This window comes from Bombina bombina, chromosome 1, assembly GCF_027579735.1.
Source record: "Bombina bombina isolate aBomBom1 chromosome 1, aBomBom1.pri, whole genome shotgun sequence".
Taxonomy (NCBI): Eukaryota; Metazoa; Chordata; class Amphibia; order Anura; family Bombinatoridae; genus Bombina; species Bombina bombina.
In genome coordinates this window covers 332,536,655-332,680,833 of record NC_069499.1, presented here as the reverse complement: position 1 = coordinate 332,680,833, position 144,179 = coordinate 332,536,655, and positions in this window count along the sequence as shown.

Sequence of the window (144,179 nt, the reverse complement as noted above, 5' to 3'; positions counted from 1 at the left end):
CAAGTGGAAAAATCCAAAAAGTGAAAAAATGGAAAAAAATAAAATTTTTTTGTCTACAATCAAAAAATGATGAAAAAATGTGAACTGTGGGGATAAAAATAAAACCAAATGCAATGAGTAAATGTGATGCAGTAATCCTCAATGAGAAAACCAAAGGTGGGGTGCTATATCCTATGCCAATAGAATGTGAGCTCAATCCTATTGGCTGATTGGATCAGCCAATAGGATTGAACTTCAATCCTATTGGCTGATTGCATTAGCCAATAGGATTTTTTCTACCTCAATTCCGATAGGCTAATAGAATCTAAGGGACGCCATCTTGGATGATGTCATTTAAAGGAACCGTCATTCAGTAAGAAGACTCCGGATGAAGAGGATGCTCCGCGTCGGATGTCTTGCAGATGGACCTGCTCCGCGTCGGATGGATGAAGATAGAAAATGCCGTCTGGATGAAGACTTCTGCCCGTCTGAAGGACCACTTTGCCCGGCTTGGATGAAGACTCCTCCCGGCTTCGTTGAGGACTTCGGCCTGGTTGGATGAAGACTTCTGCTGCTTCCTTGAGGATGGATGTCTGGTCTTCAGAACAGTAAGTCGATCTTCAGGGGGTTAGTGTTAGTTTTTTTTAAGGGTATATTGGCTGGGTTTATTTTTTAGGTAAGCGCTTTGGGCTGCATTAGAGCTAAATGCCCTTTTAAGGGCAATGCCCATCCAAATGCCCATTTCAGGGCAATGGGGAGCTTAGGTTTTTTTAGTTAGTATTTTATTTGGGGGTTGGTTGTGTGGGTGGTAGGTTTTACTGTTGGGTGGGTTGTTTGTATTTTTTTTTACAGGTAAAAGAGCTGATTACTTTGGGGCAATGCCCCGCAAAAGGTCCTTTTAAGGGCTATTAATAGTTTAGTTTAAGCTAGGGGTTTTTTTTTTTATTTTGGGGGGCTTTTTTATTTTGATAGGGATATTAGATTAGGTGTAATTAGTTTAAAGATCTGTAATTTGTTTTTAATTTTCTGTAATTTAGTGTTTAGTTTTTTTTTTAAATTTAGCTAATTTAATTTAATTTATTAAATTGTTTTTAATTTAGTTAATTTATTTATTGCTAGTGTAGTGTTAGGTTTAATTGTAACTTAGGTTAGGATTTATTTTACAGGTAATTTGGTAATTATTTTAACTAGGTAGCTATTAAATAGTTAATAACTATTTAATAGCTATTGTACCTAGTTAAAATAAATACAAAGTTGCCTGTAAAATAAAAATAAACCCTAAGATAGCTACAATGTAACTCTTAGTTATATTGTAGCTAGCTTAGGGTTTATTTTATAGGTAAGTATTTAGTTTTAAATAGGAATAATTTAGTTAATGATAGTAATTTTATTTAGATTTATTTAAATTATATTTAAGTTAGGGGGTGTTAGGGTTAGACTTAGGTTTAGGGGTTAATAAATGTAACATAGTGTCGGAGACGTTGGGGGGCAGCAGATTAGGGGTTAATAAATATAATGTAGGTGGCGGCGATGTTGGGGGCAGCAGATTAGGGGTTAATAAGTATAATGTAGGTGGCGGCGGTGTCCGGAGCGGCATATTAAGGGTTAATAAGTATAATGTAGGTGGTGGCGATGTCGGGGGCGGCAGATTAGGGGTTAAAAAGTGTACGATTTTGGGCGTTTAGACTCGGGGTTCATGTTAGGGTGTTAGGTGTAAACATAACTTTTGTTTCCCCATAGGAATTAATGGGGCTGCGTAACTGATCTTTACGCTGCTTTTTTGCAGGTGTTAGACTTTTTCTCAGCTGGCTCTCCCCATTGATGTCTATGGGGAAATTGTGCACGAGCACGTATGACCAGCTCACCGCTGACTTAAGCAGCGCTGGTATTGAAGTGCGGTATGGAGCTCAATTTTGCTCTACGCTTACTTCTTGACTTTTAACGCCCGGTTTGTAAAAACCCGTAATACCAGCGCTGTAGGTAAGTGAGCGGTGAGAAAAAACTGCTCGTTAGCACCGCATAGCTCCTAACGCAAAACTGGTAATCTGGCCATATATATGTTCAGCTAGCTGCCAGTAGTGCAATGCTGTTTCTTCAGCAAATAATTACAAGAGAATGAAGCAAATTTGATATTAGAAGTAAATTGGAAAGTTGTTTACAATTGTGTGTTCTATCTGAATCATAAAATACATTTTTTGGGTTTCATGTCCCTTTTAATTTGTGAAAAAGCACAGTTAAAATTACTGAAATTCCCCTGACATTATTTGATTAGGTCAACCACAAAGTTTTAAATGTTTATTCTGAAAAAGAATAATAAATAAATAAATAAATTCTGGAATGATTCCGTTTAGAAAGTACTTTGCCACTGACGTGCAACCTGTACTTAAAGTGAAGGTAAACTTTCAAGAATGAGTGCCTGGTTTTTAAAAATACTATTAAAAACAGGGGCACTTTCATTCATGAAAGTTTACATTTCACCCTTTTTCTTAAAATACTTACCTTTTCTTCTTGAAGCCGCTCCAGTGCTTCACCAGCCCGTTGCAAGCGTCTTCATATGTCAGCAATGACGATTCCGGCATCCTCCAATCACGGCTCCCCCCCCCCCCCGGGGAATCATTCCCTGAGGCAACGCCGTGATTGGAGGAAGCCGGTTTTGTCATTGGTGGGTAAGTTAACCAGGAAGAAGCAGGCAGGGCATCGTTTCAGAACAGTATTTTTAAAATCCTGTGCAGTCAATTTTCATGAATGAAAGTGCCCCTGCTTTTAATAGTTTTTTTTAAAAAACCGAGCACTTTCACATGAAAATTGACCTTCACTTTAAGCTGCTAAATCTGCTATTTCCATTATCCTCTGAAAAAAAAAAGATGACACAATTGCACTATAAAACTATATTTTAATAGGATTATTCTGCATATCTGTCACTATCCTGTTTCAGTTTATTTGCCTGAACAAAACACTTGATGAGAACACCTTGTCAGCCAAATATATAAATGTTTTAGAGACATAAAATCATCTGTCACAGACACAGTTTATATAATAAAACAGAATATTCATCTGGTTTATCAGCTCCTTGTACAGTAAAGTCCATAGCATTAGATGCCTGTGCCTAGATTACAATAAAGCCTGTGGGCTTACTGAGCCTGTTTTCATTTACTGAAAATTCTTTTTTTTTTGTCATGGAATATCCCCCTATAAATCATAAATGTTTTTTATTCCCGAACAATGTTGTCTGCTGTGTCACAATAGCGCTGTTAAAAAGGAAAAGGTATCCACATTGTGATCGAAATTGCAAGTGAAATGTTGTAAAGGAATGAAATCACTGTTAGAAGGCAATCTCGACAAGAGGCATTTTACTGTACTTCACTGTAGGATTTGATGGTTTTCTGCCACTGGAGGCAAACGTAGCATTGTGATCTGTGACGAAGGTGTAATTTAAATGACTCATTTTAACAGAATTGAAAGACAAACAATTTACACGTGTGAACCAAAACTTAACCTCTTTTGTTACAATACAATAGTGAAACTAGTGCATGAATAATAAACCTATATGAGCATTGGAATTGTGGGTATACTGTACATGTGTATATAGTGTTATATATATATATATATATATATATATATATATATATATAATATGTGTGTGCTATATATAGCTATGTGTACGCGAGCAAGCAATAAGGGGTTTATCGTGGGTGTTTGCACTCATCTGGCTTATCGGTCTTATTATGATTTGAAAGTAAACACAATCGCTTCTTGTTGTCACAAAACATCAAAAATAAATGTCAAAGTACAGTTACTGTCATGAGCGCTTCCGTTCATCGCCGTGTCGCCGCGGCTCCCGGAACTCCTCTGTGTCTCTGACGTCATGTTGCTTAGCAACATGACGCTTTCTCTCACACCCCTCTGATGACGGTTACGCTCCTGCCCTTTAAATCTCGGCGGGAGATCTGAATCTGGGCCCGTTTGTTTGTTTCCCTGGATTGTGAGTACCATATCAGTTTTATTCTTCTGTGTACCGACTTCTGCCTGCCTGACCAAGCCTCTTGCCTAATCCCTACTTGCTGATATTTGGACATTGACTTCTGCCTGCCTGACCTTGCCTGTAGCTATTACCCTTTTGCTGTCTCTTGGATGCCGACTTCTGCTTGCCTGACCCTGTCTTTTGCCTATACCTTTTGCTGATATTTGGATGCCGACTTCTGCCTGCCTGACCTTGCTTTGGCCTTTACCTTTAAACCTATTCTTTGTTAAACAAGACCTGCTTAAAGGGACATTTTACTTTTACAAGCTGCAAAAGAGAACTTTGCCTTTCTGTTTGTTATACACCTGCTTAAAAGGGACATTTACTTTTACAAGCTGCAAAAGAGAACTTTGCCTTTCTGTTTGTTATACACCTGCTTAAAAGGGACATTTACTTTTACAAGCTGCAAAAGAGAACTTTGCCTTTCTGTTTGTTATAAACCTGCTTAAAGGGACATTATACTTTTACAAGCTGCAAAAGAGAACTTTGCCTTTCTGTTTGTTATACACCTGCTTAAAAGGGACATTTACTTTTACAAGCTGCAAAAGAGAACTTTGCCTTTCTGTTTGTTATAAACCTGCTTAAAGGGACATTATACTTTTACAAGCTGCAAAAGAGAACTTTTCCTTTGTTTTACAAGCCTGCTAAAGAGGACCTTTTTCAGAAGCTTCAAAGTAAGAGCATTTCCTTTTTGTTCTTTGTACTACTTAAAGGGACGTTTTATCCTTTGTGGCTTTCCTGCATTCTGGAACAATATTCATTTTTGTTATCTTCTAATCTGCTTCCTGAGTGGGTCACGTCCTGGATATTTCTCAGTGTGCTAGCGTGTGCTTTCAATTCACGCTAGCAGTTGGGTTACATCCCGGATTGATTCCAGAGCGGCTGACATTACAAACGGGCCATAAAAATGGACCCCACTGAATTATCTATGGCCGTGGCTCACCAGGGACAGCTCTTGGGTTCTCATGCCACTCACTTGCAGTCTCTGGACACTAAACTTGATCAAATTACTGCTCTATTACAAAATTTGGTTGCTACCGCACCTCCCAATCCTAATCCCAATCCAAATCCGATTGAGGCATTACCTCCTCCGATTCCTAACAATCAGTCTCAGGTACAACTAAGTCCCAGGATTCCTCTTCCGGATAAATATGATGGGAATCCTGAAGAATGTAGAGGCTTTTTGAATCAATGCCGTCTTCATTTCCGAAATAGCCCTACTCTCTTTGCTACTGCCTCTTCTAGAATCACGTTTCTTATTTCCTTAATGAAAGGAAAAGCCTTGGCTTGGGTGTCACCTTTGCTAGAAAAGAATGATCCTATACTGTTGGATGTTGATACATTTCTATCTACATTCTCAAACGTATTCGATAAACCTGGAAGGTCATCCGCTGCTGAAGCAACTCTCCTGGATTTACGTCAAGGAAATCAACCAGTCTCTCAATATGCAATTGAGTTCCGCACCCTTGCCTCTGAAACCACTTGGAATCAGGGAGCACTCAGAGCCGCTTTCCGTAAAGGACTTTCTGAGCGTCTCAAGGATGAATTGGTGTATCGTGAACTTCCAGAGTCCTTAGAAGCCTTAATAAATCTCTGTATCTGTCTCGACGCCAGGTTTCGTGAACGCCAACAAGAAAAGGATAGAACACAGAGGACTGCCACTCGAACTCCTTTTCGTTTAGCTCCTCGTTTTTCTAGTCCAGTCACTCCAGCCTCTCCTACTACTGATCAGGCTGAACCCATGGAAGTAGGAAGTATAAAATTAACTGAGACTGAACGCTTAAGAAGACGGACTCTTGGCTTATGTCTGTACTGTGGCCTTAAAGGACATTTATTAAGGGATTGTCCTACTAGGCCAGTAAAAGCCAGGGCTTAACTCTAGTCCAGGGAACTGAGTTAAGCCAAAATAGTGGTCATTCCCTATACAAGAAACTCTTTGTTCCAGTAACTCTTCTAATTGGACAAAAGAAGATCTATACCCAAGCCCTAATTGATTCCGGTGCTGGAGGTGTGTTCATTGACTCTACATTTGTTTCTACTCATTCTATACCCTTACTAAAGAAGGAGTATTCCATTTCAGTCTCTACGGTCAGTGGAGATCCTTTGGGTTCTGGATACATTCAGTTTTCTACTCAACCCTTAATCCTCACCGTAGGAATACTTCATTCTGAGACAATTTGTTTCGATGTCATTCCCACTCCGCAATTTCCCATTATCTTGGGATTACCCTGGCTCCAGATTCACAATCCCATTTTTTCTTGGACTTTCGGTGAACTCACTTCCTGGGGATCTACATGCCAGACTAAATGTCTTCAAGAGATTACTAAGTTACCACTCACTATTGCTCTCACAGTTGAAACTCCGGAATCCTTACCTATGCATTACCATGACTTTGTGGATGTCTTCTCCAAAAAAGAAGCGGAACGTCTTCCTCCTCATCGCCCTTTTGATTGTCCCATTGACCTCCTTCCTGGGGCTGCCTATCCTCGAGGCAAAACATATCCACTTTCTAAACCAGAAAACATGGCTCTGGAAGAATATATAAAAGACAATCTGGCTAGAGGATTTATTCGACCCTCCTCTTCCCCTGTAGGGGCTGGTTTCTTTTTTGTGGGAAAAAAGGATGGCGGATTAAGACCCTGTATTGATTATCGTGGATTGAATCAGATTACCATCAAGAACAGTTATCCTCTGCCCCTTATTCCTGAACTTTTTACTTATCTTCAGGGAGCCACCATTTTCACCAAACTCGACCTACGTGGTGCATACAACTTGATCCGTATACGCAAAGGAGATGAGTGGAAGACTGCCTTTAACACTCGATTTGGGCATTATGAATATTTGGTCATGCCCTTTGGGCTATGCAATGCTCCGGCGGTTTTCCAGCATTTTGTAAATGAGATCTTTCGTGATTTTTTGAATATTTTTGTTATCATATACCTGGACGACATCTTAATTTTTTCTCAGAACCACCAAGATCATGTGCACCACGTCAAGAAAGTACTTCAACGTCTAAGAGAATTCCATCTGTTTGCTAAACTGGAGAAATGTTCTTTCCATCAAAAAATCATACCCTTTCTGGGTTATGTAATATCGGCATCTGGATTCGAAATGGACCCTACTAAACTTTCTGCCATTTTGGATTGGCCTAGACCTGATTCTTTGAAGGCTTTACAACGTTTCCTAGGCTTCGCCAATTATTACAGAAAGTTCATCAAGAATTTTGCTACTATTACTTCTCCTCTTACTTCTCTCACAAGAAAAGGACAAAACTGTAAAGTATGGCCGTCTGAGGCTATAGAAGCTTTTGAATCTCTCAAAGAAGCTTTTTCCTCAGCTCCTATCCTTCGTCATCCAAATCCTGAGTTTCAATTTATTCTGGAGGTGGATGCTTCCTCTGTTGCTGCTGGAGCGGTTCTGTCTCAACGAATACCAGAGACTGGAAGGATTCATCCTGTTGCTTTTTTCTCTAAAAAATTCACTCCTTCCGAATTTAACTATGACGTAGGGAATAAAGAGTTACTTGCCATCAAGATGGCATTGGATGAATGGAGACATTGGCTGGAAGGTACTTCTTTGCCATTTACTATACTTACTGATCATAAGAACCTTCTGTATCTCCAAACAGCCAAACGACTAAATTCCAGGCAAGCACGCTGGTCCTTATTCTTCTCTCGGTTTCACTATAATTTGTCTTACATACCTGGTTCAAAAAATATTAAAGCAGACGCACTTTCCAGACAATTTCAAGATACCCCAGTTCCTGAGTCTGGTACCATTCTCCAACCTCATGAAGTCATTGCCCAGTTAACAACTTCTTGGTTACAAGAATTACAGTCCGCTCAAGAGCGTCTTCCTTTGTCCTGTAAACCTCCCAATGGTTTACTCTTTGTTCCTGAACGCCTTCGTTCCAAGATTTTATTTTGGGCTCATGATAGTCCCCTTTCTGGACATCCTGGCATCAGTATTACCACTCGAAACCTCAAACAACATGTCTGGTGGCCTACACTCTCTCAAGATGTGAAGGATTACGTCTCAGTATGCACACAATGTGCCATGAACAAAACTCCACGCCAACTTCCTTCAGGATTACTCCAACCATTGCCTATACCTCACCAGCCTTGGACTCATGTATCCATGGACTTTATTACCGATCTTCCCTTGTCCACTGGGAACAATACTATCTGGGTGGTGGTCGACAGGTTCACTAAGACGGCTCATTTTGTACCCTTGCCAGGATTACCATCTGCCAAAAGACTCTCTGAACTTTTTATTCTACATATTGTAAGAATCCATGGATTTCCTCTTGATATTGTTTCAGATAGAGGGGTACAATTCGTTTCTCGATTTTGGAGGTCACTTTGTAAACATTTTGGTACTACTATATCTCTCTCTACTTCTCACCACCCACAATCGAATGGTCAGACTGAAAGAGTAAACCAGTGTCTTGAAACATATCTTAGACATTATGTGGATCATTATCATTCTAACTGGACTTCTTACCTTCCTTTGGCTGAATTGGCCCATAATGCCCGGTACAATTCCTCCCTTCAGACTTCTCCTTTTCATGCAGCTTACGGATATCAGCCTAGGACGTTCCCTTTGCATACTTCCTCCACAGTGAATCCTGCTTCTGATCTTACAGCCCGAAGATTAACTCGACATTGGCAGAAGATACATCGTATTCTTTCTGTAACTTCTAGACGTTACAAGTTCTTTTCGGATCTTCGACGGAAAAAGGCTCCCAAATATCGCCCTGGTGATAAAGTTTGGATTTCCTCTCGATTTCTTCGCCTGAAACAACCTTCTAACAAATTGGGACCACGATATGTGGGTCCTTTCCGAATACTGGGTCAGGTATGTTCCACTGCTTATCGGGTAGCTTTACCCAAGTCTCTCAAAGTCCATCCGGTATTCCATGTTTCTCTTTTAAAACCTGTGATGATTAACAGGTATTCTAAGCCTTTTTCTAAACCTCCACCGTTATTGGTGCATGGACATCCTGAGTTTGAGATCAGCCATATTCTAGATTCCAAATTGCGGGGCAAGAAATTGTATTATCTCATTCATTGGAAGGGTTATCCAGTCACGGAACGTTCTTGGGAACCTGCTCATCAAGTAAATGCTCCAATATTGGTCAAGACCTTCCACAAGACTCATCCTGATAGACCTGGTCCTGTCCCCCGGAGGGGCCCTTGAGGAGGGGGTGCTGTCATGAGCGCTTCCGTTCATCGCCGTGTCGCCGCGGCTCCCGGAACTCCTCTGTGTCTCTGACGTCATGTTGCTTAGCAACATGACGCTTTCTCTCACACCCCTCTGATGACGGTTACGCTCCTGCCCTTTAAATCTCGGCGGGAGATCTGAATCTGGGCCCGTTTGTTTGTTTCCCTGGATTGTGAGTACCATATCAGTTTTATTCTTCTGTGTACCGACTTCTGCCTGCCTGACCAAGCCTCTTGCCTAATCCCTACTTGCTGATATTTGGACATTGACTTCTGCCTGCCTGACCTTGCCTGTAGCTATTACCCTTTTGCTGTCTCTTGGATGCCGACTTCTGCTTGCCTGACCCTGTCTTTTGCCTATACCTTTTGCTGATATTTGGATGCCGACTTCTGCCTGCCTGACCTTGCTTTGGCCTTTACCTTTAAACCTATTCTTTGTTAAACAAGACCTGCTTAAAGGGACATTTTACTTTTACAAGCTGCAAAAGAGAACTTTGCCTTTCTGTTTGTTATACACCTGCTTAAAAGGGACATTTACTTTTACAAGCTGCAAAAGAGAACTTTGCCTTTCTGTTTGTTATACACCTGCTTAAAAGGGACATTTACTTTTACAAGCTGCAAAAGAGAACTTTGCCTTTCTGTTTGTTATAAACCTGCTTAAAGGGACATTATACTTTTACAAGCTGCAAAAGAGAACTTTGCCTTTCTGTTTGTTATACACCTGCTTAAAAGGGACATTTACTTTTACAAGCTGCAAAAGAGAACTTTGCCTTTCTGTTTGTTATAAACCTGCTTAAAGGGACATTATACTTTTACAAGCTGCAAAAGAGAACTTTTCCTTTGTTTTACAAGCCTGCTAAAGAGGACCTTTTTCAGAAGCTTCAAAGTAAGAGCATTTCCTTTTTGTTCTTTGTACTACTTAAAGGGACGTTTTATCCTTTGTGGCTTTCCTGCATTCTGGAACAATATTCATTTTTGTTATCTTCTAATCTGCTTCCTGAGTGGGTCACGTCCTGGATATTTCTCAGTGTGCTAGCGTGTGCTTTCAATTCACGCTAGCAGTTGGGTTACATCCCGGATTGATTCCAGAGCGGCTGACAGTTACACTAATAATAACACTAGCTAATAAAAAAATATTTAACAAAATAGAAATTGCACACAAAAGTTATAAGGGCTCAAACATACGAGATTTCAGGTGTTAGAAAAAAAAAGTCAGACAAATGGCTCTAACATTTATATACATACATATACATCTTTAGACGTATATGTGTGTGTGTATATATATATATATATATATATATATATATTTATATCAAATTTAATCCGGAAGCAAAAGGCACTCACAGCTTAGGAAATACCCTTAATCACTTAATAAAAGGGTATTTTTTTAAGCGGAGAGTGCCTTCTGGATTAATATTGCTACATAAAGGAGGATTTTGAGGTGAACCCTGGCAGCTGTGTTTTATGAGAGTGTGTGCTGGATCTTGTTTTTTCTACTTGCTATATATATTTATGCATATATATATATATATATATATATATATATATATAATGTATTTATTTATTTATAAAATATTTTACCAGGAAGGATACATTGAGATTTCTCTTGTTTTTAAGTATGTCCTGGGTCCACAAAACATTGCATTTATACAATAGGGTACAATAAAATACAAAAACAATATTAAAACATAATATATGCAAAATTTAACATAGAACAGGTAGGAAATATATAATCAACCGTGACAGGTGCATTCTGTTTTGAGATATGTAGAGAGGGATCCAGGGCCGCCTTTAATATTGACTGGACCCTGGCCAAAAATTTACTTGGGCAACCCCTCGCCCATGCAATTTCGCTCTCCACCCCAACATCCCAAGAAACAACTAAATCAATTTAGTTTATATATTTTTTTTAAATGATTATCCCAGCAGTGGATCATCCACTGTTGGGCTAATCATTTAAAAAAATAATAATATGAAATTAATTGCAATATGTGAAACTGGACCTAAGCAGTATGAATAAGTAAATAAATATATAAATTCCTCCATTGTGGATTAATTTAAAATATTTACTAATTAATTAATTAATTAATTAATTAAATGTTGGTTTTTAATTTATTTATATATAGCACGGCATTGCATAGTAAAAATCAGTGTCAGATCTAATGTTTACAGGGCCCCCGTGAAATAATTTATTTTGAGCCCCCTTAAAAGCATCTCACCAGTTTTGGGATATTCACTACATATTTATTGTTTAGACAGCCACTGTACAGCAAAATTACCTCTTTCATAAATACCAAGGGAATGCCTAACATAACAAACTCCCCTAACCCATATACACACATACTCTCCAGAGCATACATATATATAGTCGTATGCAAAAGTTTAGGCACTGACAATTTGCAGGTTTTTTATTTATAAATAATTGGGTGTTTGGATCAGCAATTTAATTTTGATCTATAAAATAACTAAAGGACACAGTAAAATTTAAGTAGTGAAATTAGGTTTATTGGATTAACAGAACATGTACAATATGCATCAAAACGAAATTAGACAGGTGCATAAATTTGGGCACCCTTGTCATTTTGTTGATTTGAATACCTATAACTACCTAGCACTGATTAATTGGAACACACAATTGGTTTGGTGAGCCCATTAAGCCTTGAACTTCATAGACAGGTGCATCCAATCATGAGAAAAGGTATTTAAGGTGGCCAATTGCAAGTTGCTGTTCTTTTTGACTCTCCTCTGAAGAGTGGCCACATGGGGGCCTCAAATCAAATCTCAATTGACCTGAAAACAAAGATTGTTCAACATTATGGTTTATGGGAAGGCTACAAAAAACTATCACAGAGATTTAAGCTGTCAGTGTCCACTGTGAGTAACATAGTGAAGAAATGGAAGATCTCAGGCACAGTTCTTGTTAAGGCCAGAAGTAAAAAGTAAAAAAAAAGGATGGTGAGAATGGTCAAAAACAGCCCGCAGACCACCTCCAAAGATCTACAACATCATCTTGCTGCAGATGGTGTCACTGTGCATCGTTCAACAATTCAGTGTATGGGAGAGTGATGCGGAAGAAACCCTTTCTGCACACATGCCACAAACAGAGTCACTTGAGGTATGCAAACACACATTTGGACAAGCCAGCTTCATTTTGGAAGAAGGTGCTGGGACTGATGAAACAAAGATTGAGTTATTTGGTCACAACAAGGGGCGTTATGCATGGCGGCAAAATAACACAGCATTCCAAGAATCTTGTTAAAGTTGAGGGTCGCATGGATTCCACTTAATATCAGCAGATACTTGAGAATAATGTTGAGGAATCAGTCACAAAGTTGAAGTTACGCCGGAGCTGGATATTTCAAAAAGACAACGACCCAAAACACTGCTCAAAATCTACTCTGGCATTTATGCAGCATAACAAGTACAATGATCTGGAATGGCAATCCCAGTCCCCAGACCTGAATATCATTGAAAATCTGTGGGGTGATTTGAAGCAGGCTGTCAATGCTCGGCAACCATCAAACCTAACTGAACTGGAGATGTTTTGCAAGGTGGAATGGTCCAAAATACCTTCATCCAGAATCCAGACACTCATTACAGGCTATAGGAAGTGTCTAGAGGCTGTTATTTCTGCTAAAGGAGGCTCTACTAAATATTATTGCGATATTTCTGTTGGGGTGCCCAAATTTATGTTCCTGTCTAATTTTGTGTTGATGCATATTGCACATTTTCTGTTAATCTAATAAACCTCATTTCACTACTGAAATATTACTGTGTCCTTCAGTTATGTGATAGATCAAAATGAAATTGCTGATCTAAACACCCAATTATTTATAAATAAAAATCATGGAAATTGTATGGGGTGCCTAAACTTTTGCATATGACTGTGCATGTACACACAAATACACACTCTACAGAGCATACACATATACATGTACATATAAACACACACTCTGCAGAGCATACACATGTACACACAAACACACTCTCCAGAGCATACACATACACAAGCACACAAGTACACACAAACACACACTCTCCAGAGCATACACATACACAAGTACACACAAACACACACACTCTCCAGAGCATACACATATACATGTACATACAAACACACACTCTCCAGAGCATAAACATACACAAGTACACACAAACTCACACTCTCCAGAGCATACACATGTACACACACTCTCCAGAGCATACACAAACATATGTACACACAAACACACACTCTCCAGAGCATACACATGTACACACAAACACACACTCTCCAGAGCATACACATGTACACACAAACACACACTACAGAACACACACAAAATTGTGTACACACTCTATATAATCCAATATTTCAAATACAAAGTATGTGTGCACTGTGCAGTATACTGAGGGGTGTCTGACCTGTAAGGGGGAATTCTGACATTTGGGTGGAACAAGATCAGCTATGGATCATCTAATCAATCAAGCTCATGTTTTTCAATGTGATTCTGGTGTGAGTTTAGCTGATTATATAGATTTAGGGCTGATTAAAGAGATTTAGGGCAGCCAACAGGAGAAAAGCAAGGTAAAGACTGAGGAGGAAGCATGGAGGTGCAGACAAATATAAGTTTACTGACTGGAACAGCAGAACTACTATGGGAAGCTGTAAAATCTGAGACAGAGAAAAATAAATATATAAAAATAAACCTTACCTTTATGTGTGAAGTATCAGCATGAAACTATATATCAGCCACAGAAGCACGTCACTTCTCTCTCACCCTGCACTAGACGATGCTGCATGGGGGAAGTGGTGTGTGTGCACTCATTTATTCTTCCTACTGACACTTTTATACAAAGCACTGTTCCCCTAACAATCTTCAGATAGCTGATCTGAGGGCCACAGCAGAAAGAGCAGGGCTAAGGGGACAAGCAGACTGGATGCTGTCTGACCAAGGCTGCAGGAATACAGTGTGAGACGAGTCACACAGCCTCAAGACTGAAGAGAGCAGTGTCTACAGCTGCACAGATGCCAAAATCTTCATGTGCCTGCCGCTCCAGCTTTCTGCTGCATGCACCTACAGTCAGCCCTACCCTGAACAATCCCCACCACCAGAGCAGTTACCTGGTAACAGTGGTAACCCTAGCAGGACCTTTTCTCATGCAGTGGGCTTGGGTGGATGCCAAGTTAGGGCTTAGTACAGTGCACACCTAAAACAGCACATGGCACTAGCTTTGCATGTCACATGACACCGGCATTGTCTGGCACAGTTTCTCACAAATAAATATAAGCAGATAACTTTTGACTGTGACAGTATTAGGACTGTCTGTGTGTGTTAGGACTGACATCAGCAGTCTGGCATAAACCAGCGTGTCACAATGGTGGGTCCTGTAGTTACATTGTAGCACAAAGCGGCAGAACGAGTTATACAATGTATTAAGTTTATTAAGATGAGTTTGCGATGCAGGTGCATATACTACATCCCCATAATCCATGATTGGCATCGGCATTTGCTGTACAATCTTTTCCTTTACTGTAGGGCTGAGGCACGATTTGTTTCTGTACAGGGCACCTAGTTTTGGATAGAGTTTAGATGCAAGTTTTTCTATGTGGAGGCCAAAAGATAGATTGGGGTCTAACAACATACCCAAGTATTTGAAAGAGTGGACTGCGGTCAGTGTGCAATTTGATTTTGTTTTGATGCGTAGATGGGAATTTTGTAGTTTGTGTAATTTAGGTACCATTCCAAAGATCATTGTGACAGTTTTGTCAGTGTTTAGGAAAAGTTTGTTTTATGAAATCCACTTTTCTACCTCTGTGAACTGATCTTGGAGCACTGCCTCAAGCTGCGGCAGATCGGATTTGCTTGGATAGATTACCGTGTCGTCTGCGTACATGTGTACAGTTGAGGATTTGCAGATATTTGGCAGATCATTTGTAAATAATGTGAATAGTAGGGGGCTGAGAATGGAACCTTGGGGAACACCACACGTGACTGGGAGAGGGAGGGAGTCGCTCTCAGAAATGGAGACATATTGTGACCGATCTGATACATATGATTGAAACCAGGTTAGTGGACGATTACCAATACCTGAGTTTTTTAGTTTAAACAGTAGTATGTCATGGTCTACTGTGTCAAAGGCCTTTGCAAAATCAAGGAAAATTGCTCCAGCTAGGTCTTCTTGTTCCATGCCAGTTTGGATGTCATTGAAAACTTTTAGGAAGGCAGTTATAGTGGAGTGATTCGGGCAAAAACTTGATTGATCAGGGGTCAGATAGTTAGATTGTTGGTAATACTCACATAGTTGCATATGGACGCATTTTTCTAAGATTTTTTTTACAAAACTGGGAGCAATGATATTGGGCGATAGTTAGTAACCATGTATCCAGACACTAAGGATTCATTAATTAGGGTTGTGACAGGTTTAGCAATTGCCGGCGCACTGACCTTCAACAGCATTGCTGGGATTTGATCAGGTCCAGACTGGTTTTTCATTTTTAGATTATTAAGGTGTTTCTTAATGACATTAATGGGTACAGGTCTAAAATTGAACTTCTCTATATTGGGTCTTTGCAGATTTAGTGGGGCCTGATCCATATTTTTAGTTTCAGGATGTGTGTCATTTATTAGTTTGCCAATCAGGGTGGTGGAACATCTGACAAAATATTTGTTAAAGGCATTTGCTACTTCTAAGGTAAGTTGCAGGGTTTGGTTGTCCACTTTGACGGTGGAAGGCTACCTGTTGGTTAGCAGAGGGCAGTTGAACAGCTGAGTATAAAAGTCAGTGTATTGCTTGTAGTTCTGGTGCAGGATATATTTTAAAACTGGCTGAGGGAGAGAGATATATTAGGGTCATGATGGGCCTGCAACAAAGTTTTAAGGAATGGGGAGGGTGCATTTATGAACATTTGAGCTAAAGGTCATTCAAGCAAAAACAAAAGATCAAAAAATTACAGAGATAAGACAGAGATATCCATGTTGGGAAATAAAACCATTAAACAAATAACAAGACACATATATAGGCCGGAGCTGCTTAAACCAACTTTTAACATAATGGGCAGACATAAGGTTGATAAAATATGCAATGGGCTAGAGGTATGCAAATTATGACTAGTGAAAGTCTGTGTATGACTAGCACAGCCTGAAATTACAAAAACATGGTAATATATACATTTAAAATAAGAAAATAAAAATAATAACCACTAAATATAAAAACACATACAATACAAATAACAGGGTAGGTAAATATAATGAAGTAGAATAACAAAGGAGGGAGGGAGTGCTAAAAGCTTAATAGGCTGAAACTGGTAAACAACTCCAGTTATACATAAAAGGAATCACAATTTAATGAAATGAAAACAGGAAACAGGAACAGGAATATTTACAGATATATATATATATATATATATATATATATATACACAGATAAACACATAAATACATATGTACACACACACACACATATATATATATATAAAATTATTATTATCATTTATTTGTATAGTGCCGCCAAATTCCGTAGCGCTGGGTATAATGACAACAAATGACAACATTTTTGCTAAAAATACAAAACATAAAACTAAACAAATAGTACAGGAGGAAGAGGGCCCTGCTCCGGAGAGATCACAGTCTACAGGTTTAGGGTGCAGAGACATAAGGTTGGGGTAGCTTGTTATATCAGTTGTAGTTGCAGTAGTGAGGCAGACAGTTCATGTATTAGTTTGGGATGGAGGAGATATAGTATGCCTCTCTGAATAGGTGGGTTTTCAAGGACCATCTGAAGCTATACCAGGTTGGAGACAGTCTTATGGAGCTGTGTAGAGCATTCCAGAGGACAGGAGCAGCACGTGCAAAGTTTTGGAGGCAAGAGTGAGACGTAGAGATAACAGGTGTGGAAAGACGTAGGTCAGAGGTTGATCGAAGAGGACGGGATGGGGAATATTTCACGATAAGAGAGGAAATATAGTTTGGAGTTAGACTGCTTAGAGCTTTGTAAATGAGGGTTAATACTTTAAACTGTATTCTGGAGTGTATGGGGAGCCAGTGTAGTGTCAGTATATGGCCGGGTTATAATACAATATATTTAATAATTATTCTTTAAAACAAACCCCCAATAAAATGCATATACAAAACAATTAAAATTAATATAAATTCCTAAATTCTTAATATTAGTTAAAGTTATAAACACATTGAATTATATTTATAGAAAACCAGATTATGAATCAGATTATACACACTTATGCTGTTATAATATCCTTACAAAGATCATAGAAATATATCTTTACAATTTCCCTTATTAACAATAATCACATTAAAATACCACAATAAAATACCAGAATCTTCTTTTATTAACCAATAACTCTAGTTCAATGCTCAATATGGATTACCAACTTACTATGCTTAATTAATAACTGCCAGGGATATAATCACACTAACCAGTTTATGTACAGTTCTGAAATAGTTCACTATAATAACTGACTTATAAATCGGGAGTATAAAACCCTGTCTAGTAAATAAATTATTTAGCAATAATGACTAGTTAAGACTACACAGGATTATGGATGTAACTTAAAATACAAATTGTGCCCTTTTACATTTACTAACTGCAATTAGACTGTAACAACAATGAATGTATTTGCTTTAAAATATTAAATTATATATTTTACAGTTTCTTATACTTCACCCAAATAAGCAAATCAATTCTTCCAGGGTTCCTCTGATAAATCCAATTTCACCTCATAAATTAAAAGAGGTCATTTTTGCAAGATGGATAAAATTTAGGCCCCAATTGCTTTATATAGACTGGATCCCAAGGCAACAGTTTGTCAGTCAAAATTCAGCAGCAGCCCTCTTTTTTCATCTTGCCTGGGGTTATATCACACAATATAATCCCACACCTTTTTATTCTAATCATCAGTGAAAATAGGATGATAGGCCCTTCGGAAGCTTGTCCCTGATTGTTTATTTGGGAGATGCCTCTCTGATTGGCTTCTGGGAAATTTCATTTTCAACAGCCAAATGCATTTTGGCTGTAATACTGAATTTAGGCCATTGGGGCAGCAAAGACAAACAGTTTAATTCAAATATTACTAACAGTAAATACAGTTCATATATATTTTTATTCAATATACCATATTTTCTAGTATCAACAAGTCACATGTTCCATGTGTATTGGACCATGTCATACCATTCATCCTGATTATTTTAATATGAAACATCAGTATTTTATTTATCATATTCTAGAAGATGTCTTAAAAGTTGTATTTTTATTAGGGACTAGTAGTATCAATCAATGAAATATATATGTCTATCTGACTTATTCTGTATATCAGCTTATATGATATACTGGCATATATTTCAATTTCTAGTCGCATCTTATCTAGAAATCTCATCTTCACATCAGTTCTTTGCGTAATGTTCACTAGATTTCTGGAAAACAAAGAAAAAAATGTATTCATTTTTAAATAACATAAGCATTTATGTATACTAATGTAGTTATTCATTTAATTTATTACAAATCTGAAATGCATTTCCCATATCTATATATAGATATTTATACAGTCTGGGTATCAATTAAATCTTTGAGAATTATACAGTTTATATAGATGAATTTCTAACTTCTCTTTTTTAAAATCACAATTTAAATTTTTATATGCTTTCAGCACACATAGGGTTAAACATGTCTCTCTGTTAGCCAGCATAGATGTTTATCTAACACAGCAGGTACCAATTTGCATCGAAGTGTGAATGGTCACCTTTCCACAAAATTTGTCACTTGGCTCAGACTGCTAGGCTCTCTTCTTCTTATAGGGAAGTCTAGTGATCTGATAGGAAATGTTATTACACATTTCCAGGTAGTGATGAAAAAGTTCTTTTGAAGTGATTAAGTGCGGAGGACCCGCATGAAACGCGTCTGCTGTTGCTGCCTTTTTGTGACCACTATATGACCTTTGTAGTGGTCATTTTGCTATTGTCCTCATTTTGTTTTTAGTGCATAGTGCATCAATAAAGTATTCGCTGAATTTACCTTTACTCGTCTGGAGCGTCTTCCTACAGTTAGCCAGAACTGTTCTTCCTTGCTGTATGTTTCTGTGGCGTCTGATACAGAGACGCACTTCCTGGCTCCTGTGGATGATCGTGGGGGAATTGTTGGACCGGTGCACACGCTGAAGCAACGCCGAAGACACGCAGAAGAAGCCGGAATTTGAGCACTGATGGGGTAAGCACCGCTTGTTGTGTATATTATCTTTCTAAGATTACTTTGAAAGCAATTCCTTTTGATGAATTGTGACAAAGATTTGTAATCCTATGTAACAAAGAAGAAGGGGGGTTGGTCTGCCATGGCTACAGCCCAAACAATTCATGTCAAATTAGATTTTTAGCTACAAAAAGAAAAATGAAATATTAGATTCTATAATACATCTGTAGTTTTTTTAATGTTACTCGCAGATACCCTGACAGCGGAGTCGCTGATGTAGATCGGCGACTTAGGTGGATGAGTCTAGCAGAAGCATTCATAATAGATTGGAGGGAGGAGAGGCGGTGATTTGGAAGGCCATTTAGGAGTAGGTTGCAATAATCAAAGCGTGGCAAAATGAGGGAATGAATATGTATTTTTGTCATTTTTCGAGTAAGGAAGGGAGGAATTCTGGAAATGTTGCGTAGGTGTGAACGGCAGGATTTGGTATATATATTTGTATAGGTGGGTATATATTTGTATATGTGGGTTGAATGTGAGCTCTGAATCTAGTGTGATCCCAAGACAGCGGACCTGGGGTGAGTTGTTGAGAATAGAGTCTCCAACTGTCAGAGAAATATTAGGTATTGGATGTCTTGAAAAGGGGGGGAATAAGAAGCAGCTCAGTTTTGGACAGATTGAGTTGGAGGTAGTGTGAAGACATCCAAAATTAAATTGCAGAGAGGCAGTTGGAAATCTGGTTGAGTGAAGAGGGAGAGATATCAGGAGAGGAAAGATAGATTTGGGTATCATCAGCATATAAGTGTTACTGGAATCCAAAGGAGGCTATACGTTTCCAAAGGAGGATGTATAGAGAGAGAAAAGCAAGGGACCCAAGACAGAGCATTGCGGTACTCCAACTGAATGAGGCATAGTATTGCAAGATATGTTGTTAAAGGAAACTGAAAACGAGTGGTTTGAGATATATGAGGCAAACCAGGAGAGGGCTGTGTCTCGGATGCCAAATGAATATAGTATTTTTAGGAGGAGAGGATGGTCGACTGTGTCAAAAGCAGCGAATAGGTCAAGAAGAATTAGTAAGGAGTAGTGGCATTTTGCATTAGCTGAAAACAGGTCAATTGTTACTTTAGCAAGTTTCTATTGAGTGTTTAGGGCAGATGCCAGATTGTAGTGGATCAAGTAAGGATTTAGTTGTGAGAAATTGAGTTAGCCAATTGTAGATCAGTCGTTCCAATAATTTTGAAGCAAATGGGAAGTAAGGAGAACGGTCGATATTTAGAAGGGGTAAAGGGGTCAAGTGAGGTTTTTTTAGGATTGGTATGATTGAAGCATGCTTGAATGTATCCGGAAATGTGCCAGCGGCGAGAGATTGGTTAAAGAGATGAGTTAGGGTAGGGGTTAGTGAAGCAAAGAGAGAGGGAAGAAGTTGTGAAGGAATAGGGTCAAGTGGGCAGGTTGTGAGATGAGCCAAGGATAGGAGTACAGAGACTTCTTCCTCTGTTACAGGGGGAAGTAGCATAGAGTTTTGTTAATAGAAGGGGTGGGTATGATTGCTGGGTTTGAAGGGTGTGAGGTGCAGATTTATTTTCTAATGGTGTCAATTTTATTTTTGAAGTGATCAGCAATAATCTGAGCAGTGAGGTTGGTAGTGGGCGGGGGTGCAGGCAGACATAGAAGGGAGTTAAAGGTTGAGAACAGCTTTCTGGGGTTGGATGCATGAGATGACAGAAGGGAGGAAAAATAGAGATGTTTGGCCAGGCTGAGCAGAGAGTTGTAGGACTTAAGGATGAATTTATAAAGATATCTGCACAGGTGATATACTGTATATATGTGTGTATATATATGTGCATTGGAGCCCTTCACAGTTAAGTAGAGGAAAACATGAAAAATCATATTTATGCAATATTCAAATTTAATAAAGCGTTATAGTGTGTATTTACTATATATATTTCGCATTCTAATTTTCACATAGTAGAAAATGTTTAATGTATTTATAGATATTCCTATATATAGTATATATATATATATATATATATATATAGATATATCTATATATAATCATGTGTATATATATATATAAATATAGATAGATAGATAGATAGATAGATAGATAGATAGATAGATAGATATAGATATGCATGGTACAAAAAATATCAGCTATATGTATAAATATTTATTTCTGAATAAATAGAACATATTTTGTTATGCGACGAACATTGGAAGGTGAAATATTCATATTTTCATGTCAAGTTAGCGCACATGAGAATATAAGATCGTGTTTGAGTGAGAGTGGTGGTGTTTTTTTGGGTTAGCGCACAAGCGAAAAAAGTTTTCTTTCAACCCCAAGCCCTCAAAAAGCTTACTTCTAGCACAATAAACGCTCGAGCGAGAGCGTTAATTAGCTCTCCACTTGTTGTCTGGCTCTATATTAGGTATTTTAAGCTTGTCATTTAAATAAAAGCATTTGCATGTTTTGATGTGTATTTTCTTTTAAGGATAGATATTGTGTATGGGATATTAATTTCAAATAGAAGACTGTATCTACAGCTTTTGGCAGTGGAGGGCCCTCTAGTTGGTCTGTAACAAAATTAAGGGATAACTGACTTGAAGTCTGGAGTGTGTGTTTTTACATTGTGGTAAGTTTGTGGGTGGGTGTACCTCTTACCTTTATAGGGTCCTGTTTCAGTGGATCCAGCCACTTTCTGCATCCAGACTTCAATGGAGTTTTTCGTGCTGGAATTTATTTCAAGTTGAGGCCTAGTAGAAGAGCATGGAGTGTGCATTAAGGAATTCTGTACCTCCAAGACGGTATAGGGAGGCGATGGAGGAGCCATAGCGACGAAGAGGACCTGCAAGAGACATGGAGATATCTAACTCTGATGATGCGGTACCCCCTACCCTCCAAACATGCACCCAGGCTAGGCCATCTACTGTGGCTAGGCAGATGGTTAGGAGGGGACTGTCCTTACCCCCTAGGGCTGCCACTAACAGGCAAAGGTCCTCCTCACAGGCTCCCAGAACCCAGGCAGTAGGCTGTAGAGCCACTAGTGTGGCTGATTCTCCTCCCCCACAGAGGGGGTGTCCCACACTTAACCCCCCTATTCACCACATTGATGCACCGCAGGTTAGCTCAGCGGTGGGTTCCCTGCAGCAGATTCCAGTCCTTCCTCCAGCTGCTTGGGTGGCTGTCCTGGCTCTGGTACAGTCCCTCGCTGCGGTTGTAAACCCAGCGTGGACATCGTCTGGCCTGGATGGTGCTGGGGTGTCTGGGTTGGGCGGCGGCTTGATGCAGGTTTCCCTTGCTGTAGGCCCAACATCGGTGTTAGGCCATGCCCCCTCACATGATGCGGTACATGCCTCCTCCCTCTCAGACAATGGGTCGAGCATGGAGGAGCGTGGCCGGGCACGGAGGAGGTGTAAGAACATCGCAATCTGAAAGCGCTCCCAGTAAGTTGGAGGCAACAGGAAGCATGGGTGGCTTCCAGGGGCATAGGATCTGGTCCGGTCTGCTCAGTAGAGGCGGCAATGGATGCGGGCATAAGCCCTATTGAGAGAGTTGGGACAAGCAGTAGCAGGGGTATGTCTGCATCGAAGCCTAGGGTTGATGAAGGCTGTTTTGGGGGAAAAACTTGGGAATAACAGCACTGCTGGTGGAGAGTCTGTGGTTTGTTAAGGGGGTTCGAATGACACTGTTATTAATGCCTCTGCAGCTGCTAGTGCGCAGCATGATTTGAGTGGATATGCTGGTCAGATGGTGAGTATGCAGGAGGAGATGATTAGGAGGGCGGTTGCTGTGACCTTGGGTGTGCAAGAGGGGGGGATTTGTGCTGCGTGTAGTGTGTGTGGCCCTGCTGGACCCTTTTCTATGTCCTGAGTACTCCCCAGACTTCTTTATTTCCACAGGGAACTGTAGGAGGCCAGCCAAGAATGGACGAGGTGCATAGAGGACAGCTCACGTCTGCAAGAGGAGGCCCTGAGAGTGCAGCTCCATCAAGAGCGGAGCCTCAACCCTCTACATCTGGAGCCCCTCAGCCGGCTACTGCGACTGGTGAGTGTATGATAACTAACACTACCCAATTTGACATGGGGTCTTCCTCTAGTGACTCAGGCTCTGATAGTGAGGCAGGGTTAGGTCTGGTAGGCAAGGGCCAACATCAAATGTTCAGAATGATTTAAAGGTTAGTTGCAGCGCAGGTCCAAGCAAAGGCAATCACCTTGGGGGGGTGGCCACTGCCCCCCTGGCAGTGGCTGAAGGGGTTACTTATTAGATGCCAAGCCATTCGGCGGCTAGAAAAGTTGCGGCACAGGGGGACACCTACCCATGCCTAGTACACTCGTTGTACGGGCATCTTAAGACTAAAATTATTAAGAAAATTAAGGAGGGAAAGTATGTCAATATATATGAGTTGTCACCAGAGGTGTACAGGGCTAAAGTAAGGACTGCAGACGGATCAGGGCTCAAAAAAGCGAGCAGGCCAGAGACTTATGAAGAATGGCAGCAGGGTTTTAGGGTAGTGGCCACATGCTACGTAGACAAATGGCCCGGCCCAAGGACACAACCTCTTTAAATATCAGAATACAATTGACGATATCCACACGAGGTTTAAAGAAGGTGCCTGGCATGACTACGATATGACATTCTGCAGGAAGATGGTGGGTAATCTTATACTTCATTTTGGTACACAAGACATGCACTTGTGGTCTAAATTGGGGTGGGAGCGCTCTTCTTCCCCACCTGCCATTACAAGGCCTGGTTCTTCGCGTTCACTGCCACACCCAAGGAGGCGGGGCAGGGAATGCTGGAAGCCACAAGGTTTCTTAGGTCAGGGTTAACGGTGGGTTTCAAGATTCCTGTCCAGTCGGCAGTGGTGGGGTCTATGGTGAAATCAGCTTACGAGTTCCCCCAGGTAGTTAGGGAGAAATTGGCCAAAGAGTTGGCTTTGGGTTGGGTGACTGGCCCATTTAGGGAGCAACTTTTCCCAGACATGGTCATCTCACCTCTAGGGGTGGTACCTAAAAAAGACTCAGGCAAGGTACGGTTAATCCATCACTTGTCTTATCCAAAGGGGCGTCTGTTATTGATGCAATTGACCAGGATCTAAGCTCGGTACACTACAAGTTCTTTGATGAGGCACTGGGGGTAGTGATTGCAAATGGGAATGGAGCATTAATGGCCAAACTGGATATAGAGTCTGCTTTCAGACTACTACCTCTCCATCCTTCTTCCTTTCGGCTAATGGTAATGATGTTTGAAGGGGAATATTATGTAGATAGATGCTTGCCAATGGGGTGCTCACTATTTTGCGCCCTGTTTGAGTGCTTTAGTTCATTTTTGCATTGGGTAGTGCAGAAGGCATCTGGGACGGGGTCCTGGCCCACTACCTGGATGATTTTCTGTTGCTAGGATGTGCTGATTCAGGAGAATGTGAAAAGGTGATGAAGGTGATGCAAGATATGATGTTGAATTTTGGCGTTCTGCTTGCGTAAGACAAAATTCAGGGCCTTTGCACGTGTCTTACATTTTTGGGCATTGAGATCGACACGATGGCATCAGTCTGCAGACTTCCCAAAAACAAAGTTGCCTGCCTACTACAGGTGGTTCAAACAGTGGCCAGGGCTGATTGTGTTACTATTAAAGAGCTGCAATTGCTATTGGGCCTCCTTAATTTTGCGGGGAGGGCGATTTCCATGGGGAGGATATTTAACCGTAGGCTGGAAGGGTAATTGAAGGGTCAAAGGGGTACGCAGAAGCATTGCAAAGTAACATAAGAGAAATTCCTGGTTCACTTTAACGGGATCTGCCTTTGGAGATCAGGTCCTGTCTCAAACCAGTCTATGCATCTTTTTACCGATGCAGCCGGAGGATTGGGGTACGGTGCTTATCTTGATGGAGAGTGGAGCGCCGCACCTTGGCCTGCAGAGTGGGTCACTTCGGGCATCAGGAGGAATATGGCCTTGCTAGAGCTATTCCCAATAGTGGTAGCCATAGAGTTATGGGGTGAGAAACTGCAAACAGTTCAGTAATCTTTTGGTCTGACAATATGAACGTAGTGTACGCCATAAACTGCTTATCCGCAGCATCACCAGTGGTAATGACATATCTAAGGCACCTGGTTCTGCGTTGCTTGCAGCTCAACATACATTTCATTGCAAGGCATGTGCCAGGAGTGCATAACGTGATTGCGGATGCTCTCTCAAGACTTAAATGGGATCAGTTTAGGAGGGTAGCTCCCAAAGCAGCAGAAAAAGGTTTAACCTGCCCACCCTTTCTTTGGCAGTGGGTGGGGGCTGGGAAACCATTCTCCCATTAGTCTGGGCATCTTTGGCTTCCAAGACGTGGAGAACGTACGAGACACACTGGAACGGATGGGAACAGTTCAGCCATCAGAAGGATTTTTTGATACACCAAGCTTTGCAGGTACATGTGCTTGAGTGGTTGGTGTGCTTGAGACAGGAAGGGGCAACTAGGCTTTCAGCTACCTACAAGTTGGAGAAGGGGAGAAAGGCTAAACAGCCCTTGGGTTACTTGAGAGGAGATTGATACACACACACCAGTCTTTGTAAATAATAAAACTGATATTTATTATTGTACAAAATAAAAATACCAGCAATGTAACAAATTACAGCTGGGTGTGTTAAAATCAAATCTCCCATATCATACAGAGATAGAAAGCGACGCATTTTTCGGGGGTAACCCCGTTTCCTCAGGCTTGTTTCCACAGCCAGCTGGTTTGCTGATTGAATACCAGCTTGCCCCTAATAGGCACAAGAGAGTGCCTTTACGTTTGTGAGTACCCGGTATCTTGTCCAGTTTGGATTCAGTGGTTTTTATTGACCTACACATGTGGCGCCTCTGTTTGTGTTTTGATTACAGTTATCCATCTTAGAAGTCACATCATTTTTGGAGTGAAGACCGAGAGCTGCCTTTTCCTTATACGGACTTTTGTGGAACTTTCTCCATATACCTCATACATAGGCCACTACCTAGTGCCACGTGTGTATATATATCCATTTGTATACATTTTTTATATATATATTTTTCATACTTGCTCATTTATTTTTTATATTTTTTACATTTTTTAACATTTATTTAGTGTTATAATATGCACGTCTAACACCTGGGAAACTTTTTGTATAGCGCCTCCTATAGGTGATCTGTGTTATTATTAGTACAGATTTTCTGGTTTATATAGGCTTTCAGCTATAAGCAGGTTAGCAGCCATAGTATTCTTTAATAAAGAGCTGGGGTTGCCAGATTTCTCAAATTTCTTTTTCGTGAGGCAGGTCTTAAAAGGGTGGGGGAGGCTGGACAACAATTTCTTATTCATGAGGATGGCAGCTCGCTGTCAGCATTTCAGTTACGTAAAGTATTGTCAAAGGTGGCTACTGAGTTTAGACGCGGAGTGGGTTGCCCCACATTCTTTCAGGATAGGGGCCGCAACTAGCGCAGCGGCCAGCGAGTCATCTTCATCGCAGATTAAGAGGATAGGGCGCTGGAAGTCAGGTTGATATCAGTCGTATATTTGCCCCTTGGCTGAGTAGTCCCAAGGGATTCAGCAGGGAGTTGGAAGGGGAAGGGCACTTGCTCTTTCCTGATGCAGTGGGAGGCTATGGAAGGGATGTGTGTCTTGTGACATACAGCTTGTGCCATATTTCACTCAAATTTGTTATCATGTTGTTCTAGGCAGGAAATTGACCGTCAATCAGTAGGGGTTATGTTAGTGAGTAGATGCCGCAACCAGTTATGAGGAACTTGCTACAAGTACATTTATTATTATTGGAAATTGCCTAAAATTTTACAAATATTTTTTTTATTTAATAAACGTGACCATGACCGGTCTTTATCCCAAGCCATGGTGTTGTGTTTTATTTATAAGTTCATTAGTTTAGAGAACGCATGACTTAATAGGAGGTTTATCCCTTATGGCAGTGGAGGGCCCTCTAGTGGGTCTGTAACAAAATTAAGGGATAACTGACTTGAAGTCTAGAGTGTTCTCTAAGTGTGTGTTGTTACATTGTTGCAAGTTTGTGAGCAGGTGTACCTCTTACCTTTATAGGATCCTTTTGCAGTGGATCCGGCCTCTTCCTGCATCCAGACTTCAAGGGAGTTTTTCCCCGCCGCCTCTCCCTGGATGAAGAAGGTTGCAGCCATAAGGTGAATATTAGGGCATTAGTAGTTCTCCTGGCTGGAGTAGGTTTAATTGAGCTAGCCCAATAAGTCCAGGCTGTAAAATAGTCACCCACCTCTCACAGGCGTGTTCCTACGACTCGGTTGGAGGGGTCACCTTAATGGGCTGGCTGAGTATACCCTAGCTGGTGGTTGGGGAAGGCCCTGGGAGCGGGCACTGAGAGAGCAGAGTGACGGACCAAAAAAACAGGTAGAGGTGACGTCCACTAGGTGCCGGCCTAGGGGTTCCTCTTCCGTTAAGAGCTGCAGGCCGAAGAGCTCTACATGACACAACTCTCTCTCTATGCCATTGAGTGTGCACAACCACGTGCCGCACTGCAAATATCAGAGAGGCCTTGACCGTCAATCAGTAGGGGTTAAGTTAGTGAGTAGATGCCGCCAGCAGTTATGAGTAACTTGCTACAAGTTCATTTATTATTATTGGAAAGTTGCCTAATATTTGACAAATATTAGCCAGAGTTAAATTGTGTTTATTTAATAAACGTGACTGGTCTTTCTCCCAAGCCATGGTGTTTTATTTATAAGTTCATTAGTTTAGAGAACGTATGACGTAATAGGAGCTTTATCCCTTATGCTTTTTTTTCAATAGTGCATTTCTTAAACTTTGAATTTAGAAAAACATTTTGGTTTATTTCTAATATTGCAATTACACTTTCCCAAATGTTTTATTAACCCCTTGACCCAGTAGGACGTATATATAAGTCATGCGGTACAAAGCCCATCTGCATAATGTATTTATTTGTTGCAGCTGTAGGAAGCTCCAGCAGGTGCTACTCTTCTTGAGCAGCAATCATCTGTCTGCATATAGAAACTAAGCAAAAAAATGCCCCATGCCAGCATTTTTACGACTCAATTTCTTAACCATTTAACACCTACAGTTTTTATTCCAGTCCAGTACTTGAATTTGCATCTTTTGATCTACAGAATACTGTATTTAATCTTTCTCATTGTCAGTTATTCATATCCAATAGTGAGATGGGGGTTAGAAAGCAATTTGGGGGATCAGGAAGGTGGGAGGGCTGAGGAGCATCACTACACTGCAGAAAATAATAATAATAATAATAATAATTTAAAAAAAAACAAACTTAAAGGACCAGTTGATTTGCACATTCATGATACAAAAGATAATACATGATACAAAGACCTAAAGACCGCTGCTCCATAACTTGTCCGCCTGCTCTGAGGCAGCGGACAGAAATCAACCCGATTGAATACGATTGAGTTGATTGACACCCCCTGCTAGTGGCCGATTGGCCGCAAATCTACAGAGGGCAGCATTGCAAATGCTGACAGCGAATGCTGCCGGCATTTATCGATGTGCAGGGGACATGATACACTACATTGTATCATGTCCGCTCGCACTATGATAAATCTTAGTCTGAACTTCAAATGAATAGTAGATTATTTTGACAAATTTTAAAAGTTATGTATATTTCTAATCCTCCTGTACCATGTGACAGCCAATCACAAATGCATATAGGTATATTCTGTGAATTCTTGCACATGCTCAGTGGGAGCTGGTGACTAAAAAAGTTTAAATTTAAAAAGAGTGTGCAGATTTTGTTAATTAAAGGGACAGTCTAGGCCAAAATAAACTTTCATGATTCAGTTAGAGCATGTAATTTTAAACAATTTTCCAATTTACTTTTATCACCAATTTTGCTTTGTTCTCTTGGAATTCTTAGTTGAAAGCTTAATCTAGGAGGTTCATATGCTAATTTCTTAGACCTTGAAGCCCACCTCTTTCAGATTGAATTTTAACAGTTTTTCACCACTAGAGGGTGTTAGTTCACGTATTTCATATAGATAACACTGTGCTCGTGCACATGAAGTTATCTGGGAGCAGGCACTGATTGGCTAAACTGCAAATCTGTCAAAAGAACTGAAAAAAGGGGCAGTTTGCAGAGGCTTAGATACAAGATAATCACAGAGGTTAAAAGTATATTATTATAACTGTGTTAGTTATGCAAAACTGGGGAATGGGTAATAAAGGGATTATCTATCTTTTAAAACAATAAAAATTCTGGTGTAGACTGTCCCTTTAAAGTTAATTGGGAAGTTGTTTAAAATTGCAAGCTCTATCTGAATCATTAAAGTTTAATTTGACCTGAGTGTCCCTTTAATTACATACTGGCAGACTGTCTGCCAGTACCTAAGATGATGGGGAGGAGTGTGGGTAGGGTGGGAATATAGGATGGGAATAAGCTGCTTGGGAGAGATCAGGGGGTGGGACGTGCCAAGTGGTGGGAGGGTAATCTCTTCACTACAGCTAAAATTATCCTTATAAGCTACCTGATTAACCCCTTTACTGCTGATTAACCCCTTCAAGTGTGGTGTACAGCTTCACTTAGTGGAATTCTAATTACCAGAAACCAATAGCAAAGCCATGTATTTCTGCTATTTCTGTACAAAGGGGATTCCAGAGTGCACATGCAGTATGTAAATAATTTTAGTGAGAATTTTTTTTTTATATTAGAGAATTTGGCGGTGAAATGGTGGCATGAAATATACCAAAATGGGACTAGATCAATATCTTGGGTTTTCTACTGAAAATAAATATACAACGTTTTGGCAGGTAAAGTAAAAAACAAACAAAAAACAAGGCTCTATTTCTGTTTAAATGGAGTGATAGCAAAAATGCAAACATTTCTCCAGTATTTTGGCCAAGTTCTTCTCTGAAATCCCAGGTAGCAAAGTGGTTAGAATAGAACACATTTGATGCAATTTCAATATTAGAAATAAATCAATGTAAGTTCACACTGTACTGAACGGGTTTACTTGCTATTGTCGCACTGTAAAAATATATTATTAAAAAAAAACAGAATTGGTACAATAGGAATGCAATATTAGAAATAAAAACATTAGGTACAGAGTGAACTTGTAGCAGCTATAAACATACAATGTTAAAAAAATCCATCTAGTTAAAAACAAAGTTTAAAAAATGAACTATTGTAAAATGAAAAGCTGCAGCTACTATCTTCTATGGGATATAATTATCCCGTGCACAATATTTTAAAATAAAATATTAAAAATATAATAATTATTACAAATTATTATACAATAATTCATAGAATATATACATATATATATATATATATATATATATATATATATATATATATTACAGTATGTATAATAATTTTTAATAATTATTATTAATATTTTGTTAATATATTATATTAAATATTTCAGGAATACACTTTTAGATTTTTAATTCTTCATGCGTGCTAACCTGACATCGCATTAGACCTAAAGCACAATACACATATTTTACATACCTATGTTCTTCACACAGAAAAATATAATTTTTTGTATTAAATATATATTTCTATAAATATCTGATAATGTTAATGTAAAATAAATACCTATATATTTTTAGGAAAAGTATTTACAGGTATATAGAAATATATATTTGCAAATCAAAATAAAAAAAAAAATCTGTATGTGAAGAACATTGGAATGTGAATTATTCATAATTCCTGTTGGGTTAGAGAGAGAGCGATGAATGTTTTTTTTCTTCTGTGAATAAGAATAAGTTAATATGGTCACGATATTCAAAGTCTTTTTGGTTAGCGAGACTCAGGTATCTCTTGCACGTAAACATTTTACTTTGAACTTGCAATAAGTTTGCTACCCGCTACACTGTAATCTAGCCCTCTTTGTTGTAATTTATTTGTTGTTTGCATTTTCTCCTCCTCCTCAAACATGGAATTGGTACATTCCTGTTGGAGAGCATGAGAAGCAGAATGGAATGCTATAATAATGGTTATGATTTGAAGAGGAAAAACAGAATGTTCAGAAATATTTTTTAACTTTATATTTTTCCCAAAAAAACAACTTATCTGACACATATGGGTAGATTTATTACCCTGCAGATGCAGCTGTTTTTGCACGAGCATTCAGGCTCGCTTGAAAGAAAGGTTAAGAAGCAGCCGTCATAAGACCGCTGCTCTTTAACTCATCCACCACCTCTGAGGTCGCGGACAGCAATCTTCCAGATCGGATACGGTTGGATTGATTGACCCCCCTGCTAGCGACCTATTGGTCGCTAATGTGCAGGGGCGGCATTGCACAAGCATTTTACCAGAAATGCTTGTCCAATGTTAAATACCAACAGTGTATGCTGTCGGAAGTTAGCAATGTCGGGCGGACATGTTCGCCACAGTGTATCATGTCCGTCCGACATTTCATAAATCTACCCCATAGATTTGCTATTCAGAAAAAAGTTAAAAAAGTAGGGAGTGATACAATTAAATCATGCTCATGGTGTCCCTAAATTTACCTAAGAATTAATTATGATAGAATAGATGGAATATCTGAATTAGCAGCTATAAAAATATATATTATTTTAGTTGTAAAATGATATGCTGTATGATTGAAAACAGCCAATGAAATAACTCTAATCTAAAAAATATTGATAATTATTTCAATATCAAAAATATATTCCTCTGTTTTAATATTACGTGTTTTAATATTAAGGGTTTATATTATATTTTTTTTATATTATATATTTATGTTTGTATAGTAAGTGTTTTAATATTACCTCTTAGTGTTTTCAGTGATAGTAGACGTTTTGTGATGGCAGCAACTACACTGATTATTCCCTTTTTTATGATGATGAGCCAGTCCTTGTACTGTCCACACAAGTTTCCTTGTCCCAGAATATTCTAAAAAACATGTGCCTAGATTAAGAGTGGCACGCAAACTGTGGCACAAGTGCGCTATGTTTTTTTTTTCAGACTCTCTAGCCTCACCAGTCCTTATGTTATTAAATACTATTTAACAACATAAGGACTGGTGAGGCTAGAGAGGCTGAAAACGCTCTAGGGAGTCGGAAAAAAACCCATAACGCACTTGCACTACAGTTTGCGTGCCACTCGTAATCTTCGCAATGGTGGGGCTGCAACCAAGTTACACCTTAAGCAGTTAAATAAAAATAATTAACAAATATGAGTATCTTTATGGTTATTTTTAAATTAAAATGTAAAACATTTTTTCTTATTAACATGCAGAGCTCTTGCATCATGTTGGGAAACTAATCGTCAAATATATAATAGGCTAAATAAAAGGAAAATCAGTGGCCTCTGTATCAATCTGTTAGAAGAGATGTGCAAAGTGTTTTACATAGATTTTCAAAGAACTTTCAGATTCTAGGTCATTCCAAGCCATTATAAAATAATTAGAAAATCCATTGGTTGTCTTGAGGTTTTCCATTGTTTTTTTCACCAATGTTTTGAATTGAAAGATTTCGCTGCAATATTCGGTCCATCAAAAAAAAAAAAACAGTTTTGCGCACTTTTTTTTTTACTTTTCTGTTTCAGTAGACTTAGGGGTAGATTTATTAAGAGGCGAGCAGACATGATTCACTGTAGCAAATCATGTCCGCTCGACCTCGCTAAATGATGACAGCATATGCTGTCAGCATTTAACAATGCACAACCATTTCTGGTAAAATGCTTGTGCAATGCCGCCCTCTGCTCACTTGCGGCCGATCGACCGCTAGCAGGGGCCGTCAATCATCCCGATCGGATCTGATCGGGATGATTTCAGTCCACTACCTAAAAGGTTGCAGAGAAGTTAAGGAGCAACGATCTTCCTACCGCAGCTTCTTAACTTCCTCTTCAGGCGGACTTGAAACAATGGGGCCCCAAAGCAGCATCCGCTACTTAATTAATGGACCCCTTAGTCTCAAAAAAATTTAATTTGCATCTTAAGATGTATATTTCACCCTTCCCATTGTTGCTTATCCCTGTCTAAGCACCAGCCAGCCCAATCCTCACTGAGAGAGGGTTTTCTTTCATGATCCTGCATTTCAATGCTGTTTAACTTAGCACACAAGTAAAACAGTGAAGCTGTTAACACACAGGACAATGAAATAAACTAGGCTCTCAGGGAATTAGAGCCTCAGGAGCACGCTCAGCTATTCAGCAGTACATGGTTTCTAATTGGCTGAACTGCCTGATGCGTCAGAAATGAAACATTACACCAAGTTGATTGAGATGGAGGAATGTGAATGACAATGGGGTTTAAATTTAGATAATGGGATGTGAAATCAGGTCCTGGGCTGGGAAAGAAGTGATTAAGACACTGAGTGGTGAAAATAAGTTGTAGTTTAATGCCCCTTAAAAGTTTTTGCACATTCAGTTCACTGTTTAATTAACACAATTGTTTCCTGGTATCATAATGGTTTACTTAAATAACTGTGTTCAAAAACCTTAGGTACTCAATACAATTATTGCATCAAGTAGCCACCATGTTTCATTTTGATTTTAGCCATCTATATTTTAATTCTGTGAAGGTCTTTAAAACCTAGGTGAAAAATCCTTCAAAAGAGAGAGAAAAGCTTAAACGTTTTTCCCATCTTTAAATATATTTTACTCTGTACCCACAATTTTAGTGTTTTACTGAATCAAAGCTCTACTAATGTTTTGCAATTACTTAGAAGGAAAAAAAAAATCACCTGATCTTGCGTACATTTTTTACCGTTATTTCAGATGGAATGAAATGGGATTAGAATATATGATATTGTTTAAGGAGGAACTAGACAAACAGAAATAAGTATTCTGTTTTTGTGTAACTAGACTGTAGAGAAATTAAATAAAGCAAATCTGTACTTATCAAAACAATTGATTCCTTGCCAAGATATCATGTGATAAACTGTGATTTGCTTTGCAGGCATTAAAACCTAATAATAAATCTTGTGGTGTTTATGTTATTTTTACAAGTCCCAACTGCACTTATATCTGGCAACATACACAATCCCAGGATATAGAAATTACTGTATGAAATGTAAGCAATAATGCTGAACTCACAATAATATGATCCTACAGTATATGGACATTTTGAACATCACTAATACATTTTCTCTGTTGGATGCACACTAAAGCCGGAATAGTACCAACTACCTCAAAACTTTGAAACTGTATCCAATACTTCCCTGCTGGCTTTGTCAAGTGGCCTGTGGTCAAAGACTATAATTATGGCTTCTCAATACAAGAAAAACAGACACTGGACTGTGTGCATCATAGAGACTGCAGAGACAGAATTGATGCTGAAGAAAATGTTGGAACCGATCAGTTTTTGCCATTAAAAGCTGGCACACATAATTCGTTATGCCTTTTGCAGTCTCTGTTGCCCATAGCAAGAGAGGAAGACCTGAATAGCTGACCTTGGAAAAGCTCTATAAAAACATTATATGAATAGGAATAAAGCAGTGTCCAAAAAAATCTCAGAACAGGGTGTTCTTGAGCCATGCCACAGAATGTTGGATTTGAGGTTATAACAAAACCAAATTAGTACAAAACTGTGCAGATTCCAGTCAGAACAATTGAAATGTTCAGTACAATTTTCACAGATCTTCTCAGGTCATATCCTATGCTTGAATTCTTTTAAATTATGACTTGTGGAGCCCATTTGAATGGAGTTACATCTAGCCCTCTTAATGTGATCTACTGAAGTTTGTAAAACAGGAAGAAAAAATTTCAGTATATGACATCAATTTAGCATATTTAGTAAAGTTTAAAGTGCCATAAAACAGGTTGAGATCTGTGCATATCCTTAAAGGGCTAATTAAGTTAACATAATTTGCATTCAAAATTGTTTAAAAATTTTTGGGAGGTATTTTAAAATAATTTTTAAAAAATAAGCAAAAATACTTAAAATAGCCATGCTGTCTGGAAACTGTGCTCCACCCCTCTTATCAGTGTTTAGACATGGACATTGTATTTCACCTGAGTTCACAGCTTCTAGGCATGCGCCATCAGATAATCCCTATTCATTTGTGCATTTTACCAAAACAACAATGGATATAGCTACAGCCATAAAAATAATTGTGTGGGGGGAAGTTAGAGCTGTACAATTCAGAAACTTAAAAGAAAGGGTTAATGGTGAGGCACTGCAGTATACATTTGCAGGTAATGTAATTAATGTACATATTATTATATTTTGTCTCTATCTCAACTTGTTTTATGTCCCTTTAACTATTAGCACATAAAAAAACAGGTGGTTCTACTATGTTACCATGCAAACAAGGCATTTCTCTCAAGGTAATCCCTGGTAACAAATAAGATATATATATATATATATATATATATATATATATATATATATATATAACTCCCATGTGTATCTGCACTCACAATTCAGCCGGGTTATCAACCAGGGTGCCTAAGACAATATAACCACAGGTTTCTTCAATCAAGGACTGCACTCGCTGGATTTAGGCAAAATATTAGTTATTTACTAAATGGTGACGTTTCGGGGTTCGCAGACCCCTTCTTCAGACAAAACACAGTGCAAGTGAAAATGGTGACTTTTAAACATAATAAGCCCCTCCCATCAGACGGTGCAAAAAAATTGTGCCAAAAAATGTTGTCATGGCAACCACATGGTTGCCTGGATATGAATATATACCAACAATACAAAAACAAATAATAAATAATACATAATTAATAAAGTGTATCCCCATCACAAATTGCATTTACTAATCAGATCCAGTGTATAGTGAATAAAATACAAATATCATTCATAATTACAAAATGCAATTCTATTTAGTAAGTCATATTATTGAGTATGACATTATATCAGGTCCTATGGAGATCTTAATATCATCGTAATACTCCCCCTAGTCCGTAATATCATCTACCAAATAAAGTACAGCCTGATGACAGTCATATATCTTATCAAACATGTAAAAAGCTATATTAGTGTCAAACGTTATACCCATCAAATAATCTATACTATAATTGCGTTTGTAATGTCCGTCGCCATTGGCAGTTGCGCACGCATCCTCAATGGAATGTTGGCAGCGCGAGGACAAAATAATTCACCTGGATGCAGCTTACGCTGCATCCAGGTGAATTTAGAAAATGGCAGGGTGGTGAAAGAATCCACCTTTGGTGTATTCTTTCACCACCCTGCCATTTTTGGAATCCACCAGGATGCAGCGTAAGCTGCATCCCGGTGGATGCAGCAAAGGCAAACGGAGCATTACAAAAGCAACACCTAATCGCCCACATTAAAGTATTTTTTTTTAAAAACTAACCGCCCGCATCAAGTATTAAAAAAAACACCGCCTGTGCGAAATATAACAAAAATAAAACCTACACTAAGTATTAACTCCTAAACCGCAAAAACCCCACATTGCAATAAACCTATTTACCTTATAAACCCCTAAACCACAAAACACCTACATCTCAATAAACATGTTTAACTTATTAACCCCTAAACCGCAAAATCCCTACATCGCAATAAACCTATTTTCCCTATTAACCCCTAAACCGCAAAATCCCTTCATCGCAATAAACCTATTTACCCTATTAACCCCTAAACCGCAAAACTCCTACATCACAATAAACCTATTTGCCCTATTTGCAGGGCATTGCCCCAAGATAATCAGCTCTTTTTCAAGAAAATACACAAAGTCCCCCCTAACAGTAAAAAACCCCCACCCACCAAACGCCCGAAATAAAATAACTTAACACTAAAAAACTTAAACTACCCATTGCCCTGAAAAGGACATTTTTTTGGGGCATTGCCCTTAAAAGGGCATTTAGCTCTTTTTCTGCCCATCCCTATAAAACAAATCCCCTCCAAAAACCCTTAAAAAATCCTAAGTCTAACCCCCATGTTGGTACTCACGGTTCCTAAAGTCTGGCAGAGAAGGTCCTATTCCAGGCGGTGAAGTCTTCTTCCAAGCTCTTCTTCTTCCTGCGCGGAGCGGAGCTGAAGATCGCAAAGCTGAAGACCGGCGTCTCTGGAACTGAAGACCGGCGACCATGGAGCCATGGAGCGTGGAGGATCCTCTTCATACGATCTCCGCCGTATACTGAATAGTGAATTCAAGGAACGCGATTAAAGATGGCGTCCCTTGAATTCCTATTGGCTGATTTGATTCTTCCAATTCAAATCAGCCAATAGGATGAAAGCTACTAAAATCCTATTGGCTATTTAAATTAGCCAATAGCACGAGAGCAAGTGAAATTCTCTTGACTGATTTGAATAGCCAATACAATTTCACTTGCTCTCATGCTATTGGCTAATTTAAACAGCCAATAGGATTTGAGTAGCTTTCATCTTATTGGCTGATTTGAATTGGAAGAATCAAATCAGCCAATATGAATTCAAGGGACGCCATCTTTAATCTCGTACCTTGAATTCACTATTCAGTGTACAGCGGAGATCGTACAAAGAGGTTCCTCCATGCTTCATGGCTCCGCGGTCGCCGGTCTTCAGTTCCAGAGTCACCGGTCTTCAGTTCCACGGTCTTCAGCTCCGCTCCGCTCTGCACAGGATGTTCCTGGAAGAAGAAGAGGTTGCGCTTGGAAGACTCCACCGCCTGGAACAGGTCCTTCTCCGCCGGACTTTAGGAACCATGAGTACCAACCTGGGGGTTAGATTTAGGATTTTTTTAAGGGTTTTTTTGGGGGGGATTTGTTTTATTTAGATTAGGGATGGGCAGAAAAAGAGCTAAATGCCCTTTTAAGGGCAATGCTCAAACAAATGCTCTTTTCAGGGCAATGGGTAGTTTAGGTTTTTTAGTGTTAGATTCTTTTATTTTGGGGGATGGGGGGGTTTAATGTTAGGTGAGACTTTGTATATTTTTTGTAAAAGAGCTGATTATCTTTGGACAATGCCCAGCAAAAAGCCCTTTTAAGGGCTACTGGTAGTTTATTATTAGAGTAGGGGTGTTTTTATTTTTTTTATTTTAATAGGGATTAGGTTTAATTTTGTTAAATTTGGTAATTTGATTTTTTTATTTTCTATAATGTTAGTTTTTTTATTTTTTGTAATGTTAAATTGTTTCTACATCTGTAGTTTAAAAAATAATTAGACTGCCCTCTGGGCAGGCTTATCGACTAGTAAGTAGATAAACACGATATGCGGTAAGCAACTATGCTTATACTGTTCACACAGCTTATGCTTTGGCGTAAAGGGAATCTGCTGAAAAGCAGACTTGAAGTAAAAAAGTGTGTCGTGAACCTCATTTGCATATCTTACCCAGAATCCTTTGCTGCATTGGAAACAATGTAATTCAGAGGTTTTCTGTGGGAAAAACAAGCCTTCTGGCCTGTCTAGATTTGTTAATGAACTACACAATGAGTTATTTTCTCTATATTTTGTGCGTAGTGGAAGATTTGAAACTCACCTTTTACCTACCCCTAATTTTATATGTTGTTGTATTTTGTCCAGAAATCAACTTCACCCAGCAGTGATTCAAACTTTCTCCCAGCTGATGAGTGGCAAAAACTATGAAACAGTCTGTTCTGGGATGGTTATGAATCACTGCACTAACCCTAGCTAAGCTTTTAAGCTGCGTGAACAGCGATGCTTTGGCGTAAAGGGAATCTGCTGAAAAGCAGACTTGAAGTAAAAAAGTGTGTCATTGTGAACCTCATTTGCATATCTTACCCAGAATCCTTTACTGCATTGGAAACAATGTAATTCGGAGATTTTCTGTGGGAAAAACTCTCTCTCTCTCTCTCTCTCTCTCTCTCTCTCTCTCTCCTCTCTCTCTCCTCATATCACTATGGTTTACTAGTCAGGGGTTTAAAAGTTAGTAGTCCACTTGATGTTAAAGATAGGAAAAAGTAAAAGATAGGAAAAAGTCGTCCACTGCAATTTCTAAGTCGTTCAGGACCACTGGACCACTGGAAATTTCAAGCCCTGTGTGTATATATACATTTTTGTAAATATTTTATTATATATTTTCATGTGACAACACTGAAGAAATGACACTTTGCTACAATGTAAAGTAGTGAGTATACAGTGTAAATTTGCAGTCCCCTCAAAAAAACTCAACACACATCTATTAATGACTAAACCGTTGGCAACAAAAGTTAGTATACCCCTAAGTGGAAATGCCAAATTGGTCCCAATTAGTCATTTTCCCTTACCGGTGTCATGTGACTCGTTAGTGTTACAAGGTCTCAGGTGTGAATGGGGAGCAGGTGTGTTAAATATGGTGTTATCGCTCTGACACTCTCTCATACTAGTCACTTGAAGTTCAACATGGCATCTCATGGCAAAGAACTCTCTGAGGATCTGAAAAAAAGAATTGTTGCTCTACATAAAGATGGCCTAGGCTATAAAGAGATTGCTAAGACCCTGAAACTGAGCTACAGCAAGACCATACAGTGGTTTCACTGGACAGGTTCCACTCAGAACAGGTCTAGCCAAAGAAGTTGAGTGCACATGCTCAGCGTAATATCCAGAGGTTGTCTTTGGGAAATAGACATATGAGTGATGCCAGCATTGCTGCAGAGTTTGAAGGGGTGGGGGGGGGGGGTCAGCCTATCAGTGCTCAGACCATATGCCGCAAACTGCATCAAATTAGTATGCATGGCTGTTGTCACAGAAGGAAGCCTCTTCTAAAGATGATGCACAAGAAAGCCCCCAAACAGTTTGCTGAAGACAAGAAGACTAAGGACATGGATTACTGGAACCATGTCCTGTGGTCCGATGAGACAAAGATAAACTTATTTGGTTCAGATGGTTTCAAGCATGTGTGGCGGCAACCAGGTAAGGAGTACAAAGACAAATGTATCTTGCCTTCAGTCAAGCATGTGTGGCGGCAACCAGGTAAGGAGTACAAAGACAAATGTATCTTGCCTTCAGTCAAGCATGGTGGTGGGAGTATCATGGCCTGGGACTGCATGAGTGCTGCCCGCACTGGGGAGCTACAGTTCATTGAGGTAACCATAAATGCCAACATGTACTGTGACATACTGAAGCAGAGCATGATCCCCTCCCTTCGGGGACTGGGCCGCAGGGCAGTATTCCAACATGATAACGACCCTAAACACACCTCCAGGGTGACCACTGCCTTTCTAAACTAGCTGAGGGTAAAGGTGATGGACTGGCCAAGCATGTCTCCAGACCTAAACCCTATTTAGCATCTGTGGGGCATCCTCAAACGGAAGGTGGGGGAGTGCAAGGTATCTAACATCCACCAACTCCGTGATGTCATCATGGAGGAGTAGAAGAGAACTCCAGTGGCAACCTGTGAAGCTCTGGCGAACTCCATGCCCAAGAGGGTTAAGGCAGTGCTGTAATATAATGGTGGACACACACAATATTGACAATTTGGACCCAATTTGGACATTTCCACTTTTGTTGCCAATGGTTTAGACATTAATGGCTGTGTGTTGAGTTATTTTAAGGGGACAACAAATTTACACTGTTATACAGATTGTACACTTACTACTTTACATTGTAGCAAAGCGTCATTTCTTCAGTGTTGTCACATGAAAAGATATAATAAAATATTTACACAAATGTGAGGGGTGTACTCACTTTTGTGGGATGCTGTATGTATATGTATATTGCAATGGACTCACAGCCCATTAATGCCAGTTTATCAGAGTATTCTTCTTCATTGCTTCCAGGTAGATCAAAACCCTTGAAAAAATACATCACAACGTTGTAATGTTGTGTAAACACAAAGCCTACAACAATTTTTTCTAATGCATTTTGCAAGTAGTAGAGTTATGTATCAGAGTTCCTTTGGAGCACATTTCCAACTTATTTCTCCTTCCATTGATTTTCATTCCAACTTATATGTATATGTGCACAGACTGTCCATATAGCTATGATTATGAAGTTACTATAAAACTTCAAGGTGCAGCTTCTAGTTAGCAATACCAGCCCCATCCTTTGCTAGCAAACTAATAAAAGGGCTGAGTGCACAACAATGTGACAAGCAACAGATGGGCCTGATTGACCATCGTGAAGTAGCTTAAGTTACATACTTTTATATCATATTGTAGAAACACAGACAAAAAAATATTATTATTAAAAGGACAGTCAACAGCAAAATTGTAATTGTTTAAAAAGATAATAAATGCCTTTACTACCCATTCCCCAGCTTTGCACAACCAACATTGAAATATTAACATACATTATAACCTTTAAACCTCTAAATTTCTGCCTGTTTTTAAGCCACTACAGGTAGCCTCTAATCACATGCTTTTTATTAACAGGAGACTGTTACAATAAATACATAAATAAAATAGCCCACCTAGAAACCTCAGCTCAAATGTACCGACCATCCAAATTCTGCAACATGGTCTTCTTTTTCTATAGAGCCCTCTTCTCTCTATCCCACACAACAGTCTGACTAATGTTTCCTGATTTATATAGGCCTAGATTACAAGTGGAGAGCAAAAGTTAAACCAATAGTCCTCTTATTGTTGTGCTCATATTAAAAGTTAAAAGTAAGATGAAAGCACTCAAGCAAAACCATTAGGTATGCTAACATCTGTAGGTCTGATAGGTCAGCCTTGCTAAATCCCACTCCTCATAGACTTTTATGGAGTACACTACAAAACCTTATTTTGGCTTTTGCTTGACTGCTAACCATAATCTGTGCTAAGCCAAAGTGCACTAAATCCAAAGGGAAATAGTTTAAATAGCATTGTTCTTACTCAATATTACTCTATATCTTTGACAGCTGAGAGCCAGTGCAGGAGACCGGAGGATGCCCACAGCTGCTTGGAACTAATGGAGCCATACCCGACTTTGAATTGGACCAGCAGATCATGTGGATGTAATACGTCACGCGCATAGACGCGGCAGCTTTAAACAGGATCAGAGAGTGGTTTAAGCTACCGACAAAGACACCACCAGCGTTTCTTCTATTTCTGGACAGATGATAGCTACGGCAGGACGCCAGGACCGGTGAGTGGGGGGTGTCACATAGTGACAAGCTTTGTTGTGTATACACACACACTACTGTATATACCCACACTGGTAGTGTCCTTCATCTGTATCATACTAAACTGGACAGCATACTAAATTTGATTATAGCTGTTGGGCAAGGAGTTTGTGGATATATAAAAGTCTGTTCACATTAATTGCCTCAGCATATAGGCTCTCTGGGCATTAGCCACCGGGGCGAACCAAGATTCTTGTTTAGTCTGGATTATTTATCCTGTTGGACTCAGATGCTTACCTCTTCTAATGATAGATAGATAGATAGATAGATAGATAGATAGATAGATAGATAGATGATAAATAGATAGATTGATATATAGATAGTGAGACAGACAGACAGATTATAGATAGATAGATAGATAGATACTGTAGATAGATAAATAGATATATAGATAGAGAACAAAATAAGTATAGATATATAAATCTATATTTATAAATAAATATTTATAAAAAAACAGCATTTTTAATTCATGAAGAACAAAAAAGATTTTAAACTAATTCCATTTTTGACATAAAAAGTGTTGTTAACATTGTTTTAAAGTTATAATTAATCTTGAATTATACAGTTGTAAAAACATAATTGTTGTAAAATAACTCAGATATACAATTATACGTATAATGATATTATGTACTGCAGCTTGACTCTGGATTGTATTATGATAGCTATTATGAAAGGATCTGATCATCTGAGCAGTGTACAGCACAAGATTAAGATAACAATGATTATCAGCTCTGTATTCCATTAGTGCAAGCAAACATTTTTTATCAGAGCCATCTTTCCACATTTTATCTCAGTTTATCTCTATACTGTATAACTACTACATTCTGTAATGTCATAATGCTCAACAACTATGTAGAAAAAATGTAAAATACAGTAAATTAGAGGTATATTTGATTCATAAAGTTTAATGTTCACCCACAGTTTTCATAAACTTATCTGTTGCAATACACAGTGTCCTTTTAGCGAGATCATAAAGTTATATTACTTTTCAGTATTTGAGATAGACAAAAATGTGCTTTTATTGATTTGTTCATCATTTATGTGACTTTTACTTTTGTCATGCAGCACACCAACAAAGTTAGTACATGGACCTGTAATGGGCCTGTAACGTTCTAAAGATATAGGCAGCAAGGGAATGGGACAGGAGAAGAGGTGTAATCTAGTGGGCAACATTGTTGCAGAATGAAAATCCTGAAATGGCCGAATTTGCCACCCACCCTCCCTTATGGCGGCATAGGGAAATAATGATGAAATATACTGTCTGGAAAGGTTTTAAACAGATCCATTGCATGTAAGTCCATTATGCTAATATAAGTACCTCTCTCAGCTGATTAGCTGGTCTGAGCGTCCTGGTGGTCTTTGTGCCTTAAGTTTGTAGAGTACTGCACCCTGCGGCGAGAGGCAGCAGCAAGTTGCACAAAGGAATCTACAGTAATAAATGTTTAGATAGAGAGATAAAGCAATAGGTGCCTTAAGTTAGGAAACCCTACCATTCAAATCAGGATTTATAGATAAACATACATTAATCTTATTGGCGTGACCAAAGAAATACATATATAAAGTACACACAGGCATGTGTGCATATATATATATATACCAATGCAACTTAAAAAGAAAGGATTGAACATATATCTAAGTCAATCAAAGCGGGACACTGGCTGCACCAATAGTCTTATATATATATTTTTTTTTTTAAATGTTTTTTATTAGTTTTAAAACATATAACAAAACATAAATGAGATAAGATTTTACAAAACATAAGTAATTGCGCTAGATATTTGTTGAAACATAAAGACAGGCCCTTGTAATGCTTATCAATTGTCCAATGAACCATTGTATCAGATTACCATTCAGTATACATTTTCATACATTGATGGTATTATCAGCTTTATGCCCCGTCTAGATGCTGATAGAAAATGACATCCAGGAGTCACATTTCTGAAAACTGTCTATACACCTATTTGTCTGGTAACAGGCAGTTTCACATATATAGTTATTCTATGTGGTGGTAACTTTGTGCTGTGTCAAGAGAGATGGGCAGAAGGCAAAGAAGAAAATCTTGAGAAACTTCTCATCAGATTTTGAAAAAATTTGCTTGGCCTTTCAGTCCTTTGTTTGTCCTTGACCTCTCCTGATTCTCCTGATTAGGGTGGTTTTTGTCTATGTCGCACTAACTGAGTTTGATGTGTTGTGCAAGCTGTATACTTTTATGTTCTGCATCTCATGGTGTCAGAAGTACTTGCCTGTGCTTCTGTTGCCTGATTAATGACAATGTGGAAGTTTACCCCACCTGAGCCTTTTGATTTCTCTCAGTCTGCAGATTGGCCCACATGGCGTCAGTGGTTTCAACGCTTCAGTATTGCTTCAAAGCTGGACAAGGAGAGTGGTGAAATACAAGTTAATTATCTTTTATACTCTATGGGGAAAATGTGGAGCCAGTGAATAGCCAGTCTATACCTTTACTTTCCAAGAAGGGGAAGAATTTAAGTTTGAAATAGTTAAGAACAAATTCAGTGCTCACTTTGTGCCCAAAAGAAAAGTGATTCATGAGAGAGCTTGTTTTCACAAACGTAATCAGCGTGTGGGAGAATCTGTGGAGTCATTTGTGCGCAGCCTGTATGAATTAGCTGAATTCTGTGAGTTTGGTGTTGCTAAAGAAGAGCAAATCGGAGACAGAATATTCATAGGAATTGCAGATGCTGAGGTTTCAATGAAGCTACAGTTGGAGGCTGAATTAACATTAGAGGGGCTACTAGGATGGCCCGCCAGAGTGAACTGGTGAAAAAGCAAAGTGCTGATCTTAGGTCTGAGAGTATTGTGGATGAAGTGCAGCAGTTAATGAGAGCTGCAGGTGAAAGGCACAGTGTGATCGGTAAACCAAGGGCAACAGATAGGCCCAGAAGTGGATGGGCGCAGTAGGCTTGCTGCACGCGGTGTAACCATACCCATGATCAGAATTGCATATGCCCTGCTAAAGATAAAAGATGTAGAAAATGTAACCGAATGGGCCATTTTGAAGTGGCGTGTAAAACTGAATACATTAACGAGGTGCAGGTGAATAGTGACCAGGAGGGTCAAGAAGTGTCCTTTGTAGGGTCTGTTGTTGAACGGTCTGGTTCAGACGAGGATTTGCGGGTTACCCTTGTAACTGTAATGGGAGCCAAAGTTGCCTTCAAGATTGACACTGGAGAAGACATCACTGTTATGTCCCTTGCAGCATTAATAAAACTGCCTCGACAGCCTCAGCTGGCGAAAGTTACAACAAAGGTTCATAGTCCTGGTGGCCGCATCGATTGTGTGGGGAAATTTCTTGCTAGCTGCGAGGACAAGCAGAGGAAATTCACCATGTGGGTACATGTGATTAGAGGTCAGTGTGTTAACAACCTATTTAGCAGAAAAGCAGCCTGTGGTTTGGGTCTGGTCACCATAGGGAATGACATTTCGGAAGACATGTTTGGTGAATTGGGCCTACTGAATTGCAACCCAGTCCGAATATCTCTTAAAGGTGACGCAGTCCCATACAGCATTACCACTCCTCGTAGAATTCTGTTCTCACTCATGTTTCAAGTGGAGAAGGAACTTCTGCATATCAAGAATATGGGATTTATTGAAGAGTTTGTTGAAGCAACTGACTGGTGTGCCCCCCATTGTGCCTGTTGCGAAGAAAAACGGGAAGATACGCATCTGCGTAGACTTGAAAAGGCTGAATGAGGCGGTGAAGAGTGCTGCCAACACTTGAAGACATAGCTCTGAAATTGGCTGGGGCGAAGTTCTTCTCTACACTGGATGCTTCCAGCCGCTTCTGGCATACCTCTAGATCCTCTAGTGTCACTAGAACCTCTAGTGTCACTAGAACCTCTAATGCCGCAAACTGACTACCTTCATAACACCAGTAGGTCAGTTTTGCTTCTGCAGACTCCCCTTCGGGATATCCTTTGCTCCTGAAATCTTTGAAAGAGAGATGAGATCTCTCCTAAGGGACCACAAGGGCATGGCAGTCATCATGGATGGCATTTTAGTGTATGGGTCTACATTGGAAGAACCTGATCAGCAATTGAGCTGTGTGCTGCAGACCATTAGAGAGTCCGGGCTGAAATTAAATAAGGAGAAATGCCATTTTAGAAAGGCTGAGTTTTGTTACTTTGGGCATATCATCAATGGAGATGGCATCAAGACGGACCCTGATAAAGTCCTTCTGATGTACACGAGCTGAGAAAAATATTGGGCTTTGTGAATTATGTGGGCAGGTTCCAGATTTATCCACAGTACTACACCCTATCACAGAGTTGTTGAAGAACGATGTTGCCTGGGTCTGAGGACCTTCACAGGAAGAAGTTTTTGTGCAGGTCAAGTCCCTGCTGGGGTCTGCCCCAGTGTTGGGGTTTTATGGCCCTTCTAAAAAGACTGTGGTTAGTGCTAATACGAGCAGTTATGGGTTAGGGACCGCCCTCCTGCAGCTGAATGAGAACAAACTATAGCACATTGCCTACTGTTCACGTACACTGACGGTTGCTGAGTCGAAATATGCCCAAATTGAGAAAAAGTGCCTGGCTGCAGTTTGGGCCTGTAAACGCTTTAAGCATTACCTAGTGGGTTTAGAGAAATATAGTCTAGAGACTGACCATAAACCACTAGTCCCTCTATTCAACTCCTATGATATTGACAAAACACCCCTAAGATGCCAGAGACTTCTGATGAGGCTGCTTAGGTTCAACGTTCAGACAGTGCATGTGCCAGGGAAACAACTGGTAGTGGCAGATACACTTTTCAGTCTCCTGCTGGCTGCTGCTGAGGAATCTTCAACGGAATCAGATGTGAAAGTGTATGTGGATTCAGTTCTGGCATCCAAATCCATTTCGTCAGGGAAGCTAGAGCCAATAAGGAAGGAGAGACGTTTAGATACAGACCTTCAAGAAGTTATTAAGTACATAAAATAAGGTTGAGAAAAAAAGTTATAGTGTTCTGCGCCACATGATAAACTGCACAGGCTCACTTGAATTTAAACAGCAGCCTAACACAATCGTTCTTTATAAAGGTTACAAAAGTATTTAGAAAGGAGCGTCTCCTTCAAAAGAGGGTGGCTTGAGTGCGGCGTAGATGTGTAAACCCTATATGAAAGTGCAGGAAGTGTGCTGCAATGTTTTAAAGTGCAGGAAGTGTGCTGCAATGTTTTAAAGGTGTGCAATTTAAAAAAGCATATAGTGTGCTAGTTGTGTATATCAACGTAAGCTGTATCATAAAAATGAGCTACAGTGGATCAGAAATGCGATCAAAAATGTGACATTTTGAGTTGCAGTTTAAGTAACAAATCTCTCAGTGTAAAAAAAAATCACACAAAGTTACATAAAGAAAGGGGTTAAAAAGTTGCAATCAAGGATACTAATACAAATTATTACAAGTGAATGAGAACATTAATTAGGAGATAGGAATAATAACTAAGATGTATAAAGTGCTTAAAGTGTGTGGAAAGTTGTTTCACATAGGAGTTGAAGTGTAACTTTAAATCATATGTATTACCGGATACACGTGGTTTATGTGTCACAGGTGATATTTAATAAGTTCAGGTAGCAAGGCTTACTGTTAAGTATTACCTGGTAATACTATTTTAATTTACAAATACAGAGCAACAAAACATTACAAATCAAAAAATGAGTATATGTATCTCATAAATACATATTAAAACATATTAAAACACAGTGTTAAATTTGCATGTGTTAGAGCTGGTGATTAACAGCTCAAAATAATGTAAATAAAATACATATGATGATATTTTAAAAAATTAATAAAAAATAGTCCAAATATGAAAATATGAAAAAATGAAGTGGAAAGAGAAAAAAAGAAAGTCCAAGATGTATGAATCTGGCTGAAGTAGTTGTACGTGATTCAGGAGCAAAGTGAGGTCATAGGCTGCAGAGTCTATGCCTAAAGGAAAAAAGTCCAGATGCCTAAAGGAAAAAAAACATTGCAGCACACTTCCTGCACTTTAAAACATTGCAGCACATTTCCTGCACTTTCATATAGGGTTTACACATCTACTCCACACTCAAGCCACCCTCCTTTGAAGGTGGCACTCCTTTCTAAATACTTGTGTAACCATAAAATAAGGTTTGCCTGAGAGCCGGGCAGCCTGGATATCTTTAAGTTCTTGCCAGACAGAGAGGTCGCAGCTCACGGAGCTGGATAGGTTGGTGCTGTTCCAGGACCACATTGTTATTCCTGTTGGCATGCGGCAGGAGATGTTAAGCAGGATTCATGATGGCCACTTGGGCATTACAAAGTGCAGAGAAAGGGCAGCTATGGCAGAGAAGGGAGCCCTTGATTTTTACTCCGCTGCCTGTAGGCCCATAGCAGAAAATAGCTGCTGATTTGTGTAAACTGCATGGGAAAAAGTACCTAGACGTGATTGACTACTATTCCAGGTATTTGAAGATTGCACCCTTGAATAAGATCACCAGTCAGTTATCACTCGTTTCAAGAGCTTGTATGCCTGGTGGGGCATACATATGGAGTTAGTGAGTGATAACATGCAGTTTACTTCCATGGAGTTCAGTTCTTTCAGCCGTGAATGATGATTTAATCCATTCTACATCAAGTCCACATTACCCGCAGGCCAATGGAATGGCTGAAAGGGCAGTTCAAACAACAAAGTTCATTTTAAAGCAATCTGAGCCGTACCTAGCTCTCTTGGCCTATAAGTCGACTCCCATCCAAGCCACGGGTTTTAGTCCGACACAGCTGATGCTAGGACATCAGATTCGCACCACTTTACCCTCTGTAGGCAACTTCCAGCCAACAAGCTCTGTTCCTCGGGACGAGGTCCTTAGGAGTGATCAAGAAGAAAAAAGGGGTTATCGAATGTAGGGCAATGTATCAGAGTTAAACTGGATGATGAGAAGAAATGGAAGATGCCTGCTACCGTAATTGGACGCTCTCCAGAACCATGGTCTTATGTAGTCCTTACTGATGGAGAGACAGTCACAAGTTGAAATAGAAGACATCTTCAGCCAGTATCTGAGAGTTTGGGACTGGTTGCCTCAGAGCCACCACCAGTGGGATCCCCTGTTTTAAGAGGGGTGCCTTCCCCTCAGCAGTATCACAGCGGGGATACTTCTTTGCTTCCAGCAGACTCCCAATCACCTTCTTCTGTATCAGAGGACAGTTAATGTAAAATGACATCAAGTGGAAGAGTGGGGAAACTTCCAGCCCGATATCGGGATTAGCACTAGTTAGAGCAGTGACCGGAAGAATGGGAAGAATAATCCCATGGTCACTGTGGACTAGGGTAGTCTACCCGATGTTGAAGTCAGGATATATATTTTATTTTGCTTGTTATTTGTTGTTTACTAAAAGAAACTATTTTTGTATGCTTCTTGTATACCTTGTTATTTGATGCATTCTAAAAAAAAAAACCTAGGGGCAAGATGTGATTAAAGTGGGAGGTGAAATCATTGGATGGGGACGGGGCTGAGGGTAATTATTGTCTATGTCGCACTTACTGAGTTAGATGTGTTGTGCAAGCTGTATACTTTTATGCTCTGCAATAAAATAGTGTTGTACCTTCTATGCTGTGTCCTGCATCTCATGACAAGGGTTCCATTCTATTTAGATTTACAAGAGCCAGGTTACTGCTATTGCTCAAGTGTAAGGGAGGTCACACTAAATACCTTCTAAACTTTGATGAATGAAAGTGCCCCTGTTTTTAATAGTATTTTAAAAAAAACGGGCTTTCATTCATCAAAGTTTACCTTCACTTTAAAGAAGCAGTTTTTTTCTGGGGTTTTTTTCAGTTTTTTAAAACTGCATACAAATAGCCTGTATTTTCTGGTTGTATTCCAATAAAGAGACTGAGAAACAATTGTATATGGCAATTATACTATTGATAAAATAACAAATCTAATGGTGGCCTAAGACTTTTGCACAATATTGTATATATGATTATTTTTTTAATATACAGGGAGTGCAGAATTATTAGGCAAGTTGTATTTTTGAGGATTAATTTTATTATTGAACAACAACCATGTTCTCAATGAACCCAAAAAACTCATTAATATCAAAGCTGAATAGTTTTGGAAGTAGTTTTTAGTTTGTTTTTAGTTATAGCTATTTTAGGGGGATATCTGTGTGTGCAGGTGACTATTACTGTGCATAATTATTAGGCAACTTAACAAAAAACAAATATATACCCATTTCAATTATTTATTTTTACCAGTGAAACCAATATAACATCTCAACATTCACAAATATACATTTCTGACATTCAAAAACAAAAAAAAAAAAATCAGTGACCAATATAGCCACCTTTCTTTGCAAGGACACTCAAAAGCCTGCCATCCATGGATTCTGTCAGTGTTTTGATCTGTTCACCATCAACATTGCGTGCAGCAGCAACCACAGCCTCCCAGACACTGTTCAGAGAGGTGTACTGTTTTCCCTCCTTGTAAATCTCACATTTGATGATGGACCACAGGTTCTCAATGGGGTTCAGATCAGGTGAACAAGGAGGCCATGTCATTAGATTTTCTTCTTTTATACCCTTTCTTGCCAGCCACGCTGTGGAGTACTTGGACGCGTGTGATGGAGCATTGTCCTGCATGAAAATCATGTTTTTTCTTGAAGGATGCAGACTTCTTTCTGTACCACTGCTTGAAGAAGGTGTCTTCCAGAAACTGTCAGTAGGACTGGGAGTTGAGCTTGACTCCATCCTCAACCTGAAAAGGCCCCACAAGCTCATCTTTGATGATACCAGCCCAAACCAGTACTCCACCTCCACCTTGCTGGTGTCTGAGTTGGACTGGAGCTCTCTGCCCTTTACCAATCCAGCCACGGGCCCATCCATCTGGCCCATCAAGACTCACTCTCATTTCATCAGTCCATAAAACCTTAGAAAAATCAGTCTTGAGATATTTCTTGGCCCAGTCTTGACGTTTCAGCTTGTGTGTCTGGTTCAGTCGTGGTCGTCTTTCAGCCTTTCTTACCTTGGCCATGTCTCTGAGTATTGCACACCTTGTGCTTTTGGGCACTCCAGTGATGTTGCAGCTCTGAAATATGGCCAAACTGGTGGCAAGTGGCATCTTGGCAGCTGCACGCTTGACTTTTCTCAGTTCATGGGCAGTTATTTTGCGGCTTGGTTTTTCCACACGCTTCTTGCGACCCTGTTGACTATTTTGAATGAAACGCTTGATTGTTCGATGATCACGCTTCAGAAGCTTTGCAATTTTAAGAGTGCTGCATCCCTCTGCAAGATATCTCACTATTTTTTACTTTTCTGAGCCTGTCAAGTCCTTCTTTTGACCCATTTTGCCAAAGGAAAGGAAGTTGCCTAATAATTATGCACACCTGATATAGGGTGTTGATGTCATTAGACCACACCCCTTCTCATTACAGAGATGCACATCACCTAATATGCTTAATTGGTAGTAGGCTTTCGAGCCTATACAGCTTGGAGTAAGACAACATGCATAAAGAGGATGATGTGGTCAAAATACTCATTTGCCTAATAATTCTGCACTCCCTGTATATATATATATATATATATATATATATATATATATATATATACCTATTTAGCATTAATAATAACATAGGAAATTCAAGTTTTCATATCCAAAACATTAAAATTGAATAAAAATGCATGTTTAAAGGTATTTGATTGGAAAGGGCTCAAAAGTATATATATATATATATATATATATATATATATATATATATATATATATATATATATATATATATATATATATAGGAAAGAGCAATCAATAATAGTAGGATGGCGCTCTGCTATAGTATATTTTTCTGGTATATATTATAAAACATTTAGTCCTATTAGAAAGAGAACAGTTCTTCGATGGTGATTGGACAAAGTTTGTGTTGATTTCATGGGTGGATTGCGTATTAAATAGAGATGTAAAAGTAAGACTTCCTGCTTACCAGATACAACCTCAATCCTATGAGGTAAGCTGCCTGCTCTGTGTGGGTAAAGGTGGTTCTATCTTTGTCCTCCAAAGTAATGTTTTCTGAGTACTTTGTCCACGTCTTGTTCCGGTGTGGGGAAAGTTCTTTATAATCAATGGTATACCTGGACTCTCTGTTGATCTTTCATGCAATGTTGAGAATCTTTACCGCCTCAGGAGTATAGAGAGTGGTTGGCAATGTTCCCCAGTTTTATGCAAGAAAGAAAGATACACACATAGTGTAACACTGTATAGAATAGTAAAATCATTTATTATATACATGAGGTATTATGCTTACATCAATTAACCTCAATCCATAATGAGGTAAGATTAAAAGCTTAGACACAATTGTATTGTACTCCAAACTGGTACCCTTAGGATATACTGTTGTAGTGCAGAAAAGTGTCTATGATTTATAACTCACATAACTGTATATATGGGGCATGGATCTTGCTTTTTTTAAAAAAAGATTGCAAAAATACAATAATAATTCCTGCTGCCCCTTATAAATGGATTTTGTGGGATCTCTTGTCAGTCTAACACCATAGGTACGCTTATGGTGTCTGGCTGCAGAGCGTTTTTTGAAAGGACAATTAAATACTGTATTGTCAAATGACAAGTATTAAAACAAACAGTTAGTGGCTGTGGTAAAAAAAAGGACCCTGTCCACCCACTGTAACAATCCTTATACGTTTCAAAGTTACCATGAACTTCTTCATCAGAGGTGTGTAGAATGACAGGGTTTCCGGCTGAGCAAATTTTAAAGGCAGTTGAGTGAGCGTGGTTTTCTTTTGTTTTCCACGTATTGTGATGTTCTACGTCACGTGTACTACGGCAGCCATGAGAGAACATTCTGTTTCCTGTTGTTATGGAAACCTCCCTGTGTAAAATGTTAACGTGCAGTGTGTGATGTATTTCTATTACGGAGTCCATTTGGTCCTAGCTGTAATGAGTCAGTGTATATTCTATTATAAAAAATGGATTTATCTTACTTTCTATACTTATATTTCTGATTGGTTTGTATGACCAATCCTATACTATTGTATTTTATTGCATGATGATCCTATTTTGTCTCTTTATGCGATCTCAAAAGATCTTGTGCTTTCGTTATTCTAAGATGACATATTTCGTTTAGGAGATGTGTATTGATAATATAAGAGACCTCTTTATTTAAAGTATTTTCATTAAGCTGTAAATAGTATCATGTATTATCTGGGGTTCTCCCTACTCTCTTTTCTCAGTCAGTTTAAGACCAGATGAAAGGAGGGGAATGGAAAGCAGTTGTTTTTGCTATTCTAAAAGATACATATAGGACTCCATGTACTAAGCTGTCTGCGAGGTCTTCGTGACTATTTCCATCCAAATTTCAGCGTGCAGATCAATAACTGTATGTACTATGCCCTGAATTCATTGGAAAAAAAGTGTTGAGCGAACTTGTCCGCAACTCTTATATTCTAGTCTTTTTTGTAGCTAGAAAATACTCGCTCCACATAAATCTCGCGCAAAACAGTAATTACTAAACTATCTATTTATACACTCGTGACTTTGTCCGCACCTACCTCGTGAAAAATCCCTCGCCAGCTTATAGGTGGCGAGCACCATAATAAACAATAGGGTCTATAAGATATACGCCTACAAGTGATATAACAGAAGGACAATACACTTGAATCTTTACTCACTGTTGATCCTGCTAGCCATGGAGATACTTCTTCAACTATATATTCTTTGTCTGATGCAAATCAGGGGTAGAAGGCAAATTTGTGAACCTGATGCCATAGAAATTGTGGTTAGAAGAAGGAGATTGCGGGTACATTGTGTATTCCTTTCACGGGTTCCTTTAGATGTCATTTCTGATAGAAAGGTTATTCAAAGGTTCCGTCTGGATCGACATTCAATATTGACTTCATATGCTCAAATTGCACATTTTCTAGAGCCAGTAATGGCTTGTTCAATGGCCATTCCCAAACTCCTCAAGTTTCTTGCTGCCTTGCACTTTTTTGCCACCGGATTTGCATTTCATTGCATTTTGCCACCAGACTGCATTTCAGGCAGTGTCCAGCGTCATCATTGGTTTCAGTCAGTCTGCCTTTTCGTGTCATCTATCCAAAGTTATAGATGCACTCATGCATATATTCCCAAAATATGTTTGTCTTCCATCTACCACAGAGGAGTGACAGTCTCAATTCTATAGTGTGGCCGGAATGCCAAATGTCCTTGGGGCAATAGACTGTACCCATATTGCAGTTAGACCGCCCCATTTACAGGAGGAGATTTATTGGAACTGAAAGTCTTGCCATTCTCTGAATGTACAGATGGTATGTGACCCGAAAATGAGGATTATAAGCGTAAGATCCAATTACCCTGGCTCCTGTCATGATGCTTATATCCTTAGGCAGACCGGACTGTATCAAAAGTTCGAGAATGGAGAGATGCCAGACGGATGGTTATTAGGTAAGCTTAACTGGCACCAAATAAGTCTTTATTTAATATATTATTGTATATTCTATAATTTGAAGGGACTTACGGATTATTGAAAATGAGGTTCCGATGTCTGGACAGATCTGGTGGTGCAATGCAGTATTCTACAGAAAAAGTTGCTAGAATAATATAAGTTTGCTGTGTTTTGCATAATATTGCCACAAAAAGAGGATGCCCCATTATTGAAAATATTCCCATGCCTTTCAATGATTTGCCTGAGGAAATTTGCAGGGAGAACACAAATAGACATGGAATGCCACAAGGGACATGGTTTCTAACTAATATACTTTTACTTATATACAAATTATGTAAGCTGTTACAACTTTATTTTATGTTTTTTTCAATTAAAATATTTTTAAAAACTCAACATCTTTTTTTTTTTTGTATTCCATTTTATAAACATCATAGTTAACAGTATTTGCATTTATCACATCAAACAAAAAATAAAATGAAACAGAGGTTCCTTTTGTTACCATTAATTGAGTAGCTATTTATTTAAAGAACCAAAAAAAAAAAAAAAAAAAAACGATTTTATCCTAATAATATTCATATTGTTACATAATGAAAATAGGTATAATGTATAAAAAAAAATTCGTACAGTTAGATATTCGTCATACTATTCTTCATTTAACGACTCATTTTGTAACATAGTAAGGGGATGAAATTTAAATGAATTACAGTTTTTTTAATAACTGTAATAGTAGTGTTAGCTGTCGTCACCAACCTTGGCTCTACGGATGTTTTGGAACTCAATTTCCCATGACGCTTAAACATTTTACATGTGCTCAAGCATCATGGGAAATGTATTTTTTAAACCAATGTAGATCCAAGATTGGTGATCCTTTTTTTTTTTTTTATTATATTATAAATACAAATATGTCTAAAAAAGTTAATATTTAATTGTTGTTAGTAATGCTCAGTTGGATAAACAATATTCTTAATTTTAAAGCTATTCTAAAAAACTCTTTAAATAAAAAAATATTGCGATATACTAAAAATAGTCACGTGTCAATTTGATTGACAAGCATAGTTGTGACGTCAGATACAAAAATGTCTCAACAGGAGCCTTTCACTGGTGGAGAAATAGTCATCTTGGTATATGCTATGGAATGCTATTCTCCTCATCATATGGGAGGAGTTAGGTTGGTAAAGCAGAACAGTCGTGTGATCATATTATATATGAAATGATAAGAAGGATGTACAGAGTATCAAAGATACAGCGAGTACAGCGATTTGAGGCATAGGGAGCCTAAATATTATAATTCTATTAAATGTCTAATAAGAACCTGTAAGTATAACTATAAATTGTTATTTATAGTATTATAAATAACTGTGTCATGTTTTACTTTTGTCCCTGTATTGAAACTATTATGAGTCCATTATGGATAAATGTGACACAATTAAATATTTATTACAATTATGAAATATTTATTAACAATGTTAGTAAGCATGCACAAGAAAATAAAATTGAGATTGAGCTCGCATTCTATTGGCTGATCGGAACAGCGAATAGAATACGAGCTCAATCTGATTGGCTGATTGGATCAGCCAATCGGATTGAACTTGATTCTGATTGGCTGATTACATCAGCCAATCAGAATATTCCTACCTTAATTCCGATTGGCTGATAGAATCCTATCAGCCAATCGGAATTCGAGGGACGCCATCTTGGATGACGTCCCTTAAAGGAACCGTCATTCGTCGGGAGACGCCGGAAGAAGAGGATGGATCCGCGTCGGCTGATTCAAGATGGACCCTCTCCGCACCGGATGGAAGAAGATCGAAGATGCCGCTTGGAGAAGATGTTTGCCGGTCCGGATGTCCTCTTCTTGCCGGATAGGAGGAAGACTTTGGAGCCTCTTCTGGACCTCTTCAGCACCGGATGCCAGGACGGATCGGTGATACCTGGATGGTGAAGACAAGGTAGGAAGATCTTCAGGGGCTTAGTGTTAGGTTTATTTAAGGGGGGTTTGGGTTAGATTAGGGGTATGTGGGTGGTGGGTTGTAATGTTGGGGGGGGGGTATTGTATGTTTTTTTTTACAGGCAAAAGAGCTGAACTTCTTGGGGCATGCCCCGCAAAGGGCCCTGTTCAGGGCTGGTAAGGTAAAAGAGCTTTTAACTCTATTAATTTAGAATAGGGTAGGGCATTTTTTTATTTTGGGGGTCTTTGTTATTTTATTAGGGGGCTTAGAGTAGGTGTAATTAGTTTAAAATTGTTGTAATATTTTTCTTATGTTTGTAAATATTTTTTTATTTTTTGTAACTTAGTTCTTTTTTATTTTTTGTACTTTAGTTAGTTTATGTAATTGTAGTTATTTGTAGCAATTGTATTTAATTAATTTATTGATAGTGTAGTGTTAGGTTTATTGTAGGTAATTGTAGGTATTTTATTTAATTAATTTATTGATAGGGTAGTGTTAGGTTTAATTATAACTTAGGTTAGGATTTATTTTACATGTAATTTTGTTATTATTTTAACTAGGTAACTATTAAATAGTTCTTAACTATTTAATAGCTATTGTACCTGGTTAAAATAATTACCAAGTTGCCTGTAAAATAAATATTAATCCTAAAATAGCTACAATATAATTATAATTTATATTGTAGCTATATTAGGATGTATTTTACAGGTAAGTATTTAGCTTTAAATAGGAATAATTTATTTAATAAGAGTTAATTAATTTCGTTAGATTTAAATTATATTTAATTTAGGGGGGTGTTAGTGTTAGGGTTAGACTTAGCTTTAGGGGTTAATCCATTTATTATAGTAGCGGTGAGCTCCGGTCGTCAGATTAGGGGTTAATAATTGAAGTTAGGTGTCGGCGATGTTAGGGAGGGCAGATTAGGGGCTAATACTATTTATTATAGGGTTAGTGAGGCGGGTTAGGGGTTAATAACTTTATTATAGTAGCGCTCAGGTCCGCTCGGCAGATTAGGGGTTAATAAGTGTAGGCAGGTTTCGGCAACATTGAGGGGGGCAGATTAGGGGTTAATAAATATAATATAGGGGTCGGCGGTGTTAGGGGCAGCAGATTAGGGGTACATAGGGATAACGTAGGTTGCGGCGGTGTACGGAGCGGAAGATTAGGGGTTAAAAATAATATGCAGGGGTCAGCGATAGCGGGGGCGGCAGATTAGGGGTTAATAAGTGTAAGGTTAGGGGTGTTTAGACTCGGGGTACATGTTAGAGTGTTAGGTGCAGACGTAGGAAGTGTTTCCCCATAGGAAACAATGGGGTTGCGTTAGGAGCTGAACGCTGCTTTTTTGCAGGTGTTAGGTTTTTTTACAGCTCAAACAGCCCCATTGTTTCCTATGGGAGAATCGTGCACGAGCACGTTTTTGAGGCTGGCCGCGTCCGTAAGCAACTCTGGTATCGAGAGTTGCATTTGCGGTAAAAATGCTCTACACTCCTTTTTTGGAGCCTAACGCAGCATTTTTTTGAACTCTCGATACCAGAGTTAATTTTATGCTGCGGCCAGAAAAAAGCCCGCGGAGCGTTAACAGCCCATCTACCGCCAAACTCCAAATCTAGGCCCCCGACTTTTATACAGTCTGTACACTCACTACTTTTCATTGTTGAAAAGTATCATTGCTTTAGTTTTGTCACATGGAAAAATATTATTAAATATTAACAAAATTTTGAGTGGTGTACTCACTTTTCGAGTTAATGTATATATATATATATATATATATATATATATATATATATATACTGTATATATATATATATATATATATATATATATATATATATATATATATACATTTTTTAAATAATTCATGTGTCTCGAGTTATAAAATTAAAAATATAATTTAAAATAATAATACATTTTATAATAATTAAGTTTTTTTACCTGTACCTCTACCAACACTTGTTTCCGGAGTACTGGTACTTATATCGGGAAGGGTATCAGCTGATAACATGGTATGGCTAGATGCTGAGGTGCTGCAAATAAATTGTCCATGTAGGACAGCACCACTTGGCATCGACATTGCTGAGGCTGTTGATGGAATGCATGAAGCTTGCTCATCCACACCTCTAGACGTCACCGATTGTGGTTGAGCTGTTAAAAGATAAATAAAAAATAAAAATATATATAATTCATGTTTCTATAAGTGCAAGAATAATACACTAGAAATAATGTGATAATTATTTAGATTAGGTTATTTAAAGGGACAGTCTAGCACACACACAATCTCATGGTAGAAGAAAGAGAATTTATTTATCAACAAGCATACAGGGAGTGCAGAATTATTAGGCAAATGAGTATTTTGACCACATCATCCTCTTTATGCATGTTGTCTTACTCCAAGCTGTATAGGCTCGAAAGCCTACTACCAATTAAGCATATTAGGTGATGTGCATCTCTGTAATGAGAAGGGGTTTGGTCTAATGACATCAACACCCTATATCAGGTGTGCATAATTATTAGGCAACTTCCTTTCCTTTGGCAAAATGGGTCAAAAGAAGGACTTGACAGGCTCAGAAAAGTCAAAAATAGTGAGATATCTTGCAGAGGGATGCAGAACTCTTAAAATTGCAAAGCTTCTGAAGCGTGATCATCGAACAATCAAGCGTTTCATTCAAAATAGTCAACAGGGTCGCAAGAAGCGTGTGGAAAAACCAAGGCGTAAAATAACTGCCCATGAACTGAGAAAAGTCAAGCGTGCAGCTGCCAAGATGCCACTTGCCACCAGTTTGGCCATATTTCAGAGCTGCAACATCACTGGAGTGCCCAAAAGCACAAGGTGTGCAATACTCAGAGACATGGCCAAGGTAAGAAAGGCTGAAAGACGACCACCACTGAACAAGACACACAAGCTGAAACGTCAAGACTGGGCCAAGAAATATCTCAAGACTGATTTTTCTAAGGTTTTATGGACTGATGAAATGACAGTGAGTCTTGATGGGCCAGATGGATGGGCCTGTGGCTGGATTGGTAAAGGGCAGAGAGCTCCAGTCCGACTCAGACGCCAGCAAGGTGGAGGTGGAGTACTGGTTTGGGCTGGTATCATCAAAGATGAGCTTGTGGGGCCTTTTCAGGTTGAGGATGGAGTCAAGCTCAACTCCCAGTCCTACTGCCAGTTTCTGGAAGACACCTTCTTCAAGCAGTGGTACAGGAAGAAGTCTGCATCCTTCAAGAAAAACATAATTTTCATGCAGGACAATGCTCCATCACACGCGTCCAAGTACTCCACAGCGTGGCTGGCAAGAAAGGGTATAAAAGAAGAAAATCTAATGACATGGCCTCCTTGTTCACCTGATCTGAACCCCATTGAGAACCTGTGGTCCATCATCAAATGTGAGATTTACAAGGAGGGAAAACAGTACACCTCTCTGAACAGTGTCTGGGAGGCTGTGGTTGCTGCTGCACGCAATGTTGATGGTGAACAGATCAAAACACTGACAGAATCCATGGATGGCAGGCTTTTGAGTGTCCTTGCAAAGAAAGGTGGCTATATTGGTCACTGATTTGTTTTTGTTTTGTTTTTGAATGTCAGAAATGTATATTTGTGAATGTTGAGATGTTATATTGGTTTCACTGGTAAAAATAAATAATTGAAATGGGTATATATTTGTTTTTTGTTAAGTTGCCTAATAATTATGCACAGTAATAGTCACCTGCACACACAGATATCCCCCTAAAATAGCTAAAACTAAAAACAAACTAAAAACTACTTCCAAAAATATTCAGCTTTGATATTAATGAGTTTTTTGGGTTCATTGAGAACATGGTTGTTGTTCAATAATAAAATTAATCCTCAAAAATACAACTTGCCTAATAATTCTGCACTCCCTGTACTATTGACTTTAAACATTGATGTTGCTTTGTTCTCCCTTGTTATGATTATTTGAAACATAAATCTTCAAGGTTAATATGCTATTTTCCACCTTGAAGTCCACATTTTAGTAAAAAACATTTTTGAATTTTTAACACACTTGAGGGTGTTTGTTCTTGTCTTCCATATAGATAACATTTATCTCATGAACGTGAATTTATTGGTTATAAAAAAAATAAAATAATCAAAGATACTGAAAAAATCTAATTTCATAGTGTAAGCCATGACGCCAAAAAAGCAGTAATTTCCATATATCTATTTTTTAAAATTTTGACAATTTTTAATCTCATGTTTTACACATAAGCATTGTGCAAATACTTTACTATTTATAAATAAAAATGAATTAAAAAAATTGTTATAATTCACTATTAAAATCATATTGTAAAGATTTGTAACAGCTTGTTTCAACATAATTTTATTTATTCCCTTATTAGTCTTAATTGAAAAAGAAAGAGTGGTCTGCTCATGTGCTAATTACATAACAATTTAAAGACACAATTCTGTGGACAAATTCTTTTTTTTTTAAAAGATTACATTACCTGAGGGGTATTCTTTGATCTAAGCCCCTACAGACTAGACTGTTATTTAAATACTTAAGGCAGACTAGCATTGTACACTACCACTGATTAATCCCTTGTAAAACCACTTTCATGAGAAGATTGTTATCTATATGACTCAAATTAAATATGAACAAAATATAAAAAAATGGAATATTTATTTGCTTATTTAAAAAAAAAAAAAAATTATAATATGAGCAAACAATATTTGATAATATAATAATACTTGAAATTAAAAAAAAAATGAATCTAATTTTTTTTATTTATTTTAAATTGAAAAAAAAACTATCAATATAATATTGTATTTTATACTGCAAATAATCAATTACACTATCCCTTTAAGAGGAATTAACTAATTCTACTATTGGTCGAATGATAGAAATATACATTTTGAATAAAAATGGAGCCAGAATAGGCCTATATGTTACATAATCAAAATTGTCGCAAAAAAACAATGATTTTCTAATATATTTAAGTAATCAAAATTTGGATGAACCTACTCTACTAGAAAGTTCGAATACGATTAACATTCAATTAAAATACTTAAAATTTAAGATATTAGACTTAATAAATTTTGTACCTCTTAGGTCGCTATCACAATCATCTGTAATCCCGACGATTACTTTGGGGCCTAAACGCTGTACAAGTCTCTGCTTTTAAGCGGTCAGATCTGCGTCAAAAGCTGGTCCACCTCCGGTAGCACGGGAATTTTTTTTTTCTTTTGCCAATTTCGCTTTGGCAAATCTTTTAATGTCGTACCTTTTCTTTATCTGGTCAACGTCCTTTTTTCCAGGGCCCTGAGCGCTGACAGCATCACTGATACAAGTCCAGATACTCTTTTTACGGTGACTGGAAGTTTTTTTTCACACGACAACTGAATAAATAGTCATAAGAGTCGAGAACCATATCAACAAGAACCAGGTTCTGCTGGTGTGAGAAGTGTGGATTCTTGGATTTGTTTTTCTGTGAATCAAATACAGAAGTTGCCATACTTAATTTATAAATAAAAATAATATAAGCTTGAAAAGCTTCAGGTTTGGGAATTATCAAGTCTGACAAAATAGATAAATTGGACTGTATATAGTGCTGCAATAAGTTCCCATGACAAATGTGATGTTTCTGACACCTACAGTCACGTGGGACAAACATGACTGACAAGTTGTAAGAAAATAATAGTACATTCGCTACTAGCAAGGCGTCAGATGTATGAATCATTCGCCTGTGCTCGATGCGGATTAGACGCAAGATTTTTTATGCAGTTTTTAGTACATATGGCGGGCGGGCAGCATCTCGCTAGCTGCGAGTTCTAGCGAGTCGACCAGACACGTTGTTGGTGAGAAAATTGACGCTTTAGTACATGGATCCCATAGTTTCCATTTCTTGAAAGTTTTATCTTTCTATTGTGCTAGGTTAACTATTCTGCAAAGCACTAATAGTGTGATTTTCGATAAATGTTGTTGTTATTAGCTATTTCTTAAAAATATATCTAAACTAAAAAAATGTTGCTTCATACAGAATTTTATTGTATACAATGTATTTCTATCTGTATGTTTGAAGAGTGTAAAATCCATCTTAAAGGCATATTTATTTTTGATGTGTTTAATGAATTTTTCTAAAAAGATGTAATGTTTACATGAATGCTGCTAGATCAATATCCTCATTTAACCCAGTCGGGTTCATGGTTCCCATATAGTGTATCCAGTAGGTTTCACGTTGTCTTAACTTTTGAAATCTATCTTCCCCTCTATTGGGTACTTGGACTTGTTCAAGAATAGTTCCTTTTATAAATTTTGGATTTTGATTGGACTATTCTTGAACAAGTCCAAGTACCCAATAGAGGGGGAGATAGATTTCAAAATTTTAAGAAAGGGGATATGGTAGTAACAATCTACAAGAACCATTGGAAGAATCACAATCCATGATCCAGGAGCAGGCATTGATGAAGAAGACAAGGGAATCTACTAACAAGTGACTAATATTCTCAACAGAGTTTACCCCTGATAAAATAGACTTACCCAATATCCTCAAGAAAAATTGGGACTTTATAAGATCAACAATTTGTTAACTTTGATGGTCCCATGGTAGGGTATAGGAAGGGGAGATCCCTCCATGACCAGTTACTATGCACAGACAACAGACCTAGTTACACTAATAGAACTTGGTTGGGGTCGGAAAGGAATGGATGCTACAGGTGCAGTGGATGTGTGACCTGTAATGGTTTATCTCACAGTAAATACTTTGTACACCCTTGGAAGAACAAATGTTACACCATTAATTATAGAGTCATATGCATAGCTAACCACCGGTCAGCAATACATACTGCACTTCGTGTTGGCAGTTCTGAGCAACCGGTGGCTAGACACTTACTGATGCACAAACGCAATGTATCTGAACTCAGGTATATAATTATTGACCATATTCCAGCTCCAACTAGGGGTGGCAATAGAGCAAAGATGCTCCTCCAAAGGGAATCTAAATGGATTTATTCCTTGGATACATTGGTCCCTAGGGGGCTTAACACTAATTTTGACCTAGATATCTTAATATGGCCTAAATTTTGTCCAACTATCTGGTAGGCATACTTGTTATAGAATTTGTGTTTCTGGGCAGCCATATCATTGGTTAGTTAGTGTGCCCATTGCTATTTTTTTAATAGGTGGTAATCGGTAAATTCTACTTGTAGATTACAGCTATGGACCACATATAACTGACAATGACATACTCCAACTGATTATTTTGTATATAATTGTTACATATATACTTTGTTTCTAATATATATGCTTCTTTCCTTTAGTAATTCCATCTATACATTTCAGTGAGAGTAAAAATCCTTTTTCTGTTATAGCATTGCTATGTGCATTACTATAATTCCCCTTAGTCATGATATTATTGACAGTTGGTGTGCCCCATCTCCTTTCATGGATGTATAGCCAATTCACTATAATCAATGGAGTAATATCCTCTTCTAGTTTTGATGTTTAATACATGCTCTTTAATTTGTAGTAGGGATAGAATATAATACCTGTTAGAACTATTCAGCATTGTTTACTGTTTAGTATGACCGTGTATATGGAAACAACTTTTTGTCGACAACTGTCACTTTTGCAATTTGTTTTTAATGTTTTGCCTTTTCGTTGGCCCAGATGGCGCTCCTTAGTCCAGCCGGCGCATGTGCAGTTGGCCGTTTGAACTCTGCCGGATCCCAAATCTGGCAGATCACTTGGGAATTAGTATAATTGCACATATAAGGGTGGTATGTAAATGTACAATGCATGTCTGAGGACGAGCGGATGCCCGAAAACGTTCATATGCCTGTTGCACAGTAAAAAAAACGGCTATTTATAACACCGGAGAGTGCTTGCCTTTGTGAAACCTTTTATTTATATATATATATATATATATATATATATATATATATATATAGTTGATAAAAAAACCAAAAAGTGTAGGTGCACATTCAACCACTAGAGTCCACATGATTATGGCATATTTAAATATATACTTCAATTTGCTAAATATACTTACACTGTTCAAAATAAGATTCCATTTTCTGGACACACATATATATATATATATATATATATATATATATAGTATGAAAGAACTGGGTCCAACGGACGGCCTCCGTTGTTGAATGTGATCCAAGAACAGCCGGCACACAGGAAATTTTTCAAAAGATCCGATTTATTCAACAGAAGAGAAACCAGACGTTTCAGCTCTGTCGTGAGCCTTTCTCAATGGTATACAGACCGGATAATGTGAACCTACAAACACCACCCCTAAATACCTACCACACACACAGTGATGGCCAATCAGCATGCAGAGGTGTGTCGCTCCCTCCCGCGCATATCAAACTCACCTGGACATCCGAAAACAGCTGATTCCCAGCACGCGCGTCATGACGTCATCACGTCATACCGCGTTGCGTGGAAATGACTGTGTCACAGGTATCCATGGCAAACACCGGGTAAACAAATACCTCCGGTTGTCATGGTGATGCGTGCGAGACGTTGCAACAACCGCCAAACACCTGATGGGCACAAATATACAGTGACATAGTGATGAACACAAATACGGGCCATAAATAAAAGCCCTGTAAGAGCAATAGTGCAAACAATTATTAAATAGAGACAGATATCTATTTTACTGGTACTAGGGTAATTAACCACATATTAATAGAAAAAGGCTTATTAAGCTACAAAAACCAATGATTCAACATATATCACAGCCCTCTATACCCAACACGGTATCAGGGCATGTGGGATGTAGCAAGTATATATAAGCCAAAGGAGCTCAAAATATTATCATTGTATTGGCATCATACTCAAGAGGAGTAGGTAGAAACATGTTACAACAGGATGACTCCCATAGTGTCCAAAACATTGCTTGTAACAACAACCAAAGTCTATGTTGGCATTCAGTCCTCGGGGTGTTACTGTGTCCAAGGTGAAAATCCACCGAGCCTCTAGTTTCAGCAATGCTCGTCCTCTGTCCCCACCTCGCCTAAGGCGAGGGACATGGTCAATAAGAATTGCTCGTAGAGAAGCAACACTGTGGCCTGCTTCCGCAAAGTGGCGTGCCACCGGCTGTTCTGACCGTCCCTTGTCAATGGCCTGATGGATCGCCGTCTTGTGATTAGCCAGACGTTCTTTGAACGGTGTCACAGTTTTACCAATGTAGTATTTGGAACATGGACAGATGATAGCGTAAATCACAAAATCCGTGGAGCAGGTTAGTCTGTATTTAATTTTATACCTCTTGTTGTTGTGAGGATGTTGGAAGGTGGTCCCTGCTAGGAGGTTGTTGCATGTGATGCAACTGCCACACTTGTAGCAACCTGGTTTTCCTCTGTTCAGCCACGTCTGTTTTTCGTAGCAGTGTGTAGGGTCACTTATCACCAGCAGGTCCCTCAGATTACTTGCCCGTTTGTATACCACCCTTGGTTCCGGCATATCCTTAAAGGGAAGGCTTGTGTCCTTAGACAACATTAGCCAGTTCTTGCTGATCACATCCTGTGTCAGCCTAGATCCTGGGGTGTAGGTAGTTATAAAGTTCAGTCGTTTAGGTTGTTCATTCCTAATTCTTTTAGTAGTAGCCAAGTCCTGAGTTAGATCCAGTGCTTTGCAGCATTGTTGTTCTATCAGCGTCGGTGGATAGCCCCTCTCCAAGAATTTTTCAGACATTTCCACAAGCTATTTTTCCTTACGGGAGTCATCCGTGTTGTTGCGGACCACCCGCAGGAGTTGAGAGGAACTGACACCTTCTTTTTGGAATTTGGGGTGAAAGCTATGATAGTGGAGAATGGAATTTTTGTCGGTCGGTTTCTTAAACAAAGTGGTTTCTAACCTATATCCATTCGTGGTTTTGACCTTAAAGATTTCCAAATCCAAAAAATGGATTTTATCCCTGCTGTGTTCCATTTTAAATCTGATGGTTGAGTCAAGGGAATTCAATCCATTAACCCATTCAACAAGACTCTCTGATGTGCCACTCCAGACCAAAAAGACATCATCTATGTACCGTCTGTATAATCTGATGAGGTTCTGCCTGGAGAATACGTTGTCCTCCTCATACATCGCCATGTAAATATTGGCATAGGATGGGGCCATATTCGACCCCATCGCTGTGCCCATGGTCTGTAAGAAATATTTATCCTCAAAGCGAAAGTAGTTTTTCTCCAGGCAGAACTCCAACAGATGTACAATAAATTAAATAGGAGGGCCCGTGTACATGTGGTTGTTTATAAGAATACATTTTACCATGTCAATACCATGGGCATGGCGGATCACGGTATATAAACTTACCATGTCCATGGTGACTAAGATGTCAGTTGGTGTCAAGTGATCCATACTTTTCAGCAGATTGATTAATTCCGAAGAATCTTTCAAATGTGCTGGTGTATTCTGTACTACAGGTTGGAGGTAAAAGTCAATAAACTCTGCCAATGGTTGCATGAGTGATCCCCTGGCAGAAACGATCGGTCTGCCAGGAGGATCCTCTAGCGATTTATGAATCTTTGGTAATAGGTAGAGGATTGGACAAATCGGATGCTCTACCGTGAGGAATCCTAATACATCATCATTAATGACACCTGCCTGAAGGGCCAGTCCAAGGAATGAGTCAATTTGTTTTTTGAACAGTAATGTCGGATTGGATTGGAGTGGACGATATGTATCAGTATCTTGTAGTTGTTTGTACGCCTCGCCCCTGTATTGTGAGTAGTCAAGTATCACAGTGGCACCACCCTTGTCCGCAGGCCTTATAACTATATCCCTGTCAGTAGACAAGGATTTGATGGCCCGCCTCTCTTCACCTGTTAGATTATTCCTAGACATGGGTAGGTTTTTATGTGATTCTATAAGTGAGGTGGTGCAGATGTGGTGAAACGTTTTAATTGAGGAGTGGGTGTTACTGGGTTCAAATGTGCTTTTTGTCTTGAAAGGTTTCGGGGTATATTCCTCAGAATCTTTAAAAAAATCCTTAAGCTTTAATTGTCTTTGAAATCTCCCCATATCGACCAGCAGGTCAAATAAATCACAGCATGGGGTATGTATAAAGGATAATCCTTTATTCAATACTTTTAGTTCGTCACGGGTAAGGGGACGTTTGCTTAAATTGTAAACTATTGTGTTTTTTTCTTCTGACGTTGTTGGTTTTTTCGTCTTGCCCCTCCCCCTCCTGAGGTGTCTACCTCTGGGCCAACGGCTAAAGGGGGCTTCTGGGCAGAGCGTGTAGTTACTCCACTTTGTGAGCTGGCACTAGGGGTCTGATTCTCACCTTCTGATGAGTCCCCCCCACTACTGTCCACTGTAGTGAGGTTAATTCGTCTGTTTTTGTTAAAGGGCTGTCTCCTACGTCCAGTCCACAAATTATCCCTCCCAAACAACCAACTGTACACTTTCTTCTCCCTATAGTCGTTTTCAACTGTCACAATTTTTTTATTTTTAAAGGTTAAAAGATCTTGTTTGTACTTGTCTATTTGGGTTTTAAGTTTAGTAATCCAGTCAGTGGTGGTGTCAGATGTGAGAATGGTCAGCAGAGAGTCTTTTACAGAATCAATTTCTTTTCTAATATTCGATTTAGGTTTAGAAACTTCCTCTATCACCAGCAGCATAAGGTCATGGGAACACTTGTTTAAGATGCCACACCATCTTCTACAAAAATCAATATTATTTCTACCTAAAGTGGGGATATTTTTTATCCTAAAACCTCTAGGTATAAATTTTAATTTATGGTATTTTGATATGTATACTGCATGCAAGTGAAAATCTATTTCTTTCTTTTCAAGGTGTAGAAGCTTATGGTAAATATTTTTAGGTGTCTCACCTTTGGTTTCCTCTAACTCCTGCAGGTCCGCCTCACAGCGGATGCGAGCTGCATCAGCCTCAGTGAAGGCAAAATCTTCTATGTGTCCATATGGGTCTTCACTCACGAGCGCCTCCTGTGTAGTGACTGATGTTTCCATGCCAGTACAGCAAAGAGGTAGAAAGTCCCCTATTACCAGTAACTGAGTGGGTCCTGAGTATAATTCACAAGTAAATCAGCAAATGTCAGTAAAGATAATGAATAAGTGGGTGCACGTTTCAGAAAATGTAGATATAAATCGTTTGTGGGAAACGGCACTCGCCAAATAAGCAGCAACCAGGTGCTCGGCAGGGCAAATACACACAGTATGAAAGAACTGGGTCCAACGGATGGCCTCCGTTGTTGAATGTGATCCAAGAACAGCCGGCACACAGGAAATTTTTCAAAAGATCAGATTTATTCAACAGAAGAGAAACCAGACGTTTCGGCTCTGTCGTGAGCCTTTCTCAATGGTATACAGACCGGATAATGTGAAGCTACAAACACCACCCCTAAATACCTACCCCACACACATTGATGGCCAATCAGCATGCAGAGGTGTGTCGCTCCCTCGCGCATATCAAACTCACCTGGACATCTGAAAACAGCTGATTCCCAGCACGCGCGTCATGACGTCATCACGTCATACCGCGTTGCGTGGAAATGACTATGTCACAGGTATCCATGGCAAACACCGGGTAAACAAATATCTCCGGTTGTCATGGTGATGCGTGCGAGACGTTGCAACAACCGCCAAACACATGATGGGCACAAATATACAGTGACATAGTGATGAACACAAATGCGGGCCATAAATAAAAGCCCTGTAAGAGCAATAGTGCAAACAATTATTAAATAGAGACAGATATCTATTTTAATGGTACTAGGGTAATTAACCACATATTAATAGAAAAAGGCTTATTAAGCTACAAAAACCAATGATTCAACATATATCACAGCCCTCTATACCCAACACGGTATCAGGGCATGTGGGATGTAGCAAGTATATATAAGCCAAAGGAGCTCAAAATATTATCATTGTATTGGCATCATACTCAAGAGGAGTAGCTAGAAACATGTTACAACAGGATGACTCCCATAGTGTCCAAAAAATTACTTGTAACAACAACCAAAGTCTATGTTGGCATTCAGTCCTCGGGGTGTTACTGTGTCCAAGGTGAAAATCCACCGAGCCTCTAGTTTCAGCAATGCTCGTCCTCTGTCCCCACCTCGCCTAAGGCGAGGGACATGGTCAATTAGAATTGCTGAAAAAATTCTAAGAAATGTCTGAAAAATTCTTGGAGAGGGGCTATCCACCGACGCTGATAGAACAACAATGCTGCAAAGCACTGGATCTAACTCAGGACTTGGCTACTACTAAAAGAATTAGGAATGAACAACCTAAACGACTGAACTTTATAACTACCTACACACCAGGATCTAGGCTGACACAGGATGTGATCAACAAGAACTGGCTAATGTTGTCTAAGGACACAAGCCTTCCCTTTAAGGATATGCCGGAACCAAGGGTGGTATACTGCTACGAAAAACAGACGTGGCTGAATAGAGGAAAACCAGGTTGCTACAAGTGTGGCAGTTGCGTCACATGCAACAACCTCCTAGCAGGGACCACCTTCCAACATCCTCACAACAACAAGAGGTATAAAATTAAATACAGACTAACCTGCTCCACGGATTTTGTGATTTACGCTATCATCTGTCCATGTTCCAAATACTACATTGGTAAAACTGTGACACCGTTCAAAGAACGTCTGGCTAATCACAAGACGGCGATCCGTCAGGCCATTGACAAGGGATGGTCAGAACAGCCGGTGGCACGCCACTTTGCGGAAGCAGGCCACAGTGTTGCTTCTCTACGAGCAATTCTAATTGACCATGTCCCTCGCCTTAGGCGAGGTGGGGACAGAGGACGAGCATTGCTGAAACTAGAGGCTCGGTGGATTTTCACCTTGGACACAGTAACACCCCGAGGACTGAATGCCAACATAGACTTTGGTTGTTGTTACAAGTAATTTGTTGGACACTATGGGAGTCATCCTGTTGTAACATGTTTCTACCTACTCCTCTTGAGTATGATGCCAATACAATGATAATATTTTGAGCTCCTTTGGCTTATATATACTTGCTACATCCCACATGCCCTGATACCGTGTTGGGTATAGAGGGCTGTGATATATGTTGAATCATTGGTTTTTGTAGCTTAATAAGCCTTTTTCTATTAATATGTGGTTAATTACCCTAGTACCAGTAAAATAGATATCTGTCTCTATTTAATAATTGTTTGCACTATTGCTCTTACAGGGCTTTTATTTATGGCCCGTATTTATGTTCATCACTATGTCACTGTATATTTGTGCCCATCAGGTGTTTGGCGGTTGTTGCAACGTCTCGCACGCATCACCATGACAACCGGAGGTATTTGTTTACCCGGTGTTTGCCATGGATACCTGTGACACAGTCATTTCCACGCAACGCGGTATGACGTGATGACGTCATGACGCGCGTGCTGGGAATCAGCTGTTTTCGGATGTCCAGGTGAGTTTGATATGCGCGGGAGGGAGCGACACACCTCTGCATGCTGATTGGCCATCACTGTGTGTGGGGTAGGTATTTAGGGGTGGTGTTTGTAGGTTCACATTATCCGGTCTGTATACCATTGAGAAAGGCTCACGACAGAGCCGAAACGTCTGGTTTCTCTTCTGTTGAATAAATCGGATCTTTTTAAAAATTTCCTGTGTGCCGGCTGTTCTTGGATCACATTCAACAACGGAGGCCGTCCGTTGGACCCAGTTCTTTCATACTGTGTGTATTTGCCCTGCCGAGCACCTGGTTGCTGCTTATTTGGTGAGTGCCGTTTCCCACAAACGATTTATATATATATATATATATATATATTTCTTCCATGTAATTGGCAAGAGTCCATGAGCTAGTGACTTATGGGATATACAATCCTTATCCTACCAGGAGGGGCAAAGTTTCCCAAACCTCAAAATGCCTATAAATGCACCCCTCACAACACCCACAATTCAGTTTTACAAACTTTGCCTCCTATGGAGGTGGTGAAGTAAGTTTGTGCTAAGATTTCTACGTTGATATGCGCTTCTCAGCATTGTTAAAGCCCGATTCTTCTCAGAGCTCTTCAGTTTTGGCCTCTGTTAAAGAGAGAACCATTCATTTGTTTTCAGACAGACAATATCACAACAGGAGCATATGTCAATCATCAGGATGGGACTCGCAGTCCCCAAGCTATGAAAGAAGTATCTCGGAAACTTACTTGGGCGGAATCCAGCTCCTGTCTAATCTCTGCGGTGCATATCCCAGGTGTAGACAATTGGGAGGTGGATTATCTCAGCCTCCAGACTTTACATCCAAGGGAGTGGTCTCTCCATCCAGATGTGTTTTCTCAGATTGTTCAGATGTGGGGTCTTCCAGAGATAGATATCAGGTCCAGGGATGTTCAGGCGGAAGCAGTGGATGCGCTGACACTTCCTTGGTGTTATCATCCTGCTTACATTTTCCTGCCTCTAGTTCTCATTACAAGAGTGATCTCCAAAATCCTCATGGAACAATCATTTGTGCTGCTGGTGGCTCCAGCATGGCCACACAGGTTTTGGTATGCAGATCTGGTTCGGATGTCCAGTTGCCCACCTTGGCCACTTCCGTTACGGCCAGACCTACTATCTCAAGGCCTGTATTTCCATCAGGATCTCAAATCATTAAATTTGAAGGTATGGAAATTGAATGCTTAGTACTAAGTCATAGAGGTTTCTCTGACTCAGTGATTAATACTATGTTACAAGCTCGTAAATCTGTCTCTAGAAAGATCTATTATAGAGTTTTGGAAGACTTACATTGCATGCTGTTCTTCTCATAAATTCTCCTGGCATTCTTTTACAATTCCTAGAATTTTACATTTTCTTCAGGATGGTTTGGGTAAGGGTTTGTCTGCAAGTTCCTTGAAAGGACAAATCTCCGCTCTTTCTGTTTTATTTCACAGAAAGATTGCTATACTTCCTGATGTACACTGTTTTGTACAGGTTTTATTTCATATTAAGCCTGTTATTAAATCAATTTCTCCTCCTTGGAGTCTTAATTTGGTTCTGAAAGCTTTACAGGCTTCTCCATTTGAACATATGCATTCTTTGGACATTAAACTACTTTCTTGGAAAGTGTTGTTCCTTTTGGCCATCTCTTCTGCTAGAAGAGTTTCTGAGCTATCTGCTCTTTCTTGTGAGTCTCCTTTTCTGATTTTTCATCAGGATAAGGCAGTTTAGCGGTCTTCTTTTCAATTTTTACCTAAGGTTGTGTATTTTAACAACATTAGTAGAGAAATTGTTGTCCCTTCCATGTGTCCTAATCCTAAGAATTCTTTGGATGTGGTAAGAGCTTTGAAATATTATGTGGAAGCTACTAAATATTTCCGGAAGACTTCCAGTCTATTTGTTTTATTTTCTGGTCCTAGGAAAGGTCAGAAGGCTTCTGATATTTCCTTGGCTTCTTGGTTGAAACTTTTGATTCATCAAGCTTATTTGGAGTCGGGTCAGGCCCCGCCTCAGATAATTACAGCTCATTCTACTAGATTAGTCTCCACTTCATGGGCTTTTAAGAATGGAGCTTCAGTTGATCAGATTTGCAAAGCGGCAACTTGGTCCTCTTTGCATACATTTACTAAATTCTACCGTTTTGATGTATTTGCTTCTTTGGAAGCAGTTTTTGATAGAAAAGTTCTTCATGCAGCTGTTTCAGTTTGATTCTTCTGCTTTTAATTTAAGTTTTTTTTCTTTCAGTTATGAAAACAAACTTTTTTTTTGGGTTGTGGATTAATTTTTCAGGGGAAATTGGCTGTTTTTATTTTATTCCCTCCCTCTCTAGTGACTCTTGAGTGGAGATCCACATCATGGGTATTGCTATCCCATACGTCACTAGCTCATGGACTCTTGCCAATTACATGAAAGAAAACATAATTTATGTAAGAACTTGCCTGATAAATTCATTTCTTTCATATTGGCAAGAGTCCATGAGGCCCACCCTTTTTATGGTGGTTATGATTTTTTTATAAAGCACAATTATTTCCAAATTTCCTTTGTTGATGCTTTCTACTCCTTTTTTTATCACCCCACTGCTTGGCTATTCGTTAAACTGAATTGTGGGTGTGGTGAGGGGTGTATTTTTGAGGTTTGGGAAACTTTGCCCCTCCTGGTAGGATTGTATATCCCATACGTCACTAGCTCATGGACTCTTGCCAATATGAAAGAAATGAATTTATCAGGTAAGTTCTTACATAAATTATGTTATATATACACACACACACATTGGATCCCTTTCCAGTCAAACACTTGCAAGATACCATATCTCTTTTAACTCTTTTAAACATTTTTAATACTATTAAAATTATATTTTTTATTAAAAGGTTTATATATGTGAGTTATAGTTTATTTTAATATGTTTATGTTTTGTGACAAAAAATGTAACCCTTAAAATGTATTCTAGCTCAGTTTTGCTTTACACTCGAGCTCAAACTATAACTTTCAACTTGTAATACCAGTGCTATTTAGCATGGACAAGGCCGGTCTGAGTGTCCGGCATACCGGCACATGCCTGGTAGCCTGCACTGTATTTTAGCCCCGCCCACCATTTAAAAAAATTATTTTTTCAAGAAATTTTTTGGTAAATAATTCATTGTAGTGATCATCATAAACTTAATCATTACCTGAATAATTCACAAAAAATGTATGCATGTTTATGCAACTTGTACTTGTTGTCCTGTGAGCGCTTCCAGCGTTACCTAGTGGGTTTAGAGAAATTTAGTCTGGAGACTGACCATAAACCACCAGTCCCTCTAATCAACTCCTATGATATTGACAAAACACCCCTAAGATGCCAGAGACTTCTGATGAGGCTGCTTAGGTTCAATGTTCAGGCAGTGCATGTGCCGGGGTAACAACTGGTAGTGGCAGATACACTTTCCAGGCTTCCGTTGGCTGCTGCTAAAGAATCTTCAATGGAAACAGATGTGAAAGTGTATGTGGATTCAGTTCTGGCATCCAAATCCATTTTCGTCAGGGAAGCTAGAGCAAATAAGGAAGGAGAGACGTTTAGATACAGACCTTCAAGAAGATATTAAGTACATAAAATAAGGTTGGCCCGAGAGCCGGGCAGCCTGGATATCTTTAAGTTCTTACCAGTCAGAGAGGCTGCAGCTCACGGAGCTGGATGGGTTGGTGCTGTTCCAGGACTGCATTTTTATTCCTGTTGGCATGCGGCAGGAAATGTTAAGCAGGATTCATGATGGCCACTTGGGCATTAAAAAGTGCAGAGAAAGGGCAGCTACAGCAGTATGGTGGCGAGGGATCAGTTCCGACTTTGCAAGCCACGTGTCAAAATGTGCCTTTTGCTGGGAACGCCAGCCTACTTAGAGAAGAGAGCCCTTGATTTTTATTCCGCTGCCTGCAGGCCCATGGCAGAGAATAGCTGATTTGTGTGAACTGCATGGGAAAACATACCTAGACGTGATTGACTACTATTCCAGGTATTTGGAGATTGTACCCTTGAATGAGATCACCAGTCAAGTCGTTATCACTCGTCTCAACAGCTTGTTCACCCGGTGGGGCATACCAATGGAGTGAGTGATAACAGAATGCAGTTTGCTTCCATGGAAGTTTAGTTCTTTTAGCAGTGAATATGATTTCTTCTATGTCAAGTCCATATTACCCGCAGGCCAATGGAATGGCTGAAAGGGCAGTTCAAACAACAATGTTCATTTTGAAGCAACCTGAGCCGTACCTAGCTCTCTTGGCCTACAGGGCGATTCCCATCCAAGCCACAGGTTTTAGCCCGGCACAACTGATGCTAGGACGTCAGATTCACACCACTTTACCCTCTGTGGCTGTCTTCTAGCCAACCAGCTCTATTCCTCGTTATGAGGTCCTTAGGAGGGATCAAGAGGCAAAAATGTGTGATTGGATCTTTTAAGACAGAAAACACTCTCGGATAGATTTAGAGTTTTGTCGGTAAAGACCCGCGTAGCTAACGCTGCTTTTTTTCCCAACGCACCTTTCCAACAATGCTGGTATTTAGAGTTGTCTGAGGGGCTGTGTTATGCTCAAAAAAAAGGTGCTTTGAGCCTAACTTAGCTCCACTTCAACTCTCAATACCAGCGTTGCCTACGGTAGCGGTACACTGGGAAAATGTGCTCATGCACGATATCCCCATAGGAAATAATGGGGCTGAGCTGGCTGAAAAAAAACCTAACACCTGCAAAAAAGCAGCGTCCAGCTCCTAACGCAGCCCCATTGTTTCCTATGGGGAAAATACATTTATGTCTATACCTAACACCCTAACATGAACCCCGAGTCTAAACACCCCTAACCTTACAATTATTAACCCCTAATCTGCCGCCCCCGCTATTGCTGACCCCTGCATATTGTTATTAACCACTAATCTGCCGCTCCGGACACCGCCGCAACCTTCATTATCCCTATGAACCCCTAATCTGCTGCCCCTAACACTGCCGACCCCTATATTATATTTATTAACCCCTAATCTGCCCCCTAACGTCGCTGCTACCTTACCTACACTTATTAACCCCTAATCTGCCGACCGAACTTCGCCGCCACTATAATAAATGTATTAACCCCTAAACCGCCGCACTCCCGCCTCGCAAACAGTATAATAAATTGTATTAACCCCTAATCTGCCCTCCCTAACATCGCCACCAGTAACCTACAATTATTAACCCCTAATCTCCCGCCCGCACCGTCGCCGCTACTATAATAAAGTTATTAGCTCCTAAACATAACTCTAACCCTAACCCTAACACCCCCCTAACATAAATATAATTTATATTAAACGAAATAATATTCCTAAAATTAACTAAATTATTCCTATTTAAAACTAAATACTTACCTATAAAATAAACCCTAATATAGCTACAATATAATTAATAATTACATTGTAGCTATTTTAGGATTTATATTTATTTTACAGGAAACTTTGTATTTATTTTAACTAGGTACAAAAGCTATTAAATAGTTAATAACTATTTAATAGCTACCTAGTTAAAATAAATACAAAATTACATGTAAAATAAATCAAGTTACAATTAAACTTAACACTACACTATCATGAAATTAATTAAATAAATTACCTACAATTAACTACAATTAAATACAATTAAATAAACTTCTATAATACAAAAAAAACACTAAATTACAAAAGATAAAAAATAATTACAAGCAGTTTAAACTAATTACACCTAATCTAAGCCCCCTAATAAAATAAAAATTCCCCCCAAAATAAAAAAAATCCCTACCCTATTCTAAAATACAAAAGTAATCAGCTCTTTTACCAGCCCTTAAAAGGGCTTTTTGCGGGGCATGCCCCAAAGTAATCAGCTCTTTTGCCTGTAAAAAAAAATACAACCCCCCAACATTAAAACCCACAACCCACATACCCCTACTCTAACCCACCCAAACCCCCCTTAAATAAACCTAACACTACCCCCCTGAAGATCTCCCTACCTTGAGTCGTCTTCACCCAGCCGGGCCGAAGTCTTCATCCGATGGGGCAGAAGAGGACATCCAGACTGGCAGAAATCTTCATCCTATCCGGGCAGAAAAGGACATCTGGACCGGCAGACATCTTCATCCAAGCAGCATCTTCTATCTTCATCCATCCGACGAGGAGCCGCTCCATCTTCAAGACCTCCGGCGCGGAACATCCTTCTTCACCAACGACTACCCGACGAATGAAGGTTCCTTTAAGTGATATCATCCAAGATGGCGTCCCTCAAATTCCGATTGGCTGATAGGATTCTATCAGCCAATCGGAATTAAGGTCTGTAATCGGAATTACAGGCAAAAGAGCTGATTACTTTGGGGCATGTCCCGCTAAAAAGCCCTTTTAAGTGCTGGTAAAAGAGCTGATTACTTTTGTATTTTACAATAGGGTAGGGAATTTTTTATTTTGAGGGATTTATTATTTTATTAGGGGGCTTAGATTAGGTGTAATTAGTTTAAACTGCTTGTAATTCTTTTTTATTTTTTGTAATTTAGTGGGGTTTTTTGTATTATAGAATAGTTTATTTAATTGTATTTAATTGTAGGTAATTGTAGGTAATTTATTTAATACATTTAATGATAGTGTAGTGTTAGGTTTAATTGTAACTTAGGTTAGGATTTATTTTACATGTAATTTTGTATTTATTTTAACTAGGTAGCTATTAAATAGTTATTAACTATTTAATAGCTTTTGTACCTAGTTAAAATAAATACAAAGTTGCCTGTAAAATAAATATAAATCCTAAAATAGCTAAAATATAATTATTCGTTATATTGTAGCTATGTTAGGGTTTATTTTACAGGTAAGTATTTAGTTTTAAATAGGAAGACTTTAATTAATAAGAGTTAATTTATTTTGTTAGATTAAAATTATATTTAATTTAGGGGGTGTTAGGGTTAGACTTAGCTTTAGGGGTTAATACATTTATTATAGTAGCGGCGAGGTCCGGTCGGCAGATTACGGGTTAATACTTGAAGTTAGGTGGCGGTGACTTTGGGGGGGCAGATTAGGGGTTAATACTATTTATTATAGTGTTTGCGAGGTGGGAGTGCGGCGGTTTAGGGGTTAATACATTTATTATAGTAGCGGCGAGGTCCGGTCAGCAGATTAGGGGTTAATACTTGAAGTTAGGTGGCGGCGACGTTGGGGGGGCAGATTAGGGGTTAATAAATATTATGTAGGGGTTGGCGATGTTAGGGGCAGCAGATTAGGGGTTCATAGGGATAATGTATGTGGCGGCGATGTGCGTTCGGCAGATTAGGGGTTAAAAATATTTATTATAGTGGCGGCGATGTGGGGGGGGCCTCGGTTTAGGGGTACATAGGTAGTTTATGGGTGTTAGTGTACTTTAGAGCACTGTAGTTAAGTGCTTTATATACCAGCGTTAGCCCATAAAGCTCTTAACTACAGCCTTTCCATGGCCGGTAGGAGTCTTGTCGGTAGAGGGTCTACTGCTCACTTCAGCCAAGACTCTAAATACCAGCGTTAGGAAGATCTCATTGAAAAGATAGGATACGCAATTGACATAAGGGGATCTGCGGTATGGAAAAGTTGCGGCTATAAAGTGAGCGCTAGACCCTTTCCTGCCTGACTCTAAATACCAGCGGGCGGCCAAAAGCAGTGTTAGGACCCCTTAACGCTGCTTTTGACGGCTAATGCAGAACTCTAAATCTAGGCATCTGTGAGGCCCTTGCAGTAGCTGAATGTGGGACAAAGTGTCAGAGTTAAACTTGATTATGAAAAGAAATGGAAGATGCCTGCTACAGTAATTGGATGCTCTCTAGAACCAAGGTCTTATGTAGTCCTTACTGATGGAGGGACAGTCACACATCAAAATAGAAGACATCTTCAGCCAGTACCTGAGAGTTTGGGACTGGTTGCCTCAGAGCCACTGGCAGTGGGATCCCCTGTTTTAAGAGGAGTGCCTTCCCCTCAGCAAGATCACAGTGGGGAAACTTCTTTACTTCCACCAGACTCCCAATCACCTTCTGTATCAGAGGACAGTTCATGTAAAATGACATCAAGTGGAAGAGTGGTGAAACTTCCAGCCTGATATCGGGATTAGCACTAGTTAGAGCAGTGACTGGAGGAATGGGCAGAATAATCCCATGGTCACTGTGGACTAGGGTAGTCTACCCCAATGTTCAAGTCAGGATTGTATTTCTTTTTGTTCATATACCTGTATATCTTCTCTTTAGTTTGTTATTTGTTTTATACTAAACAAAACTATTTTTGTATGTTTCTTGTATACCTTGTTATTTGATGCATTCTAAAAAAAAATGCTCTGTCCTTTGAAAAGGGGGAAGATGCGATGAGAGTGGATGGTGACATCACTGAATGTGGGCGGGCTGAGGGTCGTTATTGTCTATGTCGCACTTACTGAGTTAGATGTGTTGTGCAAGCTGTATATTTTTATGCTCTGCAATAAAATAGTGTTGTACTTTCTATGCTGTGTCCTGCAACTCTTGACAAAGAGTTCCATTCTATTTAGGTTTATGAGAGCCAGGTTACTGCTATTGCTCAAGTGTAAGGGAGGTCACACTAAATACTAGCTACTTTAGCCTAAAGAAGCAGTTTTTTTCTGATTTTTGTTCTGTTTTTTAATACTGCATACAAATATCCTGTATTTTCTGGTTGTATTCTAATAAAGAGACTGAGAAATAATTATATATGACCATTATACTATTGCTAAATAACAAATCTAATGGTATTGTATATATGGTTATTTTTGTAATATATATATATATATATATATATATATATATATATATATATATATATATATATATATATATATATATATATATATATATACCTATTTAGCTTTAATAATACAGGTGGCCCTCGTTTTACAACGGTTCAATTTACACCGTTTCAGAATAACAACCTTTTTTTCCAGTTATGTGACTGCTATTGAAAAGCATTGAAAAGCAGTGCATTTATTAAATTAGCCAGTAGGTGGAGCTGTCCGCTTGTGTTGCAGCAAAGCCAAGCAAGCTGAAATTAATCAGTTTAACCAGACCTGAGCTATCGAGAAGATTTCAAAGGAACAAGATCTTCCTGTCTATAAATCAGTCCAGATTGGAATGCATAGAAAGAACTGTTTGCAGAAAAATGCAAGTGAAGTATGTGTTGTGTGATTATTTTATTAGGTTTATAATGCTGTTTAGCAAATGTTTTTGTTCATTTAACTTAGTATAATTATATATTTTGTGTTGTGTGATTATTTTATTAGGTTTATAATGCTGTTTATCATTTAAAGTCTTCATTTCAAAGCTTTAAAAATAATGTATTAGATGTTACTTATGACAATTTTGAGAGGGGCCTGGAACCTATCTCCCTCACCTCCCATTGACTTACAATATAAACTGAGTTTCAATTTACAACGGTTTTGATTTACAACCATTCCTTCTGGAACCTAACCCCGGCGTAAACCGAGGGCTACCTGTATATATATATATATATATATATATATATATATATATATATATATATATATATATATATATATATATATATATATATAAAGAGAGAGAGATTGTGTGTATATATATTAAAAAAATAACTTTTTTTTCTAAGTGAAGAACATAGGAAATTCAAGTTTTTTATATTCAAAACATTAAAATTTTATTGGGAAGGGCTCAAAAGAATGTATATATATATATATATATATATATATACTGTATAAATGTGTGTGTGTGTGTGTGTATGTTTATACATGTGCAGGGCCGGATTTCCCAATAGGTGTTAGTAACAGTAAATCCTGTATATGAATTCAAGAAAAACTGGGCTTTCATGCTTTACACCATTTTTTTTTAAGCTGTCGTAAATAATAAATAAAAAAAAATCCTAATTTTTTCACTTTTTTGTGAGGTGGGGGGGGGGCGCTTCAGGTTTTTGTGCCTACAGGCACCTGAGATGTAAATCCGGCCCTGTACATGTGTGTGTATATGTGTATACAAGTATGTAAATTTACACATGTAAACACATAAATACACATGTATACACATATATAGACATGTATATATACACGCAAACACATTTTAGACACGCAAATATATATATATATATATATATATATATACACACATATATTTATATATATATATATATATATATATATATATATATATATATATATATATATATATATACACACACACACACACATTGGAGCCCTTTCCAGACAAACACTTGTAAAATACCATTCTTGTTGCACAGTAAAAAAACTGCTATTTATAACACCGGAGAGTGCTTGCCTTTGTGAAACCTTTTTTATATATATATATATATATATATATATACACACACACACATTGGAGCCCTTTCCAGTCTAACACTTGCAAGATATCATGAGGCCTATTTACTAAACGTCTTGCGGACCTGATCGGACAGTGCGGATCAGATCCACAAGACCTCTCTGAATGCGGAGATTAATACGCTTTCCGTATTCAGCATTGCACCATCAGCTCACAAGAGCTTCTGGTGCAACGCCGCCCCCTGCAGACTCAGGGTCAATGGGCCGCCAGTAGGGTGTGTCAATCAACCCAATCGTTCTCAATTGGGTTGAATTTCGGCGATTCCTGTCCGCCTGCTCTGAGCAGGCGGACAGGGTTACGGAGCAGCGGTCTTTGTGACTGCTGCTTCATAACTGCTGTTTCTGGCAAGTCTGAAGAATCTGAACCCCAAAAAAATACACCTCAAATTTCATGCCTCTTTAAAAGGGGGCCTCATATTTTTGCTCTGCCTAAGGCCCCACAAAATCAAAAGCTGCCTCTGCCGGCATCGCACAATCTCCTCTTGAGTGGTGTGGGACTTGGCGGCAAAACAATCACAGCTTAGCACTGCCAGTGAGTCATCCTCTCCAGACAGTGAATAAGTGAAGAACCAAAAAGTTAAGTGAACTTCAGTGAAGTCTACAAAGAGACTCAGTCTGCAGCAGCAGTAGCAGCAGCAGGTAGGTGGTGTTTTGTTTAAAAAAAAATATTGCAATGCTGGCTGGCTCAGAATGTAATGCCTAATGGGCATTGGGCAATGGGCCTAATATGATTATCACCAGTTTATCAGTATGTGAGTTAGTGACTCATAATAAATCATTCAGAAAGCACTGAAGTCCAATTTATACCCAGTGGTATCAATGCAACTACTGTCTAAGCATAGCATCAAATCTGATCAATCCAAACCAATTTAGTAAGCAAGGAGAATGAACACCCTTCAAATCTCAAGGAATAGGTAGACACTTGTATTTGATATGGAAAAGATTCCCACTTTCCATTAATTTTTTGTAGAAACAACCATAGTCAATAGTTGCATTTAATCACCTTGGGGGGACAGTATCCAAATCTAAAATCCATCTAGCCTCCATGCGTAGTAAGGCTTGCGCCCTATCTCCACCACGCCTGTGGCGAGGTACATGATCTATAAGTATGGTCCTCAGTGATGAAACAGAGTGTCTTGTTAGCATGAAGTGCCTGGCGACAGGTTGATCTGAGCAACCTTTCTCAAGTGCTTGCCGTATAGCCGACGTGATTAGCAAATCGCTCTCTGAAAGAAGTAACGATCTTTCAAATATAGTAAAGAGAACAGGGGCAAATAATAGCATAGACAACATACTCTGATGTGCATGACAGTCTATGTAAATATTATATTTCACTTTAGTGTGTGGGTTATGAAAACTGCTGCTTGTAATGAGGCTGTTGCACGTCACGCAACTCCCACAATGGAAACACCCTTTTATCCCTTTTAGTAGCCACATCTTTTTTTCATAGCAGTGTACTGGGTCATTTAGAACAAGTAGGTCTCGCAAATTCTTAGCCCTCTTATAAACCATACATGGTGGTGGGGAATCATAGAATGGTAGACTCGTGACCTTGGTTACAATGATCCATTCGTTCTTAATGGTAGGGGCCACAATCTCTGAGCCAGGAGTAAAGGTGGAGATAAAGTTTGGATGGTTATCATTGGTGCTCTGTGGTTTTCTGATGGTAAGACCTTCCTGGGTCCATTGTTCAGCTGTCTTACACAGTTGAGTCATCAAATTCTGGGGGTATTCTCTTTCGAGGAACCGCTGTGCCATCTCAGATAATTGGGTTTCCTTGTGGGAATCTTCGGCATTATTATGTATGACCGTCAGGAGCTGCGAGGAGCTGACTTCATTCTTTTTAAAATATGGATGGAAACTATCATAATGGTGGATAGAATTTTTATCCGTATCCTTCTGATAAAGAGTAGTTTGCAAACTATACCCTGCTCTGGTGGGGACCTTAAAGATCTCCAGATCCAAAAAATTGATTTTGTTTAAATCCCATTCAATCTTAAAACTAATGGTGGATTCTAGGGTATTCAGTCGATTGAACCCCTCCAGAAGGGCTTCTGGAGTGCCCCTCCAGATCTACATGACATTGTATATATAGCGACGATAAATTCTGATGAAGTCTTGCTGTGAACAAAATATTGCACTGCTCATACATTGCCATATAAATATTGGCATATGATGGGGCCATATTAGACCCCATCGCCGTGCCTAGGTCTGTAAGAAATAGTCATTCTCAAACCTAAAAAAGTTATTTTCTAAGCAGAACTCCATCAGATGTAGCAGAAATTCAAGGGGGGGACCAGATTAATGTGCATTGTTAATCAACATTTTTTTTTACCATTTCAATACCATTTTGATGTGGTATAACTGTGTACAAAATCACAACGTCCATCGTGACAAGAATGTCAGAATCCTGAACATGTTCCAAATTTTTCAACAGGTTAATGAGTTCAAATGAGTCTTGCAAGTATGATTTGGTGCTCTGAACTACCGGCTGCAGAAAGCAATCAATATATTCAGCTAGAGGCTTTAGAAGAGACCCACCTGGCTGAAACAATAGGTCTGCCAGGGAGGTTCTCCAAAGACTTATGAATTTTTGGCAACAGATATAAAATTGGGCATATTGCTTTATCTACAGTAAGAAATCCCAATACATCATCATAAATAATGTTTGCCATGTGTGCCAGACTCAAAAACTCATCAATCTGCTTCTTAAAAGTACCTGTAGGGTTAGAAGATAATCTAAGGTAAGTAATACCATTCAGTAGTTGTCTGTGGGCCTCCTGTCTATATTGTGTGTAATCAAGTACTACCATGGCCCTATCAGAAGATAGTGATTTGATAGCGCCTCTTTCAGCTTTACTCAAGTTATCCCTACTCTGGGAAATTATTTTGTGTATGTCAGACAGGGTAGATGTACAGATCCGGGGAAATGTTTTTATTGACGTGTGGTTGTTGGCAGGTTCAAAGACACTAGTCGCTTTAAAGGGTTTAGTTACATAATCCCCCTTATCTATAAAGAAATATTTAAGTTTTAGTTGTGTTTGAAACCTGCCCATATCTACATTTATTTAAAAAAGATTACATTTGGGGTTCGGAACAAATGACAAACCTTTATTTAATACACTCAGCTCATCATCCATTAATACACGTAAGCTGAAGTTATATACTATTGTTTGTTCTTTTTCTGGCCAGTCTTTCTTTTTGTGCCCCTCCTGAAGTGTCTGTATCTGGACCATGGGGTAAAGGGGGCTACTGTGCAGATCTAGTGCTTACACCTGCTTGGGTCAATGGCTGTGTTCACATCACTGTCAGAGGCGTCTCCTCTGCTACTGTCAACTGTCGTAAAGTGTACACATCTATTTTTATTAAAAGGTATTCTGCGGCCATATGTAGGGGTATTATCTTTACCGTATAACCACCTGTATACCTTTTTCTCACAGTAATCATTCTCTACTGTCACAAACTTCTTATTCTTAAAAGTCAGTAGATACGGTTTGTATTTGTCAACTTGTGTCTTTAAATTTGAGAACCAGTCTGTACCGGTGTCTGCTGTGAGTACATTCATGAATGTGTATCCTTAACAGTAGCGATCTCTTGTTTCTCTAGTGCCCTAAGTCTGAATACCTCTTCTATTACAAGCAGCATGACGTCATGAGAACATTGGCTCATGATCCCAAACCATCTTCTGCAGAACTCAATGTTGATACAACTCAGTGTGGGTATATTCTTAACCTTAAAACCTCTAGATATATAGTTAAGCTTATGATATTTAGAGAGGTATACTGCATTTAAATAAAAATCTATTTACTTTTTATCAAGGTGTAATAATTTGTGGAAAATATTAGTTGGAGTCTCACCTCTAGTCTCCTGCAGCTCCTGCAGGTCAGCATCACACCGGATGCGTGCCGCATCCTCCTCAGTAAATGCAAAATCCTCAATGTTGCCAAAGGGATCATCCATCGCAATGTTGTGTATTAATTGGTGTTTCCATATTCCTTGGTTGTATAATGATAACAAAATGCGCTGTACAATCCAAACTGGACTGTATATAAGACAGTCCTGAACGGTGCTCTAATACACTTTATCCCTTTATAGGGAATAGAAATAATATAATAGCAACTAAGTGCTGTAAGAGTGCTTGTTTCACTGTAAGGTATTCAAGTGTTCAAAGGAAACGGCACACACCATCTATTGCATCCACCTGGTGCTCTTCTCAAAGTGAAGTATACAAAGTATAAGTAATCCCCACGCCAAGATCTAGCAATAGAGGGATACCCAAAAGAAAGTAAGCAAAACACAAGAGTATATTACAAAATAGCCTTTTATGTTGGAAACATAAAGAAAAGGGCCTTAACCCATCCCGTTTCGGTTCTCGCAGGAGCCTTTCTCAAATGGAGGCTGTGAAGACATAGTGAACACCACCCAACCCCAATATTAAATACTATAACTAATTTACCTTAACCATACACAGATGATCATGAGCGGGGCCGTGCATTGCTTCCTAACTAAACTTGTACTCGCGCAGGAAAGCATTGCGCCGAGCTCTGACGTCATCCGTCTGCAAAGGCCCTTATAGTGACAGTGTGACTGGTTGCCATAGCGATCAAGTAAATAAACATGTAAACCCGAATGTACATGCAAGGGGATATTGCGAGATCATGGCCGTGATCATTGTGTCAAACAATATTTACATATAGTGATCACCATTAGCAGATATATATATATATATATATATATATATATATATATATATATATATATATATGTGTGTGTGTGTGTGTACAATGTTATACCTACAGCGCATGTAAGACAAAGGAAAGCATCCGTAATCAATGATATGTTTTAAACACAAAAGTCCAATCTATACCCAATGGTATCAATGCAACTACTGTCTAAGCATAGCACCAAATCTGATCAATCTAAACCAATTTTGTAAGCAAGGAGAATGAACTCCATTTGAATCTCAAGGAATAGATACTTGTATTTGATATGGAAAAGATTCCCATAGTCCATTCATTTTTTGTAGCAACAACCATAGTCAATAGTTGCATTCAATCCCCTTGGTGAGACACTATCCAAATTAAAAATCCATCTAGCCTCCAGGCGTAGTAAAGCTTGCACCCTATCTCCACCACGCCTGAAGCGAGGTACATGATCTATTAGTATGGTCCTCAGTGATTAAAAAAAGTGTCCTGCTAGCATGAAGTGCCTGGCAACAGTTTGATCTGAGCGACCTTTCTCAAGTGATTGCCTTATAGCTGACTTGTGTGTCTTTCCAATATAGTAAATAGAACAGGGGCAAATAATAGCATAGACAACATACTCTGATGTGCATGACAGTCTATGTTTAATATTATATATTCAGTTAGTGTGTGGGTGATGAAAACACCCCTGTTTTCCTTTTGGTAGCCACATCTTTTTTCATAGCAGTGTACTGGGTGATTTAGAACAAGTAGGTCTCCCAAATTCTTAGCCCTCTTATAAATCATCCGTATTGGTGGGAAATCATAGAATGGTAGACTTGTGTCCTTGGATACAATGATCCAGTTGTTCTTAATGGTAGTGGCAATGATCTCTGAGCCAGGAGTAAAGGTGATAAAGTTCAGATGGTTATCATTGGTGCTCTGTGGTTTTCTGATGGTAAGACCTACCTGGGTCCATTGTTTAGCTTGTTTATTCTTTAAAAAAAAAAATGGATGGAAACTATCATAATGAAGAATATAATTTTTATCCGTATCCTTGTGATATAAAGAGTAGTTTGCAAACTATACCCTGCTCTGGTGGGGACCTTAAAGATCTCCAGATCCAAAAAAGGGCTTCTGGCACACATGGCAAACATTATTGATGATGATGTATTGTTATTTCTTACTGTCTATAGACCAATATGCCCAATTTTATATTTCAGCCAGGGGGTCTCTTCTACAGCCTCTAGCTGAATGTATTTATTGCTTTCTGCAGCCGGTAGTTAAGAGCACAAAATCATATTTGTGAGATTTATTTGAACTCATCAACCAATTGAAAAATTTGGAACCTTTTCAGGATACTGATATCCTTGTCACGATTGATGTTGTGAGTTTGTACACAGTTATACTTCAACATGGTATTGAAATGGTCAAAAAAATGTTGAATAACAATGCACATTACTCTGGTCCCCCATAGAATTCCTGCTACATCTGATGGAGTTCTGCTTACAAAAAAACTTTTTTAGGATTAAGAATGACTATTTCTTACAGACCTTAGGCACAGCGATGGGGTCTAATATGGCACAATCATATGCCAATATTTATATGGCAATGTATAAGCAGTGCAATATTTTTTCACAGCAGGACTCCATCAGATTTTATTGTCGCTATATATACAACATCATGTTGATCTGGAGTGGTTCAATCAACTGAATACCCTAGAATCCACCATTAGGTTTAAGATTGAATGGGATTTAAACAAAATCCATTTTTTTGGATCTGGACATCTTTAAGGTACCCACCAGAGCAGGGTATAGTTTGCAAACTACTCTTTATCAGAAGGATACGGATACAAATTCTATACTCTATTATGATAGTTTCCATCCATATTTTAAAAAGAATGGAGTCAGTTCCTTGCAGATCCTGCCAGTTGTACGCAACAACACTGAAGATTCTCTCAAGAAGACCCAATTATCTGAGATGGCACAGCAGTTCCTCGAAAGAAGATACACGCAGAATCACTCAACAGTATAAGACAGCTGAACAATGGACCCGGGAACGTTTTACCATCAGAAAACCGCAGAGCACCAATGATAACCATCTGAACTTTATTACCACCTTTACTCCTGGCTCAGAGATCGTGGTCACTACCATTAAGAACAACTGGCTCATTGTAGCCAAGGACACAAGTCTGCAATTCTATGATTTCCCACCACCACGGATGGTTTATAAGAGGGCTAAGAATTTGTGAGACCTACTTGTTCTAAATGACCCAGTACACGGCTATGAAAAAAGGATGTGGCTACCAAAAGAAACGTTGTGGAAGGGTGCGTGATTGCAACAGCCTCATTACAGGCAGCAGTTTTCATCACCCACACACTAACAGGAAATATAATATTAAACATAGACTGTCGTGCACATCAGAGTAGGTTGTCTATGCTATTATTTGCCCCTGTTCTCTTTACTATATTGGATGGACGGTTACTTCTTTCAGAGAGCGACTTGCTAAACACAAGTCAGCTATACTGCAAGCACTTGAGAAAGGTTGCTCAGATCAACCTGTCACCAGGCACTTTATGCTAACAGGACACTCTGTTTCATCACTGAGGACCATACTTCTAGATCATGTACCTCGCCACAGGCATGGTGGAGATAGGGCGCAAGCCTTACTACACCTGGAGGCTAGATAGATTTTTGATTTGGATACTGTCCTCCCAAGGGGATTAAATGCAACTATTGACTATGGTTGTTGCTACAAAAAATGAATGGAAAGTGGGAATATTTTCCATATCAAATACAAGTGTCTACTTATTCCTTGAAATTCGAAGGGTGTCCCTTCTCCTTGCTTACTAAATTGGTTTAGATTGATAAGATTTTGTGCTATGCTTAGACAGTAGTTGCATTGATACCACTGTGTATAAATTGGACTTCAGTGCTTTCTGAATGATTTATTATGAGTCACTCACTCACATACTGATAAACTGGTGATAATCATATTAGGCCCATTGCCCAATGCCCATTAGGCATTACATTCTGAGCCAGCCAGCATTGCAATATTTTTTTTAAAACAAAACACCACCTACCTGCTGCAGACTGATTCTCTTTGTAGACTTCACTGAAGTTCACTTCACTTTTTGGTTCTTCACTTATTCACTGTCTGGAGAGGATGACTCACAGGCAGTGCTAAGCCATGATTGTTTTGCAGCTAAGTCCCACACCACCCAAGAGGAGATTGTGCAATGCCATTGTGGGAGGTGCGTGATGTGCAACAGCCTCATTACAGGCAGCAGTTTTCATCACCCACACACTAACAGGAAATATAGTATTAAACATAGACTGTCGTGCACATCAGAGAATTTCGTCTATGCTATTATTTGCCCCTGTTCTTTGTTATATTGGATGAACGGTTACTTCTTTCAGAGAGCGACTTGCTAAACACAAGTCAGCTATACGGCAAGCACTTGAGAAAGGTCGCTCAGATCAACCTGTCGCAAGCACTTCATGCTAGCAGGACACTCTGTGTCATCTCTGAGGACCATACTTATAGATCATGTACCTCGCCTCAGGCGTGGTGGAGATAGGGCACAAGCCTTACTACGCCTGTAGGCTAGATGGATTTTTTATTTAGATACTGTCTCCTTAAGGGGATTGAATGCCACTATTGACTTTGGTTGTTGCTACAAAAAATGAATGGACTGCGGGAATCTTTTCCATATCAAATACAAGTGTCTACCTATTCCTTGAGATTCAAAGGGAGTTCATTCTCCTTGATTACTAAATTGGTTTAGATTGATCAGATTTGGTGCTATGCTTATATATATACCAAAGGGACAGCAAAGGGACAGCAAGGACTATGAGCTAGATATAGTATACTCATGGCAGAAAAATAGACCACACAGATCAAACACCCACAAACAAGCTAAAGGCAATAAAAGAAAGAACAGTTCCCATCATACACCCAATGCTAAAAGAGTAACTTTCTCAAGCATTGAGACTGACACATCATATAACACCCCCATTAGAGAAGACAATGTCACACACACCAACAAATCTAGTGATGAGTCTGATAATCCATCTACATCACGAGGTAGAACACCTCTCACAGCTTTAGTAAACACACCTATTACCAGCAGCACTCCAAAAAAGGAATTACCCTCCAGGTATCCGAGTCGAATAAAAAAACTCACAAAGAAGCAGTAATTAACTTGTCTGAACTGACACTTACATACCACCAAATACAACTTCTTAATAAAGGTTTGTCCTTTGCACCTAATACCAACTTTGATCTCTTCACCACTATTCTAGATCTAAATGCACTAGTAAGAAAAATCATGCTAAAAAAACACTATACCACACAGAACCAGAATGATACCAGTCTAGGTATTAACCCTGACACTAGCTCCCACCTAGACCCACCCACCTTAATCACACAAAATATAGAAGACAGGACTGATACACAACTCACACACACCCCACAAGGGTACACACAGACTCACTCTATGTCCAACACAGGCCTAGCCTTTACAGAACTATGTGATCTAAATGACCTTATCACGCTTCAAGCTTGCACACTCAGACACCAAAGCGAAAATAATCCTATACCAACATTTAACACCACTACTAAAAACAAATCTTATTTCTATCCAGTGAATAGTAGAAGTGACTCAATTGAAATGTTTCAAAATCTAGTGGAACAGGACATTACTAGATTACACAATACCATTCATGACAATACATACACATTTAAAGACAACCTCACCATAGAAGAACGAGATTCTTTACGAATACTACGAACCAACCCAGATATAGTCATCACCTCGGCGGATAAGGGAGGTGCAATAGTTATTTTGAACAAAACTGACTACAGAGCCGAAGTCCTCTCCCAACTAACTGATCCCAAAACATACCTTAAATTAACCTTTAATCCTACACTCAAATTTAGGAATGAATTGAGGGACCTATTAGACACAGCTTGTGAGAAAGGCTTAATGAAATCTACCCAGGCACAATATTGCTTGGTCGAACATCCCATTGTCTCAGCCTTTCGCATAGTACCCAAAATTCACAAAACCTTAACAAAACCACCAGGCAGGCCCATAGTGGCCAGCAGCGGTTCCCTATGCGAAAGGCTGGGAGACTGGCTAGACAATGTACTCCAACCCATAGTAAGATCTTTACCGGGCTATATCAGAGATACCACACATCTAATTAATAGAATAGAAAATCTAAATTGGCAAAAAAACTACAAATGGCTGACTATAGATGTTTCCTCCCTCTATTCGTGTATCCCTCATGATGAGGGACTCAAAGCACTCAAATATATGCTTGAAAGATTCACTGACTTTCCCAATAGCTTCATACATTTTCTGTTAGAAGTAACACAGTTTCTTCTCACACATAATTTCTTTGTATTTGAGGGAACCTATCACCTCCAGAGATGTGGCACAGCCATGGGAGCAAAGTTTGCCCCCTCATATGCAAACTTGTATATGGGTTACTTTGAAGCCTGCTACATCTTTGGAGGTAACTGCCATCTTAATAAGAATATTATCACATATGGCAGGTACATCGATGATTTGATCCTAATTTACAATGACCAGGAAAACACAACCATCCCAAGCTACATTCAATACTTGAACAAAAACAATCTCAATTTAAATTTCACATATAAAGTACATGACAAAGAGATGGAATATTTGGATTTACACTTGTATCATGATGAAGATAACAATATTCTCATCTCCAACTACAGCAAACCCTTAGCGAGAAATACTATTCTCAGGGCAGATTCCTGCCACGCACCTCATATGCGTAAGGGTATACCCAAAGGACAGTTTCTCCGATTACGCAGAAACTGTTCTACACTACAAACCTATTACAAAGAAGCTAACACTTTAATAGATAAATTAATAGTAAGAGGCTACCACAAGTCATCACTTAAGATAATAATGACTAAGGTAGCTAAAATGGATAGACAAATGTTACTGAACAACACAGAGAGGAACACACAACAAAGACGCAAACCAGATATATATCCTATGTCACCTAACCAAGATCAAACACGATTGAACACAATAAATGATAAATATCCAATATATTTCACTACAAAATATACTGGCCAGTTTTATCAAATTTGTAGAATTATTAAGAAGTACCTACAAGTTCTTAATGGAGATACAATTCTCAAACATAAGATGGACAATATAGTTAAATTTACCGCCAAGAAGGCCACAAATATAGGTGACTTAATAAAGAAAAAATTTAACAAGAAAATTGACCCCCGCACCAATTGGCTCACACCGTCAGCAGGCTTTTACCGGTGCGGACACATCCGTTGTAAAAGCTGCGACTACACTAATCCTAGTACAACCTATACTTCAACTCAAACAGGAGACACATATCACATTAAAAACAGGATCAGCTGTATTTCTACGTTCATCGTTTACTTAATCACATGCAAAGAATGTGACTTTCAATATGTAGGTATCACCACTCGCCCCCTAAAGGACAGGGTAAGAGAACATCTAACATCCATAGAAGATAGCACACCGAAAACACCAGTAGCAAGACATTTCCACACACACATTAACCTTATCAAAAACTTTTCCTTTCAAGGAATAGAACATATAGGTAAAGACCCACAAGTAGGAGATAGGTCAAAACACTTCTAAAGAGAGAAGTCTATTGGATTTTCACTTTAGCAACTAGAACACCTACAGGGATCAATAGAAGATACGATGCAAATTTATTTATAGAGTAAAAAAATCAGCAAATTCATCACATAGTATCATACAAGATTCTCCAAAATCTAAGCTGTGCATCAACTCAGATATAATAACAACACCAATCAAACATAAGATATGTCCCTCTAATGCTCATAACATCCATATCCATCTGAAAATCGGGAAGTAGAAACATAATCTTTTGATTTTTAAGTGTATAATAGCCTTATCTCGAAGCCCAGTATTCTATATCATCTTTTTATGCAAACTAGTGAAGGAACATCAATTAATATCATTCATAACTTGTCCTCCCACTCTATATTCTCTCTTATTACAAAACACTAGAATATACAAGAAAGCACAAAGAAGCACAAATCTGCATAAGCAGGAAAGTTGTAACTTAAATAATATTAATTACATCTATAAAAGTCATTGTGTATAACCCTCTAGTATTTTCTGCAAACTACTAAATCATCTGATAAAAGAGACATAAGTAATCAAAAAAGTTATTTTAGAATGCTTAAACACTCAGCAACACTGGAGTTTTTATACCTAGACAAATAAGCATATAAATTTGTGTCATTTTATGTCAATTTAAATCTCTGTTAATATTTAAATCTTTGTTAATATATATTTTTATAAGTTTTGTCTATGTCAGATTGTATTCACTAAAAAAAGAAAAAATACTTTCACTAAAGTAAAAAATTTCTTTAAGTGCCAGAAAATGTAATCTTACAGAAAACAGTACTTTTGGCTTCCACAGCTGAGCTTAATAGTTCCACCTGTCACCTGGATCAACCTACTTAAGCTCACCTGTGGCACCCAAGAAACTACCTCTGAAGAAGCGCATGAGACATGCGCGAAACATGTCAGCTAGTTCAAGCTACCCTTGTTAAAACTACTTAACAGAAGAATAAACCTATTGCACTGGCTATCTGTCCGGATTTGTTCTCTTTTTTTCATGTATATATATATATATATATATATATATATATATATATATATATATATCTTCATCTTGATGGATGGTGATCACTATATGTAAATATTGTTTGTTACAATGATCACGGCCATGATCTAGCAATATCACCTTGCATGCACATTCGGGTTTACATCTTTATTTACCCAATCGCTATGGCAACCAGTCACTCTGTCACTATCTGGGTTGGTGCAGACTGATGCCATCAGAACTCGGCACAATACGTTCCAGCGCGAGTACAAGTTTAGTTGGTGAGCGATGCACGATGCCGCTCGTGATCATCTGTGTATGGTTAATGTAAATCAGTTATAGTATTTAATATTGGGGTTGGGTGGTGTTCACTATGTCTTCACTGCCTCCATTTGAGAAAGGCTTCTGCGAGAGCCAAAATGTGATGGGTTAAGGCCCTTGTCTTTATGTTTCCAACATAAAAGGCTATTTTGGAATATACTCCTGTGTTTTGCCTACTTTCTTTTGAGTATCCCTCTATGGATAGAGCCGGGTTTGCGGATTACTTATACTTTGTATACTTCACTTTGAGCAGAGCACCAGGTGGATGCAATAGATGGTGTGTGCCATTTCCTTTGCTCACATATATATAACAATGACCATGTAGTGTAGTGTATAATAATTTATTTTAATTCAGTATTTACAGGGGCATCTATGGTGTCCTCTGAAGTTTTTGGGGCAGGAAGCGGAATATACCATGGAAGAGTGAAGTAATTTGTTTATCCATGGTCAACATAACCTAGGCACAGGTGGACAGGTATGTATTATACCCCTTAAGTAATTATCTCATGCTGATGATGTAACAAATCCTTGAGAAGTCTCACTTTTAATATAGCAGCATCCATATTGCCTAATAGTTTTGACAGGTATGATGTGTGGTTATAATTATAATTAGACTTTATGAAAGATTACAAGCTGTAAGAAATAATATGACAAAAGCTTTCTAACAGCTAACACATAATAGTGATAGGGCTGGAATACTGCCACTGGTATTGCTTAGTGCCTCCCATAGACATTAATATTTATTTCAGGCAATTACTACAATTAATATCAGGAATGTTACCTTGTTCATCTTGTTGATTGCAGTTGAGGTTGTTCTGTGGTTTTCAGGGCCAATCATTGCTATTGCACCACCAATTCTTGATAGTCCCAACATCTACAAATTTCCAATACAGAAAATGTTTACACATGTTCTTTGCTCTTGCTAGAATGGAATGTAAGTAATAAAATCTAATTTGCATAGTAGAAAATAGTGAATCTGCATAAATACTATTCTAAAACCTTGAAATATTGCATTGGGGCAACCTTCTTTAGACTCTTCAAATGTTAAAGTCTGGAACCTTTACTGACCCACATATATGTATATATATATATATATATATATATATATATATATATATATATATATATATACTATATACTATAATCGCGTTTGTAACGTGTCCATCGCTGTCGCAATGTTGCACATGCATCCTCAAAGGAATGTTGGCTGCGCGCGCACCCAAAAGAAGCCACCTGGATTCAGCAAAGCTGCATCCCGGTGGATTCTTAAAATGGCAGGGTGGTGAAAGAATTCGGTGGATTCTTTCATCACCCTGACATTTTCGGAATCCACCTCGATGCAGCGTAGGCAAATGAAGCCTTAAAAAAAAAACGCAACTGCCCACATGAAATAACTAAAAAACACGTAAATGACCGCAAGAAAAAAAAGAAAGAACCACCTGCACAAAGTATTAAGTAAAAAAAAATAACCACCAGCACGAAGTAAAAAAAGATAAACCGCCAACCCCCCACATCGCAATAAACCTAATTAACCTATTAACTTCTAAACTGCCAACCCCCCACAATACAAATAACTAATTTAATTACTAAGCCCACTAACCTAACACCCCCTAAATTAACCCAAATTACTACTAAATTACACATTAAATTACAAAAAAATAATCTAACAATACAAAAAATAAAAAAATCTAACATTACAGAAAAAAATAAACAAAATTATTAAAAATAAAAAAATTAAACCTTATCCCTATGAAAATAAAAATGTCCCTAAAAATAAATACACAGGATGAAGATGGAAGATGACAGAGCTGCCTGGAAGAAGACCTTTTCCGATTGACTTCAGGAACTGTGAGTATCTATTTGGGGCTTAGTCTTAGGTTTTTTTAAAGGGATTTAATGGGCTGTAAAATAGCTGAATGCCCTTTTAAGGGCAATGCCCATACAAATCCCACTTTAGGGGCAATGGGTAGTTTAGGTTTTTTAGTTTTAGGTTTTTTTGAGGGGGGGGTGGTTGGGTGGGGGGTTTTACTGTTAGCGGGTAATTGGTAATTTTTTTAAGTAAAAAAGTTGTTTAACTTAAGGCAATGCCCTACAAAAGGCCCTTTTAAGGGCTATTGGTAGTTTAATATTAGATTAGGGGTGTTTTTATTGTTTGGGGTTTATTTTGTTGGGGTATTAGTTTAGGTTTACATTTTTTATTTTTGATAGCTTTGTTTTATTTTTTTCTGTAATTTTACATTTTTTATTTTTAGTAAAATTAGCTTTGGGGTTTGGATTTTTTAAACATAGACTGCCCTCTGAGCAGGCTTATCGCCTAGTTTATATATATATAAGATCTAAGCTAGTTATCAATTGCTCTGAGTCAATATAACGTAGCCTTTCATTGAAAAGTGTTATGCTTTTGCTATGGAAAAATCACAGTCAATGATGGTTTTAAGAGAAAGCTTTGTAATTTCAATGAATTTCACATCTTGAGTGCTCTACTCTGAACAAGAAGTGAAGAACATGGTGGAAATGATAAAAACCATGAATAAGCAGAAAAAAATATTACCTTCCACCAAACTGATACAACCTTCCACCCTTGGTATGGAGCTCCATGGCTACCTCTCTTAGCACTCCCAATTTTTAGGGTCTAGCACAATTCCTACATACATTAGATAAGGAATAAAAAACTCACCTCTAAATACTCATATTTATATACTTCCATGCTTACATAGCGCCCTCAAACTTAAATGTAACCTTAACATATTTCTATTAATGTAACTGTTTATTAACTGCAACAGTATATAAAGATCATATTTCTTAATAAGGGCATTGCAATCAAATAGTGTTCCTTCCCATTCATTTGAGGCAGGATTTTTTTTTTTTTATTGGCAGTTTATGGAATTCTGGGTTGTCTAGTGGTAAGATTTTTAATATCCTCCCCTTGTCTCACATTTAGTGTGCTGAAATTATGGATTTATGGCCTCTTCTGTAGAGTACTGTTTGTTTGCATAAGCAATAGAGTGTGTAAACACTCATGACCACAGGAATGTTCCTTAAGAATCTGTACCTAGGGATTATAGTGAAGATCCACTGACCCTGTTTATAGAACATTTTCAAAGGTCGTTATTAATAGAAGAAATAAATATATTAAAATAAACCACAAAGAAACACATAGATTTTGGAACTTGAAAATATAGATTTTCAAAGAATTTCCTGAACATATTAAGCAAATGATTTGAGTCAACTAATAACATTATTTTCCTCAGTGCATATGCCAATAAAAAATTCCACAATCTGTCAATCGAAAACATAGAATTCCTGTCGCCAACAAACATGATGCTGTGCTGTGTTTTGTTACAGAGCCATATGGTACCAATTGACAAAGTACATTGGTCCACTCCTCACATACTCATAAAGCTGAGTGTTATTTTCCTAGAAAGCTGATATTAACCTTTCACATTTTTTTTTTTTACTTGGAGCATTCTTTCTCTGTTCTGTGCTGTGGAAATTCACTGGTATTGAAAATTCAATGGGCATGTCTTATTACTGTGGCAGTGAACTGTAACATTGCTCGGAGATCTATACGAGCACCACAGTAAGACAATTAAGAACCAGCTGCATTATGTCATTTAGAGTTAGATCTCAATATTGATACATAGGAGTATGCCCAAGAAGAGACAGAAAAATATTCCTTGTATATTGATTATGTACAGTGGGGCAAAAAAGTATTTAGTCAGCCACCAATTGTGAAAGTTCTCCCACTTAAGAAGATGAGAGAGGCCTGTAATGTTCATCATAGGTATACCTCAACTATGAGAGACAAAATGTGGAAACAAATCCAGACAATCTCATTGTCTGATTTGGAAAGAATTTATTTGCAAATTATGGTGGAAAATAAGTATTTGGTCAATATCAAAAGTTCATCTCAATACTTTGTTATATAGCCTTTGTTGGCAATGACAGAGGTCAAACTTTTTCTGTAAGTCTTTACAAGGTTGTCACACACTGTTGCTGGTATGTTGGCCCATTCCTGCATGCAGATCTCCTCTAGAGCAATGATGTTTTTGGGCTGTCGCTGGGCAACATGGACTTTCAACTCCCTCCAAATGTTTTCTATGGGGTTGAGATCTGGAGACTGGCTAGGCCACTCCAGGACTTTGAAATGCTTCTTATGAAGCCACTCCTTTGTTTCGCGGGTGGTGTGTTTGGGATCATTGTCATGCTGAAAGACCCAGCCACGTTTCATCTTCAATGCCCTTGCTGATGGAAGGAGGTTTGCACTCAAAATCTCATGATACATGGCCCCATTCATTCTTTCATGTACATGGATCAATCGTCCTGTTCCCTTTGCAGAGAAACAGCCCCAAAGCATGATGTTGCCACCTCCATGCTTGACAGTAGGTATGGTGTTCTTTGGTTGCAACTCAGCATTCTCTCTCCTCCAAACATGATGAGTTGTGTTTCTACCAAACTGTTCTACTTTGGTTTCATCTGACCATATGCCATACTCCCAATCTGCTTCTGGATCATCCAAATGCTCTGTAGCATATTTCAGACGGGCCCGGACATGTACTGGCTTAAGCAAGGGGACACATCTGGCACTGCAGGATCTGAGTCCCTGGCGGCGTAGTGTGTTACTGATGGTAGCCTTTGTTACGTTGGTCCCAGCTCTCTGCAGGTCATTCACTAGGTCCCCCTGTGTGGTTCTGGGATGATTGCTCACCGTTCTTGTGATCATTTTGACCCCACGGGGTGAGATCTTGCATGGAGCCCCAGATCAAGGGAGATTATCAGTGGTCTTGTATGTCTTCCATTTTTTAATTATTGCTCCCACAGTTGATTTCTTCACACCAAGCTGCTTACCTATTGTAGATTCAGTCTTCCAAGCCTGGTGCAGGTCTACAATTTTGTTTCTGGTGTCCGACAGCTCTTTGGTCTTCACCATAGTGGAGTTTGGAGTGTGACTGTTTGAGGTTGTGGACAGGTGTCTTTTATACTGATAACAAGTTCAAACAGGTGCCATTAATACAGGTAATGAGTGGAGGACAGAGGAGCCTCTTAAAGAAGAAGATACAGGTCTGTGAGAGCCAGAAATCTTGCTTGTTTGTAGGTGACCAAATACTTATTTTCCACCATAATATGCAAATACATTCTTTCCAAATCAGACAATGTGATTGTCTGGATTTGTTTCCATATTTTGTCTCTCATAGTTGAGGTATACCTATGATGAAAATTACAGGCCTCTCTCATCTTCTTAAGTGGAAGAACTTGCACAATTGGTGGCTGACTAAATACTTTTTTGCCCCACTGTATTTGTTATTATATCATTATATTTAGTTATTCACAAAGAAGAGTGGGAATATATGTGAAAATTAGTTAGATGATTAGCTCAATATACTGATATAAATTCTAAAATATGATCAATTTCTCACAGAACTTACACAGAACCCAAGAATAAGTTAAACAGTTAACATTATTAGAAACAGCTGAATGGTTATGCAGACAGTTCAGAAGCAGTACTTTGACTTACTGTCAGAAACCTTATTTCCAATTATCATGTAGCAGTACTCAACGTAGCTTCTTATTTGTTGTAAAGATTAGCTTGTATGATTCGCAGATGGAGGATTTCAACGGCAGGTTGAAAACAAGGAAAGAGCAGTGGATAACCAGGAACACCACTGATGGTAACTGGGAGCTTGGGTAACTAATCACTTCCAACTAGAATAACCAAGCACATTCTGAAGGATTTTGTTGGATTTAAGATATATCTTAGCTACCATTCTACATATAAATGTATTGGTAGTACAGTACACATGGCAGATAATGATGAAGCATGTTAAATTGTTTATGATAAAGCATCCAATTAAAATAACTCTAAAATAACTAAAATATGTGTTTCTATTAGATAACAATGAGTAAATCTCAAGTATGGTGTCTTGAGTACTATATGAAAATAATTTGCAAAAATGTTTAAAACAATGTTATCAATACAGAAAATTGCACTCACATTTCACTACTAAACACCATTACAGAGAGTTACTCAGGGCTCCATGAGTCAGTTGATGTGTACACCAGTTGTTTTAAAGGGTTATTAGTGTGCAAAAAAAAATCATGGTCTAATTTGCATGTGATTTTATCAATAGGGACCCTGCATTTTTATGATTTAGGCCCCGACAGTCAAAGCATTGACAGGCTAAAGAGAAACTGCCTTTCTGGCCTCGTCGGAAATTGGAGGCAAATTTTAAGAACTTTTTGCACCGAGTTATGAGAAGCTATTTACAGTATGTATTTTTGGTAACAGGGGTATAATTTTAAATATGAGTGGGTGTAGCATTTTGTGACCATCACGTAAGGTTTTCTTCATTTAGAGGGAGTGAACATCACAAGAATGATTTCACTAAATATCTAAATAGCTATAACTGGAATATTAGAATTTAACAGGAGTACAGTAGGAGCAGGTTTACTTCTCAGTATCCTATCTATATAGAAAAAAAGACATTTTTTATTAATTAATTTACAGCTAGATTATGAGTTTTCAGCGGTATAGGGAAATTAAAAACTGCCACAAACGCACTGCTATTACAGGTTTTGCAAAACCCTGCTTGTGCAGGCGATATGGTTGCGTTGAGCTCCATACCTCACCCAAATACAAGCCGTGTTTTGACATACTCGTGCACGATTTCCCCATAGACATCAATGGGAGAGTCGGCTAAAAAAAAGCCTAACACCTGCAATCGCGGAAACAAAAGCTCCGTAACGCAGCCCCATTGATGTCTATGGGGAAAGAAAAAGTTACGTTTAAACCTAACACCCTAACATAAAAAACATGTCTAAACACCCCTAATCTGCTGCCCCTAACATCGCCGCCACCTACATTACAGTTTTTAACCCCTAATCTGCTGTCCCTAACATCGCTGCCACCTAAATAAAACTATTAACCCCTAATCTGCCGCTCCCGATATCTCCGCCACCTACATTACAGTTATTAAACCCTAATCTGCTGCCCCCAATGTCTCCGCCACCATACTAAAGTTATTAACCCCTAAACCTCTGGCCTCCCACATCACTAACACTAAATAAATATATTAACCTCTAAATCTAACCCTAATGTAACCTTAACCCTAAGCATAACCCTAACCCTAACGTAACCCTAAGCCTAAGTCTAACCCTAACACCCCCTAACTTAAATATAATTAAAATAAATTTAAATTAAATTTACAATTATTACCTAAATAATTCCTATTTAAAACTAAATACCTGTAAAAAAAAAAAAAAAACTAATCTAGCTACAATATAACTAATAGTTATATTGTATCTATCTTAGGTTTTATTTTTATTTCACAGGTAAGTTTGTATTTATTTTAACTTGGTAGACTAGTTAGTAAATAGTTATTAACTATTTACTAGCTACCTAGTTAAAATAAATACAAATTTACTTGTAAAATAAAACCTAACCTGCATTACACTAAAACCCTAACATTACAATAAAATAAAATAAATTAATAAAATGCAATTATCTAAATTACAAAAAAATAAACACTAAATTGCACAAAATAAAAAACGAAAAGATTAAAAATAAAAACGAATTACTCCTAATCTAATAGCCCTATCAAAAAAAAAAAAGCCCACCCAAACTAAAAAAAGAAATCCTAGCCTACACTAAACTGCCAATGGCCCTTAAAAGGGCCTTTTGCAGGGTATTGTCCCAAAGAAATCAGCTTTTTTACCTGTAAAAAAAAATACAAACACCCCCCCAAAGTAAAACCCACCACCCACCCAACCAAACCCAAATAAAAAATAAATAAACCTAAGCTAACCATTGCCCTGAAAAGGGCATTTGAATGGGCATTGCCCTTAAAAGGGCATTTAGCTCTTTTACATTGCCCAAACCATAAGCTAAAAATAAAACCCACCCAATAAACCCTTAAAGAAAAACTAACACTAACCCCGACGGTCCACTTACACTTTTCGAAGACCGGACATCCATCTTTATCCAGGCGGCAGAAGTCCTCATTGAAGCAGGCAGAAATCTTCAGCTAAGCGGGCAGAAGTCTTCATCCAGATGGCATCTTCTATCTTCATCCATCCAGCGTGGAGCAGGTCCATCTTCAAGACATCCTGCACAGAGCATCCTCTTCTTCCGATATTATCCTCTTCTTCCGACGTTATCCAAGATGGCATCCCTTACATTCCGATTGGCTGATAGAATTCTATCAGCCAATAGGAATTAAAGGTGAAAAAGTCCTATTGGCTGTTGCAATCAACCAATAGGTTTGAGTTTTCATCCTATTGGCTGATCCAATCAGCCAATAGGATTGAGCTTGCATTCTATTGGCTATTCCAATCAGCCAATAGACTGCAAGCTCAATCCTATTGGCTGATTGCAACAGCCAATAGGATTTTTTCACCTTTAATTCCGATTCGCTGAATTCTATCAGCCAATCGGAATCTAAGGGGCGCCATCTTGGATGACGTCACTTAAAGGGAAACTTCCTTCTTCAGTGACCATCGGAAGAAGAGGATGCTCTGCGCCAGATTCTTGAAGATGGACACACTCCGCGCCGGATGGATGAAGATAGGAGATGTCATCTGGATGAAGACTTCTGCCAGCTTGGATGAGGATGGATGTCCGGTCTTCAAAAACTGTAAAGGGATCGTCGGGGGTTAGTGTTAGGTTTTTTTTAAGGGTTTATTGGGTGGGTTTTATTTTAGCTTAGGGTTTGGGCAATGTAAAAGAGCTAAATGCCCTTTTAAGGGCAATGCCCATCCAAATGCCCTTTTTTTAGGGCAATGGTTAGCTTAGGTTTATTTGGGGGTTTGGTTGGGTGGGTGGTGGGTTTTACCTGTTAGGGGGTGTTTGTATTTTTTTTTTCAGGTAAAAGAGCTGATTTCTTTGGGGCAATGCCCCGCAAAAGGCCCTTTTAAGGGCCATTGGCAATTTAGTGTAGGCTAGGTTTTTTTTTATTTTTGGTGGGCTTTTTTATTTTGATAGGGTTATTAGATTAGTAGTAATTCGTTTTTATTTTTGATAATTTCATTTTTTATTTTGTTTAATTTAGTGTTTATTTTTTTTGTATTGTAAATAATTGTATTTTATTAATTAAATTTATTTTATTTTATTGTAATGTTAGGTTTTAGTTTAAGGCAGGTTAGGTTTTATTTTACAGGTAAGTTTGTATTTATTTTAACTAGGTAGTTAGTAAATAGTTAATAATAACTATTTACTAACTAGTCTACCTAGTTAAAATAAATACAAACTTACCTGTGAAAAAAATTAAAACCTAAGATAGATACAATATAACTATTAGTTATTTTGTAGCTAGCTTAGGTTTTATTTTACAGGTAAGTATGTATTTAGTTTTAAATAGGAATTAAGGTTTATTTAGATTTATTTTAAATATATTTAAGTTAGGGGGTATTAGGGTTACGGTTAGACTTGGGCTTAGGGTTACGTTAGCGTTTGGGTTAGGTTTAGGGGTTAATATATTTATGTAGTGATGTGGGAGGCCAGAGATTTAGGGGTTAATAGTTTATTTTATTATATTTCGTTGTGGGGGCTTGCGGTTTAGTGGTTAATAGGTTTATTATAGCGGCGGTGTTGGCGGATGGCAGATTAGGGGTTAATAATATTTAAATAGTGTTTGTGATGAGGGAGGGCAGCGGTTTAGGGGTTAATAGGTTTATTATAGTGGCGACGATGTCTGGATTGTCAGGATTCAGTGGTTTCACTGGTTTCTTTCTCCACCAGGTTTTTGACAGCACATTCCTTCTTTCTGAGCTTCATCAGGCTGCATGGGACTTGGGAATGCTGTTCTGCATTTGAAGTTCCTTCTTTTGATATATTTTTATTGTAAGATTTTACATTACTGTCACTGGGATTCTATCATAGAGGATATCATAGAGGATATAGCAGTATCATGTGATACAAACACTCTTTTATATTCAGTTAATGTATTTAATGGACCTTCCATGGTACTTAAAATCAATTCTTTTCCTTGATGATTTTTGACTCATTAATGGCTAGATTATGAGTCTTGCATTAGGGTTAAAAAGCAGCGTTGAGAGGTCCCAACGCTGCTTTTTAACGGCCGCTGGTATTACGAGTCTTGCAGGTACAGGCTCATCGCTCACTTTTTTGGCACAACTCTAAAATACCGCAAATCTACTTACGTAAATTGCGTAACCTATATTTTCAATGGGATTTTCCTAATGCCGGTATTACGAGTCTTCCTAAAAGTGAGCGGTAGACCCTCTCCTGTCAAGACTGGTACCGCATTTAAAAGTCAGTAGTTAAGAGTTTTATGGGCTAATGCCATAACATAAAACTCTTAACTAAAGTGGTAAAAAGTACATTAACACCCATAAACTACCTATTAATCCCTAAACCGAGGGCCCCCCAACTCGCATACACTATAGTAAAATTTTTAACCCCTAATCTGCCGAACCGGAGATCGCCACCACTATAATAAATGTATTAACCCCTAAACTGCCATACTCCCGTCTCGCAAACACTAGTTAAATTTTATTAACCCATAATCGGCCATCCCTAACATCGCCGCCACCTACCTACATTTATTAACCCCTAATCCGCCGCCCCCAAAGTCGCCGCCACTATATTAAATGTATTAACCGCTAAATCTAACTCTAACCCTAACACCCCCCCTAACTTAAATATAATTTAAGAAATCTAAATAAAATTACTATAATTAGCTAAATTATTCCTATTTAAAACTAAATACTTACCTATAAAATAAACCCTAAGCTAGATACAATATAACTAATAGTTACATTGTAGCTATCTTACACCTAGATTACGAGTTTTGTCGGTAAAGCTTTGCGTGGCTAACAAGCAGTTTTCCCTCACCGCTCACCTACAGTAATGCTGGTATTACGGTTTTTTTTAAACCCGGCGTTAGCCGTAGAAAGTGAGAGAAGAGCAAAATTTTGCTCCACATCTCACTCCAATACCAGCGCTGCTTACGGTAGCGGTGAGCTGGCTAAACGTGCATGTGCACGATTTCCCCATAGGTATCAATGGGGCAAAGCCAGCAGAAAAAAACCTAACACCTGCAAAAAGGCAGTGTTCAGCTCCTAACGCAGCCCAATTGATTCCTATGGGAAAATACTTTTAATGTCTACACCTAACACCCTAGCATGGACCCCGAGTCTAAACACCCCTAATCTTACACTTTTTAAACCCTGATCTGCCGCCCCCTACATCGCCGACACCTGCATTATATTTATTAACCCCCAATCTGCCACCCACAACGTCGCCACCACTAAAATAAAGTTATTAACCCCTAAACCGCCATACTCCTGCATCGCAAACACTAGTTAAATTTTATTAACCCCTAATCTGCCGTCCCTAACATCGCCACCACCTAACTACACTTATTAACCCTACACTTATTAATCCAACTTTGAATCTAAAATTCAGATAATTTATTTGGATATATTTAGAACACAACAATGTTTTTGATGATGTTTTATTTTCCCATTTAGCAATTCATTTTTTTTTTTTTTACTCAGAATCCAAATGTAAGAAACCCTTTTTATCTGATAATATAACAGACAGGCAGCAAGCGGTCTAGTTAATTAAAAAGGCACTGTTGCATGGATTGGAATCCATTTAGTAAGAATGCCAAAAACATCTGAGGATTATGATTTTTCCATAAAAACATATAAATATTTTAACAGAGTCCCATGTTAGAGGTTTATCTCAGAATTTTCAGAATTTCAAATTGCCATAAAATTTGTAAGCAAATTCAGTATGAGTTTAGCAATACAGTTTATTATCCCCATAATATACAGGAAAATTAATGTGCCACATACTAGATCTATTATCTAAAAACGTAGACAGAAAGCACTGACCGCTTAGTGTTGCAAGGATTTCTTAGGTTACAATATAGTCTACTAACATCTCCAAACGTTTAACAATTTTTTAAATTTGAAAATGCAGTAAAAATTAATTTGAACTAAGTGTTAGTATCAACTAGTCTATATTAATAAAAAAAGCACAGACAACAATGATTTGTCATGGAATGTTCTAACAAACCATGCAATGTAAGCAGCCTGCTAGACATAATGAGCTGTGTAATGAGTGTGTATCCTGTTTCTTATTATTGAGAATTATTTTTCTTCTGCCAGGCCAAGATGTTTTGCAGCTGGAGCACAGTCTTCATGCAGGTAGTATTTTACCAGGTTTTTTTCTCTATATTCCTATTCTCAATGCCATACCCTAGAAAATTATTCGGCATTCTGTCAAGATGGTGTTTTATTTTGAGGAAAGGCTGCAAAACACTTTGCATTTCAACGGGTATGTGAACTACCAGGCAGCCTTATTCTTCTGGCACACATGGAAGGAACAGTCATAACTCATTCTGGAATATATCAACATTAGACAAATGGTGGCTGTTTGACAGTTGGAACTTGAACTTAGTAGAAGAACTTGGGATGTGTTCCTTGTAGCAAGAATGTTAATGGAAAGCTGGGAGAATCTGATCAGCTATTTTGGATATGCCTCAGTAATTACTCTTCCTTCTGTAAGTGTTGCATACACCCTGCACAGTGTCATTAAATCACCCCGTAGATTTTTTTTACAAGTGCACTAAGGCTATTGACCTGTCCCATGTACAGCAGCAGATGCTGTCTTTTTCAAAATATTAAGATACCATAATTAAGCAATGATGCTTTTTTTATTGGACAAACTATACATTTACAAAAAGACATGCTTTCAAGAGTTTCCTCTTTTCCTCAGGTCTGAAGCAATATTGATCAATAAAATGGAATTTACTGAAACTATATTGGAGCACAGGATGGTAAAAAAGAAAGAGTTACAGAGAACTAAGTACAGGGAGAGGAGGGGAGGGGGTGTCATAAAATCATGAGGGGGTCGGAGGTGTAAAGAGGCTGTCAATAGTCAGTGTAAAAAAAAAAAAAACAGGAAGAGATATAACTATACATAGAGCATATACTGGCATCAATAGCAAGGCATTTAGAGTTATGCTGTTTATTTTAGTATTAAAAATTCAGACAAAGCTAGCACAAAAAACTGTATTTACTTACCCAGGAACCAATCAAGAAATTGTTATACACACTTATTGTATCCTGTACAAAAGCCTGCAGCTTAGGAAAAAAGTTACTGAACTAATTTCACTAGAATATAGCCTTAAGGGAATTCAATAATGCATAATATGACATATGGAGAGACTTGATACCCTTTTTGGTTGTTATCTGCCATCATAATCTGTTTATATGTTGTGGTGAGAATGTAAAGTGTAAGCTGAGAATTTCCATAAAGCAATCTATAAAATCTAGGAAATGCCCATGCTTTTCATAGATTTAATTGAGAACTTAAATCATAGCATTAAAACTATAGTATTACCATCCTTACATAACATACATATGACAAAAATAAAATAATTGCTATACTAAATTGATGCAATGCAGAGCTGCAAGATGTGGGGTAAAAGGGACAGTCTACTCCAGAATTTTTATTGTTTAAAGATAGATAATCCCTTTATTACCCATTCCCCCAGTTTTGCATAACTAACACAGTTATATTAATATACTTTTTTACATCTGTGATTACCTTGTATCTAAGCCTTTGTAAACTACTGCCTTATTTCAGGTCTTTTGTATTTTAGTCAATCAGTGCCCTCTCATAAGTAACTCCACGGGTGTGAGCACAATGTTATCTATATGGCACACATGAACTAATGCCATCTAGCTGAGGAAACCTGTCAAATGCATTCAGATATGAGTTGGCCTACAAGGGCTTAGATATTAGCATATGACTCTACCTAGATTTAGCTTTTAATGAAGAATACCAAGAGAACAAAGCAAATTTGATGATAAAAGTAAAATTACATGCCCTATCTGAATCATGAATCATTATTTAATTTTGACTAGACTGCCCTTTAAGCAAATGTAAACCAATAACTTTATCAACAAAACACAGTAAGAAGTCTATATTTTATGCTACCGCAGCTAAACATTGGCCAGATTACGAGTGTCTCACAGTTGCAAAAAGTTACGCATGAGTGAAAAAGGTTTATCGTGGGTTTCTGCCTTGTCGAGTTTAGCACCCATGTTACAAGTTGTGCGCAATCATGATTTACACTACAATGATTACTGCATCCTCAGAGCTCTGGTAAACTGTTTTGCAAGACAAAAAAGTGTCATAAAACAGAAATACGTTACAAATCAAAAATACATTATAAAGTACAATTACACTCATAATAAAACTATCAATAAAAAATATTTTTTAAAAAATAATGCACAAAATATATATATACACACACATTTTGATATATATACATATAACTGATATCAATAACTTCCTGTAACCATCAATGAGTTTCTTACACCTCTCTACTGGAATTTTAGACCACTCTTCTTTCGCTAACTCCTCCAGGTCTCTCAGATTGGAAGGGTTGCTTTTCCCAACTGCTGTTTTGAGATCTCTCCACAGGTGCTCTATGGGATTGAGATCTGGACTCATTGCTGGCCAGTTCAGTACTCGCCCAGCGCTTTGTCTTAAACTATTTCTAGGTGCTTTTGATGTGTACTTTGGGTCATTGTCCTGCTGTAAGACCCATGACCTCTGATGAAGACCCAACTTTCTGACACTGGGTTCTACATTGCACCACAGAATTCTTTGGTTAGACTTCAGAATTCATAATGCCATGCACACAGTCAAGACATCCAGCGCCTGAAGCAGCAAAGCAACCCCCAAAACATCAGTGAACCTCCACCATGTTTGACTGTAGGGACTGTTTTCTTTTGTTCAAAAGCCTAATTTCTTTTTCTGAAAACAGTAGCATGATGAGCTTTACCAGAGCACATTCTCCCAAATGGATTTTTGGCTTCTTCAGGTAAGTTTTGACAAATTCCAATCTGGATTTTTTATGTTTCTGTGTCAGCCAGTGGGGTCCTCCAGGGTCTAACACCATAGCGTCCCTTTTCATTCAGATGGTGATGTATAGTGGAAGCTGACACATTTGTACCCTGTGCCTGAAGGTCAGCTTGAATTTCTCTTTCGTCCACATCCAGGAAGATTAGCTACAGTGCCATGGGCTGTACACTTCTTGACAATATTGTGCACAGTGGACACAGGACATTAGGATCTCTGGAGATGGACTTGTAACCTAGAGATTGTCCATGCTTTCCACAATTTTTGTTCTCAAATCATCAGACAATTATTTGCTGCTCTTTCTCTTCTCCATGATCAGTGTGGCACAGAGAGACACACAACAGAAAGGTTAAGTACATTTTTCACCATTTTAACTGGTTGCCGGTTGTGATTTGTCAGCACGTATTAATTGGATACAGATAAGTTTAATTATAAATTACAGGAGCATCACAAACTTGGAATGCAATTATTTCTTACATTTTTGAGAAGCTGCCAATATTTTGTTATGTCCATTTTTAGAGTTGTGTGTGTGGAATGTGTCAGATTTGGCTTTTTCTCCACTTTTTTTTGTGTCCATACCAATACAAACAAAAGAAAAAAACATGAGAGCCTAAACATTTGTAATTGCAATAATTTTATGGGTGCAGTGGTTGCATTATCTGACAGAATGCAGGGGGTACCAATATTTTTGGCCATGACTGTATATATGATCATAAAAGTCATCTGAAACCTGTGACTGATTACTTTTGGGTACATGGGTCCTTGAAGTATGGATGCTAAGTAGGTGTGATTAGGTTGCACTGTACCAATACTGGTATTTGATAAGGACTGGAAAGGACTGTGGTAGACATCCAAAGGAGAAGTTTTTCAGGCTTGGTCCCATTTAACCATGCCAGTACCATATAGAGTACTATACATCTCTGGAATGATTTTGTATTTTTTCCACTAATATTCACTTTAAGAAGTTTTATATTAACTCTATATTTGGTGCACAATTTCATTTTGTTTTATTAAAGTGCACTTTTTTTTAGTTTGCAGATATTTGATAATGTTTATGGTTTCCCTTTAAGGATTTAACCCTTCTCTGTCTGATGTTCAGTTTACACATATGATTGGTGATTATTCTATCTGATTCCCTGTGCTGGAACTATGTATTTTGCAATCACTCTACCTAGATTGTAATTTGTTGTGCCCTGTTGTATATATATTTGATGAATCATGAAGCTAGATGATGGTAATTAGAAACAAATTTGGGAACATGGTGGATATGTGACATACATGTACTTTGATTAGTGAGCTGTCTTGACTTACATTGTGGGTGGCTGACATATGTTCTAAAAGTGCATACATCCCACTGAATATCACACCATCATTGGTGTGTAATATGGTTTCACATGATTGGATATGAAGTGAGAGTAGGCAGAAGCTGAATATAGCAAGACAGGGTACGTAATGACTGCAGTTCTAATTTTTGGACTGTATGAATTGGAAAGTCAATTGTATGATTAGCCTGTGGATTCGACTGCAGGGTAATTGAACCCTATGATCGATAACTGTGTCTGATCAGCCAAAGGCTCTCACTCTCGTTTTTGTTTTTGTTTTGGTTACAGGTATGTTTTTGCCTAGGGATTGGCTAACCCTGTTGTTTCATCAGCCAATGTTTGAGTTAGTGGGAGTGTCAGGGCATTGTTTATGTGCGGAAATCCAGGAGAGGCGCACCACAGACAGCAGCGCCGAGACTCACGTTAGTAAAACATTAAATCTTTTATTGAAGGCAGAAGTTAAAAGCACACAAAGGGCTCAGAGGCCATGCAAGCACACACGATAAAATCATCTGTTGTGTGTCAGGATACAGCACAGATGCGTTTCGTGGGTATGCTCACTTGATCACTGCATAGAGAGTAACCTGCACATACCTCCATATATACCTGGAGATTTAAAGAAACAGTGTACATACTTTAAACAACAGAATGAACCATGACTAAACAAACTGTTATATTACACATGTTTCTGATATGTCAAATACAGAGGTTTATAAATGTACCTATATTTTAAAATACTATCTTTATTTATATAGCATTGTTGAAAAATATAATGTTTTTGAAAAGGCTCTAATAAAAATATTGCTCTATGTAGAAATATTGTATTTTTCTCTTAAATAGAATATATAGTTTTAACTCCCTATAGTAAAAAAACATTTTACTATATAGATTTAATGATGTCATCATGTATTTCATAATTGATAAAAAAGGAAGGAACTATTGTGGAGATAACCTATTAATGATATTAAAGAAGAATAGAAAAATACAAGAGTTGGCCTTATTTAAAAATATATTTGACAAGTTAATATTCTGGAAAAGATTGAAATAATCTTAGAATGTAAACGTATTGTATAGTTAGATAAATAGGTCTAAGTCCCTTCTCATATTTAGCCCTTGTGGACTGCTGGTTTTCAGAGAGAAAATCCAGAACACCTCACGTTTATTTAATTTATCTTCACTGTTTCATCCCCGTCTCCACAAAGGAATGTGATCAATCCCTTGAAGGGACAGACTGGACATGTCAGAATTGTGTACATTTTTAAAGTGCCTAGAAAACAGGGAGTATCTGTTTTTTCATCATCAATTGAGCGTAGATGTTCTAAGAACCTGTCTTTTATAGGACGCTTAGTTTTACCTACATACTGTATTTTGCCAAAAAAGGAAAGTAAGTAAATATACTAAATGTATTACAATTAATGTAAAAATTGATATTATGTGTCTTTTGCGAAATATTGGATGTAAAGATGTCACCTTCAGATACATGTTCACATGTTTTACAGCCATTTCTCCTGCATTTGTAAAAGCCCTTCCTTCTCTTAAGCTAAGTTTTTTTATTCTTGTTGGGTAGGTCAGAGGGAGATAAATGGTTGGCCAAAGTTTTACCTCTCTTTGATACAAATTCTACACCTTGCTGCACTATTTCTTTCAAAATTGGATCAATATATAAAATGGGGATAGTTTTTTAGATGGGAGATGTCGCTCCAGCAAGCGATTCAGAGCCACTTCCCTATGCTCAAACAGCAGCTCTCTCAAATTCCTTTTCCCCTACTAGTGAGAGGCTATCGGATGACACGGTTGCAGAGGAGGACCAGACTCAGACAGAGCGGATCTGCATAATGAAGGGAATAACCTATGACCCTATTGGGGACCCATTGTCTGAGGAGAGGATCCTTCCACTACTGAACGATCATTACCTGAGGCTTAGACGATCTCATTCTGGGGGTTTGCCGGTGTTCAGACCTCAGAGCTGGGGGGCTGTCTGTGGGGCTGAGCGCATTGCGCACTTGGATCCGATTACCGGCCTACCACCCGCTTATGGGACATGATGGCGATGCTCCTGTCGACCAGATTTCAAAACAGCCCTACCATCATGAGGGTAAACTAGAGGACATGCTGACAACTGAGACGGCACAGTGTGCTACCCGAGCGGTACAGTCTAACCAGCTCTCTTTCCCTAACATTAGTAGCGCAAAACAGCGTATTACTGACGCAGTCTGACATTCGAAAGATGTTTACTACATTGGGATTTACATTAGACCTAAACTGTCCCCCACTAGATGAGCCACACAGCCTCCTCCAAGCTAAAGACTGCCCACGATTTTATGTGATGAGGGGCTCAAAACGGAGTTGGCTAATTAACTAACCCTGCCATGATTTCTGTTTAACATCGACAACAAGTAGATGATAGACATTATACAAGTCTCCTCTATACAGGACTTTGGCACTTGCTGAGACACTCTATCTAATAATGTATATGTATTCTGCCTAACTCTAGGTTCTGTTTATCATAATTAGTTTGGATTTCATTTAAAGTTTATTCTTCCTAAAAAAAATTCTATTGAGACTGTGTAAGTTTTATACATTCTGAACTGTTTTCTATGTTTAAACTGGTCGGTCTGATTGTGGTTCTCAAGCTAGATATTCACAGTTATCAGGGGTGTAATTCATTGAACTTAGACTAATATCTGGACCCTTGGCATTAAGATGTTTGCAGCATTAGACTTAATTCAAAGAGTCCTTTTTGCCATATATTGCCCTATATACCTCATGTGAGCAAAATAGATTGCACGGTTTCAAGATCCTCTCTGCAACATACACTACCTCATGCAAATTAGAGGCGTTATTTCTAGAAGTCACACGTTAGAAAATGCGACTCTTTCTATTCCTTCTCCCCATATACCAGGCTGAATAGACATTTGGTTCTATAGTGGCCAATAAGCTGCATAATAATCATCTCCCCCTATATCAGGCTGACCGACCTTACTCTCATATTGCTATAATTTAGCGCATATTATATGGCAGTAATGCAACCATAATTGTCTAAGATAAGCAAGGTACATCAGAGAGAGCAGTAGTATTAATTACTTGCTATTCATAGTGATTGTTTGATGCAAATGGTGTATATATAGTATATTAAGCATGTATATATATGTACTGTGCTTTGAATTTTATATATAGCCCTATCTTGTCTAGTAAACATACCTACCTTGACCTCCTACAGTTATCAATTATACCTCTAGCTATGCCCCATGAGTGATATTTATGCTAATTGGTTTTAAAGTTATCTAGCATCTCTGAGTGTAGCAATTGTTAGGTATTACAGTAAAAACAGAAATAAGGTTTGCTTTCCATTAGAGATGCAAAAGTGGTCTCCTTTGTTGGTATCTACCTTCACTAGCTTGTTTTATTTAGCGCGGAGGTCCCAAGAGTGGCCCTCACTGTTTATTTTGGAGGTGATTAGAGTACTGGGCATAATAACTGCTTATCATGTTCTTTTCTTTTTCTCCTTTATTTAGGAATACATAATGTATGTCTGTATTCCATTAATGCTAACAGTGTTACATTATTCCGTACTGTATGTATGCCTTATATCAAAACCTTAAATAAAAACTTTATAAAAAACAAAAAAACAAAAAAAAACAAATTGTCTATGAATCTGTAAAAAATGTTTGGTATTGTCTCCAAAAGAGTGGAATTAGCTCCCACCAACTCATAAAAAGGTTGACGTAAGACGGGGGCAAATTAGCCCCTATGGCCATTCCACATCTTTGGAGAAAGTACTCATTGCCAAACATAAAAAATTGTGTGTTGAAAGATACTCTGTTGCTCTTCTAACAGAAAATATCAGGTTCATATTCACTATCATGATTAAAAAGAATTCTTGAGATGTAATGCCTTTGTCATGTTGTATACATGAAGTTTAAGTATACAATGAGTTAAATCTACAACCAGGAATCTATAATTGGGTTCCCATTTAATTTTGTCCAATTTAGTCAAGATGGCAGTATTGTCCTGAATGTGGGTCAATAAACCCTTTACTAAGTGCTGTAAAAAAAGCATCAACTAGGTCACTTAAGGGTTCATTCAGAGAATGTATCCCTACAATGATAGGATGCCCTGGAGGGAGAAATAAGGTCTTTATGGATCTTAGGGAAATAATGGAAAATTTGAGTTTACAGGATGTAAGGGAATAAGTGCTTCTTCTGTACTAGAGTTAATGATATTATTATGTTTAGCCATTAAAACAATACCTATCATCTCATTTTTATGCTGTTTAGTTGGATTACTTTGTAAGTGCAATAAACCTCCCTTATCATCCAATTGCCTTTTAGCTTCCATGATGTTGTCTGTCCTATTAAGAACAACCACATTCCCCCCACTTATCTGAAGGTCTAATGAGGATATCTCTCATTTTTCAGATAAAAATAGAAATAGGCCCTAAGAGTTCTAAGTTAAATTATATAGATGTTTAAGTCATTGAGTACTCTAAGTTTCTCTTCTATGGTTTTTTGGAAGATATCAAGTGCTTTAGGACGTGCATGTACAGGGTAAAATGTGCTTTTCTTTTTTACATGATCAGATTTGATCTCTTTTTTCTTTTACAATGTCTGAGTTTAATGTAATGTTCTCTCTTGCTAATTCCCTTTCACAGTGCACTAGTACGGAAAAAGAAAACAGATCACTGGTTACATCACTAGTTGTATTAGAGTGTTCTGAATATTCCTGTGTTCTCTGCTCAATCAATCCACTGAAAATGACTTTTATACAGTCAATTTGAGTACATATTTATTGACATCCAAAATGGTTCTCAAAACAGGTGAAAGTGAGCAGAGGGCACAAAATTCAAAACCCTTGGACAAGAGCTGAATTTGTATCTTGTCCAAGGTTTACACCCCGAAAAATTTAAAACCTTTAATTTAGAATCAAGTTCTGATGTTCTGTCCTTGTGATCTTGTCACATATTTCTTCTGGTGGTAATTGCCCTTTGTGTTGTCGATTTGGCATATCTGGGTATGCTGTTTGGCTTTTTTGGATTATGCTCCTTTTGCCTCTTCCGCCTCTATGTGTTTTTTTCGATTGTGGTTTGGTATCAGGGCATCCCCGTTTTTTGACTCATTATTATTAGCTTCTGCAGCATCATGCTCTGTAATAATTGGAATACTATTGGCTAATCTCTTCTACCACATTATCATTATCTGATGAGGCCCACTTCATGTCTGTATCAGAGAAGGTAACTGTTTTTCTCCTTCTGTTTGCCTGATTTTTTTGTTGTTAAATATTTTCTTTTTGTTATAAAATTTAGGTTTCGAATATTCATCTTGCGTCCATTTATATACTAGATTATAGTCATAGTCCCTCTTATCTCTGGTCATTTTATTAGACTTGAATTGCCACAGTTCTTGTTTAAAGCTATTCATATTAAGCTCAAATTGTTTATCATATTCTTTAAACTCTTTGTGCTTTTGATATTCCTTCAATTTATCTTGGACTTCTCTCATTTCTTGCAATATTACTTGCCTCTGTTTCTTTTTGTAATCAATTAAAAGATTAATAAGTGCAAAAGAACAGATGTCCAAGATGTTATTCCATTTTGTAATAAAGTCAGAGTCATGTGTAACAAAGGAAGGAAATTTTCTGACTCTGAGACCCCTTGGTATGCGTTTGTCATTCTTATACAGTGGGGCAAAAAAGTATTTAGTCAGCCACCAATTGTGCAAGTTCTCCCAACTTAAGAAGATGAAGAGAGGCCTGTAATTTTCATCATAGGTATACCTTAACTATGAGAGACAAAATGTGGAAACAAATCCAGACAATCATACAATGATTTGGAAAGAATTTATTTTAAAATTATGGTGGAAAATAAGTATTTGATCAATATCAAAAGTTAATCTCAATACTTTGTTATATATCCTTTGTTGGCAATAACAGAGGTCAAACGTTTTCTGTAAGTCTTAACAAGGTTGTCACACACTGTTGTGGTATGTTGGCCCATTCCTGCATGCAGATCTCCTCTAGAGCAGTGATGTTTTGGGGCTGTCGCTGGGCAACACAGACTTTCAACCTCCCCCAAAGATTTTCTATGGGGTTGAGATCTGGAGACTGGTAGGAACTCCAGGACCTTGAAATGCTTCTTACGAAGCACTCCTTGGTGCCGGGGGGTGGTGTGTTTGGGATCATTGTCATGCTGAAAGACCCAGCATGTTTCATCTTCAATGCCCTCTGCTGATGGAAGGAGGTTTTGCACTCAAAATCTCACAATACATGGCCCCATCATTCTTCCATGTACACAGATCAGTCGTTCTGTTCCCTTTGCAGAGAAACAGCCCCAAAGCATGATGTGGCCACCCCCCATGCTTCACAGTAGGTATGGTGCTCTTTGTTTGCAACTCAGATGCTCTCTCCTAAAAACACGACAAGTTGTGTTTCTACCAACAGTTATACTTTGGTTTCATCTGACCATATGACTTCTCCCAATCTGCTTCTGGATCATCAAATGCTCTCTAACATACTTCAGATGGGCCCGGACATGTGCTGGCTTAAGCAGGGGGGACACGTCTGGCACTGCAGGATCTGAGTCCCTGGTGGCATAGTGTGTTAGTGATGGTAGCCTTTGTTACGTTGGTCCCAGCTCTCTGCAGGTAATTTCCCTAGGTCCCCCCATGTGGTTCTGGGATGTTTGCTCACTGTCTTGTGATCATTTTGACCCCATGGGGTGAGATTTTGCGTGGAGCCCCAGATCGAGGGAGATATCAGTGGTCTTGTATGTCTTCCATTTTCTAATTATTGCTCCCACAGTTGATTTGTTAAGACCAAGCTGCTTGCCTATTGCTGATGCAGTCTTCCCAGCCTGGTGCAGGTCTACAATTTTGTTTCTGGTGTCCTTCGACGGCTCTTTGGTCTTCACCATAGTGGAGTTTGGAGTTTGACTGTTTGAGGTTGTGAACAGGTGTCTTTTATACTGATAACAAGTTCAAACAGGTGCCATTAATACAGGTAATGAGTGGAGGACAGAGGAGCCTCTTAAAGAAAAAGATACAGGTCTGTGAGAGCCAGAAATCTTGCTTGTTTGTAGGTGACCAAATACTTATTTTCCACCATAATATGCAAATTAAATTCTTTCCAAATCAGACAATGTGATTGTCTGGATTTTTTTTCCACGTTTTGTCTCTCATAGTTGAGTTATACCTATGATGAAAATTACAGGCCTCTCTCATCTTCTTAAGTGGGAGAAACTTGCACAATTGGTGACTGACTAAATACTTTTTGCCCACTGTATATTAAAAACGATTTGATGTCTAAATCTAATTTAATATCTCTTTTTCTGAGATTATCAATTTAAAAAAAAAGACTTTAAATTGTATAGCGAAATTTCTCATATAGGTTTATTGCTGTCCTCATCAAAATTTCTAAGAACATAACTTTCCACTTCCTCATTATCCCTGTTAGTAATAGTCAGTCAGTTTTAGTCAATAAGTAACAAAACAGTGTGCTGACAAGTGTTTAAACTTATGCCACAATGTATTGGAAGTAATACTAAAAAGTTATTTTTGTAGTATAAAGATACACCCACCTTGTCTTCAACCGTTACTGTCACTGTGAAGAAATTATTCTAAAATGCTCCGTTAACTTTGTGTCCAGAAGGCAGGCATGAATTCCCTCTGCTGTTTCCTGAGATCAACACGGGCACTGATGTGAGCAAAAGAATCTGTAAAGGTATCAGCGCACAGTCCAGCAGAAACAATATCAGAGTACACAGAAAAGACTGTGGGGCCTATTCAAGCCAATCAACCGCAAATACGCTGGAATTCGCAGCGTAATTGTGGAAAGCCGGATTCCCCTTATTTATCAAAACCCTACAGACCGGCAAAAGTAGAATTTTGTGACGTAACATACGATCCACCGGTCAAAGTCCGACACAGATCGATGCTTATGTCATTACAGATGATTTGGCACTATCTGACTACTTTTGTAAGTTAACAAATTTATACCAGTTACGCTCGCCACTATTCTGGCCCAGCGTACCTGATTTTCAATCCGCTGCTCTGGAAGCAGTGGATGCCATAGGAATCAATGGGAGTCTGAAAGCAGCGAAAGCTCATGTTCGCTGCTGCCCTTTACACCTAACACCTAACATGTACCCCGAGTCTAAAACCCCCCTAATCTGCCACCCCCGACACCGCCACCACTTACATTATACGTATTAACCCCTAAGCTGCCACCCCAAACACTGCCGCCCACCCTACATTATTTTATTAACCCCTTATCTGCCCCCCTACACCGCCACCACCTACATTGTTATGAACCCCTAATTTGTCCCCCCTTCACTGCCCGCCAACTACATTATGTTATTAACCCCTAATCTGCCCCCCTACACCGCCGCCACCTACATTATGTTATTAACACCTAATCTGACCCTTACACCGCTGCTACCTACATTATGTTATTAACCCCTAATCTGCCACCCCTAAACAGCTGCCACCTACATTATGTTATTAACCCATTAGTCTGCCATCCCCAACGTCACCCACCACTATATTAAATTTATTACCCCTAAACCTAAGTCTAACCCTAACACCCCCCTAACTTAAATGTAATTTAAATAAATATAAATAAAATTAAAACCTATAAAATAAACCCTAAGATAGCTACAATATAACTAATATTTTACATTGTATCTAGTTTAGGGTTTATTTTTATTTTACAGGCAAGTTTGTATTTATTTTAACTAGGTAGAATAGTTATTAACTATTTAATAACTACCTAGCTAAATAAAAACAAAATTACCTGTAAAATAAAACCTAACCTAAGTTACAATAACACCTAACACTACAATACAATTAAATACAATTAAATAAAATTACATACAATTAACTAAATTATATACAATTTTCTAAAAGTACAAACAAAAAAACTAAATTACAGAAAATAATAAACAAATTACAGTATTTAAACTAATTACACATAATTAATAGCCCTATCAAAATAAAAAGCCCACCCCAAAATAATAAAACCCCTAGCCTAACTACCAATAGCCCTTAAAAGGGCCTTTTGCGGGGCATTACCCCAAAGTAATCAGCTCTTTTACCTGTAAAAAAAAAATAATACAAACAACCCCCCAACAGTAAAACCCACCACCCACACAACCAAACCCCCCCAAAAAAATACTAACTAAATAAAATCTAAGCTCCCCATTGCCCTGAAAAGGTCATTTGGATGGGCATTGCCCTTATAAAGGGCAGTTAGCTCTTTTGCAGGCCCAAAGTCCCTAAGCTAAAAATAAAACCCAACTAATATACCTTTAAAAAACCTAACACTAACCCCCTGAAGATCGACTTACCGGGAGACGTCTTCATCCAAGCCAGGCAGAAGTGGTCCTCCCAGATGGGCAGAAGTCTTCATCCAAGCCGGGCAGCGTAGTGTTCCTCCAGATGGCAGAAGTCTTCATTCAGACGGCATCTTCTATCTTCATCCATCCGGCGCACGAGCGGGTCCATTTTCAAGACATCCGACGCGGGAGCATCCCTCTTTGTTCGACAACTACCTGATGAATGAATGTTCCTTTATGTGACGTCATCCAAGATGGTGTCCCTTAGATTTCGATTGGCTGATAGAATTCTATCAACCCCCCTTCCTATTGGCTGATTAGATTTTTTTCTACCTTAATTCCGATTGGCTGATAGAATTCTATCAGCCAATCAGAATCTAAGGGATGCCATCTGGATGACGTCACTTAAAGGAACCTTAATTCGCCGGGTAGTCGTCGGCCGAAGAAGAAGAGATGCTCCTTATATCTATACCTACATGATGTTATTAACCCTAATCTGCCCCCCCTACACGGCCACCACCTACATTATGTTATTAACCCCTAATCTGCCGTCCCCTACACCACCACCACCACCTACATTATGTTATTAACCCATAATCTGCCATCCCCAACGTCACCGCCACTATATTAAATTTATTAACCCCTAAACCTAAGTCTAACCCTAACACCCCCTAACTTAAATGTAATTTAAATAAATATAAATAAAATTAAAACCTATAAAATAAACCCTAAAGATAGCTACAATATAACTAATAGTTACATTGTATCTAGCTTAGGGTTTATTTTTATTTTACAGGCAAGTTTGTATTTATTTTAACTAGGTAGGAATAGTTATTAAATAGTTATTAAATATTTAATAACTACCTAGCTAAAATAAATACAAAATTACCTGTAAAATAAAACCTAACCTAAGTTACAATAACACCTAACACTACACTACAATTAAATACACATTAAATAAATTACCATACAATTAACTAAATTATATACTCAATTATCTAAAGTACAAAAAAAAAAAAACTAAATTACAGAAAATAATAAACAAATTACAGATATTTAAACTAATTACACATAATCTAATAGCCCTATCAAAATAAAAAGCCCCCCCCCCCCAAAAAATAATAAACCCCTAGTCTAAACTACCAATAAGCCCTTCAAAGAGGCCTTTTGCGGGGCATTACCCCAAAGTAATCAGCTCTTTTACCTGTAAAAAAAAAAAAAAAAACAAGCCCCCCAACAGTAAAACCCACCCACCCACACAACCAACCTCCCAAAAAGCTACCTAACTAAAAAACACCTAAGCTCCCCAGTGCCCTGAAAAGGTCATTCTCGGATGGGCATTCGACCCTTAAAAGGGCAGTTAGCTCTTTTGCAGGCCCAAAGTCCCTAAGCTAAAAATAAAACCCACCTAATATACCCTTAAAAAAACCTAACACTAACCCCCTGAAGATCGACTTACCGGGAGACATCTTCATCCAAGCCGGGCAGAAGTGGTCCTCCAGATGGCTGCAGAAGTCCTTCATCCAAAGCTGGCAGTATGGTCCTCCAGACTGCAGAAGTCTTCATCCAGACGGCATCTTCTATCTTCATCCATCTGGCGCAGAGCGGGTCATCTTCATCTTCAAGACATCCGTCGCGGAGCATCCTCTTCGTTCGACCGACTACCCGACCGAATGAGGTTCCTTTAAGTGACATCATCCAGCCAATCGGAATTAAGGTAGAAAAACTCTATTCGGATGATGCAGTCAACTCTGGGTAAACTTTTAGCTTTAGAGAAGTTTATGTCACTATGTAGAGTTCATGATGCTGAAGGAGAGATTTTAGTATGTTCAATGACTTTATCTCCATGCCAGGTTTCTTCTTTGATCATCAGGCCCTAAGAAGAAAACAAATAAAAATGGGTCCTTAAATAATCATCTCTTATAGGCCCTGATATACAAAACTTTGTCAGACCTGACAGGAAAATGCCTGTTTGGGTTCACTAGGCTCGGAGTCTGTTGGTCTGGCGATGTATTCTAAAAAAGTTGGCTGAACCTCATTGTGCTCATGAGTGGCAATGTGTCTCCCATAGGATCGCAACTTCAGCAAAATTCCACTAACATTGCCACTGAAACTTAGATGTAGGCAGCGGAGTGGGTGGGGGCTGTCTAGTGTGTTTACAAAACATATACTGTTCTTTTGTTGCATTTGCAATATTCATATTCCAGAACATTTCAATCACATTTGTTAAATTATGTTTTACTTATAATATTGTGATCACATTGCAGCAATAACCCTAAGCACTCAGATAGAATCTTATCTATCAAATCTAAAACTCCAACTTTAAGCTTGGAAGAGATGAATCAGCCGGATTTTCCCTATTACATCAGTGGAAGTTTCATTAGCTATTTCTGCTATTCCCGATGGACTGAGCACCACAAATATTATAAGGCCTGTGCTCTGCATCTTCCTCAACTGTATAACACATTGTTAGATCATAATGGATTTCTAGCCTCCATGTTAAAATAAAAATTCTACCAAAGCCTAGCAAACTACCTTCTAAGCCTGAGAATTTCTGCCCTATTTAAAAAATAAACACCAATAAGTAAAAAAAGTACTAGCCACCTGTTCCTGACAAAATCGACTACATTTAGATCTGGAAGGATTCATTCTTTGTAAAGGAGCCAATAACTTATTTCCTATGCACAAAATAACAAAATACCCCCTGGCATTAGTATCTACCAACACTGAAAAGTAATTTGATAGGGTTAATTGGAATTTTCTCGCAATTTTCATATGCGATTTAGCCAAAACGTAATGTTACAGATCCTTTCTCTATATACGGCTCCTACTGCAAAGGTGAAAGCTAATGGAATCCCTTTCCTATTCATTTGACGTTAAGAAAGCACACTGGCAAAAGTCCAAGTATTATAACTAACAATTGATTACCCTTATCTTTATTCTTACTTAGTTCCTCATTTTATCTAATACGATTACTTTGACATGATCTTTTTCTCATAAAACCATGCTGATTTGAACTTATTATCTTGTTTTCACGATTACACACTAGAATATAATACTTTATAATCCCTTCCAGTATCTTACCAGTTGCCTATGTCAGGCTTACTGGTCTATAATCTTCATGGACTTTTAAAGATGCTTCCATTTTTAAAAAGTGGCCAGAACATCCAACTTTACTCTAGTCCTGAGGAAATGAGTCTTGAAACTTGGTAGAGTTTTGGCTTTGGTAGCATGATTCAGCTAGGCAATAGGAGTATTTGCTACGGTGGATGAGGCACTTTTAGAGCCGGTATAATCCTGGGAAGGCACAGTACAACCCCAATTCCCAAAAAATTTGGGACAGTATGGAAAATGTAAAAAAAGCAAACAAAAAAAAAAAAAGAGTCATTTAAAAATTCAATTCACCCTGTACTATATTGAAAACACATTATTAACACATTATTTGATGTTTTATTTTGTAAATCTAATGTATTTTGAAAATATGCACTCATTTCAAATCTGATGACTGTAACACATTCGAAAAAAGTTGGAATGGGCAATTTAGGACTAATAGCGATGTGACAAGTTGAAATAAGAAGGTTGATGTGAAACAGGTGAGGTGATCGGTGCACTCATAGTATATAGGAGCCTCCAAAAAAAGCCCTAGTCCATCAAGAGCAAGGATGTGTCAAGGCTCGCCAATCTGCCAACAAATGCATCAGAAAATAATCCAACACTTTGAGAACAACATTCCCGAAAGACAAATCGGTAGGATTTTGGGCATTTCACCTTCTACAGTGCACAATATAATCTAAAAGATTCAATGAATCCTGTCCATCCTTTGATGTGTAAAGGGCACGGCAGGAAAACCACTTCTGAATGTACGTGATCTCCGAACCCTCAGACATCACTGTCTCAAAACGCTCATGAGTCCTACAATGGATATCCTGACATGGAGCGGTTAATACTTTTGTAAACCTTTGTCAGTCAACACCATTCACCGCTGCATCCGACAGATGCAAGGTAAAGCTTTTCTATGCAAAGCAGAAGCCATACATCAAAACTGTCCAAAAGCGCTGCCGACTTCTCTGGGCTCGGTCTCATCTGAGATAGACAGTAGCACAGTGGAATTATGTTTTGTGGTCCAACGAGTCAACATTTTAAATAGTTTTTGGATAAAACATCCATTGTGTTCGGGGGCAGAGCCTGGCCGTGCTGGTGAATGGCCGCTAGACTCTGAAGCTCTGTGCCAGTGTTAGACTCCTTCATCATGATCGCAAGATGAGAGCCTCTAATTTTTCACTACTTCATCAAGCAAGAAGCCCCATTGTCACGGGGACTGATCAAACATGTCCCGGGAGCGATATGGCTACTATTACGGCTGTTTGTTTGCTCCAAGAGAGCCGCGGCCGCCATCTTAACTGAACACAGACCGGCTATGAGCTCGTCAGCGCATCAAGTGAAGAGGTATGACAATTTTTATTAATGCTGCAGTACAACACAGTGAATAAGCGGAGCTTTCAATATCAAGGTGGCCACATGTATTAAGACGAGCAGATATCTAACTTGGGCAAAGCATGGCACACTAACACTACTACACACGTGTCTGGCCTCACACTTTAAATCCATTATGACCCCTGGGGATGCTAATTTTGCCGTGACATAAGTGTCACGCTGGACTCATAACTTGGATGGGCTCTTCATAATAACTATGCCGCTAGTTACATCATTTTTTATTACGCTACACAACGTTTCATCAGGCCCTAAGCTGACGACACCCCCACCCTGTTAGGGTTTTCTATGGCGGCACTTCACTTAAGGGACTGTTAGACTGTTAAAATACTCTATTCGACAAGAGAGTACCGTGGCTCAATATATGCAAAAAACTGCTCTAAGATCACTTGTGCATTCCAACAAGAGTAACAGATCTGCAACCACAGACTACTGTTCCTTTATACTGAGATATCATGTCCAGACGGTCTGTTAGGCCTGACAAAGTGCAGAAAGCTCAAGCATCTAACATTAAATCTGTGAGCAGCTTGTTCCCAGGGAGCATCCTCTCCTAATCTGTCCTTGACAGAGCAACCCCTAACTACAAAGGTCAACTCTGCAGAATCACCTTTATCTGCAACCATGTCTGACGACTGCATAAAAGAGCTTAAAGATAACATAGCCAATTTGCCTACAAAGGCAGACTTCGACAAACTTAAGTCACTGATTACCTCTGAACTGGTTAACATGAAAAAGGATATAAAAGATCTGGGGCATCGGATGGAGTATGTGGAAGATTCCCAGGATTCTCTTAGCATAATGTATGACAATCTATCTACATACACCACCGTCTCTAACTCACAAATCAAGGCTTTACAAGATAAAGTGGAGGATCTGGATAATAGGGGGAGGTGGAACAACCTACGCCTAAGATGCATACCTGAGGCCATTACATTTAACGACTTGCATCAATATTTACAGGGCCTCTTTAAATTTTTACTTCAAAACCCACATGCTCTCCTGATCTGGAGTTAGAAAGAGCGCATTAGAGCCCTTAGACCTCCGCCTCCCCAGGTTCTCCACCCAGAGATGTTATTTTAAAATTTCTACGCTTCACTGACAAAGAGAAGATATGGCAAGCAAGCCTAGAAAATCACAAAATATTAGGTACCTGGACCACTCACTTCAAGTATACTTGGACTTAAGCCCCACTACAGTTCAGAAACGCAAGGATGTGTCGCTTTATTACCAAAGCTCTTCAGGAAGATCTATAAAGTACAGATGGGGGTTTCCCGTTTAGTCATGCAGATATCTTACGTAAGGACATTCATATACCTACAAGTCACCTGAGGATCTGGATATGCTTTCCAAAGCGATGAACATCAAATTCCACATTACCCCGGGGTCTCAGATGTTTCAATAAAAGGTTTTAACCCCCCGAGATTCAAGCTACAAGCAAGACCCAGATTTCAAGTTGGACAAAAGTCAGCCACAAGAAAAGCAACCGTGAAAGAAACAACTACAAAGATGGATCAAGATATGGACTTGGTGACCTGAACTTTCCTCCTTCTTCTAGAAGCGGTGAGATCTAACACAGTTATTGACATAACCCCTACTATAGGACATATTGTTAAATTAAGTTTTATACAATGACAGTTCCTCTGCACTCGGTTTATACTCTGCAGATTGTTCCTGGGACAGTGGACATCACTTCATGGGGAAAGGCGAGGATCTGTCTTCCCATATAGCCTAAGGGTTGATAACCCTCCCTCACAACTTGAACTGTTTTCCGCGCTCTAGTTTATAATGTGTTTACAAAGGATTTTTCTAATTACTCGCCATTATTGTTAATTTCCTCTTATCTTGCAATAATATTCAACAAATTTTGGAGTCTGCGCTGAGCATTCCCTCCTTCCAGTTGTCATGTTTCGTGACATACTCAATGTTTTTTGTTTTTTTTTATTACTGTTGTTATGTATTTTCGTTTTACTGTATGTTGAATTTCTTGTTTTGTTCTGCAACTGTTCCACAATGCCCTAATCAGACACCCGCTCACATATCACTCGAATTGTATGAGGGTCCTTACACCTACACGCTCCTCAATCTATTCCTACAGAACTCATTGTCCTACACTGGACCTAGTCTCAGAGTACTAGTTGCCAATGAATATTTATTGCACCTTCCACCACTCCCATGACTCAATCAAATAATGGTTTTAAATTTTATAACAGCTAACACTAAGGGGTTAAATTGCCCCACCATAAACGTAATATAGCTATTCGTGACATTATAGTCCGCAAGGGCGACGTAATTCCTTCATGCAGGAGACACATTAGTTTCAGGTAGAGAACCAAAACATCTCGTATAAGGTTTGGGGACACATATTACGCATCGAACTCAGTTAAAACCAATGGGGTAGCCATTTAATAAGAGGGGCTGTCTCTCTTCACCCCTATTAAGAATTTACAGAGATAAAGCTGGAAGATTCCTCATTATAGTGGGGAAATTGGTAAACACAATTGTCACTCTGATTAATATATACGCCCCTAACTTAAAGCAAGATGTGTTTTTTAAACACCTCACTAACGTGACTCTAGAAATGACAACACGGTGTCATTATAATGGGCGGGGACCTTTAACCTCACTTTAAACCCCATGTAGGGATAACTCTAATAACTTGTCTTCTGTACCCCACAAAGTTATTAACTCAGTAAAACAAAATTTCAAAAGATTTAACCCCTACATGATACATGGAGGATCATACATCAAGAGTCCAGGGAATACACTTCTTTATTCCCAACCCCACACCGTAGACCACTCTAGACTAGACTATTTCATGTTGGACGTTACTAATCTTTCTAGAGTTACTAAGATAGAAATCACCCCTAATACATGGTCCGACCATGCAATGGGTCGTTGTGCTCCTGTAGATTGGCCAACATACCCCCTACACATCAATATTTTATGGAGACTGGACGATGCCCTGTTGTTCTGACCCGATTGCTGCGATCAAATTGGTAAAGTCATAGAAGAATACTTATTTTTAATGATGATGATGACCCTGACTGTAACTTAACCCATGGAAGCACATAGGCAGTTGTCAAGGAAGAGATGATTAGTATCAGATCACACGCGACAAACAGGCCAGAAATTAATGGATGACACTCTTAATGAGCTTAAACAATCTAGAAACACAGCGAAGATCGCACCCAACAGATCTCACATTATCACAGAAGATTACTGACTGTAGGCCCAAATTAATGAAATGCTCCATGTTGAGTGTAAGAAACACGCCCTCAGATTGCAACAGACATATTTTGAAAATGATAATAAGAGTAGCTCTCTTTTGCTAGAAAATTGAAAAGGAAAGCGAATAAAAAATTTGTCCTTTCTATTAAAGGGTGTGGAAGGGAAGAAGGTGCACACCTCCCAACAAATTGCCGACGCTTTCCAGGTATATTATAAAAGTTATAAACTTATCCCCCTCACCAAAGCAATTTCCAGCGGAGCAGGACAGACAAATTAGCGTGGACCAACGGGCCTCCTTGAAATAAACCATTTGAACAATCGGAGATCCTTGAAGTTATTAAGAACCTTCCCAACAGTAAGGCCCCTGGTCCTGATGGCTACACTAACGGTTATTACAAAACCTATAAAGCATTGCTTGTACCCACATTTACTAAAGTTTTTTAATAAGATATCAGAAGCTGACCCTTTTTCGCCTACAGCGTTAGAAGCACATATCGTGGTCCTACCTAAACCTGGGAAACCTCCGGACTGTGTAGAAAATTTTAGGCCAATTTCCCTACTTAATTCGGATCTTAAGATTTATACAAAAATTCTAGCAAATAGACTGTCCCAAGTGCTGCCTAGTATCTATAGAGGGCGACCAAGTTGGTTTCATACAGAATAGGGAGGCGCGCGACAACACTGTAAGGGCTCTACTATTCTGAACCATATCAATCAAAATAAAATAACATCAGCGATAGTGTCAACGGACACGGAAAAAGCATTTGACTGCGTCTGTTGGCACTTCATGAGAGTCACGCTGGAAGGGTTTGGGCTGGGATCACATTTCATATCTAAAGTTATGGCCTTATATAGCTCCCCATAGCTAAAATCAGAGTTAATGGCATATTGTCGGCCCCGTTCCAGATATCAAACGGTACTAGGCAGGGTTGCCCTCTGTCCCCACTCATCTTCGCATGCTTCATAGAGACATTGGCCATATCTATTAGAAATAATGAAGACATCTTGGGGATTCAAATACATAACACCACACATAAATTACTTCTGTATCCGGACGACGTTCTATTTTTCTTAACAGACCCAATCTCTTCGGTCCCCTGACTTACGAATGAATTTGACACCTTCTTTCACGCTTCAAACTTTCTTATTAATAACACTAAGTCCGAGATGCTCACTGTCCACTGTGACGCTGACTACCTTTGTCGCTTATCACAGAAGTGCCCCTTCCGCATACAAACAAAAAAACTAAAATACTTAGGTATCTTTATAGCAACATCTAATCAGGAGATGTATAAAGTGAACTATGATGCTCTACAGCAGACTGTCACGGCCGACCTCTCCTCCTTGAGATCTAAGGGTATTTCCTGGTTGGGCCGAATAAACTCGATCAGAATGAATATACTTCCCAGGATTTTATACCTGTTGTAAACACTCCCCATCCCCGCTGCCTAAGGGCTTTATTACCGTCCTTACAAATAATTTTTTTTTATTTTATATGGGACAAAAAGAAAGCGAGAATTAATAAAACCTTAATGTGTTTACCCGTGGTCGAGGGTGGATTGGGGGTCCCCAATATAAAAAAGTACAGACAGGCTGTTTTTTTACAGAGAATTGTAGACTGGTTTAAGAATTACGAGACTAAGAGGTGGGTGGCATTGGAACACGACATAGCAGGAAAATCACATTTAGGAACGATATGCTGGCAATCAACACCACATTTATCCACAAACTTTAAACAAAACACTATATTAATGGAAACCTTCTTAGTATGGAAGGAGGTATTAAGGGAATACCCGAATATCACGTCACAATTCTCCCCACTCACACCCCTCACGGAAAATACCGAATTCCCCATAGGCCTTCTACAAAAGATTCAACACATAGAAAACCCTCTTAGAGCATTACTGCTGGTACACTTGGGCAATGAGACGAGACTTTTTAACCTTGATGAGTTGTTGGAGAGGGGTCTGACCTTCTTTAATAATTGTTTTTTTCTCCGTCAATGTCATTCCTACATATTCAAGCACCCTGAGAAACTTAATCTGCTTAGACCTCTTACACCCTTTGAAACCCTGTGTCAGTCTAGTTCCCCCCACTAGAAAGACTTTATCCTTAATGTATACATTGCTACAAAAACCCCCCAATAGGTTACACTCCATATTATATAGATAGGTGGAACGAGGAGCTAGATAATGATTTGTCTATAATCGATATTTCAAAAATGTTCACTAACGTTACTAAGGTTTCTATATCAAGTAGTCTTATAGAATTAAACTTAAAGCTAGTACAAAGATGGTATCTCACCCCAGCAAGTATTAATAAACTGTTCCCCTCGGCCTCTCACAAATGTTGGAGATGCGGTGGGGGACTGGGATCCATGATTCACATATGGTGGACATGTCCATTGATAACTCCGATCTGGACCTCTGTAGTTAAAGCAACAAATACAATGACGGAACTGAATTTACCCTCAGACCCTCATATTTGGTTACTTAACGTTTTACCTAACAAACTACCAACACATAAGAAAAAGTTGATTTTCATTGCTAGCAATAGTTTAAAAAAATTGATCGCAAAAAATTGGAAGTCTCAGTACAGCCCGAGTGTGGCTTTCTGGTACTCTCAATTTCAATTCATCATGTCCCTTGAAGAGTATGCTTATATGAAAAATAATAGGAGGGACACGTTTTTGCTGATGAAGATCATGTGGGAATCATTTATTGACAATATTTAATTGATGTGAGATTTGACGGGGGTGTGTTGGGTATGGACTTGATAGCATTGGACTTGCTGGTGGGTGAACTAATGTTACAATGAGTGGGAACTAAGCTATGTAGGTATGGCACTAGAAATTTGCAGGGATAATTTGTGGAACACTGTTATACCAAGTTAAGTTTGTATTGTGTTTTGTATGGTTTAATCAGAAACTATGTAAGTGTTCCGCTCTGTATAACTGTATACATGTCTGCATTTTGTATTGTGCACTGGAAGCTTCAATAAAAATTGATTTAAAAAAAAAAAAAAAACATCCATTGTGTTCTCTGGGCCAAAGAGGAAAAGGACCATCCAAGCTGTTATCAGCATCAGGTCCAAAAGCCAGCATTTTTCATGGCATAGGTCTGTGTCAGTGCCCATGGCATGGGTAACTTGCACATCTGTGAGGGCACCATTATTGCAGAAAGATATGTATACATTTCAGAGCAACATATGCTGTTATCCAGACGTCATCTTTTCCAGGAATGCCCCTGCATTTTCTAGCAGGAAAACACCAAACCACATTTCTTCCCGGATTACAACTCATGGTTGCAGTAATTAGAGAGTGCGGGTATTAGCATGGCCTGTCTGCAGTCCTGACCTGTCTCTGACAGAGATTGTGTGGCGTATTATGAAGAGCAAAATAAGGTAGCGAAGGCCCTGTACAGTTGTGCAGCTGAAGACATGCATAATGGATGAATGGGGGAAAATTCTGCTTGCTAAACTTAATTTTAGTACAATAATAGTTAAGTATAATAATTATGTTAGGTTAATTGTTAGTTTAAATTTAGGATTTTATATTTTCACAGATAGGTTTTTATTTATTTTAAGATAGGGATATTGTAATTTGAATTTAAAGTTAGGGGGTGATAGGTTTAGGGGTTAATGGTTTAATTTAATAGTGGTAATGGGGGGGGCTGGCGGTTTAGGGGTTAATAGGTTTATTTAGTAGTGGCAATGTTGGGGGCTGACAGTTTAGGGGTTAATAGGTTTAGTTAGTGGCGGCGGGACCAGGGAGTGGCGGAATAGGGGTTAATAACTTTATCATAGTGGCGGGGATGTGGGCAGACGGCATATTAGGGGTTAATAAGTTTTAAATAGTGTTTGCGATGTGGGAGGGCCTCAGTTTAGGGGTTAATATGTAGTTTATGGGTGTTAGTGTTCTCTGTAACAGTTTAGTGAAACATTTTTGTTACACAAAATCTATAAATACTGCTCTACACAAAATCTATAACTACCGCCCCCCCCCATTCTGTAGTAACAAGGTCTGTAGTTTGCTGGTTCCACAAACATACACACACAAATACGTACAAAAAATACACACACAGTCACATACATACATACACACATACACACACACACATAAACACCAATGGGTAAAACAGAAACACTAACCCCTGTAGTAGTGAGGCATCATGTCACACTCACATGATATCAGTGCAGGCAGTGGTAGGTCAACGATTTTTATTGGAATTTTTTTTTTTTTTTAAAGCTGGGCCCCCACCCTCAGGAAGGCCCAGTCGCAGTTGCGGTCTCTGCACCCCCAGTAGTTTCGTCCCTGTCTAACTTTGTACTTGATGGAAGTTTTGTATGCCTCTGAATGGTGTTTTTCACTAAATGAATATTGGCTATTGATGTATTATCCGAGTAAACATTTTCTTGAGCAGTGACCGTCTAAGTGCCTGTATTATGCATTATGGGAGAATTCCATGTTTTAAATAGATAGACAAAACTGAGGATAGAATATACAATGACAAGTGTGCAGCACATTAGCAGGTAGGCTAGGCAGAGTCAAATGACTACAGTAAGCTGAATATTGATGATTAGATAATCTGAGGAGGAAATGCTGAAGAAAATTATTGCTAGTGTTCATGACAGGGAAGGTTAGTTAGTACTTGATGTATTTGGGGAGATTAAAGTGGATGACTAAACTATTACCTGCGAAGTACTCTTGCATTTTCCTACCCTTATCTGCAAATTATCACCTAGATTACGAATCTTGCATTAGCCTTAAAAAGCAGCGTTGAGAGGTCCCAACGCTGCTTTTTAACACCCGCTGGTATTACGAACACCCATAAACTACCTATTAACCCCTAAATTGAGCCCCCCCCCCACATCGCAAACACTTAAATAAACAATGTAACCCCTAATCTGCCGACCGGACATCGCCACCACTTTAATACATATATTAACCCCTAAACCGCCAAACTCCCGCATCGCAAACACTAGTTAAATTTAATTAACCCCTAATCTGCCATCCCTAACATCGCCGACATCTACCTACATTTAGAGCAAATCAGTAAGAAACTGATATTATTGTACACCTGTATAGCACTCACGTTCCTGTAACTAATTTGAAAAGATAGACACTTTTGAGACTCCTGGATGGAGTGCTGAACTCTAATATATAAAATTTAACCTTTAATAGAAATTTTTTAAATCATACATTCACACAAGGACAAAACATTTAAAATTAACGTCTGCTTTAATATCCGTTCACATAAATTGTCGATTATCAGTCACATGTGGATAGAGGATTATAAGTAAATCTCAAATTAGAGGTGGTGAGATTATTCGCAACTTGATGTATCAAAGTCAAATTGATTTATGACCTTATGCTTAAGAAACTTATACACATCGGCTGGTGAAATCCCAGCACAGTTGCTTAGTTTCTATGTATCAAGATAGAAACTAAGCAACTGTGCTGATGAGCAAGTAAGCTATATTCACATAACCTGGGATTTCACCAGCTGATGTGTACAAGTTGCTTAAGCATAAGGTCATAAATCAATTTGACTTTGATACATCAAATTGAGAATAATCTCACCACCCCTAATTTGAGATTTACTTATAATCCTCTATCCACATGGGATAATCGACAATTTATGTGAACGAATATTAAAGCAGACATTAATTTTAAATGTTTTGTCCTTGTGTGAATGTACGATTTTAAAAATGTCTATTAAAGGTTAAATTTTATATATTATAGTTCAGTACTCCATCCAGAAGTCTCAAAAGTGTCTATATTTTCAAATTTAATTACAGGAACGTGAGTGCTATACAGGTGAAAATAATATCAGTTTCTTACTGATTTGCTCTAGTTGAAATTCCAGTACACAGCACCCCTCTTTTCTTTGATTATATAACTCAGCATTATTACAAAACTGACTTATTATATATAAATTGAATTCCTGTACTGATTCCTTAGTAGTGCCTTAGTAACCCCTTTTTCTCTTGCTTGAAATCTACCTACATTTATTAACCCCTAATCTGCCACCCCCAACGTCGCCGCTACTATATTAAAGGTATTAACCCCTAAACCTAAGTCTAACCCTAACCCTAACACCCCCTAACTTAAATATAATTTAAATAAATATAAATAAAATTACTATCATTAAATAAATAATTCCTATTCAAAACTAAATACTTACCTGTAAAATAAACTCTAAGGCCTAGATTTTGAGTTGGGCGGTAGCCGTCAAAACCAGCGTTAGAGGCTCCTAACGCTGGTTTTTACCGCCCTCTGGTATTTGGAGTCAGTCATTAATGGGTCTAACGCTCACTTTTCAGCCACGACTTTTCCATACCGTAGATCCCCTTACGTCAATTGCGTATCCTATCTTTTCAATGGGATCTTTCTAACGGCGGTATTTAGAGTCGTGGCTCATCGCTACTCTAATAAATTTTTTAACCCCTAAAGCTAATTCTAACCCTAACACCCCCCTAAATTAAATATAATTTTATTCTAACGAAATAAATTAACTCTTATTAAATAAATTATTCCTATTTAAAACTAAATACTTACCTGTAAACTAAACCCTAATATAGCTGCAATATAAATTATAATTATATTGTAACTATTTTAGGATTAATATTTATTTTACAGGCAACTTTGTATTTATTTTAACCAGGTACAATAGCTATCAAATAGTTAAGAACTATTTAATAGTTACCTAGTTAAAATAATTAAAAAAATTACCTGTAAATAAAATACCTACAATTATCTACAATTAAACCTAACACTACACTATCAATAAATTAATTAAATAAAATACCTACAAATAACTACAATGAAATAAACTAACTAAAGTACAAAAAATAAAAAAGAACTAAGTTACAAAAATAAAAAAATATTTACAAACATTAGAAAAATATTACAACAATTTTAAACTAATTACACCTACTCTAAGCCCCCTAATAAAATAACAAAGCCCCCCAAAATAAAAAAATGCCCTACCCTATTCTAAATTAAAAAAGTTCAAAGCTCTTTTACCTTACCAGCCCTGAACAGGGCCCTTTGCGGGGCATGCCCCAAAGAATTCAGCTCTTTTGCCTGTAAAAAAAACACATACAATACTCCCCCCAACATTACAACCCACCACCCACATACCCCTAATCTAACCCAAACCCCCCTTAAATAAACCTAACACTAAGCCCCTGAAGATCTTCCTACCTTATCTTCACCCTCGGCTGGAAGATGATGGCTCCGGAAGAAAGAAGATTGAAGATGCTGCTTCATAGAAGACTTCATCCCGATGATGGACTTCTTCAGCCACCGCTTGGATCCAGACTTCAGCCCGATGATGGATTTTTTCAGCCGCCGCTTGGATCCAGACTTCAGCCCGAGGATGGACGTCACTCTTCAGCCCCCCGCTTGGGCTTGGATCAACACTTCGGACCCTCTTCTGGACCGATCGGTGAACCCGGTGAGGTGAAGACAAGGTAGGGAGATCTTCAGGGGCTTAGTGCTAGGTTTATTTAAGGGGGGTTTGGGTTAGATTAGGGGTATGTGGGTGGTGGGTTGTAATGTTGGGGGGGGTATTGTATGTGTTTTTTTACAGGCAAAAGAGCTGAATTCTGTGGGGCATGCCCCGCAAAGGGCCCTTTTCAGGGCTGGTAAGGTAAAAGAGCTTTGAACTTTTTTAATTTAGAATAGGGTAGGGCATTTTTTTATTTTGGGGGGCTTTGTTATTTTATTAGGGGGCTTAGAGTAGGTGTAATTAGTTTAAAATTGTTGCAATATTTTTCTAATGTTGGTAAATATTTTTTTATTTTTTGTAACTTAGTTCTTTTTTATTTTTTGTACTTTAGTTAGTTTATTTCTTTGTAGTTAATTGTAGGTAGTTTATTTAATTAATTTATTGATAGTGTAGTGTTAGGTTTAATTGTAGGTAATTGTAGGTATTTTATTTAATTAATTTATTGATAGTGTAGTGTTAGGTTTAATTGTAACTAAGGTTAGGATTTATTTTACAGGTAATTTTGTAATTATTTTAACTATTTTAGCTATTAAATAGTTATTAACTATTTAATAGCTATTGTACTTGGTTAAAATAATTACAAAGTTGCCTGTAAAATAAATATTAATCCTAAAATAGCTATAATATAATTATAATTATATTGTAGCTATATTAGGGTTTATTTTACAGGTAAGTATTTAGTTTTAAATAGGAATAATTTATTTCGTTAGAATAAAATATATTTAACTTAGGGGGGTGTTAGTGTTAGGTTAGACTTAGCTTTAGGGGTTAATCCATTTATTACAGTAGCGGCGAGATTCGGTCGGCAGATTAGGGGTTAGTAATTGAAGTTAGGTGTCGGCGATGTTAGGGAGGGCAGATTAGGGGTTAATACTATTTATTATAGGGGTTTTTGAGGCGGGAGTGAGGCGGATTAGGGGTTAATAACTTTATTAAGTAGCGGTGCGGTCCCTCTCGGCAGATTAGGGGTTAATAAGTGTAGGCAGGTGGAGGCGACGTTGTGGGGGGCAGATTAGGGGTTAATAAATATAATATAGGGGTCGGCGGTGTTAGGGGCAGCAGATTAGGGGTACACAGGGATAATGTAGGTAGCGGCGGTTTACGGAGCGGCAGATTAGGGGTTAAAAAAATATGCAGGTGTCAGCGATAGCGGGGGGCGGCAGAAATAGGGGTTAATAAGTGTAAGGTTAGGGGTGTTTAGACTCGGGGTACATGTTAGCGTGTTAGGTGCAGACTTAGGAAGTGTTTCCCCATAGAAAACAATGGGGCTGCGTTAGGAGCTGAACGCTGCTTTTTTGCAAATGGCCCCATTGTTTTCTATGGGGGAATCGTGCACGAGCACGTTTTTTAAGCTGTCCGCGTCCGTAAGCACTGCTGGTATCGAGAGTTGAAGTTGCGGTAAATATGCTCTACGCTCCTTTTTTGGAGCCTAACGCAGCCATTCTGTGAACTCTAAATACCAGCGGTATTTAAAAGGTTCGGCCAGAAAAAAGCACCCATAGCTAACGCACCCCTTTGGCCGCAAAACTCTAAATCTAGGCCAGTGATAGCTACAATATAACTAATAGTTACATTGTAGCTAGTTTAGGATTTATTTTTATTTTACAGGCAACTTTGTATTTATTTTAACAAGGTACAATAGTTATTAAATAGTTATTAACTATTTAATAACTACCTAGCTAAAATAAATACACATTTACCTGTAAAATAAATCCTAACCTAAGTTAACTACCTACAATTAATTACAATTAAATAAAATAAACTAAAGTACGAAAAACAACAAACACTAAATTACAGAAAATAAAAAAATAATTACAATTTTTTTAAACTAATTACACCTAATCTAATCCCCCTAATAAAATAAAAAAGCCCCCCAAAATAATAAAAATCCCTACCCTGTACTAAATTACAAATAGCCCTTAAAAGGACCTTTTGCGGGGCATTGCCCCAAAGTAATCAGCTCTTTTACCTGTAAAAAAAAAAAATACAATACCCCCCAACATTAAAACCCACCACCCACACACCCAAACCTACTCTAAAACCCACCCAATCCCCCCTTAATTGCATCAGCAAATAGGATTTTTCCTACCTTAATTCCGATTGGCTGATAGAATCCTATCAGCCAATCGGAATTCAAGGGACGCCATCTTGGATGACGTCCTTTAAAGGAACCTTCCTTCTTCAGTTGGACTTCGTTTGAAGAGGATGCTCTGCGTCGAATGTCTTGAAGATGGACCCACTCCACTCTGGATGGATGAAGATAGAAGATGCCGCCTGGATGAAGACTTCTGGCCGTATGGCGGTCCTCTTCTGCCCGGATCAGATGAAGACTTTTGCCCCTCTGGAGGTCCACTTGTGCCCGGCTGGGTGAAGACGTCTCAAGGTAGGGTGATCTTCAAGGGGTTAGTGCTAGGTTTTCTTAAGGGGGGATTGGGTGGGTTTTAATGTTGGGGGGGTATTGTATTTTTTTTTACAGGTAAAAGAGCTGATTACTTTGGGACAATGCTCCGTAAAAGGCCCTTTTAAGGGCTATTTGTAATTTAGTATAGGGTAGGGATTTTTATTATGGGGATTAGATTAGGTGTAATTAGTTTAAAAAAAATAATAATAATTTTTTATTTTCTGTAATTTAGTGTTTGTTGTTTTTCGTACTTTATTTTATTTAATTGTAATTATTTGTAGGTAGTTTAGGTAATTCATTTAATGATAGTGTAGTGTTAGGTGTAATTGTAACTTAGGTTAGGATTTATTTTACAGGTAAATTTGTATTTATTTTAGCTAGGTAGTTATTAAATAGTTAATAACTATTTAATAACTATTGTACCTAGTTAAAATAAATACAAAGTTGCCTGTAAAATAAAAATAAATCCTAAAATAGCTACAATGTAACTATTAGTTATATTGTAGCTATCTTAGGGTTTATTTTATAGGTAAGTATTTAGATTTAAATAGGAATAATTTATTTCATTGTAGTAATTCTATTAATAATATTTAAAATTATATTTAAATTAGGGGGGTGTTAGGGTTAGACTTAGACTTAGGTTTAGGGGTTAATAACTTTATTATAGTTGTGGCGACGTTGGCGGCGGCAGATTAGGGGTTAATAAGTGTAGGTAGGTTGCGGCGACATTGGGGGCGGCAGATTAGGGGTTAATAAATAAAATGTAGGTGGCGGCAATGTTGAGGGCAGCAGATTAGGGGTTCATAAGTATAATGTAGGTGGCGGCGGCGTCTGGAGCGGCAGATTAGGGGTTAATAATATAATGCAGGTGGCGGCGATGTCGGGGGCGGCAGATTAGGGGTTAATAAGTGTAAGATTAGGGGTGTTTAGACTCGGGGTTCATGTTAGGGTGTTAGGTGTAGACATAAAAAGTATTTCCCTATAGGAATCAATGGGGCTGTGTTAGGAGCTGAACGCTGCTTTTTTGCAGATGTTAGGTTTTTTTCAAGCCAGCTCACCCCAATTGTTTCCTATGGGGAAATCGTGCACGAGCACTTTTAGCCAGCTCACCACTACCGTAAGCAGCGCTTGTATTACAGTGAGATGTGGAGCAAAATTTTGCTCTCCGCTCACTTTTTTGAGGCTAACGCCGGGTTGAAAAAAAACTGTAATACCAGCGTTGTCTTAAGTGAGCGGTGATAAAAAACTGAGCGTTAGCACTGCAAGCCTTACCAACAAAAACTCTAATCTAGCCGTATGATTGTAATAAAAAAATTAATAATAATAAAGTTGTTCATGCAATTAAATCTATTGAGCTCTATGATCTGAAATAGTTCTACGGCATTGTTATCTGACCTCTTTCTCAGAGGAAAAGATTCCTTGTCTGATATAGTAATGGCCCCTTTCCTTTTAACACAAATGTTGAGCCTAAAAGAATAAGATATATCTTGTAGCTACTTCCACACATTGGTAAAAATGAATTTGTTTTTTTTGTATTCCAGTGACTGTGTTGTACCTATAAGAATTTTTGTCAACATACTTTTCCCTTTTATCCAAATGGTGATCATTATCTGGTGTGCATTGTCACTCAAATTTTTCTTTCCAATGTAATATGTTGTACATTATGGCTGAAGATCATGCAGATTAACAGTTTTCTTTGCTGCATTCAGGCTACAAGATATTTTAACTCTTCTCACCCATGTTTAATAAAATAAAGAGACATTAATATCAAATATATATTGCTGGACGACCCACTGTAAAGTAAAGGACTTCCACCATCATGGAAACGCCTCAGAGGAGCCGCACTCAAGGATAGTGAGTAAAACTTAAGGATAGGGTTTTTTAAGGGGGGCTTTAGTGGGGGGCTAGTTTAGTTTTAGGATAGGAGTTTTAAGGGGTTTTTTTTCGGGTAGTTTAGTATATGGGTTTTTTAATTTTTAGGTGCTTTTTTAAAAGTTAGTGCTTTATTTAACTTAGGGGGTATTAGGTTAAATAGTGTAGAGGGTTTTTGCGATGTGGGGGTTAATATAGCGAGTTTTGTGATGGGGTTGTGGCAGTTTAGTGGTTAATAGCAGAGGTTAACGGGGGATTATTATTAAAAGAATAACAAATTAACAAATATTAACAAATTTCGTTAATACGTCCATTTGTTATTCTTTTAATGCAAACAGGCTACTGCTCGTTCATTCGGTTCTATATACAGTATAAATATATATATATATATTAATTAATTAATTATATATATATATATATATATATATATATATATTTGTTCGATTATGAATGTACATGTCTATAAAAATGCAAGTTCTCATTGTACAGAGCAGGTTTACTTCTAATATCATGGTTGCACTGTACCAAACATATTAAAAATGTGGCCACTGTCTTATGTGGGATATTAATATTCTGTAAAAGAAAATTTGTTCCTAAAAATAAAAAATGCTCTAAAATTAAAAACATGTTTATTTTAGTAACAAACTTGGATAAAATATGTAGGGCCAGAAGTAATCAATGGAGTTACCCACATATTGCCAGATTACAAGTGGCACAATAATGATTGTGCAGGCTGCAATAAGCAATGTTGCTGTACCACAACTTGATATTAAAAGTACATGGTAAATCCTATCGATAACTATTAAGGCTTGTTGTAGTTTGTCCTATAGAAGTCTATGGAGAGAAGGAGTGCAAATGGTTCTGAAGTTAGCGAGCCTGAGTCTTTCATTTGCATGCTAAATTTTTACTTTCAATACGTGTGCTAATCAGACTCATTTTTCAATTTGAATGCAGTTTGCGATAGAGAGAAAAAAAAATTATCGCCACTTGTAATTTGGTGCCATATAATATACTATTTTACAGTATAATACATAAATAACACACCAAATATAAATGCACTATATAACCACAATTCCCTAACTTATATATGTATATTTTTAATTATGTCTTTTATTTCTTTTTTAACAATGGTCAGCAAATACATAGCAAATACATAGGTGTTCCATGGGTGTTAATTTGAAAGCAATGAGGAAACATTGCATGCATGTTCTAAAGTTCTAAACAATACATCTTACCTTAAGTTAACATTTTTACACATACACGTCTTGCTTCTCTTTAAGGGGTGATATGTGAAATTTTAAAGGGACATGAAATAAAAAAAAAATATTTTGTGATTTAGATAGAACTTACAGACCTTGATCACAATCTATCGGAAGAAGGTTTGTTGGCTCTTTATCAATTTGGCTCGATCATAATAGCGAGTTTCCAGTTGATTCTCACACTTCCAAACGGGTTTTTGGATCTTCAATAAAAGTCCTATTTACCTATGAAGCCAAAAAGTTCTCAGAGATAGCAACATTTTCGAGGCACTTTCAAAACAACTTTCCAAACTCAGAATTCAACACCTCTAAGCACTTGATAATGCTGCAAAAGGGCATTTTGGGCAACTTTAACTCTATTTCACAGCTATTTGCAAACAGTCTAAACTACACATATGTAAAACACTCTAAAATGGCCAGAGGAGACATTCTTGAGGTTTATTACGATATATGGAATTGATTTTATTATAGCTTCATTCATTCATTCATATTGGAGAGACTGTATTAAGTCAACATGGTACACATATACACATTTGTATATCTATATATAACAGTACTGGCAATATTAAAATTATGTTTTTGAGGAGGAATTTTGTTGGAAGCCATCTAATCAGTCACATAGTACTCAGCCCCTATAGAGGCTGTTTGAACTTGCTAAAAATCCTGATTATTTATCAGCATCTAGAAACATTTCTGCTAGTGACATTTCTGGAGTGTTAACTGGAACTGATTGTTGCTTCTATATGTGTTTTAGCAACCACGGGACTGTGCCTTAAACCCCCCCATCCCTTTTACGGATGCCTCAGAAAAAAAAAATGCTAGGCATTCATATATTCCAATTGAAGAGGGTGATACTTGTCTAAGGATTGACACTGGTGTCACTGCATCTGTCATTTGCCTTCTATTGAGAGAATGTCAGCATTTATGTGAGCTACTTAAATGAAGATCCAGATTTCTGAGATCCAGCTGCCATTGACCACTGGTATAGGAGAATAACCGACTGATGCAGTGAGCATAATGGTCTTCACCCAGAGCTGGGATACTGGGTGGCTGAATTTTGCTGTGCAGGGGCAATACTTTACTACGAGTCTCTATAATAAGCTTTGGAGGGGAAATGGTATCTTTGAAAATTGTGTGCTCCTGAAGGATCATCTTGGTGCTATTCTTACCCTGTTCCTGTATATACTTGGAGAGCAGTTAAAACATAGAGTTGGATTTGGGTAAATATATAAATGATCACGTTTCCTTCTGAATTAATTCCTACATCTTTGTAGTGAGAATCTCACTATGGAGACTGATGCTATGCAGACAATATGCAGTTCTATTCTGAGATGTGTTTAAGTGGGGTCTGGAGTTCTTGAAGAGGGGGATTGGCTAACTTTAACAAGTTGAGAATTCAGATTCTTTCCGAGGAGGGTAAGTTAAGATGATGAGTCCTATAACATATGATCATGTGGGACTTCTGCATGAGGACAGTCTTATCTGAACTTTGAAGTTCATTGTTCTATAAGAGTCTCAAATTTGAGGTGCTACAAGGGATACAATAATTCTGTGTTGGTACAACTATTACTTTCAAGAACTACCTGCCCTGCTTGTCCAAGCATAAACTGTAGTGATCAATAATATGCCCAATTGCAGCTCCATCATGTGTATTAATTGATAAACTTACCCCTCTTTGTATTATTTTTTGTTTACAATTTGACCAACCCCTGTGTCCTGATTTTTCAATTTAAATACTTCAAATACCTTTGTTCTTCACTTAAAAGAAAATGTTTTTTTTTATTTTCATATAGATATATAACTAGATAAAGAAAAAGATAAATAAATAAATAGATAGATAATATATATTTAAAATTAAAAATGTATTTCTTATCTTTTTTTTCTTCAAATATTTATTTAAACATTTTTGACAATACAGGTCAGCACAATATAGTCTGAAAAGAATATGGGGCATATTTATCAAGCTCCATATGGTCTTCTAAAGACCGCTGCTCCATAACTTGTCCGTCTGTTCTGAGGCCGCGGACAGAAATCAACCCGATCAAATACGATCGGGTTGATTGATACCCCCTGCTAGTGGCCGATTAGCCGCAAATCTGCAGGGGGCGGCATTGCTGTCGACATTTATCGATGTGCGGCAGACATGATAAAGAGGAAAACTCAAGTTTTCTGCAGCAAACAGTCCTTGCTAGCATACAATTTTATTATTTTTTGGTATTAGAATTAAAGTAAGATTATGAATAAAACTGTTAACTAAAATCTTACAAAATCAAAGCTAAATTAAACAAGCAGAAGCAAGAAATGATTGTATTCTTTAGAGCACAATACAGATATATAAAAAAATGTGATATAAACATTTCAAATGTATTATCACCATTACCTCCCCACGGGACATTGTTGAAAAGAGCAGTCAAGTCAAAGTGGTAAGCACACTGTTGTATTTCCCACACCAATTAGTTAATATTGTGCTACACTCATAATCTAGCCCATTGTGTTTTGTCTGTAAGTATGCAAAGTGATGCTTGTTGGGTATGTCATACTTTGGTCCTGATGTTCAAAATATCGGTGGACCATTGGGAAACTGCATCGATTGCCTCATCGACATCGCAGCCCTATGGTCCGTTGTAATGTTCCCAAAAAAAGTGGCATGTCCAAGCAATACCCGTGAGTGGCGATGTCAATTTTGAGCGTCGCGTCACCGCCCGTGTCAGCATTTTAATGCAATGGGGGGACCCTATTTGACTTGTGCTTACACGGTGCAAACAGTTTCAGAGTAGCCACATTTTAAATATTTCTGTGGGGACCTACATTTTAATACACCTACACTAACTAGCTCAGGCGATGTTGTCTATGCAGCTGATAGCTGTTGAGATATGACCACTATCCTCCTGGCAACCTGCACTTTGCTGCTTTCAACATATACAATATATAAAATATATTTAAATTATAAATGGTAACCATCAATTATCACCTAATCAACCCTCATACAGGTATGAGGGTGGTTAGTACATTAGGCCTAATAAAAAACTGTACTGTGTGACAAATTTCACCCCTTAAAATTGCTTAGTAGTTCTTGGTTTATCTCTCAAAAACATTTCCCTTGCAAACAGTGCCTCTTTTTATCACTTTTTTGGATAGGCCATGCTCCTCAATTGATCTGTAAGTTTGGCTGCCTTTTCCTCATAAATATCACTCTCAGAGCAATAAACTGGCCCTTAGCCACTGCTGAAAAAGCCCTCTTTGGGTGATTACTCTTAGCGTGCAGTTATGTATTGCCAGTAATTGGCTTTTTATACACATCTATTGTAACTTTTCTGCCTGGTACCCCAAAAAACAGTTATATCTAAATAATTGATGAAGGTTTTGGTTTTCTCATGAGTGAAGGACAATCCCACTAGATTATTGTTCAATTGTTTAACAAATTCATCTATGTAGTTATCATTGCCCATCCAACTTAGCAACAAATCATTTATAAAACGCTTATAGATGTCTATGCAATTGTCTGAATAATTTTCAATCTCCAAAGATGTGCGACAACGCTCACAAACCCAGAAAAAGGTTGGCATAGGAGGGGGCAAATTTCACCCCCATAGCTATTCCACACTTCTTGAGATAGAACCTTTCACCACATTTAAATAATTGTGTGGCATAAAGAACAGATTTGTTCTAATGTATTATTATTATTTATTTATAAAGCACCAACAAATTCCGCAGCACTGTCCATGGGTACAAACATAAAAGATCAATGATAATACAAAATTTAAGACACAGGACAAAATGTATCAAACAAATTACGAAAGGAAAAGGAGAGCCCTATTCCTGT